Raw genomic sequence first — 136,729 nt, 5'->3', positions numbered from 1 at the left:
CTAGGGCCAAAGCTGGGACCATCCCCAGGACAAACTCCCTGGGGGAGCTGGAAGCTGGATCTGTCTGGAGGAGGGAACGGGGGGCTGTGCCTTCCCAGCTCCAGGCTGGCACCCCTTTCAGCACTGCTGGAGGGGGTGAAGCTCCCCAGGGCTGGCAGCATAGGAGGGACAGGAATTGGTCTTGCAAAAGCTTCTCATCCGGCGGGGCTCCTGTTGCAAGTGCTGTTCTCAGAGGGCAGGAAGGTGCAGAGGAACTGGTTTGTAATGGGGAAGTACGGGCGGTTTCCAGTTCCGAGGTGGCAAATGCTGAGAGAGGAAAACAAAGCTCTGCAGGAGGGGAGAAAAGAGAAAGCAGGAGAGAGAAAAGGAGGGGAAGGGGCAAAGCAGAGGAAGAGATTCTGTGGAAAAGGGAAATGGAGCCTGGCAGCCTTCAGCTGTGGCTGGTCACTGTGCTTGGTGCTTGGCCATGGCAGTGCCCACCTGGGCTGGCTGCTCTGCTGTTCTTGGCTGGCTGCTCGCCCTTCAAGCCCTCCTCCCCCCAGCCCTGAGGCACAGAGCTGGGCATTGGGGCAGAGCAGTTTCACTTCTTGTTTGCAAACACATTTCACCTCCCAGCTCAGCGTGGTGGCCCCAGCAGACACCAGTGTGTGCATGTGGTGGCCACTGGGCTGGGTGGCTCAGGCCCATCAGAGGAGGCCAGGGAGCTACTCCAGGGCTGGAGCCAGGCTGGGAGAGCTGGAGAGGGACTGGGGACAAGGCAGGGAGGGACAGGACACAGGGAATGGCTCCCAGTGCCAGAAGGCAGGGCTGGGTGGGAATTGGGCAGGAATTGTTCCCTGTCAGGATGGGCAGGGCTGGCACAGGGTGCCCAGAGCAGCTGTGGCTGCCCCTGGATCCCTGGCAGTGCCCAAGGCCAGGCTGGACACTGGGGCTGGAGCAGCCTGGGACACTGGGAGATGTCCCCATGGCAGGGGTGGGATGGGTGGGATTTAAGGTCACTTTAAGATCACTTCCAGTGCATGCTGTGGCCAGTGGAGCTGGGTCCTGCTCTGCCACCAGCCCCTGGGCTCTATCCCAGTGTCCCACTCCCCCAGGGCACACGGCTGAGCCCAGCCCAGGCAGCAGGCAGTGCACAGCCACAGCAGCTTGGGGCACAGCCCCTGTGTCCCCTGGGCCCTGCTGGGCCCTGGCAGCTGCAGAGGGTCCCTGAACCGGGTCCCTGTGAGGCAGCAGGGTGCCTGAGTGCCAGCAGGGTGCTGGGCTGTCCCTGTGAGGCAGCAGGGTCCCTGTGAGGCAGCAGGGTCCCTGGCTGTCCCTGTGAGGCAGCAGGGTCCCTCGCAGGGTGCTGGGCTGTCCCTGTGAGGCAGCAGGGTCCCTCGCAGGGTCCCTGGCTGTCCCTGTGAGGCAGCAGGGTCCCTCGCAGGGTGCCGCACTGTCCCTGTGAGGCAGCAGGTTCCCTGGCTGTCCCTGTGAGGCAGCAGGGTCCCTGGCTGTCCCTGTGGGGCAGCAGGGTCCCTGGCTGTCCCTGTGAGGCAGCAGGGTCCCTGGCTGTCCCTGTGAGGCAGCAGGGTCCCTGGCTGTCCCTGTGGGGGCAGCAGGGTCCCTGGCTGTCCCTGTGAGGCAGCAGGGTCCCTGGCTGTCCCTGTGAGGCAGCAGGGTCCCTGGCTGTCCCTGTGGGGCAGCAGGGTCCCTCGCAGGGTGCTGGGCTGTCCCTGTGAGGCAGCAGGGTCCCTGTGAGGCAGCAGGGTCCCTGGCTGTCCCTGTGAGGCAGCAGGGTCCCTCGCAGGGTGCCGCGCTGTCCCTGCCCTGAGCCGTGTCAGAGGCACCGCAAGCCCTCGGTGAGCACACGTGGTTTCCCCGCTCCCACAGCCCCTGGCAGGCCGGCGCTGCCTCCGAGCTGCCTCTATAAATAGCTGAGCTCTCTGTGGGGCCCTGGGCTCCGGGCTGCTGGGGCTGGGGTGCGACACAGAGCCCTGCAGGTGCCACATCCCCCGGAAAGGGGCGGTGGTGAGGGCAGCACTGGGGCGGGGAGGTCCCTGCAGAGTTGTTGCTGCCGTTTAAGATCACCGTCATTCATCCCTGTCCCCATCAGGAAGTGGGGTTGGGCACAGTCCTTCCTCTCTGGAGTAGGAGGCTCCTGTGTCTGCCTGCTGGTGGCTCACAGCAGCCACCCCTCAAGCCCTCAGAGCTGCGTTTGCAGGGCTTGGGGCTCGCCCAGGCTGGGGGAATGAGACCCCCAGAGCCTTGTGTGGGCTGGGAGCAGCATCCCAGAGTTTGTCCCCAGGCTGGCTGCTGCAGCTGCTCTCTCCTCCCCACTTGTCTGGCCTCCTGCTCCTGACTCACCTTCATGTGCCAGGAACATGCCTCAGCTCCTGCCACACCTGGGCACGAGATAGAACTGCCCTGTGGTTTCCTGGGTCAGACCACACACTGCCACAGGGGGCTGGGGAGGCTGTGTGACACTGGGGGCTCCCAGGGGCTGTGGGTGGCCTGATCTGTCTTACCAGGAGGAAGTTGGTAGCCACAGCTGTGCCAGCCCAGCAACCCAGCCAGGCCACAGGGGAGCCTGGCACCAGCTCACCTTGGAGCACCTGATCCTTGGGATTTTCTTATCCCCCTTTTCCCTCACTGGCAGCCAGAGTTTGGTGGGTTCTTGCCAGGCTGCTTGGAGCAGCCAGCTCCTCTCCAGGCCTCTGACCTGGGGGCCTCCTGGTCTTGTCCAGGCTGAGCAAGCCCAATTCTCCCAGTCTTTCCTCACAGCTGAGATGCTCCATTCCTCTGATCTTGGTGCCCTCCTCTGGCCACCATCTGGCTCCCTGGGCTGTCCTCAGGTGGGGAGTCCCCACAAAGCTGGGGCCTTGGGAAGCAGGAACAGTGCCTGGCACTGCCTGAGCCCTGAGCAGGGCCGTGGGCCCAGCCCACAGCAGTCAGGGGATGGACAGCTCCTCTCCATCCAGCAGCTCCTGGAGCTCCCACCGTGCTGCCCCAAGGGTGGGCTGGCTGTGTCCCTTCCCCCTGCAGCAGGGCAGGGTGGCACTCCAGCTCCCACAGCCCACTGGAGTCCCCACACACCCCAGTCCCCTGCAGGAGCATGGGCAGGCTTCCAAGCCAGCTCTGCTCAGCACTGTGCCATGTCACCACGTGCTACCTCCCCTGCCCTGCCCTGTGATGCCCCGTGTCACCACGTGCCACCTCCCCTGCCCTGCGCTGTTATCCCCTGTGTCACCATGTGCCACCTGCCCTGCCTTGTGATCCCCTGGCACTGGGCTGAGCCAGCCCTGCCCTGCCATTAGGGATTAACACCTAATTATCCTTTTGTTAATCCTGTGCCCAGACTGGGAGAGGGGGAGCTTAGAGGGCACCCAGAGGTTCAGGGATTACTCTGATGAGCCCAGGTGGCTCCTTAGGACCATCTCGGGGTCCTGCAGCAGGACCCGGGTGTTGGAACTGCCTGGTGGCCCCAGTGGGTCCCTGGTGGCCCTGGCAGTTTCCTGGTGGCCAGGGCGGGTCCCTGCCAGCTCTGGCAGGTCCCTGGAATCCCTGGTAGGTCCCTAATGGCCTCAGTGGTTCCTGGAACCCTGGCAGGTTCCTGGTGGTCCTGGCAGGCCCCCCAAGGTCCGGCAGGCTGTGTGCCGTACCTGGGCAGTGTCTGGGCAGTACCTGGGCAGTACCTGGGCAGTGTCTGGGCAGTACCTGGGCAGTTCCTGAGCAGTGTCTGGGCAGTGTCTGGGCAGTGTCTGGGCAGTTCCTGGGCAGTACCTGGGCAGTGTCTGGGCAGTTCCTGAGCAGTGTCTGGGCAGTACCTGGGCAGTGTCTGGGCAGTACCTGGGCAGTGTCTGGGCAGTGTCTGGGCAGTTCCTGAGCAGTGTCTGGGCAGTACCTGGGCAGTGTCTGGGCAGTTCCTGAGCAGTGTCTGGGCAGTGTCTGGGCAGTTCCTGAGCAGTGTCTGGGCAGTGTCTGGGCAGTGTCTGGGCAGTTCCTGAGCAGTGTCTGGGCAGTGTCTGGGCAGTTCCTGGGCAGTGTCTGGGCAGTACCTGGGCAGTGTCTGGGCAGTTCCTGGGCAGTGTCTGGGCAGTACCTGGGCAGTGTCTGGGCAGTTCCTGGGCAGTGTCTGGGCAGTTCCTGGGCAGTGTCTGGGCAGTACCTGGGCCCTGCCGTGCCCCTGTCGCGCCCCGCGCAGCCGGTGGCCGTGGGAGCCGGTGTCACCGTGCTGTCACCAGGGCTGTTCCCAGCCTCCCTTCCGCTGTGAAACCCGGCCCGGGCTCTGCCCCCCGGTGCCCCCGCTGCTCCTCCTGCCCTGCAGGGCTGAGCTGCTGCTGGCCAGGCGCTCCCGGCAGCAGGGGCCAGCCCTGAGCTGCTGTCCCCCGCGTGTCCCCACGTGCTGCGGTGCCTGTCAATCCCTCCTTCCTCTCTGGGTTTTCCTCCCTGGCTGAGCCCCTGGCACGCGTTCAGGGGTAATGGAAAGTGTGATGGGGAAATTTGAATTTTCCTTGTTATCAGCACTCCCTCAGAATGGAATCTTTGTCTCACGTGAAGCGTGGGGCGAGGTGGAAATTCCCCTCCCACCTGTAACAGCCTGGGCTGTCTGTGGCATCCCAAGCTCCTGCTGTGGGGCTGAGCCCTCCTTGCAGCCCCTCTGCACCCTCCTGGGGCTCCAGATGTGGTTTGGGGTTTCTCTGCCCCCCGGGCTGTAGGATCCTTATCCATGACCCTCAGTGTGATGGGAGAAATAGAGGAACTGGAGCTGGTAGCTGCTGTGGCTCTCAGGGGTCACTGCACCCCCAGCTCCCAGCTTTGGGGAGCCTATCCCAGGGGACAGGCCTGGCCCCTGGTTGTGCCCCTGAGCTCTGGGGCACAGGAGCAGTGAGCTGGGGCTGTGCTGGCAGCTGGATCTTCCCCATGCTGTGTTCCTGCCCCATCAGAGGCAGTGCTGGGGGCAGGATGGGGCCCCTCAGTGCCAGGGTGTGCTGGGTGAGCTCCCAGCGCAGCACCCGCCCCGCCTGCCACCCCTTCATGTGGTTTCCTCCTCCCTGCTGCTGCTGTGAGTGAGGGAGTGCAGCAGCCTGTGAATTCCCTGAGCCCTGGGGCCACCTGCAGCCACCAGGGCCGGGGTGCCTGCCTCTGGTGGAGCCTTGGCCTGTCCTCGAGGAGCACCCCAGTGTCAATATTTGCTGGGACCCCATGGGGCTCCCTCACTCCCTGTATCTCCATGTGGGTGTGAACCCTGTGTGCTCCCAGGCACAGCCCTGCCAAAGCCACCCATGGGGCTGGCCTGGGGGGCTCTGCACAAGGAGCCAGGGTGCAGAGACCCCTGGGGCTGTGTGGGGCAAGGACAGAGCTTCCCTGGGTTGGGGATGGGATGGGATGGGATGGGATGGGATGGGATGGGATGGGATGGGATGGGATGGGATGGGATGGGTTCCATGGGATCCATGAGATGGGGATGGGATCCATGGGATGGGATGGGTTCCATGGGGATAGGGATGGGATCCATGGGATGGGAATGGGAATAGGGATGGGATCCATGGGATGGGATGGCATCACCCAGCCCTTGGCCTCTTCCAGGAGCGCAAGTCATACAAGTGGAAGCAGCTGCTCTTCTTCTTCACCTTCATCACATTTGCGTTTGCTGTGTGTGTTTACTTCCACCACAACTGGTACTGTGGCCCTGGAGGTGAGGGGCTGCCTGGGGGGGCATGTGGGGAAGGGCTGGGTGCTCACAGAATCACTGAATCACAGGATTGTTAAGGTTGGAACAGATCCCTGAGATCAGCAAGTCCCAGCTGTGCCTGATGCCCACCTTGTCCCCACCCAGAGCTCTGAGTGCCACCTCCAGGTGCCACCTGCAGGGATGGGCACTGCAAACCTCCCTGGGCAGCTCTTTCCAATGCTCAGCCACCCCTTCTGTGAAAAACTTCCTTCTCATGTCCAAAAACTCTTCCTGATGTCTGACATCCTCCTGATATGGTACCTTGCCTTCCAAATCCCAGCCCAGGGAAGCTCTAGGTGTCCAGCCATGTTTTACCCTGGTGGGGGTCAAGCCCCCAGCCCCTGCTCTGCTGCCCCAAACAGGTGGCCCAGAGCCCCCCCAGCTCCCAGGGCAGATGCAGCTCCCCCTCACCTGCTGTGTTTCCTCCCCCAGTGTACACTGTCTTCGCCTTCCTGGAGTACCTGGTTGTCCTCTCCAACATGGCCTTCCACATGACTGCCTTCTGGGACTTTGGCAACAAGGAGCTGGTGGTGAGCTCGCTGCTGGAGGACAAGCACTTCTAGCCAGCCCCACCCTGGGGCTCCTCTTCCTGTGCTGCTGGGCTGTTTGCTGTGGAGCTGCTGCCAGGATCATCCCAGATCCCAGGAGAGTCTGTCCCTAGCTGCACCTGCAGCTCTCCTCCAGGACAGCAGTGGGCTCTTCCCAGGGACCCCTGTCCTGACTCCCTGCCTGCTCCAGGGGGGCAGGACAGAGCAGGAACAGGGACCTGGGGCTGTTGTTTTGGGGGATGCTCCAGGATGCTGCTCCCAGTGTTGAGGCACGGGGGTCCAGCCCTGCCCTGTCATTTCTTGGCCTAGTTGTCTCATGGTTCCTCCTCCAGTCTGGAGGTCATGGAGCCAGTCCTCAGAAAGGGCTGTTGGCCTTTTGGGCTGGCTTCAGGCACTGGGGCAGGGCCCATCTATGCCTGAGTCCCCTGGAGGGAGCAGAAAGGTGCTGGGCTGTGCAGGGACTGCCCAGAGCAGGGTGGAGCACTCAGGGCAGAGCAGGTGATGGGAGCAGCCACATCTCACTCCTGCCTTTCCCAGAAGCCCCCCCAGCAGCACAGGCTGCTCCAGGGGTGCTGTGCTCATTCCAGCCCAGTTTGGGGAGGAAGGGTGAGTGTGCTGGTGCTGGAGGTCTTTGTCCCATGTCCCCCCTGTGCTATGGGGCTGGAGCTGGGATCTGCTGGGGTTGAGCAGTGCCCCCCGTGTGCAGCTTTGGCTGCCAGGGCACAGGGGACATGGTTGGATGGCAGATGGGGGCTGGCAGTGTCTCCAAGCTCCTCCTGCAGTGCTGCTGGAAGGGGCACCTGGAGCTGTCTTGATTCTGGGGAGGTCTGCACTTGCCAGGGCTCATCCCACCCCACGCTTGGCAGGAAGGAGCAGCCCTCCCTGCCCTTTGCCTGAGCACAGCCACCACCAGAGTCCCCTGGGCTGTCCCAGTGCTCATCCAGGGCTGGGCAGAGCCTCCTGCAGTGGGAGCTGCGGGGCCCTGGCAGAGCTGGGGCTGAGCTGCCTTCCAGCAGCTCCTGCTGCACGTGTCCATCGTCAGTGTCCCCATCCGTGGGCTCCATCCGCGTCCCTGCATGCGTCTGAGGCTTTGAGGTGGAAATAAAGCACTAAGTATTTTTGTGAGCTCTCGCCAAACTCCACAGCATTTCCACCTGGCCCGGCCTGGCACGGCCCTGGCACAGCCAGCAGGTCCAGACCTGCCCCATGGGCAGGGTGGGGCTGCAATGGGGTGCAGGGCATGGACCGCGGGCACCGGGGCTGGAGTGTGGGATGTGGATCCTGGAGCTGGGCTGCAAGATGTGAGCCCTGGGTGCTGGGGTGCAGGATGTGCAGTGCTGGGTGTGCAATGGGAATCCTGAGTGCTGGGGTGCAGGATGTGCAGTGCTGGGTGTGCAATGGGAATCCTGAGTGCTGGGGTGCAGGATGTGCAGTGCTGGGTGTGCAAGGGGAATCCTGAGTGCTGGGGTGCAGGATGTGCAGTGCTGGGTGTGCAATGGGAATCCTGAGTGCTGGGGTGCAGGATGTGCAGTGCTGGGTGTGCAATGGGAATCCCGGGTGCTGGGGTGCAGGATGTGCAGTGCTGGGTGTGCAATGGGAATCCTGAGTGCTGGGGTGCAGGATGTGCAGTGCTGGGGTGCAGGATGTGCAGTGCAGGGGTGCAGGATGTGCAGTGCTGGGTGTGCAATGGGAATCCCGGGTGCTGGGGTGCAGGATGTGCAGTGCTGGGTGTGCAATGGGAATCCTGAGTGCTGGGGTGCAGGATGTGCAGTGCAGGGTGTGCAATGGGAATCCTGGGTGCTGGGGTGCAGGATGTGCAGTGCTGGGTGTGCAGTGGGAATCCTGAGTGCTGGGGTGCAGGATGTGCAGTGCTGGGTGTGCAATGGGAATCCCGGGTGCTGGGGTGCAGGATGTGCAGTGCAGGGTGTGCAATGGGAATCCTGAGTGCTGGGGTGCAGGATGTGCAGTGCTGGGGTGCAGGATGTGCAGTGCAGGATGTGCAGTGCTGGGGTGCAGGATGTGCAGTGCTGGATGTGCAATGGGAATCCTGAGTGCTGGGGTGCAGGATGTGCAGTGCTGGGGTGCAGGATGTGCAGTGCAGGATGTGCAGTGCTGGGGTGCAGGATGTGCAGTGCAGGGTGTGCAATGGGAATCCTGGGTGCTGGGGTGCAGGATGTGCAGTGCTGGGGTGCAGGATGTGCAGTGCAGGGTGTGCAATGGGAATCCTGAGTGCTGGGGTGCAGGATGTGCAGTGCTGGGGTGCAGGATGTGCAGTGCTGGGTGTGCAATGGGAATCCTGAGTGCTGGGGTGCAGGATGTGCAGTGCTGGGTGTGCAATGGGAATCCTGAGTGCTGGGGTGCAGGATGTGCAGTGCTGGGGTGCAGGATGTGCAGTGCTGGGTGTGCAATGGGAATCCCGAGTGCTGGGGTGCAGGATGTGCAGTGCTGGGGTGCAGGATGTGCAGTGCTGGGTGTGCAATGGGAATCCCGGGTGCTGGGGTGCAGGATGTGCAGTGCTGGGGTGCAGGATGTGCAGTGCAGGGTGTGCAATGGGAATCCCGAGTGCTGGGGTGCAGGATGTGCAGTGCTGGGTGTGCAATGGGAATCCTGAGTGCTGGGGTGCAGGATGTGCAGTGCTGGGGTGCAGGATGTGCAGTGCTGGGTGTGCAATGGGAATCCTGAGTGCTGGGGTGCAGGATGTGCAGTGCTGGATGTGCAATGGGAATCCTGAGTGCTGGGGTGCAGGATGTGCAGTGCTGGGGTGCAGGATGTGCAGTGCTGGGTGTGGGTTCTGGACCCTGGCTGTTGGGGCTGTGATGTGGGACGTGGCCCTGGGTGCGGATGAAGGCTGGGAAGGTTCAGCGAGGCTTGGAAGCAGCCAGGAGCCGGGCTGGAGGCGTGGGACTGAGCAGGAGCCGGGCTGGAGGCGTGGGACTGAGCCCACCCCGCAGCTGGCGGCCCCGGTCCCCGCCCAGCCCCGGGGGCCGCTGACTTGGCTGCGGATCCCGCAGATCTCACAGGTGCTGCGGGGCCGGGGGCCGGCACAGCCCCGGGAACAGAGCCTGGGGCCAGGAGAGCCGGGGCTGGCACTGCTGGGGCGGGCAGGGCAGGGGCAGGGGAGCTGCCGGGGGCTCGGTTCCCCCTGCCCGGGCCGTGGTGGGGCCCTGCGCTCTCTGCCCCGGCAGCAGCTGGGAGGGGAAGAGCCATGAGCTCATCCCGCTGTGCTGGGCCAGGGCAGGGCTGTGTCCCGCTCGCGGCATCACAGGGTCCCCTCCTCATCCCAGCACCCACTTCGACACTGAACCCCACCAGGATGGCACTTGCCAGCCCCACGGCAGGACCAGGACATGGCTGAGGGGATCCTCACAGTGGGACCAAGATAGGGCTGTGGGGATCCCCACTGCAGGACCAGGACGTGGCTCAGGGGATCCCCACGGACAGACCAGGACAGGGCTGTGGGATCCCCACTGCAGGAGCAGGATTTGTCTGTGGGATCCCCACTGCAGGACCAGGACATGGCTGAGGGGATCCCCACGGACAGACCAGGACAGGGCTGTGGGGATCCCCACTGGAGGAGCAGGACATGGCCCTGGGGATCCCCACTGCAGGAGCAGGATTTGGCTGTGGGGATCCCCGCTGCAGGAGCAGGATTTGGCTGTGGGATCCCCACTGGAGGAGCAGGACAGGGCTGTGGGATCCCCACTGCAGGAGCAGGACATGGCTGTGGGATCCCCACTGCAGGAGCAGGATTTGGCTGTGGGATCCCCACTGGAGGAGCAGGACATGGCTGAGGGGATCCCCACGGACAGACCAGGACAGGGCTGTGGGGATCCCCACTGGAGGAGCAGGACATGGCCCTGGGGATCCCCACTGCAGGAGCAGGATTTGGCTGTGGGGATCCCCGCTGCAGGAGCAGGATTTGGCTGTGGGATCCCCACTGCAGGAGCAGGACATGGCCCTGGGGATCCCCACTGCAGGAGCAGGATTTGGCTGTGGGATCCCCACTGGAGGAGCAGGACAGGGCTGTGGGGATCCCCGCTGCAGGAGCAGGATTTGGTGCCGCTGGGAGCCACAAGCCCATGGCTGTGCAGCGGCCCTGGGGCCGTGTCCCCTGGCCCGGGCTCGCAGGGGGGGCTCAGGAGGGGCCGGGCTTTGCCGCTTTGCCCCGAGGCTCCCCGAGGCGGGGCCGGCCGTGCCGGAGCCCCGGCCCCGCTGCCCACGGCCGCCCGGCTCTGGCTGGAAGCGGCAGCGGGAACAAAGGCGGCTTGTGGCGGGCGCCGGGTCTCTGCCCTTCCTGCAGGAAGGGCCCGGGGCCGCACAAGGGGCCCGTGTCCGGATCTGGCCGCTCGCCAGCACGTGCCGGGGGGGCGCTGAGGGGGTGGCGAGAGCGGCTGGGGATGTCACCGTCCCTCGCTGCTGCCATCGCCAGCCAGGGCACATGGGGACCCCCAGGACACCCCTGACATGGGAACACAGGGCTGTGCCCTCCACCTGCCACTCCAGGGGCAGTACTGGGGTTGGGGTGGCTGGGGCTGCCCACGTGGGGACTGACTCGTGTGCCCTTCCTGCAATGTCCCCATTCCCACACAGCGCAATAGCCTCCTGCACTGTGCCCATTGCTGTCCCTTACAATGTCCCCAAGCCCACGGGTGGGAGCTCAGCTGGGCACAGACAGGGTGGGGTCGGGAATGGCCATGGCAGGGACATCCCAAGCTTCCCCTGGCAGCACCATGAGCACCCTCAGCTTGGCCCTGGCCCAGTGACAGTTCACCAGCTCAGGCTGGTGACATCCACATCCCTCCAGGGAGTGTCCCCATGCCCAGGAAAGGTGGGAAAGCACAGGACACAGGGGGCCTGGGCATGTTTTTATTTAAGAATAAGCAACTCTGGGGACAGTTGGTTACGAGCTCCAGCACCAGCCAGGGCAGGAACTCTCTCCTCTGGCCACACTGGCTCTGCTCTCACAGGGCTGGAGGTCCTGTGGGGACCTCTCCCCAAACACCCCCCAGGAGCCCCCGGTGCTGCCACCGGGATCCCAGGGCAGGATGGGGCAGTGGCAGCGAGATGCTCTGGGCTGGGTGAGTGCCAGGGCTGGCACAGAGGGGCTGAGGACCCCCCGTGCCCCAGCTGGTGTGGAGGGTGGAGGTGGCAGGTCCCCATGGAGGACTGGGGGGTGCTCAGGGCTGGAGTGGGGCTGGCCCATCCCGGGCATCCCCTTCTCAGGAAGCGTTGCTGTGCCAGGACCGGAGAGGCGTCACCAAAAGCGCACGCTGACAGCCGGGGCGGGGCAGCCCCAGTGCCCCCGGGGCAGCGGCCAGTTAGTGCAAACAAGGTCTGTATTATTAAAGCTGGAGGCTTCGGGGCGGCCCGGCCCCACCGAGGCTCGGGGCGGAACTGGCGCGGGTGGGGCAGGAGGTGTGGGGCACTGGGGCGGGGCAGGATCGTCTCTCGGCAGCCCCGTCACAAGAGCACACAGGGCTTCTTGGGCTTGGCCGGGGCGGGGTTGAGCACGGCCCTGACGGCCTCGGTGAACACATCCTTGATGCCCTCCTGGTTGAGCGCCGAGCACTCCAGGTACTTGACGGCACGGATCTGCTTGGACAGGCTGATGCCCTGCTGGGTGGTGATGGGCGCCTGGTTCTGCTCCTTGAGCCGCTTCATGGTCTCGGGGTTGTTCCTCAGATCCTTCTTGGTGCCCACGAGCAGGATGGGCACGCTGGGGCAGTGGTGGCACACCTCGGGGTACCACTTGTGCTTGACGTTCTCGTAGGAGGGCGGGCTGGCGATGGAGAAGCAGATGATGAAGACGTTGGTCTGGGGGTAGGAAAGCGTCCGCAGGCGGTCGTACTCCTCCTGGCCGGCCGTGTCCCACAGGTTTAAGTTTATAGTCCTGCCGTCCACCGTGTTCTGGGCGCTGTAGTTGTCGAAGACGGTGGGGATGTACTCCTTGGGGAAGGCGTTGGTGGTGTAGCAGATCAGCAGGCAGGTCTTGCCCACCGCCCCGTCTCCCACCACCACGCACTTGATGCTCTGCATCCCGGCGGTCCTGCTGTCCCTTCAGCACCCTGGGGGAGGAGAAGAGGCTCAGGGAGGGGACACTCCAGGGCTGGGCCACCGTGGTGTCCCCGCTCCGACACCCCGAGGCCGGAGGCTGCGCAGGGGTCACAGGCCCTTGGTTCATCCAGTGCCAGGATGAGCCTCCCAGGCAGGCACATTCCCCTGCCTGCCCTGACCCAGGGACACACCTGTGCCACCATGGCCAGCGTGCATGGGCACCGCACGGTCCCCAGGGTGCTGCAGCCACGGCAGCCAGGCTGTGGCAGCAGCCGTGCCATGCTGTGCCATGCTGTGCCGTGCCTCCAGCCCAGAACGCATGGAGGGCAGCAGGCAGGGAGCAGGGGCACACCTGGGCTGTGGCCATAGTGTCACCATGGGTGCCAGCCCCGCTCCTGCCCCCAGCAGGCAGGATCCCGGCGGGCAGAGCCGCTGGCGCCGTGGCCGCAGTGCAGCCGCTGCCGGGGCCCTGGAGCCAGCGTCCGCTCCAGCTGTGTTTATCCCCAACCCCGCCGCGTTTTCCTTCCTCAGGTTCCCTCTGCAATTCCCATTAAGGGCTGCATCCTGCTCCCATCCCCTTCCTGCTGCCGGCCGAGCCCTGCCCTGCCGAGGCGGGGGCACCCACGGTGCTGGGGTGGGGAGGTGCCCACCCTGGGCAGCCCCTCTCCCACCGCGATCCGGCCATGGGCGGCTGGTGCCCACCCGTGGGATCACAGCGGGAGGACGGAGCCCCGCTCCTGTGCCAGGGACGGGCAGGGAGCAGAGGAGGCGGGCAGAGGAGCCGCAGTGTCCCGGAGTCCCGGGCTGGGGGTCCCCGTTCCCCAGAGCCCCCTGAGCCTGCAGGGCTGGGGAAGGGGGAGGGCAGAGCCCCCGCCCGAGCCCCAGGCAGTCCCTGCCCCCTCGGATGGGGAAGTCGCTCTTCCCCTTCCCGCCCTGACACGCGGCTTCCTGCGGCGCGGGCTGTGCCGTGACCCCCGCCCTGCCTGCCTCTGCCTGATCCCCCGGACGGGTCAGGGCTGCCAGAGCGCCCCGCAGCGCTGGGCCCGCTGCCCCGCTGCAAACTGCCTCCACAGGCAGGGCATCCCCCATCCCTGCGGGAAAACGGGCAGCAGCAAGGCGGGGCCCCATCCCCATCCCCATCCTATCCCATCCCCATCCCCATCCCCATTCCATCTCCATCTCCATCCCATCCCCATCCCATCCCCATCCCATACCATCCCCACCCCACAGGAAGCCCCTTGCAGTTTCCCAGGGGATCACAAACACAGTCCCAGCCTTTGGCCTCCAGTTTGGCAGCAAACACAGCCCAGAGCTTTCCTCACACCAGTTTGCACCAGTTGCTCAGCCCAGGGCAAGTGCAGGCAGTGGGACCCCTGGGCTGCAGCACCCAGAGGGACATGGGGTAGGGTGGTGTGAAAAGGGACAGAGGGGACAGCAGGAGCAGCAGGAGAGTGATGGGGAAAGGACCAGAACCAAGACAGTGGGATCAGGAGGAGCTGGAGCAGGACAATGGGAGAAGGAAGTGGATCAGAGCAAGGAGGGCAGGAGCAGAGGGAGAAGGAGCAGGGTCAGGGTCATGGGACCAGGATCAGGACTGTGGGAGACCAAAGTCCCTCCGTGGCTGCACAGGGACATTCACCTTCCTCAGGGGCTGTAACTGCCACCCACCGGCCCTGTGCCCCTTCTGTCCTTTGCCCAGGGCTCCCAGGGCTGGAGTGGGACACAGCTGCCCCTGTCATCCCAAGACCCCATTTGGTCTGTGTGACTCAGTCTGGGCCCAAAGCAGCCCTGAGCACCAGCCTGGCCCATCAGTGGGACATGGCACACACTGCTCATGCCAATCCCAAACCTTGCACCCCCAAACTGACACCTTGGGATGATCAGGAACCATCCCCATCCCCATCCCAGTGCAAAGGAAACACTCGTGCCCATGAGAGCATCAATCACCACCAGGGAATTGAGGAGGAGGAGGAGGAAAGGAAGAGGAAGAGGAGGAGAAGGAGGGGCTAGAGGCCTGGGGTCACCTGTCCAACACCCAGCACCCGGGGCTGTGGAGCCCCAGGGTGCCCCCAGGTTTGGCACCCACACAGCAATTGTGGGCACACACAGGAGCGATTTGGCTGCTGCCAGCCCGGCACTGCCAGCCCCAGGTACGAGGTGGCACAAGGAGGGGACGGGCCACGCTCACAGACCAAATGTCTCCCTGAGGAGGGGGCTTTGTTAGAGCAGAGCCCCTGCAGCAGCTCCAGGTCTGTCTGGTGCCAGGGAGGGGATGTGGGTGCCAGAGGGCTCTGGCTCTGTCCCAACCAAGGTGTGCAGCCACAGCCACCACATCACAGTCCTGAATGGTCACCACAGCCCCAGCCAAGCCCCTGACCCACACTCATCTTCCACAGGAGCTGTGCCCTCCCTCCTGACCCCTGTGCCCCCATGTCCCCCGGCAGGGACAGGAGCCCTGGCAGGCCTGGACATCCCCCGGGCTCCCGAGGGTCCCGCTGCCCTCCAGGACACTGCTGGGTGCCTTGGCTCTGCTGTGCCCTCCCCGCTGCTGCTGCCGGCACAAGGGCAGCTCTGCTCTCCCAGGAAATCCGCGGCCAGAGCGCATTTAACCCCTTCTGGCCCCCGGCATGCCGTGGGGCAGAGGGGACAGCCCGCGGGGGGACACAGCCCATGGGGGCACCTGCCCCTTCCCATCCCATCCCACCCCCCGGGAGGGGCCCGGGGAAGGAAGGAAGGAAAGGTGGGAGCACGGGGGGCTGCACCGAGCCCGGCACCCCGAGCCGCGCTCCCCACTGCGGGGGCACTGGGATGGCGTTTGGGGTGCCGGGGAGGGGGGACGGCCAGGGGGCTGTGGGTGACACACAGAGCTCCCTCCCTCTCTCCCTGCCTCCCACCGCCACCCCCCGGCACGGGAAAAGCGACTCATCTCTTCAGCAGAAAAGGGAAGCAAAACCCTGTGCCGCGCTCCGGGCCGGGGCAGCCCCCGGGGCTTTCCGCCGGGGAAGCGGAGCAGCAGCCGCCCCCGTCAGCTCCCTGTCCCACGGCCCCAGAGCTGACCCCATCCCCGAACCCACCCTGCATCCCCCCCGGCACCCCCTCCCCGCCGGCACACCCCGCTTCGGCCACCTCGCACCGCCCCGTGCCGCAGCCTGTGCACCGCGCCCTGCCCCGGGGACCCCTCCCGGGGACCCCTCCCCAGCCGCCGGGTCCATCCCGTGCCCAGACCCACCCCAGGCACAGCATCGGCCCCCCAGCCCCGCCGCCAGCTCAGCAGCGCAAAGAGGAAATTAATAAAAGTACTAAAATCCCTACATCCCAAGCAGGGACCCCGTGGGGAGCCCAAGGCCGTGGTGGGCACCCAGAGTCCCCCCAGCTCTGTCCCAGGCCCTGCCGGGGCAGCTAAAATAACCTCCGTGCTGAGTCGGGGGATTTTGATTTCCCTCATTTTCCAGCTGTCGTGACTAATTTCCTCATTTTATTTCCCTGCCAGGCCAGGTCCTGCTCTGCCCTTCGCCCTGGCCATGGCCACTCCCGGCCCCTGGGCTCTGCTCCAGGCACTGGCAAAGCTCTGCTGGAGCCTGGAGCCAGACCCAGGGTGGATGGATGGATGGATGGATGATGGATGGATGGATGATGGATGATGGATGGATGGATGGATGGATGGATGGATGGATGATGGATGGATGGATGGATGGATGGATGGATGGATGGATGGATGGATGGATGGATGATGGATGGATGGATGGATGGATGGATGGATGGATGGATGGATGATGGATGGATGGATGGATGGATGGATGGATGGATGATGGATGGATGGATGATGGATGGATGGATGGATGATGGATGGATGGATGGATGGATGGATGATGGATGGATGGATGGATGGATGGATGGATGGATGGATGGATGGATGGATGGATGATGGATGATGGATGGATGGATGATGGATGGATGATGGATGGATGGATGGATGGATGGATGGATGGATGGATGGATGGATGGATGGATGGATGGATGGATGGATGATGGATGGATGGATGGATGGATGGATGGATGGATGGATGATGGATGGATGATGGATGGATGGATGGATGGATGGATGATGGATGGATGGATTGATGGATGATGGATGGATGATAGATGATGGATGATGGATGGATGGAAGGATGATGGATGGATGGATGGATGGATGATGGATGGATGGTGATGGATGGATGGATGGATGATGGATGATGGATGGATGGATGGATGATGGATGATGGATGGATGATGGATGGATGATGGATGGATGGATGGATGGATGGATGGATGGATGGATGATGGATGGATGATGGATGGATGATGGATGATGGATGGATGATGGATGGATGGATGGATGATGGATGGATGATGGTGGATGGATGGATGGATGGATGGATGATGGATGATGGATGGATGATGGATGATGGATGGATGATGGATGGATAGATGGATGATGGATGGATGGATGATGGATGGATGATGGAATGGAATGGATGGATGGATGGATGGATGGATGGATGATGGATGGATGAGATGGATTGGATGATGGATGATGATGGATGGATGATGGATGGATGATGGATGGATGGATGGATGGATGGATGATGGATGATGATGGATGATGGATGGATGGATGGATGATGGATGGATGGATGATGGATGGATGGATGGATGGATGATGGATGGGATGGATGGATGATGGATGGATGGATGATGGATGATGGATAATGGATCCACAGAGGGATGGAGCCAGGCAGGCCCATCCAGGCTCTGTGGCCTCCAGCAGAGCCACCAGTGGGTCCCAGTGCTGGGTGGCAGCACCGCGCTGCTCTGGCCCCTCTCTGGGCCAAACCAAAGCAAAGCAAACTAAACCAATCCAAAGCAAAGCAAACTAAACCAATCCAAAGCAAACCAATTCAAAGCAAACCAATCCAAACCAATCCAAAGCAAACCAAACCAAACCAATCCAAAGCAAACCAAACCCACTTCCACGCACGAGGGCACAGCCCACCCCTGCACCCACAGCCAGCACTGCCTCGCACCTCCACAACTGCCCACAGATGCTCCCGACACCCACGGCCCTGGTGCCAGACCCCTCCCACCACAGCCTGTCCCATGGACCCCCTCCCACCACAGCCTGTCCCATGGACCCCCTCCCACCACACTCCCACCACAGCCTGTCCCATGGACCCCCTCCCACCACAGCCTGTCCCATGGACCCCCTCCCACCACACTCCCACCACAGCCTGTCCCATGGACCCCCTCCCACCACAGCCTGTCCCATGGACCCCCTCCCACCACACTCCCACCACAGCCTGTCCCATGGACCCCCTCCCACCACAGCCTGTCCCATGGACCCCCTCCCACCACACTCCCACCACAGCCTGTCCCATGGACCCCCTCCCACCACAGCCTGTCCCATGGACCCCCTCCCACCACACTCCCACCACAGCCTGTCTCATGGACCCCCTCCCACCACACTCCCACCACAGCCTGTCCCATGGACCCCTCCCACCACACTCCCACCACAGCCTGTCCCCATAGGCCACAAATGGTACCTCGATACCTCAGTGACTTTTCTTTCCCCCGAGCCAAGCAGAGCAGCCCAGCAGCTCCCAGCCCTGGCACCCATCCACACCCTCAGGCTCTGGGGGACCCACGGGTGTCCCTGCACTGGCTGAGTGACCCAGTGACCCCGGGGGAGACTCCATGACAAGTACCCATGGCAGGCACCCCCGCCACAGGGACAGCCCTGGCACATCCTGGCTGCTGCATGCTGTGACAAGGGGTGCGTGGGGACATCCAGAGGGGGTTAAGGGGTCAGTGCAGGGGGTCAGTGCAGAGGGTCAGTGCAGGGGGGTCAGTCCGGGCCGGGGGTCAGTGCAGGGGGTCCGTGCAGGAGGGTCAGTCCGGGCGGTGCGTGCAGCGCCCTCCGGTGTCAGCGCAGCCCCGGTAGTGCCGGGCCGCGAGCGGGGCGGGGGCGAAGCTGCGGATCCGAGTGGCTCGGGCCGGGCCAGTGCCTGTCCCCGCTCCATCCCGGCCGCTGCCGGCCCCGCTCCGCCCGAAACTCCGCTCGTCCGGCACCCCGGTCTCCCGTTATCCCCGGCTGTCCCTTTATCCCTGACAGTCCCGTTCTCCCCAGGGAGTCCCGTTACTCCCGCTGTCCCGTTCTCCCCAAGCAGTCCCCGTTCTCCCCGGCTGTCTCGTTATCCCCGGCTGTCCCGTTCTCCCCGGCTGTCCCATTATCCCCACTGTCCCGTTATCCCCACTGTCCCGTTATCCCCGCTGTCCCGTTATCCCCACTGTCCCGTTATCCCCGCTGTCCCGCTCGGGCGGGTCCCGCTGCCGCCGCCCCCGCCCTGGCCCCGACAGGCGGCTCCTCCCGGCCCCGGCTCGGAGCCCGGCCCGAGGGACCCCCCCACCCCCGGCGGGACCCCCCGCCCTTCCCGGAGCCCCCGGCCCGCACTCACCCCGAGGCATGGCGGGGCCGGCGCGATAGCGGCAGCGGCAGCAGGACGAAGAGCAGGACGAGGAGGAGGAGGAGGAGGAGGAGGAGGAGGAGGAAGTCTGCGGCCGCCTCCTCCGCCGCCCCGGGCGGTCCCGCGGAGAAACTTCCCCCGCCGCGCCCGGCCCCCCGCGCCCGCCGCTTCCTTCCTCGGGCCCGGCGCGCTCCGCCATCGCCCGGGGTGCGGGCACCGAACGGGGCTGCGGGCACCGGGACGGGCTGCGGGCACCGAACGGGGCTGCGGGCACCGAACGGGCTGCGGGCACCGAACGGGGCTGCGGGCACCGGGACGGGCTGCGGGCACCGAACGGGCTGCGGGCCCCGAACGGGGCTGCGGGCACCGAACGGGCTGCGGGCACCGGGACGGGCTGCGGGCACCGAACGGGCTGCGGGCACCGAACGGGGCGCGGGCACCGAACGGGGCTGCGGGCACCGAACGGGCTGCGGGCACCGAACGGGGCGCGGGCACCGAACGGGGCTGCGGGCACCGAACGGGCTGCGGGCACCGAACGGGCTGCGGGCACCGAACGGGGCTGCGGGCACCGAACGGGCTGCGGGCACCGAACGGGCTGCGGGCACCGGGACGGGCTGCGGGCACCGAACGGGCTGCGGGCCCTGAACGGGCTGCGGGCACCGAACGGGGCTGCGGGCACCGGGACGGGCTGCGGGCACCGAACGGGCTGCGGGCACCGAACGGGGCTGCGGGAACGGGGACGGGCTGCGGGCACCGGGACGGGCTGCGGGAACGGGGACGGGACCCCCCGCGCCCCCCGGGAGCAGCTCCCTGCAGCCCCTGCAGCCCCCGGGCCGGGCGGGAAGCAGGGGCCTGTGGGGTCCTCCGGGAATGCAGGGGGACAGTACCAGGAGCGAGTGGCCCGTCCCCATCCTCATCTCGGGGTCTGCAGCGGTGGGACCCCCGCCCACACCCGGCACCTTCCCCGGGATCGGAAGGGGGACCAGAACCGGCACCCAATGGAGCCTGGGCATCAGCCCGGACACAAACCAGCCCCGTGTCCCCACCGGGCACCGCCGTGGGGCCACCAGGGGCAGCCTGGGACCCCCATCCACAGTGGGTGTGGAACACTGCCTGCGAGAAACCTGCTCCAGGGACGGGGGGACACTGCTCGGAGCACCCCGGGCAGGGAGGGACGGGATTGAGGAGTGGGACACACAGGGTGTGAGGAGTGGGACACACAGTGTGAGGAGTGGGACACACAGGGTGTGAAGAGTGGGACACACAGGGTGTGAGGAGTGGGACACACAGGGGGTGAGGAGTGGGACACACAGGGGGTGAGGAGTGGGACACACAGGGTGTGAGGAGTGGGACACACAGTGTGAGGAGGGGACACACAGGGGGTGAGGAGTGGGACACACAGTGTGAGGAGGGGGACATACAGTGTGAGGAGGGGGACACGCAGGGGGTGAGGAGGGGGACACACAAGATGTGAGCTCCCCGTCCCCCCGTAGGCTGGTGGCCGCCGGGCACTGGTGGCACTGCCCAGCGATGTCACCGGGCGCGCGTGGCGCGGGAGGTGTGACAGCTCTAGGGGGTGTCGAGATTTCCTCAGTCCCACTGCGAACGAGGAACCAGGGGCTGGGACCCCAAAATGTCTGTGCCCAGAGAGCGGGGGTGCTGTGCCATGTCGGGGTGGGTGACATGTCGGGGTGGGTGACACCTCGGGGTGCTCTGAGGTGCCAGGGTGTGTGACAGGCCCGAGGCAGGTGCCCTGACCGTGTCCCCTGGCCGAGTCGCCCCCTGGTTCGGTCGCCCCCCGGTTCGGTCCCGCCCCGGTTCGGTTTCCCCCGGTTCGGTTCCCCCCCCGGTTCGGTTTCCCCCCGGTTCGGTTCCCCCCCCGTTCGGTCGCCCCCCGGTTCGGTTTCCCCCCGGTTCGGTTCCCCCCCCGGTTCGGTTCTCCCCATGGTTCGGTTCCCCCCCCGGTTCGGTTCCCCCCCCGGTTCGGTTCTCCCCCCGGTTCGGTTTCCCCCCGGTTCGGTTTCCCCCCGGTTCGGTTCCCCCCCCGGTTCGGTTCTCCCCCCGGTTCGGTTTCCCCCCGGTTCGGTTTCCCCCCGGTTCGGTCCCCACCGGTTGGGTGGCCCCGGGCTGCGGGCCCTGCCATTCCCGGCTGTGCCACCAGAGGTCGCTGCGGGCCAGCGCCGCGCGCGGGCGGCAGCGGGGGCGTGACCACGTGCCGCTCGCTGACCCCGCCCCCATGGGCGTGGCTCGGTGTATCTCGGTCCCGCCCCTTGTCAGCGCACGCGCGGCGGCGCCAGGGCCCGGTGCGTAGCGCGGCGCCCGGGGGGGGGCGGGCGAGACCACTGGGTCTGCAAAGAGGGGGGGTGCGGGGCGTCCCGGCACAGACACAGCGGGGTTTTCCGGGGGACACCGCCGCGAGAAGGCGGCGGAGGGACGGAGCGGGCCGGGGAGACGCCAGCGGAGGTGGAGGGAAGAAGGGTAATCCCGGCAGAGCGGGCACAGGCCGGCGGGGTTACCCCCGGAACAGACCACTGCCGGCGGGGGGACTGGGGCTGTCCCGGGCGAAACCACTGCGGCGGGGGGGAGGCTGTCCTGGGAGAGACCACTGCGGGGCGGGGGGGGGCGGAGGGTTCCGGTGGCCGGTGCGCGGCCGCAGCTGGCGGCGGTGCCGGGATAGCGGGACGCCGGGACAGACAGCCGGGATAACCGCCATAACCGGGACACCCCGCAGGCGGAGCCCATGCCGAGCGGCAGCTGACGGCGGCGGGGACGCGGAAATGGAGCCGCGGCCGGGCCGGGCCGTGCGGGCGCTGTGCGGCCTCTTCCTCCTCGCTGTCCTCCTGCTCCCTCAGCATCCCGGCCGCGCCGAGCGCGCCCCCGGCTCGCACCTGGACGACTCTGCCATCGCAGGTGAGCCCGGCCCGGCCCCGGCAGCTCCCCCGCCTCCCTTCTGGGGCCGTTCCTCCGGGTTTCGGGCAGGAGCGATCCCCGGTTCGCTCCCGAAATTGACCCTGTTTGTTACTGCGGCGCGCTCCGGCCGCTCGCCTCAAAAGTTGTTAATTTCGGCTCGTTTGGAATATTGCGCTCTTCGTTAAATCGCCTCTGCTGGGACCGCTTGGCGGGATTTAAGATTATTCATGTTATTTAACTTGTTTACCCTGTGGTGATGAGAGCCTGGCAGGGAGCTCGTAAATCCTGGTGTTTATGGGTTTTTTGGGGCCGTTTCCAGCCGTGGGACCCCCAGACCGGTTTCCCCTCGCAGGAGCGAGTCCCACCCGAGGGGCGAGGGCAGCACAGCCCTGACCCCCGGCACTCTGCCTCTCATCCCTTCCACCCCAAAAACCAACCCCGGCACTCTGCTTCCCATCCCCTCCACCCCAAAATAAACCCCCGGCACTCTGCTTCCCATCCCCTCCACCCCAAAAACCAACCCCGGCACTCTGCCTCTCATCCCTTCCACCCCAAAATGAACCCCCGGCACTCTGCTTCTCATCCCCTCCACCCCAAAAACCAACCCCGGCACTCTGCCTCTCATCCCTTCCACCCCAAAATGAACCCCCGGCACTCTGCCTCTCATCCCCTCCACCCTAAAAACCAACCCCGGCACTCTGCTTCTCATCCCCTCCACCCCAAAATAAACCCCCGGCACTCTGCTTCCCATCCCCTCCACCCCAAAAACCAACCCCGGCACTCTGCTTCCCATCCCCTCCACCCCAAAAACCAACCCCGGCACTCTGCTTCCCATCCCCTCCACCCCAAAATAAACCCCCGGCACTCTGCTTCCCATCCCCTCCACCCCAAAAACCAACCCCGGCACTCTGCTTCCCATCCCCTCCACCCCAAAATAAACCCCCGGCACTCTGCTTCTCATCCCCTCCACCCCTAAAACCAACCCCGGCACTCTGCTTCCCATCCCCTCCACCCCAAAATAAACCCCCGGCACCCTGCTTCCCATCCCCTCCACCCCAAAAACCAACCCCGGCACTCTGCTTCTCATCCCCTCCACCCCTAAAACCAACCCCGGCACTCTGCTTCCCCCTTCCCGTCCCCTACACCCCAAACCAGCCTCCGGGAAGGAGAATCCAAGCCCCGGGACCCGGTGGGTCTCCCACGTGCTTTTCCCGGCTGGGACCTGGTGGTAACTCCGTGTGCTCCATGTCCTTGTGGCAGTGCCCGAGGTCAGCTGGACCTGCCATAAAAACCGCTGTGAATTTGGAACGGGCCGGGACCCCCTGGGACAAGCCCAGAGGGGCATAGGGGAGCCGGGAGCAGCGCCGGGCCCCGGGAACGCCGAGCACTGGGAATCAGCAGGGCCCCGGGAATGGCGAGCAGTGGGAATGCCGGGCCCCGGGAACGCTGAGCCCCGCTCGCTGCTCAGAGCCAGGGGTCACAGGAGAGGTTTTCTTGGACCGGGGGAGTAGGGCCGGGCTGCAGGGGAAGGGTTTCGGTGATACTGGGTTGTTGGTGTTGGGATGGAAGGTGGTGAAGAGAAAGGTTTGGTTGTGTGTGCATTGTTGGGAGCGGGGCAAGGAGCTGGCCCTGGGCATCATCAGAGCCCGGTGTGTGAGCCCTGGGCACGGGCAGAGCCCGGTGTGTGAGCCCTGGGCATCATCAGAGCCCGGTGTGTGAGCCCCGGGCACGGGCACGGCCCGGTGTGTGAGCCCCGGGCACGGGCACAGCCCGGTGTGTGAGCCCTGGGCATCATCAGAGCCCGGTGTGTGAGCCCCGGGCATCATCAGAGCCCGGTGTGTGAGCCCTGGGCACGGGCACGGCCCGGTGTGTGAGCCCCGGGCATCATCAGAGCCCGGTGTGTGAGCCCCGGGCATCATCAGAGCCCGGTGTGTGAGCCCTGGGCACGGGCAGGGCCCGGTGTGTGAGCCCTGGGCACGGGCACGGCCCGGTGTGTGAGCCCCGGGCACGGGCAGAGCCCGGTGTGTGAGCCCTGGGCATCATCAGAGCCCGGTGTGTGAGCCCCGGGCACGGGCACGGCCCGGTGTGTGAGCCCTGGGCATCATCAGAGCCCGGTGTGTGAGCCCTGGGCATCATCAGAGCCCGGTGTGTGAGCCCCGGGCACGGGCACGGCCCGGTGTGTGAGCCCTGGGCATCATCAGAGCCCGGTGTGTGAGCCCTGGGCATCATCAGAGCCCGGTGTGTGAGCCCTGGGCACGGGCAGAGCCCGGTGTGTGAGCCCTGGGCATCATCAGAGCCCGGTGTGTGAGCCCTGGGCACGGGCACAGCCCGGTGTGTGAGCCCCGGGCATCATCAGAGCCCGGTGTGTGAGCCCTGGGCATCATCAGAGCCCGGTGTGTGAGCCCTGGGCATCATCAGAGCCCGGTGTGTGAGCCCTGGGCACGGGCAGAGCCCGGTGTGTGAGCCCTGGGCATCATCAGAGCCCGGTGTGTGAGCCCCGGGCATCATCAGAGCCCGTGTGTGAGCCCCGGGCATCATCAGAGCCCGGTGTGTGAGCCCTGGGCACGGGCACAGCCCGGTGTGTGAGCCCTGGGCACGGGCAGAGCCCGGTGTGTGAGCCCCGGGCACGGGCACGGCCCGGTGTGTGAGCCCCGGGCACGGGCAGAGCCCGGTGTGTGAGCCCTGGGCAAGGGCACGGCCCGGTGTGTGAGCCCTGGGCAAGGGCACGGCCCGGTGTGTGAGCCCCGGGCACGGGCAGAGCCCGGTGTGTGAGCCCTGGGCACGGGCACTGCCCGGTGTGTGAGCCCTGGGCATCATCAGAGCCCGGTGTGTGAGCCCCGGGCACGGGCACGGCCCGGTGTGTGAGCCCTGGGCATCATCAGAGCCCGGTGTGTGAGCCCCGGGCACGGGCAGAGCCCGGTGTGTGAGCCCCGGGCACGGGCACTGCCCGGTGTGTGAGCCCTGGGCATCATCAGAGCCCGGTGTGTGAGCCCTGGGCATCATCAGAGCCCGGTGTGTGAGCCCCGGGCACGGGCAGAGCCCGGTGTGTGAGCCCCGGGCACGGGCACGGCCCGGTGTGTGAGCCCCGGGCACGGGCACGGCCCGGTGTGTGAGCCCTGGGCATCATCAGAGCCCGGTGTGTGAGCCCTGGGCACGGGCACAGCCCGGTGTGTGAGCCCTGGGCACGGGCACGGCCCGGTGTGTGAGCCCCGGGCATCATCACAGCCCGGTGTGTGAGCCCCGGGCATCATCAGAGCCCGGTGTGTGAGCCCTGGGCATCATCAGAGCCCGGTGTGTGAGCCCTGGGCACGGGCACAGCCCGGTGTGTGAGCCCTGGGCACGGGCATGGCCCGGTGTGTGAGCCCCGGGCATCATCAGAGCCCGGTGTGTGAGCCCTGGGCATCATCAGAGCCCGGTGTGTGAGCCCTGGGCACGGGCAGAGCCCGGTGTGTGAGCCCTGGGCACGGGCACAGCCCGGTGTGTGAGCCCTGGGCACGGGCAGAGCCCGGTGTGTGAGCCCTGGGCACGGGCAGAGCCCGGTGTGTGAGCCCCGGGCATCATCAGAGCCCGGTGTGTGAGCCCTGGGCACGGGCACAGCCCGGTGTGTGAGCCCTGGGCTCAGAGCTGCTCCATCCTGGCCAGAGTGGCTCTGTCCTTCTGTCCCCCTGTCACTCTGTCACTCTGTCGCTCGCTCCTGGCTGTCCCCAGCACCAGGGGCTCCTCATCCCCTCTCCCCGTGCCCCGGTACCCTCGGGCCAGTTCCCATCCAGTCTGCTCCACTAAGGAAACTGGATCTCTGCAGTCCTGGTGGGGCGGGTTGGTGCCTCCAAGGAATTTGCAGCGCGGTTATTTTTGGCGGCCCTGCAGAAGTGTGGCAGCCCGGGTGATTCAGCTGCTGGCTCCGCTCTCGGTGAGCGGGGGCAGCCCGGGCTCCCCAAAGCCCCGAGCGGCTGCTGCTGCTGGGCGCTGCTCGGGCTCTCTCGGGGCTGTGTGTTGGTCCCTGCTGCCTCCCAAACCTGCACGGGACCCGTGGCTGCAGCCCAGCCCTGCGGGAATGGGCTCAGGGCGGGTTGGTGTCCCCTGCTCCGTGTCCCTCCCGTGCTCTCAGGTCTCTTGGCCGCTCGGTTTTGGGCTCCCGGGGCTGCTGCTCCCGGTTCCCAGCGGGGAATGTCCTCAGCCGGCCCTGGAGGCTTTTCCTGGTGTTTTCCCTGGAAGCAGGAGGTGTTGGCTGCTCGGTGTGAGGCAGAGGTGAGTGTTGGACACCCTTGTGAAAGTGAAAGCGCTCGGTTTCCACGCGCTTTGCACCGTGCACAGGTGCTTTTATTTTTGAATTTTGAATGATGGAATGTCAGCTCCGGGGAAGCTCTCCAGGCGATGCAGGGAGGTGTTTGCAGGGAGCAGGAGCCTGAGCTGCTGCACTTGTTGGGCTGCTGGGATGGCTCTGCACACCCAGGGGATGCATCAGCAGGTTTTACAGGGGATTAGTGAATGATCCCCGTTCCTGGGATGGATTTTTAGGAGTTTGAAACGGGGTGGGTTTATCCATGCTGGACAATCAGAGTTGGTGACTGAACCTGGGACAAACCAGATTTTCTCCTGGCGTTGGCTCACTCCGAGTTGAATGGAGGCCTTGATCTGTGATGTGCAATCTGCTCCTGCCGGGCAGGTGGGGGTTTGGCTGCTCTGGCAGCACAGGAGCCATTTCACAGGAGTGGGTTTGGAGCTGGGGGCTCTGCAGCCCTGGCCTTGCCCGGCCCGGCCTTGGCTCCTGCTGCTCTCACAGGATGTGTGACCGCCCCCACGGTATTGTTTGCACCCGCCCTGGTTATTTTTAGCCCGAATTTGTCAGGCTGCAGCCCAGCCCGGGACCTTTTCACACCCCTGAAAGGGGCAGGGGAGGCTCCTCAGGGACAAACTGCACTTTCACAGATTTTTTTTTTCTCTTTCTGCTCATTTGCTGTAATCTAGCTGTTGCCCAAATCAGCCAGGTTTTGGTCCTTATCATTACATCCTGCAGGGTTTGTGGTTTTACACATATGTGGGCCATCAAAAATGTGACACATTGTTTGGATCAAAGTCTTAAATTTATCTCATGTAAAATACACCTTTTGCTCAGTTCCCTCTTCCCTGTTTAAGTTACATCACCTGGAACCAGTCTGTGGGATTTAGAGTTATTTTTATTTTAATTCTTTGTCCTCTGTGCAGCCCAGCACGGGTGGGCACTTCCAGGTGAGTTTGTAGGAGATGCAAGGAAAAGTGTCATTGGGGATTTGGTTGCTGGGGTTCATCCCTGGCTCCCTTCCTGGTGACAATTCCCCCTGCCCATGCAGACCTGCCCCATGTCCCTGCAGTGATAGGGAAGTGCTGCAAGGCTGCATTGCCCTGAGCCTTGTTTCAGTCTATGTGGAATGTGTGTCTGTGTATATCCTGTGCTCTGGAGCCACTGGGGTGTCTGTGTGGGCATTGGGGTATTTTTGGCTGATGTGGAGCTCATGCAAGGCTGGACTCTAGTGCAGAGCTGGCACAGGTTTGGTGGCTTTTCCTCTTCCCACAGTAGCTCCTCTTCCTTTCTCCTTCTCCTGCCTCCTTGTCTCATTCCTTGATCACAACATTTCTTGAGTCATCTTTGCTCTTACCTAAGTGGTTAGAATTGAAGTTGAAAACACGTCCTGGTGGTGTGGGTGTCCAAAGCTGGAGGGCTGTGCCCAGGGCTGGCTCTGTGTGCCTGGGGCATCCAGTGGGACACAGGCAGAGTGAGGAGGGGCTGTGGGACAGGCTGCTGCTGTCCCTGAATTTCTGGCTGAGAGGCTGTGCCCCAGCCCTGTCTGTCCTTGCCATCACCCCAAGGCCCAGGGGTTCACTGGGAGTGGATCCTTCACTGCAGACCCTCTGCCTTGGGAAGTGGTGGGTTTGGGCTCAAAACCTGCAGTGAGAGCTTTTGGCATTGGCTCAGGGGAGCCTGTGGGAGCTCAGGGATGGCTCATCCTCAGCAGGCTGGGTCCTGTCCTTCCAGGGACCTGGGGGGTTCATTCAGAGACCTCTGTGCCCCCCTTGCTTGGACAAAATGCCTTTTAAAGGAGATGTTGCTGTGAATTCCTCCAAGGGGTGCACGTTCACTGAGGGGAAGCTGCCCCTGAGAGTAGCAGCTTTGGGCTGGGCAGGGGAGATGAAGCAGTAGTGGAATGCCTGGAGAGTCAGTCCCTGTTGCTCCCCAGCTCAGCTGGAAGCCCCAGTGCAGTGCACAGCCTTGGCTTCCTTCGGGAGCAGAGCTCAGCTCGAGGAATTGTGTGGAGGAGGAGGAGCAGGAGTGACTGGGCAGCACTGGGGCTGCTGGGGAGCTCCTGGCTCCCTGCAGATCATTCCCTTCCCTGCTTGGCCCACACACTTGGAGTAGTGCTCAGCTGGATCCGAGAGAGCAGCTTAATTTAATTTCTTGTTGGATGTATTTATTCAGTTGCTTGGAAAGCAGCTGTGTCCATGTCTGCTGTGCCCCTGGGGTGGTCCCTTCCCACAGGAGCTGCAGGGACAGTGCTGGGACATTGATGGGGCTGCAGGGACAGTGCTGGGATAGTTCTGGGAGAGAGCAGGGACAGTGCTGGGGCTGCAGGGACAATGCCTGGGATTTGGGAAGGGAAGGGAGCTAAAAGGCCATCCTGGTATTCAGGGGCTGCCCAGGGAGGTTTGCAGTGCCCATCCCTGCAGGTGGCACCTGGAAGTGACACTCAGAGCTCTGGGCTGGGGACAAGGTGGGCATGGGAACAGCCGGGACTGCCTGGGCTGGGAGGGCTTTTCCAGCCCCAGGGATTTGTTGATAAAACATCCCTTTGTGTGAGCAGGTGGCTGAAAAGCAGCACTTTTCCCTGAGGTTATCCCTGTCCTGCTGCCTGTCCCACTTGGAGGCTGTGCTGCTGGAAGAGGTGCTGGCAGTGGCTCATGGCTCTGGTGGTTCCAAGCCCAGGGTCAGTGCCAGCCCTGGATTATGCCCAGCCTGGCATTCTGCTCCCCAGAGCCTTAATTGCACAAACTTACTAGTGTTGAGAAAGCTGTTTCCTTCATTAATTAGCTGTGCTTTATATCCAGAGAGGGAGAAATGAACTCCTGAGCAGGCAGGAGAGTAGTGGCTGTCCCTGGGCAGCTCTGGGATCCCTGCTGGGAAGGAATTCCCAGAGGATCCCTTTGGCACTGGGGTGGCTCCTGCTCCTGGCTGTGTGCAGCCCTGCTGGGGATCACTGGGGGGGCTCCAGGAGATGCTGCAAGCAGGAGATGGGACCTGACTGCTCCTGGGTGGGGTGTGGGCATCCCCCCTGCCCCCATCACTCCTCCTTGTGCCAGTCAGGAGCTGCTGGGCAGGAATTGTTCCCTGGCAGGGTGGGCAGGGCTGGCACAGCTGTGGCTGCCCCTGGATCCCTGGAATGTTCAGTTCCAGGTTGGACACTGGGGCTGGAGCAGTGGGACAGTGGGAGGTGTCCCCATGGCAGGGTGGCACTGGGTGGGATTTGGGGTCCCTCCCAGCCCACACCATTCTGGGATGCTGTGAGTAATGGGGGCTTTGGTCTCTTTTCTGCCTTCTCCCTGTTACCAGGTGCAGCCTGGACCTGCTGCCTCCCCCTCCCACGCTCCAGACTCTGCTGCTGGAATTTGGGGATGTTTCCTGTGGAGGCAGTGCTGTCCTGCTGAGTCCCATGGCTGATCCAAGCTGGGCTCTCTGGAACACTGTAATTTTCCCTCATCTTTGTTTCCCCACCCCAGCCGTGCCTGATTAATTTTCTGGCACCCCAGAGCTCGGGTCCAGTGTCAGGAGCTGGTGCTGGCAGGATGAGGGGCTCTTTAATTAAAGCCATTGCTTAATTGCCACTGCTGCAGCACATGGGGGCCCTGAGGAGCTCCTGCTTCACACTGTGCCTGTGCCAGGGAACAATTCCTGCCCAATTCCCACCCAGCCCTGCCCTCTGGCACTGGGAGCCATTCCCTGGGTCCTGTTCCTCCCTGCCTTGTCCCCAGCCCCTCTCCAGCTCTCCCCTGGAAGGGCTCTGAGGTGTCTGCAATAATCCTAATAATGCAATTAATGACAGGGAGTGATGGCAGGACTGTGCCCAGAGCTTTTCCTGGTTGAAGTCCCCAGCTCTGCAGTGGATGGAAAACCTTGAGAGGAGCAGAGGAAGTCATTAGGGAGCCATGTGTGCTTCTGTCCCTGCCTGTCCCTGCTTGTTTTCCCTCCATGAAATAGTACCAGGATGCTTGTTTGTTTGGATTATGGACCTATTTTTAAGTAACCCATTTTTTCCACTTTGGAAAATACATTAACTCACTGTGTGTCACAGACATCTGTGGAGTTTGACTTTGGGATCCTCCAAGTGCTCCTTGGAAGTCTCTCACTAGCCTGAGTGCTTGCCTCTGGCACATGTATCTATTTTTTTGTTTATATATATATATATGTATATTTATCTACACTTTGCTGCTTTAAGAGGCACTTGCAGGATCCACAGAGGCACTTTTTTGGGAGTGCCCCTTACCCCACCAAGGAGCTCTGCCCACTCTCAGTTCCACCATCCCTTCACCTCCTCTGGGATTTGGGGATTGCTGATGCCAGCAGCTCTCAGAAAGTGGAAGCAGCAGCAATGCAGGGGATGGGGATATTTGGTAACACACACATTTTGCAGGAAAATACACTATTTCTGTACCCCAGTGTTTGTTTTTCCCTGAAGGACAGAGTTTTAAGGTCGGTTTGGTTCTTCTCTACAGGTTTGGAGCTCCAGTGCTGTAAATTCACTGTTCTGGGAGGATAAAAAGGCAATAAACAGGAGAACTTGAGGAATGTTCCTCTCCCAGTTACAAAGGAACAGCTTGCTGGTTGGAACAGCCTGCCCCTTCCTAGGCAAGGGAGGCTTTGGATTGCAGGAAAGGGAGGAATAATTCAGGATTAAAGCTGCTAAGCAATGCATGTGTTTAGATCTGTAACACTGCCAGGACATAATTAATGGGTGAGTAAGCCAAAGGGAAAAAAACTTATATTTTAACTGGATGGAGATGGATGGAGGACAGAAGCTGGTTTTTTTGGGGGGACAGAAAAGATTCTGGGAGTGTTCTGCTGTTCAGGGTGCCTGGGTGGGTTTGTTCTGGCAGCTTGGAAGGCAGAAATGCAGGTTGGGCACTTTGTGCTGTGGCAGAGCAGCTCCAGGGTGCAGGTGAGCTGAGGAGGGCTCCAGGCAGGTGTGCAGGGTTTTCCCTCATCCCTGTGTGATGGCTGAGCCCAGGCTGCTGCTGAGGGAATGTTCCCATCTCAGATCCCCTGCAGCTCCTGCTCTGGCATCTCTGGAGCTGGATGCCAGCCCAGGGTGGGTGTTGGTGGGGAGAGGCTGAGTGTTCTGGGGAGGTGACAGTTCAGGGTTCACAGTGGGTCTGCCCTGCAGACTGCACAACTGAGGAGATGTTTTCTTTTCAAACCTGTGGAAATGCTCAGGAAGGAAGTTGTTGTCCAAGCCACGCTTTTGTCTGTGGGATGTGTGGTCCAGGTGGCTCTGCCTGGTGGGTTTGTCCCCAGCCAGGGGGTCTGGGGGTTGGGCTGTGCCACAGCAGCCCCAGCTCTGCTTTGTCCTGGCACCCAGGGCAGCAGGCTGTGGGTTCCCTGCTGAGCCCAGGCTGGCTGGGGGTGTCCTGGGAGGGGTGAGGGGCCTGTGCTGCAGTGCTGGTGGGCTGGAGAGGCTCCTGCAGCCTGGACTGCTCAGGACATGAAGCTGTGTCCTGGGGGCTCTGTGTGAAACAGCACTTGCTCCAAAAGTGTGGAACTGGGCAGTGTGGGACAAAGCTGGAGATGGGTTTGTGGGAATGGTGATGGCAGAGGGGTCTCGTGGTGGGGCAGTGGTGGGGGCTGTCCTCATCCCCATCCCACCCCAAGCTCTGCCCTCCTCTGCTCCTGTTGCTCTCAGAGGTTTCTCCTGCAGCTCGCTGTTTCCTGCAGATCTGCACTCTGCCTTTTGGAGATAACCAGGTTTTCCTGTTCATTCCATTTGCTGTGTCATTAACAACAGAAGAGGGTGCAAAGGGATATTTGGGGGCATTCAGTGCTGTTCTCCCACACTGCAGGATGGTTCCTAGAGAAGATTTCCTGCCAGCAGTTGGTGTGAGAAGTGGGGTTGCTGGTTGCTTTTTCTCCCATCTTTTATTTTTCCTCTTGGGAAAGGAGAAAAAAATGTTTCATGCTTCAAAGGGTGGGGCTCAACCCTTGGAGTTTGTCAGGTGGAGCAACAACCTCAGTGGGAATGTCTGGCAGTGCTGTGCCATCCTGAGATGGGTATCTTCAAAGGTTTGTGATGGGGCAGGGGACACTCCCTGCCACCCTCCCTGCCCTCGGGCTGCCCTGGGGATGCTCCTTTGGCACTGACCCCTCTGGAGCTGCCTGTGCCCAGAACCCTGGGCAGGGGACAGGGCAGAGCTCAGGACAGGACAGAGCCCTGGACAGAGCTCAGGGCAGGGCAGAGCTCAGGACAGGGCAGAGCTCAGGACAGGGCAGAGCTCAGGACAGAGCTCAGGACAGGGCAGAGCTCAGGGCAGAGCTCAGGACAGAGCTCAGGACAGGGCAGAGCTCAGGACAGGACAGAGCCCTGGACAGAGCTCAGGACAGGGCAGAGCTCAGGACAGGGCAGAGCTCAGGACAGGGCAGAGCTCAGGACAGGACAGAGCTCAGGACAGAGCCCAGGACAGAGCCCTCTGCTCACTGCTGGCCAGAGCCTCCCCTTTGGAGAGAGAACTTGTCCAGCTGGTTTGTTTTTCATCCCGGGGCTATTTTCAGCTGCTCAGCCTAACAAGGTGAAATGGCTGAGATGCTTTCCTGCTCCCTGGGACTCTGCTGGGAGGAGGTATCCCACTCTCCCCTGTGCTGTCCCCCTGTCCCACTGTCCCTCTGTCCCTCTATCCCAGCTCATCTCCTCAGTACTTTAGTTCTTCACTGTGTTGGCACCACTCAGGGTTTTGGAAGAGCCATTTGGGCTCAGCACAGGGAGCCCCAAATCCCATCCCTGTGCTGGCCCTGGTGCCCTCTGAGAGGCTGGGATTGGGAATGTGGGCAGGATCCAGGACACAGCTGAGCAGGAGCAGCACACCCTGCTGTGCCCACAGGGATGTGGGGTGTGGGGTGTGCTGCTCTGGGCTCCTGCCAGCAGCACTGGAACTGGGGTGGAGGTGGCCTGAGATGTAGGAGAGGGGGACATTTCAGCTTGTTCCCACTGACAGCATGTAATGGGTTCATTCTTGGGGTCTCTTTGGGGTTGGGAGGAGCTCCAGCTCTTCACTCAGGAACAGGAATTGTTAAACCAAACCCAGGTCTTGCCCTGTGGATCAAACTCTGTGGCTTCTTCAGCATCTGCCAAGCACCTGTGCTGGGAGTGTCACTTCAGCTCCTTGGGTCCCTCAGGGGCTCTGGGTGCACCTGCCCTGGCTCTGGGAGTAAATCAAGCACCACCTTTCCTAGAGAAAGAAGGGAATTTGTGTTGGAAACAAGCAGGAAAAACTCTTTATTGTTGAGTGGAGTCTGTGTGAGCATTGCTAGAATTACTCTGAAGGCTTTGGTGCACAAGGGGAGGAAGGGCTGGGGAGAACCATGGAATTATTTGGGTTGGAAAGCCCTTGCAGAGTTCAGCTAAGCCATGTCCCCAAGTGCCACATCCACAGGGCTGTTAAATGCTGCAGGGGCTGATTCCATCCCTGGCCCCCTCTCATTGCTCTGGGCAGGAATTTCCAGGGAAGTTCCCTGTTTGCAGCAGAGCAGGGAGGAGAGCTCGTGGCTCCTTCTCTCCTTTCTGCTGCTGCTGGCAGGAATATTTTCTGCCTGGAGGGTATAGAGTGTTTTTTACTGATTAATGAGGTATTAGAAAGGACCCAGAGGAGTCTGGGCTGGTCTTCCTGAGTCACCTGTGTGTTTGTGTTAGGATTTGGCAGGGAGCTTCCCTGGTAGCCAGAGTGATCCCTTTGGTAAACAGTCCTTCAGTGGATGCTGAGTCAGCCCAGCACAGCAGGAATAACCCAAAATTTCACCCTCTGACAGGATTTTGCCTCCAGTGTACCCAAGTGTGGCTGCTCAGCCTGGGGCTGCTCCTCCAGTCCTGGAAGAGCTGCAAGGAGTTAGTCCTGGATAATGAGTTTAAGGGTTGAGGCTAGGGGGACTGCAGAGCTCTTGGTGGATTGTTTGGTTTGGTGTGCTGGTGCCTCCTTGGCTCTGGGAGCAGACAGGGGTTAGGAGGGATTTATCTGTGGCCTAAACTTAGTCCTGACTGTTCCACCTTGGGGGGAAGTTCTGCAGAGGTGACACTTCTGCTCTTGGGAAAGAAATGCCACCAGTGCAGCCAGGGCTGTGTGCTCTGCTGGGGCTGGCCAGGAGAGCTGATAAACTCAGCTTCCTTTTTTGGGGCTTGGGCATTTTTCTCATTTCAGCTGATGTAGCCTGGAAATACAAGACTGAGAAAGTAATGTTCATTTTCCCCTACAAATGCTTTTTTCTCTCTGAGTGAAGTTGCCAAAGCTCAGGGCAGATAAAGCTTCCAGCCAGGTGATCTGGGACTGGGACTGGCTGGGAAGAGCAGCTCCAGCCCCAAAAACCCTCCTGGGCTGAGCCCATGGCACAGCTGCTCCAGCTGGGAGCCCTGCTCAGGGAAAGGACCAGGAGCTGGGGGTGCTCTGGATTTTTTTTTTTTCAGTAATAATATCATTTTATTTTTAATTTGCACACAGCAAGCTGCTGTTTTCTCAGGTGTGGTGGTTAATGCCATGCAGAAAGTCTTGGTGCCTCCCACTGGTGTTTGGTAAGAATCTTTCAGCAGGGTACTTTCTGTGGTTTGGAGCACATCTCTGGGCAGCCTGAGCTGGCTGGAGCTGTGCTGTGTGTAATTAACTCTGCTAAGGCAAGAGTTGTGTGTTCATTCCCTGCTCAGGGCAGCAGCACACTGCTCTGCCTGCCTGGGGTGGCCCCAAGCTCTGCCAAGCCTCTCTGACCCTCTGGAGCTCTGTGGTGTGCTCTGTGTGCTCCACCCTCACTGCTCTGCTCAGGGACTGCAGCCACATTCCCACAGGGAATATCCCAGTGCAGTGTGCCCAGCCCTAGGGGAGAGCTGGGAGGGGGATCTGACCCCTGCCCATGGCAGAGAGCACACAGCTCTGGGTTTGGGATCTGTGGGATCCCTGAGCCCACCCAGCTCTGGGTTTGGGATCCCTGTATGATCCCTGAGCACACCCAGCTCTGGGTTTGGGATCCCTGTATGATCCCTGAGCACACCCAGCTCTGGGTTTGGGATCCCTGAGCACACCCAGCTCTGGGTTTGGGATCTGTGGGATCCCTGAGCACACCCAGCTCTGGGTTTGGGATCTGTTGGATCCCTGAGCACACCCAGCTCTGGGTTTGGGATCCCTGTATGATCCCTGAGCACACCCAGCTCTGGGTTTGGGATCCCTGAGCACACCCAGCTCTGGGTTTGGGATCTGTATGATCCCTGAGCACACCCAGCTCTGGGTTTGGGATCCCTGAGCACACCCAGCTCTGGGTTTGGGATCTGTATGATCCCTGAGCACACCCAGCTCTGGGTTTGGGATCCCTGAGCACACCCAGCTCTGGGTTTGGGATTTATATGATGCCTGAGCACACTCAGCTCTGGGTTTGGGATCCCTGAGCACACCCAGCTCTGGGTTTGGGATCTGTATGATCCCTGAGCACACCCAGCTCTGGGTTTGGGATCCCTGTATGATCCCTGAGCACACCCAGCTCTGGGTTTGGGATCCCTGTATGATCCCAGAGCACACCCAGCTCTGGGTTTGGGATCCCTGAGCCCACCCAGCTCTGGGTTTGGGATCTGTATGATCCCTGAGCACACCCAGCTCTGGGTTTGGGATCCCTGAGCACACCCAGCTCTGGGTTTGGGATCCCTGTATGATCCCTGAGCACACCCAGCTCTGGGTTTGGGATCCCTGTATGATCCCTGAGCACACCCAGCTCTGGGTTTGGGATTTATATGATGCCTGAGCACACTCAGCTCTGGGTTTGGGATCCCTGAGCACACCCAGCTCTGGGTTTGGGATCTGTATGATCCCTGAGCACACCCAGCTCTGGGTTTGGGATCCCTGTATGATCCCTGAGCACACCCAGCTCTGGGTTTGGGATCTGTGGGATCCCTGAGCACACCCAGCTCTGGGTTTGGGATCTGTATGATCCCTGAGCACACCCAGCTCCGGGTTTGGGATCCCTGAGCACACCCAGCTCTGGGTTTGGGATCCCTGTATGATCCCTGAGCACACCCAGCTCTGGGTTTGGGATCCCTGTATGATCCCTGAGCACACCCAGCTCTGGGTTTGGGATCCCTGAGCACACCCAGCTCTGGGTTTGGGATCTGTGGGATCCCTGAGCACACCCAGCTCTGGGTTTGGGATCTGTGGGCTCTGAGTTTGGGATCCCTACAGGATCCCTGGGTTTGGGATCCCAGGCTGTGCCAGGGCTGCAGGCAAGGAGCAGGCTGTTAATCCCAAAGCAGCTCTGCTGGCAATGGCCCCATGAGCTGCTGGGGCTCAGCCCTGCACACAGCTCCCACCTTCTGCAGGATTTATGGGGTGCTGGGGAAGGTGCCTGAGGAATTTATTTGTTTGCCCTGCTCCCAGCACTGCTGGGGCTCTCACAGCAGCCCCTGCCATTCCCTTCCCCAGGGGTTTATCCCTCCCACTGAGGCTCCGTGGGGCATTTTCTGCCTGAGTTACTGGGTGGGGAAGGATCTGTTTGTTCAGCTCCAGTGTGCAGGGGCAGGCCAGCCCTGCTCACCTGGCTGTGTGCCCTGGTGCTCAGTGGCACCTGGGGATTGGGGATTCAGTGGGGACAGCAGCAGGAGGGGGAGCTGGGTGTGCACTGAGCACCTGGAACCCCACCCCACAGCCCTGAGGGGCACCTGGGGCAGTGCAAGGTGTGTGGGCAGGTACAAGGGACAGAGGGCAGGCACAGATTAGGAGTTCTTGGGCAGGAATTGTTCCCTGGCAGGGTGGGCAGGGCTGGCACAGCTGTGGCTGCCCCTGGATCCCTGGCAGTGCCCAGGGCCAGGCTGGACACTGGGGCTGGAGCAGCCTGGGACAGTGGGAGCTGTCCCTGCCATGGCAAGGGTGGGATTAAATGGGATTTAATCAAATTTAACCCCTAATTTAACCCAAAGCATTCTGGGATTCCATAGAATTCATGGAATTCCCAGTGACTGGAGTTTGGAGAGCTGCCCCTTTCCTGCCTCAGCTTCCCCTAAAACCAACTCAGAGCAGGGCTGCAAACCCTGCAGTGCCTCCCCACTGCCTGGGGGAGTCATGGTGTAGGAATGAATGATGGGGAAAAGCTGAGCTGCCCTCCTGGGGGAACACAGATCTGTGAAATGTGAGGCTTCTCCAGACACTCTGTGCTCCCAGTGCCTCTGGGCAGTCTCAGGGAGGGTTAACTGGGTTTAGCACAGGCAGGGGAGCAGCAGCTGTGGGGTAGCACTGGAGCTGGCCCCAGGAAGGGTTTGGGGGTTTCCTGCCTTGGGTTTTTGTTTACACAACATCAGTTTAAAGTGCTGAGCTGCAGCAGGGCTTGCATCAGGCCAGAGCTCATCCCTGTGTGCTGAGGATGAGCAGTGTGTGCCCAAGGGGTTCCCAGCTTGGCTTTTGAAGCCTCTTCATTCCTGCAAAGGGCCTGGGGGGGGGGGGTTTGGGAAGTCTGTGTTCAGGGAAAAAGAGCATCTGAGGTTTGGGATCACTCTGAAATCCCTGCTGCTCCTAAAGCACACGTGGCCTGTGTGTGTCTCCTGGTGCTCAGGGAAGCCAGCTCTGGGAGCTGCCTCTCCATGGGATTTTTCAGGCCAGGGGTGAGGATTCAGGAGCTGCTGAGCTGAGGGAATCATCACTTGTCATCACTGGAAAGCATTCTCTCCATCCCTCCATCCCTTCTCCTTCACAGCACAGGAGGATCCTCAGGCTGGGCAGGGCAGGCTCAGGGTGACAGCAGCAGGAATTTCCCCATGGAAAGGGAGCTCAGGGGTTGGAACTGCCCAGGGAGGTTTGCAGTGCCCATCCCTGCAGGTGGCAGAGCTTTGGGAGGGCTTTGCCAGCCCCAGGATTTGGGATTTGGGGGTTCCCTTCTGGCTTGGGCAGCTCCTGCTCTCAGCCCCAGGTTTCATGGCCTGGAGGTGACACCTTGTGCTTTGTGTCACCTTGTGCTGCCCCAGCACTGCCAGGACCCTGCTGGGGTGAGGAGCCTCAGGCTTCCAGTGCTGCTCTGGGTCTGAATCTGTTCTAGAAAGTTCCTGTTTCCCCTCAGAACAGCCAGTTTGGGAGAGGTGTTTTTCATCCAAGGGGTGAATCTCCTCAGTTCCTCCTCCAAAAGTACCATTTCCATCTTCCAGTGTAGCAAAGCATAAAATTCCCAATTTAATCCCTATTCCACAGTGACTCATTTCAAGATTTTCTTTTCAAATTGTTTTTTTAGCAACAAGCTTTTGAGAGAGGCAGCTGCAGGCAGGCAGGGCTCATTCAGTGCTGGCAGTGCTGCTCCTTTTCCCAGTGCATGCAAGAGCAGCAGCCCTCACTGTGGGGCAGCAATTCAGGAATTCAGGAGCCTTGCAGCAGCACGTTTGGGATCATTGCTGTGTGCCCTCCCACCCATGGCTGCTGTTTTCTACCTGAGGGAGTGGCTGGGCAGGCTGAGGTTGGATTTTTGGGAAAGCTGCTTCCCCAGAGGGTGCTGCACTGCCCAGGCTCCCCAGAGCTCCAGGGGCTGCCAGGGATGCCCAGGCTGGGATTGTTGGTGGGTCTGGGCAGGGTTTGGATCAGTGGTCCCTTTCCACTCAGGATATTGTGGGATTCTCTCATTCTCCTGGCCCTGATGTACCCCAAAGTGCTCATGTGTGGCTGGCAAGGAAGGGGAAGTATTTTCAAACTGCTGTTTCCTGATGTGAATGATCTCTGCGTGCTGGAACAGGGATTTATTTTCATTTGTGCCCCTGAATTTCTGCTTTTCACACTCTGCCACCCCGTGTGCTGCCTGGTGTCCCCTGGCAGTGGGGAATGGGGACAGGAAGGGGCTGGGGGGATCTTTTATAGTGGCACTGAGTGCAGAACAGAGCTGGGCTGTTCTGGAAGAGTCAAACAGGCCTGTGAGCACCAGGAATAGCAAACTTGGCTTTTTTGTGGGCTTGTTACTCACAAGCTCCTTCCTCCTCCTGCTCCTTTCCTTTGGCTTTCTCCTCCTCCCTGTGCTGGGATCCACATCTGCCCTGGCTCCCCCTTTGCTGCTGTCCTGACCCTTTTGGGAAGGGAATTCCACAGGAGTTTGGGGAAGCTGAGCATAATGGGATCCCTGGGAGGGTTTTTATTCCCAAGGTGATGGGTGCTGAGGTTGGGTAATTGAGGTTAGGGTGTTCCTGTGGGACAGGCAGGGTCTCCTCTCCCTCTTGCAGTCCTGCTGTGCCAGGAGCTGGCTGTGGGATGGGATACAGGGATGGGTTACAGGGATGGGATGGGATACAGGGATGGGTTACAGGGATGGGATGGGATGGGATACGGGATGGGATGGGATACAGGGATGGGATGGGATACAGGGATGGGATGGGATACAGGGATGGGATACAGGGATGGGATACAGGGATGGGATACAGGGATGGGATGGGATACAGGGATGGGATACAGGGATGGGATGGGATACAGGGATGGGATACAGGGATGGGATGGGATACAGGGATGGGATGGGATACAGGATGGGATGGGATGGGATGGGAGCAGCTCTTCCCCTCCTGTGCAAGGCAGATTGTGCAGCCTGTGCCATGTGCAGGGGCTGTTGTGCACCCTGTCCTGCTCTCCAGGGCTCCTGTGAGCATGGCAATCTTCACTTGCTGAGACACAAAGGGATCAACAGGCTGGAGCTGTCCTTGTAGGGCTGCTGCTTCCCTGGGGTTAATGCCCCAGCAGAGTCTGGGAAGGGACCAGGGGAGTCCTGGGGGGCTGGGGAGGGGGAGGGAGAGGCAGGGAAGGGCCTTTCTGAGGTTCCACATTGCTGCTGGGCCCTGGGCTCCCTCAGCCACTGTGAACCTGGATCTTGGCTCAGCTCTGACACCTCCAGCTTGGAATGGACCTGGAGCTGCAGGAACCAGCCCAGAGGAGCCACAGAGCTGCTGCAGGGCTGGAGCCAACCTGGGACAGCTGGGGAGCAGGAGAGGAGCTGCAGGGAGAGCTCAGAGCCCCTGGAGGGATCCAGGAGAGCTGGAGAGGGTCTGGGGACAAGGCAGGGAGGGACAGGACACAGGGAATGGCTTCAGAGTAGGGTTTGATGGGATACTGGGAATTAGGAATTGTTCCCTGGATCCCTGGCAGTGCCCAAAGCCAGGCTGGACACTGGGGCTGGAGCAATGGGACAGTGGGAGGTGTCCCTGCCATGGCAGGGCTGGGATTCAATGGCATTTAAGGTCCTTCCCAACATTAACTTTTCTGCCATTCTGTGATTTCTCAATAAATTCTGACAGCAAGAGAGGAATTCTGCACTTCTGTTACCTTGTCAGAGCCACCAAAATTGTTTGTTGTGTGAGTGAGGCTGTCCCTGCTGCAGGTGTCCTTTGCCAGGGGTGTGACCTGTCCCTGTCCCTGTCAGGGCTCTGTGCTGCAGGGATGGATCTGCTGCCTCAGGGCTGCCACAGCAGCAGAGCTCTGGGCTTTTCTCTGACTTCTAAGCTTTCCTTGGCATCTTCAGTTCTTCAGGCAGGGATGACTCACTCACCCATTGTGTGGTTTCCTGACTTTGAGCAATTCCTCTTTCTCTCCATGCTGATGAGTTTGGATCCCGGTGTGGGCTGGGGCTGCCTGGTGACTCAGGGCTGGGAGGGGGCTCAGGGCTGCTTCCCACCCCTCCCTGGGAGCCTTTTGGGGTGCACAGGACAGAAACTGGCTGCCCCTGCATCCCAAGGCCAGGCTGGAGCAGCCTGGGACAGTGGGAGGTGTCCCTGCCATGCAGGGGTGACACTGGCTGATCTCTGAGGTTCTTCCCAGCCCCAAACCATGTTGGGATTCTGTGCCAGTCACTGGAAGCTGGTGGGGCCATGGGATAATCCTGTCCCTTTGCAGAGTGGGGATGTTATTCTGGGTCCCTGAGAGCTGCAGGTGCCCCAGGATTGCCCAGCCCTGTGAATTCCTCTGGGCACAGCATTCCCAACACAAGGACTCACAGAGTCCTGCCCTGCCTGGGGCTGGGAGGAGCACACAGCTCATCTGGTGCCACCATCCCAGCTTGCTCCAAACCCCATCCCTGGGCAATTCCAGGGGTCCTGGGGCAGCCACAGCTTCCCTGGGCCGAGCCCTCCATGCCCAGTCTCCAACCCAACTCTCCTCTCTTAGTTTAAAGCCATTTCCCCACTCCCTGTTCCTGCCCCTGTAAAACCCAATCTGTCATGGCCTGGCTGTGGCTGCAGTTTCAGTGGCTGTTCTGTTCCCCTCAGCAGGGCAGGCATGTGTCAGCACTCAGATCACTGGCTTTCTGGCTCTGGAGTAACCCAATCTCCAGCTATTTCAGCTCCTTCCAGCTTCCCTGCCCACGGGATATTTTGGCTGCTGCTCCTGCAGAGGAGCCCTGGCGTGTTTGGGAGCTGCCCGTGGGCAGAGCTGCTGTGCCTGGCAGGGTGGACCAGAACTGCCTCTGTTATCTCATTTGTGCAGCCCAGGAGAAATGTCCCTCAGGGCTTGGGAGAGAGGAGCAACCCCGGATCCCTGGGGAAGGAAATGGGTGCAGCTGGCACCTGGAGCCAGAGCACCCCAGGGTGCCCAGATCTGCTCTGGGGAGGCATTCCCAAAAACTGCTGGGCATGGGGGGTGCTCAGAGACAGAGTGGGACATGGCTGGGGACAGGGAGTGAGCCTGGGATGGGATGGGTTCCATGGGATGGGTTCTGTGGGATGGGATGGGATCGATAGGATGGGATCAGTGGGATGGGATGGGTTCCATGGGATGGGATCAGTGGGATAGGATGGGTTTCATGGGATGGGATCAGTGGGATGGGATGGGTTCCATGGGATGGGATCAGTGGGATGGGATGGGATCCATGGGATGGGATGGAATGGTTGCCATGGGATGGTATCAGTGGGATGGGATGGGATCCATGGGATGGGTTCTGTGGGTTGGGATGGTTGCCATGTTTTTGGGGGTGTGTGTTGTTCCAATGGGGTGGAAAGAGTGAAGCACTTGAAGAAGAGTAGGATGACCAAATTCTGGTGGGGGACAAGCCAGGGGTGAAAGGCTGTGCTGCTGCTGCAGGGAAGGGGGAGGATGCTTGGAAGCAGTGGGCTGACATTAAATCAGTAAATTGCTGCATGCAGAAGATGAAAAAGGCTGATTGCACTCGGGGATGAGAGAATTGATGGTAGTAAATAAATGCCGAGCATGTGCCAGGGAGAGGAGCCCGTTTGGGGAAGGAATTTGAAGGTTTTTAATTGAGTGTAAGTTCATGACTGTACAATAACCTCACTTTAATTCCTCTTGTGGCTGAGTTCGGCTGTGCTGGTGCCAGGAGGATCACACAGAGCTTCCTCCTGCATCTGTGTGAGCCTGTGTGGCTTTGTCATGCAGATCCTGAGGCAGGTTTGGCCCCAGGAGCTGGGCACAGCCCGTTTCCCTGGGCACTGTTATTAAATGCTTCGTGAACAATGAGGGTTGGACCTTCCAGCAGAGACACCCGAGGGCGTTGGTTCTTCTTGAAAAGTCTCTCAGAGATCAAACACTCCGACCTCTGCTTGGATTTACATTTTTTCTAGACTGTTTAATCGGAGTTGGGTACAAGGGTTTGGTTTTTTGCATTGGGCAAGGTGTTCCCTTAGAGGAAAAAACTCTCTTTGAACTCCTGCTAAAGCTTCTGCAGTCCTTGGAGGTTGGAGCAGGGACTGGCTGGGCTTTAGGGTCCCTCCCAGCCCAAAGCAGGGTGGAAATCCATGGAGTGGGAAACAGTGCAGGGAATCCCTGCTGAGCTGCTCCAGCCCCTGCTGGGGTGGGAGGTGGTGGGAGCACAGGAATAATTCCCTCTGGAGCAGATCCCTGAGTGCTCTGAGCAAGTTCCCTTCTGCCAGGTCCTGCATCCCAAAAAACTGCTGGGACAGTCACTGTGGGAGTTTCCACACTGTGAGGGAGGTGGGGACATGCATGGGTCTGTATTGGTCATGGAATCACAGCCTGGTTTGGGTTGGAAGGACCTTAAATCCCATTTAATTCCACCCAGCCATGGCAGGGACACCTCCCACTGTCTCAGCTGCTCCAGCCCCAGTGTCCAGCCTGGAACTGAATATTCCAGGGATCCAGGGGCAGCCACAGCTGTGCCAGCCCTGCCCACCCTGCCAGGGAACAATTCCTAATTCCCAAGATCCCACCCAGCCCTGCCCTCTGTGCTGCTGCCTGCCCTCAGCAAGACTTGTGCCCTGACTCTGCACCTCCTCTGCAGGGAAAGGTAGATCAAAAGGAATAGGAAAATGGGCACGTGCTAAAATCCCAATCCTGTTTGATAAATCCGTGTATTTTTTTTGAGAAAAAGGATTTCTCTGTGAATTCCCCAGGTGCTTGTGGCTGAGTGTGGTTAGAGCTGGAGTGAGCAGGCTGCACAGTGTCAGCTGCAGGTGAAACCCTGAGTACTTGGCTGGCAGTGGGCAGCTCACAGCTCCACCAGCCTCTGGTGCTTGGCAATCAGAGCTGCACACCAGGGAGATTCCTGTGTCCTTCTGCCCTTGCTCTCTGTGCTGCTGCTCTGCAGCCTTGCAAGAGGTCAGGGTTCCCAAGTGCTCCTCACCCCTCCAGGGGCACTGGGGATCTCTGCATGCATTCCTCACACTTCAATACCTTCGTTAAAATTCCTCAAGTTGTCCTTGGCAATTTGTAATTGAAACCCAGAGACCCACGGAGGAGCCCTGAGCACGGAAGTTCACCCTTGTTTACACGGGTGAAATATGCAAACAGTTCTTTTTCCCCAAATATAGGGCTTTTTTCCTTGGCTGCCCTCCCGGTGTTTATAAAAGCCAGTTATGTAAATGACAATTGTAATAATTAAGCTGCTGTTTGCTGCTGCTGCAGAGCTGGAGCTGCAGCCACCCTTAACGAGCTTGGGGCATTATTGGAGATAATGGGACCTTGCAGAAGGAAATCAAGGGAAATTAAACAAACAAAATCCTCCTTAGAGAGGATCTCCCATGAGAAAGGGAAGGTCTGGAATGAAGTGATGTTCCAGCAGAGCTCTGGGGATTGTCCCCTCAGCCCTGCTCAGGCAGAGCTGCTGCTCCAGGCCCTGTCCTGCTGAGTTTTGGGTTCTCCGTGGCTGGAGCCTCCACAGCTCCTCTGGGCAGCCAGGACCACCATGAGACACATCTTTATGTCTTTTTTTACCTGCAATAAAACCACCCGAAGTGTCTTCCCTGGGAGGTGAGAAGGGCTGCACATGGCCCCAGGGAGGTTCACCTTGGACACCGGGAGAATTCCTTAATGGAAAGTGTTCTCAGCCCTGGCAGAGCTGGAGTCACATCCCTGCAGGGATTTCACAACCCTGTGCATGTGGCACTTGGGGACATGGCCAGAGGTGGCCTTGGCAGTGCTGGGAACAGCTGGGCTCGCTGGTGTCCAGGGGCTGTTCCCCAATGGATGGCTCAGTGAAATTCCAGCTGATCTCTGGGTGCCCTGTGCTGATCTGGGTGCCCTGTGCTGATCTGGGTGCCCTGTGCTGATCTCTGGGTGCCCTGTGCTGATCTCTGGGTGCTCTGTGCTGATCTCTGGGTGCTCTGTGCTGATCTCTGGGTGCCCTGTGCTGATCTCTGGGTGCTCTGTGCTGATCTCTGGGTGCCCTGTGCTGATCTCTGGGTGCCCTGTGCTGATCTCTGGGTGCCCTGTGCTGATCTCTGGGTGCCCTGTGCTGATCTCTGGGTGCCCTGTGCTGATCTGGGTGCTCTGTGCTGATCTGGGTGCTCTGTGCTGATCTCTGGGTGCCCTGTGCTGATCTGGGTGCTCTGTGCTGATCTCTGGGTGCTCTGTGCTGATCTCTGGGTGCCCTGTGCTGATCTGGGTGCCCTGTGCTGATCTGGGTGCCCTGTGCTGATCTCTGGGTGCTCTGTGCTGATCTCTGGGTGCTCTGTGCTGATCTCTGGGTGCCCTGTGCTGATCTGGGTGCCCTGTGCTGATCTCTGGGTGCCCTGTGCTGATCTGGGTGCCCTGTGCTGATCTGGGTGCCCTGTGCTGATCTGGGTGCTCTGTGCTGATCTCTGGGTGCTCTGTGCTGATCTGGGTGCCCTGTGCTGATCTGGGTGCCCTGTGCTGATCTGGGTGCCCTGTGCTGATCTCTGGGTGCCCTGTGCTGATCTCTGGGTGCCCTGTGCTGATCTCTGGGTGCTCTGTGCTGATCTCTGGGTGCCCTGTGCTGATCTCTGGGTGCCCTGTGCTGATCTCTGGGTGCCCTGTGCTGATCTCTGGGTGCTCTGTGCTGATCTGGGTGCCCTGTGCTGATCTGGGTGCCCTGTGCTGATCTCTGGGTGCCCTGTGCTGATCTCTGGGTGCTCTGTGCTGATCTGGGTGCCCTGTGCTGATCTGGGTGCCCTGTGCTGATCTCTGGGTGCTCTGTGCTGATCTGGGTGCCCTGTGCTGATCTCTGGGTGCTCTGTGCTGATCTCTGGGTGCCCTGTGCTGATCTCTGGGTGCTCTGTGCTGATCTCTGGGTGCCCTGTGCTGATCTCTGGGTGCTCTGTGCTGATCTGGGTGCTCTGTGCTGATCTGGGTGCCCTGTGCTGATCTCTGGGTGCTCTGTGCTGATCTGGGTGCCCTGTGCTGATCTCTGGGTGCTCTGTGCTGATCTCTGGGTGCCCTGTGCTGATCTGGGTGCCCTGTGCTGATCTCTGGGTGCCCTGTGCTGATCTCTGGGTGCCCTGTGCTGATCTGGGTGCCCTGTGCTGATCTCTGGGTGCTCTGTGCTGATCTCTGGGTGCTCTGTGCTGATCTGGGTGCCCTGTGCTGATCTCTGAGTGCCCTGTGCTGATCTCTGGGTGCCCTGTGCTGATCTCTGGGTGCCCTGTGCTGATCTGGGTGCTCTGTGCTGATCTCTGGGTGCTCTGTGCTGATCTCTGGGTGCCCTGTGCTGATCTCTGGGTGCTCTGTGCTGATCTCTGGGTGCCCTGTGCTGATCTCTGGGTGCTCTGTGCTGATCTCTGGGTGCCCTGTGCTGATCTGGGTGCCCTGTGCTGATCTCTGAGTGCCCTGTGCTGATCTCTGAGTGCCCTGTGCTGATCTGGGTGCCCTGTGCTGATCTCTGAGTGCCCTGTGCTGATCTCTGGGTGCTCTGTGCTGATCTGGGTGCCCTGTGCTGATCTCTGGGTGCTCTGTGCTGATCTGGGTGCTCTGTGCTGATCTGGGTGCTCTGTGCTGATCTCTGGGTGCTCTGTGCTGATCTCTGGGTGCTCTGTGCTGATCTCTGAGTGCCCTGTGCTGATCTCTGGGTGCTCTGTGCTGATCTCTGAGTGCCCTGTGCTGATCTCTGGGTGCCCTGTGCTGATCTCTGGGTGCCCTGTGCTGATCTGGGTGCTCTGTGCTGATCTCTGGGTGCTCTGTGCTGATCTCTGGGTGCCCTGTGCTGATCTGAGTGCCCTGTGCTGATCTCTGGGTGCCCTGTGCTGATCTCTGGGTGCTCTGTGCTGATCTCTGGGTGCCCTGTGCTGATCTCTGGGTGCTCTGTGCTGATCTCTGGGTGCTCTGTGCTGATCTCTGGGTGCTCTGTGCTGATCTCTGGGTGCTCTGTGCTGATCTGGGTGCCCTGTGCTGATCTCTGAGTGCCCTGTGCTGATCTGGGTGCTCTGTGCTGATCTCTGGGTGCCCTGTGCTGATCTCTGGGTGCTCTGTGCTGATCTGGGTGCTCTGTGCTGATCTCTGGGTGCTCTGTGCTGATCTCTGGGTGCCCTGTGCTGATCTCTGGGTGCCCTGTGCTGATCTGGGTGCCCTGTGCTGATCTCTGGGTGCTCTGTGCTGATCTCTGGGTGCCCTGTGCTGATCTCTGGGTGCCCTGTGCTGATCTCTGGGTGCTCTGTGCTGATCTCTGGGTGCTCTGTGCTGATCTGGGTGCTCTGTGCTGATCTCTGGGTGCTCTGTGCTGATCTCTGGGTGCCCTGTGCTGATCTGGGTGCCCTGTGCTGATCTCTGGGTGCTCTGTGCTGATCTGGGTGCTCTGTGCTGATCTGGGTGCCCTGTGCTGATCTCTGGGTGCTCTGTGCTGATCTGGGTGCCCTGTGCTGATCTCTGGGTGCTCTGTGCTGATCTGGGTGCTCTGTGCTGATCTCTGGGTGCCCTGTGCTGATCTCTGGGTGCTCTGTGCTGATCTCTGGGTGCCCTGTGCTGATCTCTGGGTGCTCTGTGCTGATCTGGGTGCCCTGTGCTGATCTCTGGGTGCCCTGTGCTGATCTCTGGGTGCTCTGTGCTGAACTCTGGGTGCTCTGTGCTGATCTCTGGGTGCCCTGTGCTGATCTCTGGGTGCCCTGTGCTGATCTCTGGGTGCTCTGTGCTGATCTGGGTGCTCTGTGCTGATCTCTGGGTGCCCTGTGCTGATCTCTGGGTGCCCTGTGCTGATCTGAGTGCCCTGTGCTGATCTCTGGGTGCTCTGTGCTGATCTCTGGGTGCCCTGTGCTGATCTCTGGGTGCCCTGTGCTGATCTGGGTGCTCTGTGCTGATCTCTGGGTGCTCTGTGCTGATCTCTGGGTGCCCTGTGCTGATCTGAGTGCCCTGTGCTGATCTCTGGGTGCCCTGTGCTGATCTGGGTGCCCTGTGCTGATCTCTGAGTGCTCTGTGCTGATCTCTGGGTGCCCTGTGCTGATCTGGGTGCTCTGTGCTGATCTCTGAGTGCCCTGTGCTGATCTCTGGGTGCCCTGTGCTGATCTCTGGGTGCTCTGTGCTGATCTGGGTGCCCTGTGCTGATCTCTGGGTGCTCTGTGCTGATCTCTGGGTGCTCTGTGCTGATCTCTGGGTGCCCTGTGCTGATCTCTGGGTGCCCTGTGCTGATCTCTGGGTGCTCTGTGCTGATCTCTGGGTGCCCTGTGCTGATCTCTGGGTGCCCTGTGCTGATCTCTGGGTGCCCTGTGCTGATCTCTGGGTGCCCTGTGCTGATCTCTGGGTGCCCTGTGCTGATCTCTGGGTGCTCGTGTGCTGATCTCTGGGTGCTCTGTATCTGGTGCCCTGTGCTGATCTCTGGGTGCCCTGTGCTGATCTCTGGGTGCCCTGTGCTGATCTCTGGGTGCTCTGTGCTGATCTCTGGGTGCCCTGTGCTGATCTCTGGGTGCTCTGTGCTGATCTCTGGGTGCCCTGTGCTGATCTCTGGGTGCTCTGTGCTGATCTCTGGGTGCCCTGTGCTGATCTCTGGGTGCTCTGTGCTGATCTCTGGGTGCTCTGTGCTGATCTGGGTGCCCTGTGCTGATCTCTGAGTGCCCTGTGCTGATCTCTGGGTGCTCTGTGCTGATCTCTGGGTGCCCTGTGCTGATCTCTGGGTGCTCTGTGCTGATCTGGGTGCCCTGTGCTGATCTCTGGGTGCTCTGTGCTGATCTCCTGGCAGGAGGAACGTGAGCTTGCAGGAGGGATATGAGGGAGGCAGGAGGGATGGAAACCCAGCAGGAGGGATGGAACCAGGAGGGATGGGCTGGAGGGAGGGAGGGAAACCCAGCAGGAGGGATGAGCAGGAGGGATGGGAGCACAGCAGGAGGGATGTAATCCCAGGGGGGATGGGATGGAGGGATGTGAGCCAAACAGGAGGGATGGGAGCCCCGCAGGAGAGATGGATTCGCAGGAGGGATGGGCTGGAGGGATGGGCTGGAGGGATGTGAGCCCCACAGGAGGGATGGGCTGGAGGGATGGGCTGGGGGGATGTGAGCCCAGCCCATGTTGACGTGCCCAGGTTAATGGCCCATCAAGGGCACTCCTGGGGAAGAACAAGGGACTCTTTGTTCTGCACCGCGGGCAGATAGTGGGGAGATAATGATAAAAACAAAGAGCAGGCCCGGAGCCACAGAGCAGCGGGATGGAGACAGGAGTTCCCGGTGGGAGTGGAGGTGATGGTGTTGGTGTTGGTGTTATTCCTCAGGGCTCCAGGAGTTGTTTTTCAGGATTCCAGGAGTCCCAGCTCTGCTGAGGACCAGGCAGCAAGTGTCTCTTGGAGAAGCTCCTGATGCAAAAATCAGGGCTGGGCGTCCTGGAGAGGGAGAGTTAGTTAAGCAAAGGCAATTTCGCCCTGATTTTGAGCTTTTGTTGGCTGAAGGTGTGCTGGAATAGCCTGATTGCAGCAGCCCGGGACAGTGGAAGGTGTGGAGCAGCATTTAAGGTCCTTCCCCCTAGGGATGATTGTGTGCTGTGCTCTTCGGGTTTAATGTTCCACCAGCCTTATGCAAAGTGCCCGGTGTGGTGTTTGCTCTTCATTTGGGTATTCCTGCAGCTGAGCCCAGGATGATACCCGGAGGGCAGTGAATAGCCCGTCCTGGCTGCTGAAATGTTGGGAATTCTGCTATCGGTTCAGGGCTGTCTGCTGATCCAATCACTTGTGCTCCATATTCAGGCTCTTTGTGGTCTTGATGAAAGCCCCACATTCCTGCCTGGTCTGGCTTGATCGCTGTTGATGGTGTTGGTTGAAACCTCCTTTATTGCTGCTGCTCTCCATCTCCGTTCGGGCAGCAGGGCTGGAAATACCCAGGGATTGTCCTTGGGGTGGCGGAGCTCTGGGTGGGATCCCCTCAATCCTCGACTCCCCAAATCCTTCATCCCTTCAGATCTCTTTCCCCTTGCACAGACGTGAGCCAGGGCTCAGGAGCTCCGTGGTCAGGAGTGGGTTAATCTGAAAAACCCATTTTTACGATAACACGACCTTCCCTTCCTATAATCCAAACTTTGCTACAGCGTTGCCACGTTCTCCCCTGCAACAACAAGCACAGGCTCGGAACAAGATAACCATGTAATGTTTTGGGAAATATCTTTAGCCTGGCTTCATTTTTCCTTCTGGAGTCGGGTCCAAGGGCAGCGTAAACACCAGAGCATCTCGTGTCCCTGCTCGTGTCCCTGCTCCTGCCTCGGGAGGAGCTGGGAGAAAGGGCCAGCCCAAAGCTCTGAGCCGAGAGAAAACTCCTGCAGGACAGGGAACGAGTCCCAAACCTTTCCACACCAGCCTCAGTGTTATTGCAGGTCCATGGGCTTCCATGTGCCCATTACCTGGGGGAGAGGAGAGCCCTGGGCAGGGTTCCCAGTTCCCTCACTGGTTTGGTCACCAGTTCCCAGCACTGCTGGGCTGCCCTGGCCACAGGGACACACATCTGCATGGAATAAACTTCCCAGGCTTTGGGAGCAGCAGGACAGCCCTGCCCTGCAGGAGACTTCATCCCTGTGCAGGTCACCTTGTCACAGGGAAGCATTCCCAGTGTCCTGTCCCTCCATTCCCTGTGTCCTGTCCCTCCATTCCCTGTGTCCTGTCCCTCCATTCCCAGTGTCTGTCCCTCCATTCCCAGTGTCTGTCCCTCCATTCCCTGTGTCTGTCCCTCCATTCCCAGTGTCTGTCCCTCCATTCCCTGTGTCTGTCCCTCCATTCCCTGTGTCCTGTCCCTCCATTCCCTGTGTCTGTCCCTCCATTCCCAGTGTCTGTCCCTCCATTCCCAGTGTCCTGTCCCTCCATCCCTGTCCCCAGCCCCTCTCCTGCTCTCCTTTAGGCCCTGGCAGGGGCTCTCAGGTGTCTCTTGTCCAGGTGAGCACCCCCAGCTCTCCAGGCATCCCAGGTCCCTCAGGATTGCCTGTCCCTGGCCCTGGTGTCAGCACTGGCAGTGCCATGGGGGGGCTGGCTCAGCCCCCTGTGGTGCTGGCACGGACTCTGCACACAGCAAAACGTGACCTGTTAGTCTGGGGAAGTGGAAAAGAGGTGAAAAGCAGCCAGAAGAGCCCGTTGCACAGCCAGGAAGGAGGGAAGGGTGTTCTGTAAACGAGTTCTATAAACACAGCTCTTCCTCCCCTGACACCCCAGCTGCACAGTGCCAGCAGCAACAGATCCGGGGGGCTGGGGCTGGGACCAGAACCAGAACCTGCTGGGGGAGCTGGGGCAGGAACCAGAACCAGAACCTGCTGGGGGAGCTGGGGCTGGGACCAGAACCAGAACCTGCTGGGGGAGCTGGGGCAGGAACCAGAACCAGAACCTGCTGGGGGAGCTGGGGCAGGAACCAGAACCAGAACCTGCTGGGGGAGCTGGGGCTGGGACCAGAACCAGAACCTGCTGGGGGAGCTGGGGCTGGGACCAGAACCAGAACCTGCTGGGGGAGCTGGGGCAGGAACCAGAACCAGAACCTGCTGGGGGAGCTGGGGCAGGAACCAGAACCAGAACCTGCTGGGGGAGCTGCCCTGGTGGGGATGGGGGTGAGAGGAGCATCCCTGCCTGGGCTGTGCTGCTGCCCCAGCCCACTGTGGCTCCCAGGGACACACAGAGGGGGTCTGTGCTGTTCCCTGGGGTCTGTGCTGTTCTATGGGGTCTGTGCTGTTCTATGGGGTCTGTGCTGTTCTATGGGGTCTGTGCTGCACCCTGGGGTCTGTGCTGCACCCTGGGGTCTGTGCTGTTCCATGGGGTCTGTGCTGCACCCTGGGGTCTGTGCTGTTCTATGGGGTCTGTGCTGCTCCATGGGGTGTGTGCTGTTCTATGGGGTCTGTGCTGTTCCCTGGGGTCTGTGCTGTTCCCTGGGGTCTGTGCTGTTCCCTGGGGTCTGTGCTGTTCTATGGGGTCTGTGCTGTTCCATGGGGTCTGTGCTGCACCCTGGGGTCTGTGCTGCACCCTGGGGTCTGTGCTGCACCCTGGGGTCTGTGCTGCACCCTGGGGTCTGTGCTGTTCCCTGGGGTCTGTGCTGTTCTATGGGGTCTGTGCTGTTCTATGGGGTCTGTGCTGCACCCTGGGGTCTGTGCTGTTCTATGGGGTCTGTGCTGTTCTATGGGGTCTGTGCTGTTCCCTGGGGTCTGTGCTGTTCCCTGGGGTCTGTGCTGTTCCCTGGGGTCTGTGCTGTTCTATGGGGTCTGTGCTGTTCTATGGGGTCTGTGCTGCACCCTGGGGTCTGTGCTGCACCCTGGGGTCTGTGCTGTTCCCTGGGGTCTGTGCTGTTCTATGGGGTCTGTGCTGTTCTATGGGGTCTGTGCTGCACCCTGGGGTCTGTGCTGTTCCCTGGGGTCTGTGCTGCTCCCTGGGGTCTGTGCTGCACCCTGGGGTCTGTGCTGCACCCTGGGGTCTGTGCTGTTCCCTGGGGTCTGTGCTGTTCCCTGGGGTCTGTGCTGCACCCTGGGGTCTGTGCTGTTCTATGGGGTCTGTGCTGTTCTATGGGGTCTGTGCTGTTCCCTGGGGTCTGTGCTGCACCCTGGGGTCTGTGCTGTTCCCTGGGGTCTGTGCTGCACCCTGGGGTCTGTGCTGCACCCTGGGGTCTGTGCTGTTCTATGGGGTCTGTGCTGTTCCCTGGGGACTGTGCTGCACCCTGGGGTCTGTGCTGTTCCATGGGGTCTGTGCTGTTCCATGGGGTCTGTGCTGCACCCTGGGGTCTGTGCTGTTCCCTGGGGTCTGTGCTGTTCCATGGGGTCTGTGCTGCACCCTGGGGTCTGTGCTGCACCCTGGGGTCTGTGCACTGTTCTATAGTGTCCCTGCTGCCCCCTGGCTGTCCCTGCTGTTCTATGGGGTCTGTGCCCCCCCCGGCTGTCCCTGTGCCCCTGACGTGCCCCTGTCCCCAGCAGAGTTCTGCCGCATCGACCAGGCGCTGTGCCAGGACGAGGAGGAGCAGCTGAGCTTCGAGGCCGTGCGCAACATCCACAAGCAGATGGACGACGATGCCAACGGCAACGTGGATGTGGAGGAGAGCGACGAGGTGGGGCTGGGCTCGAAGGGCTGGGCTGGGCTCAAAGGGATGGGCTGGGCTCGAAGGGATGGGCTGGGCTCAAAGGGCTGGGATGGGCTCAAAGGGATGGGATGGGCTCGAAGGGCTGGGATGGGCTGGAATGGGATGGGCTGGGCTGTGCTCGATGGGATGGGATGGGATGGGATGGGATGGGATGGGATGGGATGGGATGGGATGGGATGGGATGGGATGGGATGGGATGGGATGGGATGGGATGGGATGGGATGGGATGGGATGGGATGGGATGGGATGGGATGGGCTGTGCTCAAAGGGCTGGAGGGATTTCCCTCCTCACAGAGCCAGCCACCAGTCGCCCTGAGATGCTCCAAGTGCTTCCTGGGCTTCTCCTCCTGCTGGGGGCTTGTGGTCACTCCATTGCCCAGAGCAGCTGTGGCTGCCCCTGCGTCCATGGCAGTGTCCAGGGCAGGTTGGGTGAGGCTTGGAGCAGCCTGGCACACTGGGAGGGGTCTGTGCCCATCATTGAACGAGCTTTAATGTCCCTCCCAACCCAAACCCTTCTACGTTTACTGCATTCTTCCAGCAGCCAGGGTTTCAGTCTGTGTGTGCTCACTGCAAAAAAAGGAGCAGCTTTTTGTTCTGTCACTTTAGCTGATAAAGGATTGAAGAGAAAGGAAGTTGTTGTTCTTTGTTTACACAAGCACCCATGGAAATAAGAGTTTGATAGGAAAAGGAAAGCTCTTTGTTTGTGGTGGTGCCTCAGTTGTGGTGGGTGCTCGTTGGAGGTGAGGAATTCTGTCTTCTAGGGAGAACTGGCAGCTAAACAGCAAAGTCAGAGTGTTGGAAGCTGGGAGGGATCCCATGGGTGCAGGGATCTGCTGGCACTCACAGGTAGCTCTGCAGTCCCAGGTCACAGAACCCCAGACTGGTTTGGGCTGGGAGAGACCTTAAATCCCACCCCAGCCATGCAGGGACACCTCCCACTGCTCCAGCCCCCGTGTCCAGCCTGGCCTTGGGCACTGCCAGGGACCAGGGGCAGCCACAGCCACCACAGTGTCCCTCTGGAGGGTGACAGGCCCCTGTGCCAGCAGCTGCTGGTTCTGGGTGGCTGTTCCCAGCTTGCAGGGCTGTTCCTTCTGCCTCAATCCCACTTGAGTGAGTAATGAGAACAATTGAAAAGCTTCCAGTTGCGTTTCCTCCAGCACATGAGGTGTTTCCCTGGAGGCCCTTCCCTGCTCTGAGCACTGAGCTCAGCCTCTGCCAGGACTGGGGCAGCCCAGTTCAGCCCACTGTGCTGCTCCCTGCCATTCCATTAGCAACCAGCCTCGTGTCCTTTGGGTTGGGCAGAACTGGCACTTTTATGTCTCTGAGCAAATCTTGCCCCCTGGTACAAAGCACTGCTGGGAATGTGAGCTCAGAGCCTTGGCACTGCCAGGGTGGGAGGAATTAATGGGTTTTTCTGAAAGACTCCAAAATCACTGGTGCTCTTAGAGCCACCCCCTCTAAGCTGGGCTGCTCCTGCTCCCAGCACCTCTGCTCTGCTTTTGGGAGAGCAACAGGGCTGGAAAAGGGACTGGAGCCCCAGGAGGGGCTTGGGGAGCTGGGGAAGGGCTGGCTCTGCTCCAGGGACAGGGACAGGAGGAAAGGGAATGGCATTAATAGAACCATGGGAAGTTCTTGGAAAATTCCTCCTGGAAAAGTCTGTGCAGCCTGAGAGGGGCAGAGGGGCAGAATCTCTTTCCTGCTCCCCAGCCCAGGGCACAGGGATTTCAGGTCCCAGCTCTTGTGCCCAGGGCCTGTGGAGCTTCCCCCAGCCCTGCCCAGCTCCCTGTCCCCAGGCTCTCTGTGCTGGGCTTGTCCCAGCCCACAGGCACTTGGCTTTTGCATTTACAGCTGGACTCAATGGTTTTGAAGTCTTTTCCAAGCTCAGTGGTTCCCTGTCCCCGGGATTCACGTGCAGTTGGTGCTTTATCTATGCTAAGCTGTTATTGAGGTTGCATTGTGCTCACCTGTCAGTGAGCTCTGCAGGAATTGCAGGCATTTCCCTCCCTGAGCCAGCTCCTGCTGGGCTCTCCCTGTCAAGGTTATCTGTGTCCCCCACAGGGACCCTGCAGTCAGGTTTAACTGGGCTGTGCTGGGACAGCTGCTGGGGATTATTGGGAAGAATGCAGGAGGCTCAAATTGAAACCTTTGACAGGGCTCGTGGGCTTACAGGGCTGGGAGGGACTTGAAACCTCATCCAGTGCCACACCTGCCATGGGCACAGGCACCTTCCATTATCCCAGGTTCCTCTAAGCCTGGCCCAGCCTGCATTGGAACCCTTCCAGGGATGCCATTTTCCTGCTTGGTCGAGAACTTTATATTTTAATTTATTATTTTTGCCCCTACCCTTCGAGGGTAAGTGATGTGAGTGTTTTATTTGGGCTGAAACCCCTGCCTGGGCAGAAGGGGACACACAGACAATGATATTTTTAAGATAAATTCTGGGTGGGGTTTTGTCCCACAGCTTCACACTGTCCATAAATCATCCTTGCAGTTTTCCTGCTGGGAAGTGAATTTTCAAACAAGTTTCAGATGACATCAGTGGCCCTGATTGAAGTGAAAGAACTGTCCCTCATGGGGAAATCTTCTAATTAGGGCTCTATTCCTGTCCCCAAGCCCACAGCCAGGGCAGCTCTGCCTGTTGGCTTCCTGCTGCCAGGGCTCTGGGATGCTGCCAGCTGCTTTCCTCAGGAAACAAGGCTGGTGCTGCTGCTCTGCTGCCCTGCCTGGTCACTCAGGCCTGGGGACAGCAGGTTGCTGTGGTTTTGGTGGCATTGGAAGCTCAGAGTGGGAGCAGGGAGAGCTCTGGCACAGGGCTGGGTCTGGCAGGGAGGGTGGCACAGAGCCAGGAGTGTGGGAGGCATGGGGAGGCTTCAAAAATCACTCCAGGAACTGGAGTTTCTGCAGATTTTAAAAAAACAAAACCACAAACCAGAGTTCAAGGAGAGTTTGGGCAATGCTCTCAGGGTGGTGGGATTGTTTGGGCTGTGCAGAGCCAGGACTGGGACTTGATCATCCTTTTGGGTCCCTTCCAACTCAGGAGATTCTGTGATTCTATGGAACAAAAACACTCCAAAAATCCTCTTTTGTGGATCTGCTCATTTCTGAGTGTGCCTCCACTCAGCAGGTTTGTCCCCAGGCCCTCCAGGGGCTCTGAGCTCTCCCTGCAGCTCCTCCTGCCCAGGTGAGCACCCCCAGGTGTGGCTCAGAGCTCTCCAGCCCTGCAGCAGCTCCTGCCTGCTCTGGGCTCTCTCAGCTCCTGCTCTGGCTGTCCCAGGGCTGGAGCTCAGCATTCCCAGTCTGTTCCCAGCTCATCCTGGCCTTTGGGGCAGTGGGTCTGGTCCCAGCTTTTGGCTGGTTTGGCATTGCCTCAGTTTCCTTCAGTCCTTGTGGCTCACAGCCTGGCTGGATGGGATTTTGGAGATGGTTCCTGTGGGACCATGGAAATGGTCCGGTGCACCCTGTGTGCAGGGCTTGGAGCTGTGGGTGCCTCCACCTGGGATCAGTGGGATCTTTAACCCTTGGAAGGGTTTTTAGTGGTTTGTATGTAGGTCAGTACTCCACAATGGCTCTTGTGCCTGGGGTTTGGGATATCTGGGGCAGTGGGAGGTGACCCTGTCCATGGCAGGGGTGGCACTGGGTGGACTTAAAGGTCCTTCCCAACCCAAACCAGTCTGGGATTCCATTATTTTGCCCTTTCCCCAGAAGATAGTGGTGGAAAATGTGCTTTAAGGTGTCTCTGGGCTTTGGTGGGCTCAGCCCAGCTCCTGCAGCCCCATCCTGCATCCACCTCTAAAATCCCCCCAAAATCCCCCTAAAATCCCCCCAGAACAGCCCCTGCCCATTGGTGGGGCCGTGCCCAGCCCCTCTGCTGTCCTGGCTGTTTGTTGTGAGCCCGAGGGAGGCTGAGGGATCACTTTCCCTTTCTGTGCTCCCTGAGCTAAATTTACAGAGCAGCAGCTGGGGCTGGAGCGGGGCCGGTGCCATCGGTGACATGGGTGACATCAGTGTCATTGTCACCTCCCGCCGGGCCAGCGCCACCCGCGGTGCCTCCGGACAGGGCTGGCCACGCCCTGCTGGGAACTGCTCCCCAAATTCCCTTTCATTGATTCCTGCCTGATGGAACTGCTTCCCAAATTCCCTTTCATTGATTCCTGCCTGATGGAACTGCTTCCCAAATTCCCTTTCATTGATTCCTGCCTGATAGAACAGTGCTGCTCCCCAAATTCCCTTTCCTTGATTCCTGCCTGCTGGGAACTGCTGCTCCCCAAATCCCCTTTTCATTGATTCCTGCCTGCTGGAACTGCTCCCCAAATTCCCTTTCATTGATTCCTGCCTGATGGGAACTGCTGCTCCCCAAATTCCCTTTCATTGATTCCTGCCTGATGGAACTGCTCCCCAAATTCCCTTTCATTGATTCCTGCCTGATGGAACTGCTCCCCAAATTCCCTTTCATTGATTCCTGCCTGATGGAACTGCTGCTCCCCAAATCCCCTTTCATTGATTCCTGCCTGATGGAACTGCTCCCCAAATCCCCTTTCATTGATTCCTGCCTGATGGAACTGCTGCTCCCCAAATCCCCTTTCATTGATTCCTGCCTGATGGAACTGCTGCTCCCCAAATCCCCTTTCATTGATTCCTGCCTGATGGAACTGCTCCCCAAATCCCCTTTTCATTGATTCCTGCCTGATGGAACTGCTGCTCCCCAAATCCCCTTTCATTGATTCCTGCCTGATGGAACTGCTGCTCCCCAAATCCCCTTTCATTGATTCCTGCCTGATGGAACTGCTGCTCCCCAAATCCCCTTTCATTGATTCCTGCCTGATGGAACTGCTCCCCAAATCCCCTTTTCATTGATTCCTGCCTGATGGAACTGCTGCTCCCCAAATCCCCTTTCATTGATTCCTGCCTGATGGAAACTGCTGCTCCCCAAATCCCCTTTCATTGATTCCTGCCTGATGGAAACTGCTGCTCCCCAAATTCCCTTTCATTGATTCCTGCCTGCTGGAACTGCTCCCCAAATTCCCTTTCCTTGATTTCTGGCTGATAGAACAGTGCTGCTCCCCAAATCCCCTTTCATTGATTCCTGCCTGCTGGAAACTGCTGCTCCCCAAATCCCCTTTCATTGATTCCTGCCTGATGGAAACTGCTACTCCCCAAATCCCCTTTCCCATGTTTTTTGCCTACTGGAACCACACATTTTAACCAATTCTCCCATTTTCCATTCTTTCTGCCTGATGGAAACACTGCTTCTCACCACTTCTCCCATTTTTCATGTTTTCTGCCTGCTAAAACCACTCATTTTCACCAAATCTCCCATTTTCCATCATTTCTGCCTGTCAGGAACCACTCATTTTCCCAAATTCTCCAATTTTCCATGATTTTGCCCACTAAAACCACTCATTTTCCCAAATTCTCCCATTTTCCATGTGCTCTGCCTGCTGGAATCACACATTTCAACTAATTCTTCCATTTTCCATGTTTTTTGTCTGCTGGAGCCATATATTTTAACCAATTCTCCCATTTTCCTTGTTTTCTACCTGCTAAAACCACACATTTTAACCAATTCTCCATTTCCCATGTGCTCTGCCTGCTGAAACCACTAATTTCACCAATTCTCCCATGTCTGCTGGAACCACACATTTTTCCCAAATTCTCCCATTTTCCATGTGCTCTGCCTACTAAATCCACACATTTTAACCAGTTCTCCCATTTTCCATGTGTCCTGCCTACTAAATCCACTAATTTTCCCAAATTCTCCTATTTTCCATGATTTCTGCCAGGCTGGAACCACTCATTTTCACCAGTTCACCCATTTTCTCCTGCCTGTGGCATTTCTTCCAGCTTGGATTTGAGGCTGCAGACCAAATCCAGGAATAATTTTTAGGTTCTTTCTCCATTGACATCAGGCTGCTTCCATTGTGCCACTTAGGTGAATTTTTGGTGATGCTATAATTCAAAGAAAAATCTGGAATCCCAAGACTCAAGGTTCTGATTAATTATCCCTTCTCTGTATTAAAATTTAAGCTATTTAACTTATTTACTTACTGAATATTTCCTGGGTGATCTTCCCAGGAACAGAAATATTCAGGGGTACTGCAGGGAATATACTTATATCTGTACAAAAGATATATGTGTGTATCTTACATATCTAATACATCCATTATATTTTTTTTTCAGATTTATGATGACTTTCCCATCAAAATATTACTCTTTAATTTTTTTATGCTCCTCATCTCCCTAAAAGATGAACCAAAGCCTAATCCTGCTGTTAATTCCTCTCCTAGTTCTTGAGGGAAGACTTGAATTACCATGACCCAGCAGTCAAGCACAGCACTTTCCATGGAGAAGACAAACTCATCAGTGTGGAGGATCTCTGGAAGGCCTGGAAAACATCTGAAGGTAGAAAAGGGGCAGAAAGCCAAGAAATCCCTCCCAAGAGTGGCCAGGAGTTTGGGGTTCAGATGCCCTGAGCAGAGTGGCAGCTCTCAGAGGGATGTGCTGCTTTTCCCCTTTTTGGGGTGTGCATTCCCAGGATTTCCTCAGGGTTCCCAAGTGTCAGTGGCCAGCAAAGCATCAGTGCTGGTTTTGTTCAGTGCCCTAGAAATCAAACCAAATGTGTTAAATCAAAGCAAATGCTGTCCAGCCCCAGGTTCTCCTTCCAGCACCAGCTTCAGATGGGATTTAATGGGTGAGAACATCCTAAATGTCCCATAGAGCTGCTTGGGAGCTTTCCTGCAAGTTGTCATTTCCTCAGGAGAAACTTTTTGAGGCTGGAAAGCTCCTTCACAGTGAAAAAGAAGGAGAAGAGGAAAAGAAGGGAGAATAAAATGCAGGAAGTGTCATCAGTACAGTCCATGCAGAAATGACTTTTAGCTGTTCCAAAATGCTGTTATTCATCCCAGCACCCAGGGAGGGGGTGGGGGTTCAGCCTCTGGTGAGAAACTTCCTGAGCCCTGGGAATCTTGGAACAAGCTTTTAAAATTGGCAAGTGCCTCCCCAGTGCTTTCACACAGAATTCCACAGAAATTATTAATCCATTTTTGTCAGTGCTCCTCATTGCTAAAAGAGGAGTACTGTCTGCATCCATCCCTTGAAACACTGGATATTTGTGTTCTGATCACAGAAATTTCACTTTCTCATTTGTGTCCTGTTTCTGTTTGACTTTTCTGTATTAACCCTTGAATTCCTGTGGGTGGAGGGATCCAGGAGAGCTGGAGAGGGTCTGGGGACAAGGGACAGGACACAGGGAATGGCTCCAGAGTAGGGTTTGATGGGATATTGGGAATCAGGAATTGTTCCCTGGGAGGGGCTGGGATGGGATTCCCAGAGCAGCTGTGGCTGCCCCTGGATCCCTGGAATGTTCAGTTCCAGGCTGGACACTGGGGCAGTGGGACAGTGGGAGGGGTCCCCATGGCAGGGGGGGATTCAATGGGATTTCAGGTCCCTCTGCACCCAGAGCAGGCTGTGATGTCTGTGGGGTGATTCAGAGCTGTGTCTCCCAGAGCAGACTGTCTCCATGGAACTGGACAGGGATGTGTTGAATGATCTTGTCCCCATCACTTGGGGGTGGCACAGTCCCCAGGGCAGGGCAGGGACCACAGCCAGGGGGGATTTCACAGCCCTGTGGCTGTGGCACTTGGGGACAGGGGCAGTGCTGGGGCTGGTTGGGCTCCCTGGGCTCAGAGGGATTTTCCCTGTGGTTCCCTGGCCCTGAGTCCCTGATGTGCCCAAGGAGTGTGAGGAGCATTTATCCCCTTGCAGCTGCTCACAGCTGGCTCTGCCTGCAGTGTTTTGCTGGCAGCTGGCATTGATTTGTCATTGAGGGAGGGAGAACATCCCCTGATGCTTGCCAGGCCCTCAGTGACTGAGCTGCCCTGGCTCTGTCCCTGCCCTGGCAGGGCTGCTGTGCCACAGGGGCTGTCCCTGGGCTGGATTCACTTTTCCTGCTCCTATTTTCCTTCCATCACCTTGGCTGATAGAATCACACTGGTTTCTGGAGTCTGGTGTCATGGAATCACAGAGAGTTTGGGATGGGAGGGACCCTAAATCCCACCCTGCCATGGCAGGGACACCTCCCACTGTCCCAGGCTGCTCCAGCCCCTGTGTCCAGCCTGGGAACACTGCCAGGGAAATTCAGAGCCTGACTTTGAAGCCATGGAACTGGGATCAGGCTTGTAGGAAAGGGCTGCTCCGTGCTGTGGGTGTGGGGAGCAGCAGTGAAGGGCCCTGCCATCCCCCAGGGCCTCCTGCATCTGTTCCTCCCTTCCACTGGGCACATGTGGAGGGTAAGCAGACACTTCTGCCCCTGGTTATCACAGAGATAAAGGCTGTGGTGCCCTGGGAGCTGCTGCCCTGGCTGAGCCAAAGCCTTGGCAGGGGTGCCAGCCCAGCCTGGGGTGAGGCAGGGCAGGCTCCTGCTCATCCTGGTGCTGGTGCCCGCCCCAGCTGGGTTCCAGGGAATGCTCCTGGCATGAGCAGCCCTGGTGTGGCAGTGGGAGCAGCCAGGGCTGGCAGTGCCCATGGCTGGGCATGTGCCCTCATGGCAGTGTCACTGTGCAGGGCCTCCCCTTCCATCACTGGTGCCCTGCCTCTGCCACCCCCACAGCTGTCCCCAGCGTGGGGACAGTGCCCAGGAGCTGCAGGAGCTCCCTGCTGCCAGGGCAGGCTGCTGGCCTCATCTGTGCCACCCCACAGCTGTGTCACTGTCACCGTGCCAGCCTCCCTGGGGATGGCACCTTCCTTTGGAGCCTTGCTGTCCTTGTTCAGCACAGGGCTCTGCCTCTGCTTCCTCAGCTTCATCAGCTCCCTCAGCTTCATCAGCTCTCTGAGCTCCATCAGCCCCCTCAGCACCATCAGCTCTCTCAGCCTCATCAGCCCAATGAGCTCTCTGAGCTCACTCATCTCTCCCAGATCTCTCATCTCATTTCTCTGAGCTCCAGCTGCCTCATCTTCCTCACCTTTCTCACTCCCCCAGCTCCCTCACCCTCCTGTCCCTCATCCCTGCTCCCTGCAGCTTGGGAAGATGTTCCTGCTGCTGCTGGGCCTGTCTGTTGGCAGTGCAGCACAGCAGGGACTGAGATGAGAAATTAAAATTAAAGTGTAACGAAGCCCCCTCTGTCCAATAAAACATCTGCAGTGCCCCAGGCCAGGTTGGACAGTGGGAGGTGTCCCTGCCATGGCAGGGGTGGCACTGGAGGGGCTCTGAGGTCCCAAACCCTTCTGGAATTCTGGGGTTGTCTTTGCCTAGGAGCACTGCTCTAAGCACAACACAACAAAGTGGCAAATGTTTGCTAAGGTTTCCTCATGTATGGCTCTGGAGCTGCATGACAGCTCCAAAAACAATGCACAGCTGCCCAGGGGAGGAGGTGAAGAGGTGAAGTTCACCTGATTCACCTGGGCTGCAGCACCTGCTCCACCTCCTCCCACTGATCCTTTCTCAAGCTGCTTCCAATCAGTTTTTTCCAGCATCACTCATTAAGTGCTTTTCTTCCTCAAAGCTCAGAGGGAATCCCAAAATCCCACCCAGTGCCACCCCTGCCATGGCAGGGACACCTCCCACTGTCCCAAATGCCAATGTCCAGCCTGGCCTTGGGCACTGCCAGGGATCCAGAGCTGCTCTGGGCTCCCAGTCCATGGATCTGGGGCAGGGGCTGAGGCTTTTGGAGCTGCCCTGAGAACTGCAGGGCACGTGGTGAGGATGAACATTCCCTGTTGGGAGTGTGGAGGCAGCAGGATCACCTGGCTGATGGGAATGCAGGTGATGCCAGCTGTGGTGTGCCAGGCTTTGGGTGTTGCCCTGCCAGGGCCCTGCTGCTCCTCTATCTGATGGCCCCATTGCATGGTTTAGTTTGTGGAGCTGGGAGCACGGGGGAGCAGCAGCCTGGGAAAGGTGTGCTGGCATGGGGAAAGCTCCAGGCAGCTCTTCCCACACCCTGTGGGGTCTGTGGGGCTCAGGTGCAGCAGCAGCTCTGGAGATGGGGAGAAACAATCCCAGCAGGAAGAATGGGATCCTGCAGTGTGCCAGGGCAGGGCTGGGTGGGATCTGGGCAGGACTGTTCCCTGGCAGGGTGGGCAGGGCTGGCACAGCTGTGGCTGCCCCTGGATCCCTGCAGTGCCCCAGGCCAGGCTGGACACTGGGCACAGTGGGACGTGTCCCTGCCATGGCAGGGTGGCACTGGCTGGGCTGTGGTGTGAGCCCCTGGTGCCCCCTGTGCCCAGAGTGAGCTGTGTGCTGTTCTGCTCTCCCCAGTGTACAACTGGACCGTGGATGAGGTGGTGCAGTGGCTCATCTCCTACGTGGAGCTGCCCCAGTACGAGGAGACCTTCAGGAAACTGCAGCTGAGCGGCCACGCCATGCCCAGGTCAGTGCCCAGAGCCCAGTGCCATGCCCAGAGCAGTGCCCAGAGCCCAGGGCAGTGCCCAAAGCCCAGAGCCGTGCCCAGGGCAGTGCCCAGAGCAGTGCCCAGAGCCCAGGGCAGTGCCCAAAGCCCAGAGCCGTGCCCAGGGCAGTGCCCAGAGCAGTGCCCAGAGCGCAGGGCAGTGCCCAGAGCCCAGAGCTGTGCCCAGTGCCCAGAGCCCAGAGGCATGCCCAGGGCAGTGCCCAGAGCAGTGCCCAGTGCCCAGGTCAGTGCCCAGAGCCCAGAGCTGTGCCCAGTGCCCAGAGCCATGCCCAGGACAGTGCCCAGGGCAGTGCCCAGAGCCCAGTGCCATGCCCATGTCAGTGCAGTGTCCCCACGGGGTGTGTGCAGGGAAAATGCCAGGGCCTGTCAAGAGTCAGCTCCTCTCATCCCCTGAAGTTCCTTGGCACTGCCCAGCCTGGTTCCTGTTCTGCTCCAGCTGGGAGTGACAAGAGCAGGAATTTGGCTTTGATAGATGGCAGGGTGGCAGGGCTGGCACAGCTGTGGCTGTCCCTGGATCCCTGGCAGTGCCCAAGGCCAGGCTGGACACTGGGGACAGTGGGAGGTGTCCCTGCCATGGCTGGGGTGGGGTTTAAATTCCCTCCTAGTCTGGGATTCCATGTGGGAGAACCACGAGTCAGCCTAAACTTGTAGCAAGTTTGAAAAACCTCAGTGCAGCTTTTGTGGGTAAAGGTTCTTGTTGCTGCAAAAGGGGCTTTTCAAGTGACCAGGCAGGAGGGATGAACTGGGGTGAAATGAGGATGTTTCCTCATTCCTTCCCAGGGAAACCTGTGCATTATGGGCTGTGACACTGGATGCAAAGGCAGTGGGGATTTGGTTAAAAGGTAGTTATTAGTGATTGGTAGGACACCAAAAGCTGGGTTTTGATGGGGAGTCAGTCCCTCATGCTGCCAGGTTCATGCATTAGCCCTGGTTTCTCCTACTCTCCCCCATCCCTAAAACTGCAGCTGCAGTGCCCTAGAGCCCCCCAGGCTCAGCCAGAGGGGGGGTGTGTCCTGCTGTGGTGTCCCCAGCCCTGCTGGGTGCCCCAGCCCTGTGCTGTCCCCTGCAGGCTGGCAGTGAACAATGCCACCATGATGGGCACGGTGCTGAAGATGAGCGACCGCAGCCACCGGCAGAAGCTGCAGCTCAAGGCTCTGGACACGGTGCTCTTCGGGCCCCCCCTCTGTGAGTACCCCCAGACACTGGCACACTGGGACACTGGGACACCAGGGACACCAGGGACACCAGGGACACAGGGACACCAGGGCTGCCCACGAGGGGCAGGGTCCCCAGAGTGCCCAGCCCAGCCTCAGCCAGGGGAGCCCTCCCTGCACAGCTCCCCTCAGCAGGACAGGCTGTTCCTGCATTTCTGGGAGCAGCTCTGCCTCCTGGGGATCCTGGGCTGGCCCAGGAGATGGGGCCAAAACCAGCATTTCTTTAGATGATCAATTTTTAAATCTCAAATTTAGTTTCTGTATTTAATTTCAAAACCATGAGAGTACGGATTCTGTATTACAGAATGCTTTTCATTTCTATTTTATTGTTTAACTTAAATTCTTTCAACATTCCAAATAAATTTTGGAAAGCCTCCAGACATGCTGTCTGGAGAAATACTGTCTTTGGGCCCCATACTGGCCCCATCTCCTGGGCCAGCATTCCCTTCTCCTGGGCTGCTATTCCCATCTGTCCCCGTGTCCTGGGGCTCTGTCCCCGTGTCCTGGGGCTCTGTCCCCGTGTCCTGCAGCTCTGTCCTCGTGTCCTGCAGCTCTGTCCCCGTGCCCTGGGGCTCTGTCCCCGTGTCCTGGGGCTCTGTCTCCGTGTCCTGGGGCTCTGTCCCTGTGTCCTGGGGCTCTGTCCCCGTGTCCTGGCCGTTGCTGGGGCTGCCCTGTGTGTCCTGAGGCTCTGCTGGTGGCCCAGGCTGGGAATTGTCCTCCTCTGGAGGAGGGCAGGAGCAGCAGGCTAGTGCCTGGGGTCAGTTTAGGGTGCCTGCTCTCAGGCCCTGGGTTCCTTTGGTGCCTGATCAGGATCTCAGGCTCTCTGATGTGTATCTCCAGGTGCTCCCTTTGCCCCTCTGGCTCTGTCTGCTCTCTGTTAAAGGTGCTTTTGTCTCCTCTGGCTTTGGGTGCAGAGGGGTGCACCCCCCCTTTCCTGCTGAATCCCCTGTGGTGTGGGATCCCCACGGGAATTTTGGGGTCCTGTGCTTGGCTGGGGTGTGGCTGGGGCACGGCTGCCCTCTCCCACCCCAGCACCCCCAAGTCCTTCTCCCCAGGGCTTTTTTTTTCCTCCCAGCCACTTTTGCTCAGTTATTGAAAAGCCTCATTTTGTACAGGCTCAGTTCCATGTATTGCCTGTGTTAATCCTGCAGTTTTTGGTGGCTGGGTGGCCTGGCCAGGGCTGCTGGAGCCGAGCTGGCTGAGCTCCTCCAGGAGTGGCTCCAGCCCAGTGGCTGCTGTGCTGGGGGTGGAATTGTTCCAGAGTTGAGTGCTGTAAATGTGCTGTAAATGGCTTGTCCTGGCTGGCAGGGAGTGATGAATGTGTGTTCCCAGGCTGGAGCTGTTCTGTTCTGCCCTGCAGCCTGACCCTCCCTGCCTCTCTCAGATCAAAGTGTGCAGGGAGCCGTGGCAGTCAGGCTGCTCCTGACCCAGGCTGCTCACACACCTCCTGTCCATGCCTGGGAGCTTTCCAGGCTGGGCTGGACAGGGCTTGGAGCAGCCTGGGACAGGGGGAGGTGTCCCTGCTCACAGCAGGGAATGGCATGGGGTGTGCTTTAGGGACCCTCCCACCCCAAACCATTCCATGGTTCTGTGGAATATATATATGCACACCATATGTATATAATATATGCATATAATATGTCTATAATACACTTTAAACTGCAGCTGGAGGAGAGATTTATCCCTTTCCAGAAGGTAGAACTTGCTGGTTTCTGTTATCTGAGTGGCTTTGTCTCCAGTCCTGGGGAGAGGTTGTTTATCCAAACCAATTCCTTCAGGAAGGGATTGCACAACACCTTTCAGGAGCCACCAGCCCTTGGCAGCTCTGGGAAGGGCTCAGTGACCTTTTAAGCTCAGAGGCTGCTTTGCACCTTTCCCAAGGCCAGGGGTGGCTCTGGAGGGGGCTCTGAGCTGCTGCCAGAGGGATGTGGTGCACAGGGTTTGGAGGGTTTGTCTCTTCTCTCCAAGCTCAGGTGTACAAGTTGAATAAAAGCAGCCTGGACTGCAGCCCCAGTCCTCCTGCAGGCTCCTGAATCCTGGCCCTGGGGGTGAGAGCAGTGCTCAGGGCTGTTCTGCTGCCCAGGGCTTGTGCCAGAGGTCCCCTGGCCAGTTCCCAGGAGGATCTGAAGGCTCCTGCCTCCCCTGCAGCTCTGCTTGCTGCTGCCACACTCCAGCCCTGCCTTTTCCTGCAGCAAACAGCTCTGTAATTAACCCAAGTGCTGCAGGTAAAACCTGAGCAGGGTGGGCTGACTCCTGCTGTGTCTGTCCCTTTGGGGTCCTGTTCCTTCAGGAGCTGCCTGGCACAAAGCAGCACAACCTCAGGGGAAGGTGAAATCTGGCTGGGCTGGGTTGACCAAGGGCTCCAGCACAGTGGAGCCTCAGGTGTTCCTGGGCAGTTTATTCTGATTTAAACTCAGGTTGTTCCTGGGCAGTTCATTCTGATTTAAACTCAGGTTGTTCCTGGGCAGTTCATTGTGGATTAAACTCAGGTTGTTCCTGGGCAGTTTATTCTGATTTAAACTCAGGTTGTTCCTGTGCAGTTCATTGTGGTTTAAACTCAGGTTGTTCCTGTGCAGTTCATTGTGATTTAAACTCAGGTTGTTCCTGTGCAGTTTATTGTGATTTATACTCAGGTTGTTCCTGTGCAGTTCATTGTGGTTTAAACTCAGGTTGTTCCTGGGCAGTTCATTGTGGTTTAAACTCAGGTTGTTCCTGGGCAGTTTATTCTGATTTAAACTCAGGTTGTTCCTGGGCAGTTTATTGTGATTTAAACTCAGGTTGTTCCTGGGCAGTTCATTGTGGTTTAAACTCAGGTTGTTCCTGGGCAGTTTATTCTGATTTAAACTCAGGTTGTTCCTGTGCAGTTCATTGTGGTTTAAACTCAGGTTGTTCCTGTGCAGTTCATTGTGATTTAAACTCAGGTTGTTCCTGTGCAGTTTATTGTGATTTATACTCAGGTTGTTCCTGTGCAGTTCATTGTGGTTTAAACTCAGGTTGTTCCTGTGCAGTTTATTGTGATTTAAACTCAGGTTGTTCCTGTGCAGTTTATTGTGATTTAGACTCAGGTTGTTCTGTGCAGTTTATTGTGGTTTAAACTCAGGTTGTTCTTATGCAGTTCACTGTGGTTTAAACTCAGGTTGTTCCTGTGCAGTTCATTGTGGTTTAAACTCAGGTTGTTCCTGGGCAGTTTATTCTGATTTAAACTCAGGTTGTTCCTGTGCAGTTCATTGTGATTTAAACTCAGGTTGTTCCTGTGCAGTTTATTGTGATTTATACTCAGGCTGTTCCTGTGCAGTTCATTGTGGTTTAAACTCAGGTTGTTCCTGTGCAGTTTATTGTGATTTATACTCAGGCTGTTCCTGTGCAGTTCATTGTGGTTTAAACTCAGGTTGTTCCTGTGCAGTTTACTGTGATTTCAATCCCTGGATTTGTCCCTGGCCCTGGCAGGGCTGGCACAGCCTGTTCTGCTCCCAGCACCAGGCAGACCTGAGCACACCCTGCACCTGCAGAGGCTGCAGGAAAAGCCATGTACACCACAGAAAACAGACTTCTCTACCTTTCTCATTTTGGTTTTGGGGAAAGCAGGGAGAACAGGCACAGTTTTACCAAGACTGATTGTTCTCCACTGCAGGACTTGATGTCCTGCTGGGTTTGCAGCCCTGCCTGGGCTGTGTGATTGAAGGAAGGTGAAATGGGTGAACAGGGGAGGAAGGTCTGGAACTGCAGGAGGGTTGGTTGGGATTAAATACCAGAAAAAAGCAGCTACAATGAAGGGGAGAAAATGGAGCTGTTCCTTGAGCTGGAGCCTCCTGCTCTGGGAAGCCAGGACACAGGGAATGGAGGGACAGACAGACACAGGGAATGGAGGGACAGACAGACACAGGGAATGGAGGGACAGACACAGGGAATGGAGGGACAGGACACAGGGAATGGAGGGACAGGACACAGGGAATGGAGGGACAGACACAGGGAATGGAGGGACAGGACACAGGGAACGGAGGGACAGACACAGGGAATGGAGGGACAGGACACAGGGAATGGAGGGACAGACAGACACAGGGAATGGAGGGACAGACACAGGGAATGGAGGGACAGGACACAGGGAACGGAGGGACAGACACAGGGAATGGAGGGACAGGACACAGGGAATGGAGGGACAGGACACAGGGAATGGAGGGACAGACACAGGGAATGGAGGGACAGACACAGGGAATGGAGGGACAGACACAGGGAATGGAGGGACAGGACACAGGGAATGGGGGGACAGGACACAGGGAATGGGGGGACAGGACACAGGGAATGGAGGGACAGGACACAGGGAATGGCTCCCAGTGCCAGAGGGCAGGGCTGGGTGGGATCTTGGGCAGGAATTGTTCCCTGGCAGGGTGGGCAGGGTTGGCACAGCTGTGGCTGCCCCTGGATCCCTGGCAGTGCCCAGGGCCAGGCTGGACACTGGGGCTGGAGCAATGGGACAGTGGGAGGTGTCCCCATGGCTGGGGTGGCACTGGGTGGGATTTGGGGTCTCTCCAAGCCAAACCATGCTGGCATTCCATGCTGCAATTACATCCAAGCTGAGTTTTCCTCAGTTTGCCACAGCTCTCTGGGCACCCTGTGCCTCCCTCAGCACAGATATTTTTTCCCTGCACCTGGTGGGAATTGCTGCTTTTGGTTTGGAATTGAATTGTTGTTTGGGTCAGAACCAATGGATATACTGATCATTAAGTCCCAGCTCAATGGACTGAGCTGTTCTTTCATTGTGGCTTTTCCAGCACACACTTGCTTCAAGTTACAGGAAAAAAATCTGCTTGACTCATCTTTTTGGGCTTTGTTTAGCACTTGAGCCCCCACTTAATTACTTTCATCCTCTCACATGCATCAACACCTTTTTTGAAATGACTGTTGAAAAAGGGAGTTTCCACCCTGAGTTGTGATTCTGATGGAAACTTTGGCACCTTGACAGTTGGACACTTGAGCTGTGTGATCTCAGCAGCATTTTTTCAAGTCATTATTTTGTTCTTAGTTACCTGTACTGCCCTGTGAGATCACAGCCATTTCTGGAGGGGTCCTTTGTGCAGTTTCCCCTGTACCACACATTGCTAGGCAGATTGGAGCTGGCAGATTTGGAATTCCTTTGCTGCTGTTGTTGCTGTTGTTGCTGCTGTTGTTGCTGCTGTTGTTGTTGCTGTTGCTGTTGTTGCTGTTGCTGTTGTTGCTGTTGCTGTTGTTGCTGTTGCTGCTGTTGCTGCTGCTGCTGTTGCTGCTGCTGCTGTTGCTGTTGTTGCTGTTGCTGTTGTTGCTGTTGCTGTTGTTGCTGTTGCTGTTGTTGCTGCTGCTGTTGTTGCTGCTGCTGTTGTTGCTGCTGCTGTTGTTGCTGCTGCTGTTGTTGCTGCTGCTGTTGTTGCTGCTGCTGTTGTTGCTGCTGCTGTTGTTGCTGCTGCTGTTGTTGCTGCTGCTGTTGTTGCTGCTGCTGTGCTGTTGTTGTTGCTATTGTTGTTGTTGCTGTTGCTGCTGTTGCTGCTGCTGTTGCTGCTGCTGTTGTTGCTCCTGCTGTGCTGTTGTTGTTGCTATTGTTGTTGTTGCTGCTGCTGTTGTGTCTCCAAATTGCATAAATGCTGTCAGGCTTCCATTTCCCCATTACACACTGACACAGCTCAACGTTTCCCCTGGTGACTCCTGTGCCACAGTTCCCCGTGAGCCTCCCGAGTCCTGCTGCCCCATTCTGTGCAGGCAGAGCCCTCTGGAGTTCCCCAGGGTGTTTCTGAGTGCCTGCTGTGCCTGTGCCTTGCAGTGACTCGTCACAACCACCTGAAGGATTTCATGCTGGTGGTGTCCATCGTCATCGGCGTGGGCGGCTGCTGGTTTGCCTACATCCAGAACCGCTACTCCAAGGAGCACATGAAGAAGATGATGAAGGACCTGGAGGGGCTGCACAGGGCTGAGCAGTCCCTGCACGACCTGCAGGAGAGGTGGGTTCCCCCTCTGCACCTGGTTTACCAAAATATCAGTGCTGGTCTAGCAATTTAAAGTTAGAAAGGGTGTGTTTTATTCTGCACACGCTGCAGAATCACAAGTGATCACAAAATCTGTTTATTGGCAAAGGATTCAAACAAATCCATATTCATAATAACAGCCCCTCCCATCCCTGCTTCCTATGGTAATTAGCTTGAATGGCTGTTAAGCATTGATTGACTTCCTAAATTAAGTCTGGGGTCGTTTTTGTGGGGAAGGGTCTTAAAAGGAGTAAGATGTGTCTTCCTCACCCTAAACTCCTGACCTTTTCTATCACTGACAATACAAATTACTTCTGGGGATAGTCCAGTTTTCCAAAGAATGGGTTTCTGGTTGCATTGTCTGTGTTCCTTTGTTGTTCATCTTTTCCTATTGTAAGTGCAGCTAAGCAAACATAAAACGACAGACAATCAATTATTTCAGTTTCAGATAACTACTCCCTTCTAACTTTTAATTATTTTCAGCAAGGTAACTAAAATCCTAATTTTCTAAAATTAGTGTTTCACACCCAGTTCTTCCTGCAGGGTCCTTGTTCCTTTAGGTTTTAGGAAATGTTTTAGCTGTGCTGGTGCCTCATTGCAGAGCCAGCTCTTCACTGAGGGACCTGGCAAAGCTGCCAGCAGCCCCTGGAGCTGGGATGGGGGCTGGCTGCTCCTGCAGGGGCTCAGGGACCAGGCTTGTGCAAGGGTCTGGGTGTTCTTCCTCACTCACAGAGCCAGGGAATGCTCTGGGGTCAAAGAGACCTTAGAGCAGCTCCAACTGCTGCCCTGCAGCCCAGCTCACCTGGAATTTGTCACCCAGGTTGTTTCATGCAGTCCAGCTCACCTGGAATTTGTCACCCAGGTTGTTTCATGCAGTCCAGCTCACCTGGAATTTGTCACCCCAGGTTGTTTCACCTTGGGGATGATGGGGAAAAGCTGTGTTGGAAGAGTGGGAGCAATCAGAGGATTTGCACATCCCCTCTTGAATTCTTGGAGCTGTGTGGGGAAGCAGTAGCTCAGTTGAAGGGTTTTGCTTGGAAAGTAAGACAATACATCACTTACAAGTATTGAATAGGAATATCTGGGATTTTGGATCCAGTGCTGCAGCCTCAGGAATGGGGTCTCTGCCATCCCCAGTGGTCCCAGTAAAGCTCCTGATGGGAGAACATGCTCCTGGCACTGAGTCCACTCCCCTCTGTGGCTCCAGTCCACAGCTCCTCGTGGAGTTCTGTGTTACAGCTTGGAAATACTCCCAGAGGGAGTTTGGTGGATTTTTTCTGGATGTGGGAGGAGGCAGGAGCCCCTTGTCCATCCCCTGGAGCAGCAGGGCTCAGCTGGGTGTCAGCTCCCAGCTCCAGGCTGGGAATGTGCCTGGGGAATGACCTTGGGCCCTGCAGGAGGGCAGAGCCACTCTGTAAACAAGTGGATGTTCTGGGAAGTTCAGCTAATGCTCTAAAGCCCCTCAGGAAGGAACACAAAACCTCAGGGACTCATCCTCCACACAGGGCACCAGCAGCAGGTGAACTGGGACCTTGGGAGGCTGTAGAGGGGAAATGTTCCTTCAATTCCCCATCCCTGCCCAGCTGACACTGGAATGGTGAAAGCCCCAGAGCCCCTGGGCTCGTGGGGAGGCTGTGCTGCAGTTCTGCTCAGGGCTTTATTTTCCAGAGGCTGGAGAGTGAGGGATGTGGGGCTTCAGTTGGCTCTTAGATGCTGTTGTATCCAGATATACACAATTCACAGGTCCTGGGTGATGAGCCCAGCCCACAGCTCTGGTTCTGGTCACAGTGCATTATGTGCTTTTCTTTGCTGAACTTTCTAATACATGACATCCAGTCAATCCTTTCACTATTACCTGCAGCTTGTCATACCTACTAACATCACCATATTCATGTCATGATTTTCCAGTCACAAAAAGTTAGTGTGTTGCAGTTTTAGCTAGAAGCTGTTTTTTTCAGTTTTCTCTCAGTGGAAAATTCTAAGATCTTTTCTCTACTTGCCACATTAGCAGTCTTGTTTGCCTGTGAAATCTTTTTGCTTGGTAAAAACATCTTCTGTTTGAGGTGCATTTATCCTTTCCTCTGAGCCATAAAACTCATTTTACCCTTTGCCTTCTTAGTTACCCAGTAAGAGTGGCTCAGCAGTTCTTTTCTTCTATATCAGGGCTGATCTCACCTGGCACAGTGCAGTGTCCCTGCCAGGGCAGGGTGCTCTCACCTGCAGATTCCTGGTGCTGGGGCTGGTTCCTTCTGACCTGCACGAGTCAGAGGATCCAGGCATTGCCCTGAGCTGGGTGCAGCAGCCCCTGGAACCTCATGAGGCTCTCATGGAGCCCCTTGTTCCAGGTTCCTGTGCATGGCCCCCCTTGCATGGTGCCCCTGCCCTGCTCAGCTAAAAACATCCACAATGCCCCCTCACCTGTGCTCCCAAACTCCATGTTCATCCCCTGGCCAGGCAGCAGGGGACACATCATCAGTGTGTCACTTTTGTGAGGGGACTGCTGGGCTGGGCTGGTCCGGCTGGGTTGGGCTGGGCTGGGCTGGTCCTGCTGGGCTGGGCTGGGCTGGGCTGGTCCTGCTGGGTTGGGCTGGGCAGTGTTGGTCCTGCTGGGCTAGACTGCTCCTACTGGGCTGGGCAGTGTTGGTCCTGCTGTGCTGGGCTCTGCTGGGCAGTGCTGTCCCTCTCCCCTGTCCCTGTCCCCTGTCCCCTCTCCCTGTCCCTCTCCCCTGTCCCCTGTCCCCTGTCCCCTCTCCCTGTCCCCTCTCCCTGTCCCCTCTCCCTGTCCCCTCTCCCTGTCCCCTCTCCCTGTCCCCTCTCCCTGTCCCCTCTCCCTGTCCCCTCTCCCTGTCCCTCTCCCCTGTCCCCTCTCCCCTGTCCCCTCTCCCTGTCCCTCTCCCTGTCCCCTCTCCCTGTCCCTCTCCCCTGTCCCCTCTCCCCTGTCCCCTCTCCCCTGTCCCTCTCCCCTGTCCCCATCCCTCTCCCCTCTCCCCTGTCCCCTCTCCCCTGTCCCCTCTCCCTGTCCCTCTCCCCTGTCCCTCTCCCCTGTCCCCTGTCCCTGTCCCCTGTGGCCATGCCCACGCCCAGCCCAGGCTGTCCCGTGTCCCAGGCTGCAGAAGGCACAGGAGGAGCACCGCTCAGTGGAGGTGGAGAAGGTGCACCTGGAGAAGAAGCTGCAGGACGAGATCAGCATGGCCAAGCAGGAGGCGCACCGGCTGCGGGAGCTGCGCGAGGGCACCGAGAACGAGCTCAGCCGCCAGAAATACGCCGAGCAGGAGCTGGAGCAGGTCAGGGCTCCCCTGGGCTGGCCACGGCTCCTCTTCCCTCTGGGGAGCCATGGCATGCCAATGGCTGTGCTGGGACAGCCCTTCAATCCCACTGGATCCCACCCCTGCCATGGGGACACCTCCCGCTGTCCCACTGCTCCAGCCCCAGTGTCCAGCCTGGAACTGAACATTCCAGGGATCCAGGAACAATTCCTGATTCCCAATATCCCATCCAACCCTACTCTGAACCATTCCCTGTGTCCTGTCCCTCCCTGCCTTGTCCCCAGTCCCTCTCCAGCTCTCCTGGATCCCTCCAGGGGTTCTGAGCTCTCCCTGCAGCTCCTCCTGTCCAGGTGAGCACCCCCAGCTCTCCAGCCCTGCAGCAGCTCCGTGTCCTGGCACTGTGTGGGGCTGTCCTGGCTCCCTGTGTCACTGTCACCAACAGAGACAGTTCCCAGTGCCAGCCCTGGTTCCCAAGGGACACCAGTCCTCACTGCTCTCCACCACCCCTGAATGCAGTGATGGTGCTGCTGCTCCTCTGTCTTTTCTTTCCCACTCCCTTTGGTGGAGGAAAAGCCCCAGAATCTTTTCCAAAGTTTCATTCCACATCCCAATCACTGCCATAGGGTCAGCTGCTGTGACAGGCCAGGGCAGGCACCTTGTGACATCCCAACAGGACAGAGGGTTGGACCTGCCCTGCAGCCTCTGGGATCTGTCACTCCCTCTCCAGTCCATGCAGTCTCTCTTTGTTTGTGTTCATGGTTTTGGGACAAATTCAGTTACAGTTTCCATGTTTTCTTGTGGATCAGGGGGGTGTGTGAGGGGTGTGTGAGGGGTGCTCTTTGAGCCCATCAAGTGCAGCCATTCCCCAGCACTGCCAGGGCCACCACTGACCATGTCCCAATTCAGTCCCTCCATGGATGTGACTCCAGCCTGTGCCAGGGCTGGACAGCCCTTGCCATAAGGAAATCTTCCCATTATCCAGCCTCAACCTCCCCAAACCCACAATCCCAGTAGCTGCTTTCTGTCTCACCTGAGGGACACTTCTCACCTGGCTCTGAGTTACAGATCAGTTTAAACTGAAGCTGGGAGCCAGGCCTGCATGAGCCACTGTCCTGGTTTGAGGGACAGGATCTGCCAGTAAAGGCAGGAGCTTCTCTTCGAAATGGACAATGTAAACCCCCTCCCTCCAAATTATTATAATTGTGAAATTAAGGGGCTCTCAGGCAAAGAGATGGGAATTAGGAATAACAGTTCTTTCCTAGGACAATTCAAATAGCAATGCAGCATTACACAGAACAATCCCAACCCTGCCAGAGTCAGAATCCAAGCTGGCACAGTCAGTCAGTCAGGGTGGTGGCACAGTCCCATTCCATGGTGCTGCATCCTCCTGCAGGGGCAGATGTGGCTCAGCTGGAGCAGTGCTCCTGGAGAAGGGGCAGTTTCCTCTGAAGCTCCAGGGATGATGTGCAAGGCTCTGGTTTTCCTCTGGAATGCAGTGGGAAGAAGGCTCCTTGGTGTCCAAATGTCAGTTTTTCTCTGGGTAGGAAAGGCTTGGCTCCTGCCCTGGCTGGAGCATCTCCCAGTGGGATGATGGAATTTTCTCAGCCATGCCCTGGGACTCAGTGGCCATGAAGAGGAGATATCTCCTGGAGGGAGGATGGGCTGTGGGAAGATAAAGATGATTGCCCAGCTGGTTTAAAGATGGCCCATGAGCAGAGAATATGTGCCAGGAGATCAGGGGCACTGCCCCACATGGGGACAGAACACACATTGCTGGGCACACCAACCCAGCACAGCCAGGCAGGTTCCTGGGCCATTCCAAGGCTGTGTGTGTATCCTCCCAGCTGTGCCCACTCGTTTGTCACCCTGGGGAAGAAAAGGCAGGAGTGCAGGCAGGAGCAGTGTCCTGGCAGCCCTGGGGCAGTGCAGGGGTGGAATAGTGAATTCCCTGGGGATTATCCCTTCCTGCCTGGGGCAGCAGGGCCCAGTGTCTGGTGCAAGAGGATCCCTCCTGTGGCCCCCCAGCCCCTCCAGGAGCCCCTGAGCTTCCTTTCCCATCTGTGGTGTCCATCCTGCCCCAGACACTGGGCAGCAGGCAGGGCTGGGTCCCCCAGGTGCCCCAGCTCTCACCCCCTGCCCTTCCCATGCCTTCCCCAAAAGGAGCCCAGGGAGCTGGCCTGACCTCAGTGCTTCCTCAGGGCTTCCTCAGCCCCTCAGCAGGTGAGTACTGGAGTGTCCCACCTGGCCACTGTGTGACTGTAACCCCAGCACCATCCCAGCAGCTCCAGGACACCTGTGACATTAACCAGTCACCCCCAGTGACCCCACAGCTCCTCCCAGTTCAGCATCCTCCCTGCTCCCAGGGAGGGTTAACCAGCACCTCCTCCTGCACCAGCTGATTCCTGTCACCAGAGCCTCACTGCAGGGTTGGGGTGGTCCTGCTGGAGAAGTTTTCTGTTCCAGGATCTTCATCCATCCCCCTCTCCTCCCTGGGTCATCCTCCACAGGCCCCAGTGGGGCCACGGGCCCAGAGGGCACTGACACAATTGTGGAGCAGAATCCCAGACTGGTTTGGGCTGGAGAGACCTTAAATCCCATTTAATTCCACCCCAGCCATGGCAGAGACACCTCCCACTGTCCCATTGCTCCAGCCCCAGTGTCCAGCCTGGCCTTGGGCACTGCCAGGGATCCAGGGGACAATTCCTGATTTCCAATATCCCATCAAACCCTACTCTGAAGCCATTCCCTGTGTCCTGTCCCTCCCTGCCTTGTCCCCAGTCCCTCTCCAGCTCTCCTGGATCCCTCCAGGGGCTCTGAGCTCTCCCTGCAGCTCCTCCTGCCCAGGTGAGCACACCCAGGTGTCCCAGGCTCCAGAGCTCTCCAGCCCTGCAGCAGCTCCTGCCTGCTCTGGGCTCTCTCTTAGAGCTCCACATCCTCCAGAGCTGGAGGCAGCACACTGAGGATCTCACCAGGAAATTAAATAAAATTTCCTCATAAATTGTTGCTCTTAGTGATCTAAAGATCTTCCCAGGAGGATGGAGACACACAAAATAATTGCTGTTTGCACAGATTCCCTGCAGAACCACAAGGGTTGGGGTTGTGGACACTCATTTTAGCCACTGGTCCTTGCCTGTTCCACAGCACTTCCCTTTCCCACCATTCCCTGGAAATGTTCCTGTGAGTTTTACAAGCACTCTCCTACCCCACACCCAGTGACAGATGTCCCAGCTGTGCATTTTCTGTGTTCCCAAATCCCTGATGCCTGGGGGTGATGCTCAGAGTCCTGCTGGGGTGGGAGCAGCTGCTGCTGCTCCAATGGGACAAACCAGGAAAAACCCAAGCTCTGGGACTGAATTTGGCACTCTGGGACTGGTTGGGGCAATTTTTATAATGAGCAAGCCCAGATCACACACAGGAGGTAGCAGTGTTTGACCTCTTGTGTGTGGTGCCTGGGGGCTGCTCCTGCATGGCTGGTCCTGGATAAAATATGGAATTTCAGAGTATCTCCTGTAGCCAGGGCCTCAGCTCCCTAAACCCTCCCTGGGCTGGGCTCAGTGACACTGAGTTAAAGAACACAGGCAGGGAGCAGCTCCAAGTGTGAGCAATCCTCCAAAAGACACTTCTGTGCATCCACCCACCCAGGAGGGAAGGGCTGGGATGGGATGGGATGGGATGGGATGGGATGGGATGGGATGGGATGGGATGGGATGGGATGTGCAGGGAAGCTCTGAGATGGGCAGGGAGGCTCTGGGATGTGCAGGGAATCTCTGGGATGGGCAGGGAGGCTCTGGGATGGGATGGGATGGGATGTGCAGGGAAGCTCTGGGATGTGCAGGGGCAGCTCTGGGATGGGATGGGATGGGATGGGATGTGCAGGGAAGCTCTGGGATGTGCAGGGGCAGCTCTGGGATGGGATGGGATGTGCAGGGAAGCTCTGGGATGTGCAGGGGCAGCTCTGGGATGGGATGGGATGTGCAGGGAAGCTCTGGGATGTGCAGGGGAAGCTCTGGGATGGGATGGGATGTGCAGGGAAGCTCTGGGATGCGCAGGGGAAGCTCTGGGATGCGCAGGGGAAGCTCTGGGATGTTCAGGGAAGCTCTGGGATGGGCAGGGAAGCTCTGGGATGGGCAGGGAGGCTCTGGGATGTTCAGGGAAGCTCTGGGATGTTCAGGGAAGCTCTGGGATGCGCAGGGGAAGCTCTGGGATGCGCAGGGGAAGCTCTGGGATGGGATGGGATGTGCAGGGGCAGCAGAAGCTGCAGGAGCTGCTCTGGTGGGAGGCAGGGCTGTCTCTCCACACACCCCTGAGCTTTGGGTGCTGTGGGCTCTTTCCCCTCCCTGCTCTCTCTGCTGGGGTCTTTGCCATCCCTCACTGCCCCAGGCTGGGACACATTCCCCTCTCAGGCTCTCTAACTCTGGGGGTGTTTGCACCATTTAATCAGTGCTTTGTTTCTTCTGCCCTCACTCAGAGCCAGGATTCAAAAATACACAAAGGAAATGGCATTTCTCGTGTTCAAGCTTGGTTGTTCATTAAATCTTATCTAAAGTACAGAAAGTTCAACAACACCTCTAGCCACCTGCTAGAATTGAGCAAAATGGAGTCAGATCCAGCTGCTGCAAGGCCCTTTAAAGCTAAACAGTCCAATAGAGCATTAACACCTGTATTATTTATCCTTTTAACCCAATAACCAAACTGCCATGGCCCTCAGTGTGACACTGAGTGACCAACCAGAAACTCATCCTGAATCCAGGAAAAGAAGAAGATGAGCACCCAAAGAGACACCACCCAAAATCCTCCATCCTGTCCCATACCCATTGTGCATTATAAAAACCTCAATTCCAAACCCTTCACCATGTGAAATCACACACTTCTATTTCACTACACACCCCTGATTTTGACTCCATCACTCAAATTTGGGAGATTCTCCAAGGGCTCAGGTCAAAGCAGAGTTCTGCTCTGCCAGACAGCACAAAAATCTCCAAAATTCCAGATTTCTGGGATCCAACAAGGCTTTTTTTATTTTTATTTTTTTTTCCTTGGAGTCAGGATTAAAAGCACGAGGGACAAGTATTTTTTGTTTGGACTGAGATGTTTATTAATTTTTATTTATGTTACAGTGAGTTCTACAGCACTTTTAGCTAACAAGCTAAAAATGGAGTTGCATCTTTTTCTCTACAAGGCCTTGTAAGGGCAAATTGTCTAATTACGAACCAACACCTAAATTATTTTTATTTTTAATTTAATAGTTAATCACCTGTGGCCTGTAATGCAGATTTTTTTATTTAATTACACAGCACTACCTAAACTCATAAAAAGGTGGTGAAAATGAAGGAAACTTCTGTTCTAAAGCTTCTATTTTGCTTTTTAGATATTATTACATTTTATGACTTTAAATTTTAATTTTTTCACTGCGTGCTATCACACACTCCTGTTCAAACCACACACTTGTAATTCTGGTTTTATTAACTTTGGCAGCTTTTTCACACCTCAGGGGCATTGCAGAGTTCTGGGGGTTGGTGCCTGCCAGCACAGAAAGTCCCAAATTCTCAGTGCCCAGGGGTCCAACAGCTGGGGAGTCTCTTGGTGTCCCTGTGGGGCAGGGAGGGGGCGAGCTGGGGAGGGCTCTGTGTCCTCATGGCTGTGACCCCACAGTGTCCCCATGGTGTCCCCATGGCTCTGTCCCCACATCTCTGTCCCCACAGTGTCCCCATGGCTGTGTCTCCACGGTGTCCCTATGGTGTTCTCACAGTGTCCCCATGGCTGTGTTTCCATAGCTCTGTCCCCTTGGCTCTGTCCCCACATCTCTGTCCCCACAATGTCTCCATGGCTCTGTCCCCACAGTGTCCCCATGGCTGTGTTCCCACAGCTCTGTCCCTGTGGCTGTCCTGTCCCCACAGTGTCCCCATGGTTCTGTCCCTACAGCTCTGTCCCACGCTGTCCCCATGTCTGTGTCCCTGTTCCCACGCTGTCCCCAAGATGTCCCTGTCCCCACAGTGTCCCCGAGTCCCTGTCCCCTCGCTGACCCCATGTCCCTATCCCCATGCTGTCCCTGTCCCTGTCCCCATGCTGTTCCCATGTCTGTATCCCTGTCCCCGTTCCCACGGTGTCCCTGTCCCCTCACTGTCCCTGTCCCTGTCCCCTTGCTGTCCCTGTCCCCACACTGTCCCCATCCCCACCCTGTCCCTGTCCCCACACTGTCCCCATCCCCACCCTGTCCCTGTCCCCACGCTGTCCCCATCCCCTCGCTGTCTCTGTCCCTGTCCCCGTGCCCACGCTGTCCCCGTCCCCAGGTGTCCCTGTGTCCCCGTGCCCACGCTGTCCCCGTCCCTAGGTGTCCCTGTCCCCGTGTCCCCGTGCCCATGCTGTCCCTGTCCCCAGGTGTCCGTGTCCCCAGGTGTCCCTGTGTCCCCGTGCCCACGCTGTCCCCATCCCCAGGTGTCCCTGTCCCCAGGTGTCCCTGTCCCTGTCCCCAGGTGTCCCCATCCCCAGGTGTTCCTGTGTCCCTGTCCCCAGGTGTCCCTGTCCCCATCCCCAGGTGTCCCTGTGTCCCTGTCCCCACGCTGTCCCTGTCCCCAGGTGTCCCTGTCCCCATCCCCAGGTGTCCCTGTGTCCCTGTCCCCACGCTGTCCCTGTCCCCAGGTGTCCCTGTCCCCCCCAGGTGTCCCTGTCCCTGTCCCCAGGTGTCCCTGTCCCCGTCCCCAGGTGTCCCTGTGTCCCTGTCCCCACGCTGTCCCCGTCCCCAGGTGCGCATGGCGCTGAAGAACGCCGAGAAGGAGCTGGAGTCTCACAGCAGCTGGGCGGCGCCCGAGGCGCTGCAGAAGTGGCTGCAGCTCACACACGAGGTGGAGGTGCAGTACTACAACGTCAAGAAACAGAACGCAGAGAAGCAGCTGCTGGTGGCCAAGGAGGGGGTGAGAGCTGGGGGAGGCTTGGGGACACCTGGGGCAGCCCTGGGGGAGGTTTGGGGACACCTGGAGCAGCCCTGGGGGAGGCTTGGGGACACCTGGGAGAGCTCTGCATCTTCCCTGCTTTGTGGAATCCTGGGATCCCAAAATGGGCTGGGTTGGGTTGGGTTGGGTTGGGAGGGACCTTGGAGCTCATATTGTTCTGTGGTAGGGACACCTTTGATTGTCCCATTGCTCCAGCCTGGCCTTGGGCACTGCCAGGGATCCAGGGGCAGCCACAGCTGTGCCAGCCCTGCCCACCCTGCCAGGGAGCAATTCATAATTCCCAAGATCCCATCCAGCTCTGCCCTTACTCAGCTCAAGGGCAGTTTCTCTCTCTACACCCTAAATTTGCATCCTGTAAAAATGCAGCACAAGTGAGGTGTGAGCAGGGGCTGAGCATGAGCATGAGGATCAGGATAATGAGGATGAGGATCAGGATGATGAGGATGATGAGGATGATGCTGATGATGCTCCTGAGCCACGGCAGCTCCCAGCCCAGGTGCTGTTGGAGCCCTGGGAGCCTGGGGCAGGGATTTTTGCCCTGGCTATCATGAGCAGGAGGCTCTGGAGCTCTCCCCAGTCCCTGCTGCAGCTGAGGAGCTGCACAGGCAGTGAATCATCCCCAAATTCCCCTCTGGGCTTCCTGTGCCAGCCCTGAGGGGTGACCCCAAGGAGCTGCTGTGACTCCTGCTGGTCCCCATGGCCATGTGGGGCCAGCAGAGCTGGCAGGAGGGAAATCCCTGTCTGCCTTCATCTGCTTTGACTGGGAACATTTTAACATTCCAGCAGTTTTCCTGTGTCAGTTCTTGCATCCCCATCCTTGCTCTCCTAAGTCCCAGGTTCATGTCCCTGGAGCTGGGAATGGAAGAGCTGTGGGAGGAGACTTTAATTTTTGAACCTCAAACCAAAAATCTTCCTCAGCCCACACCCTGGGGTGTGTTTGGTTATTCAGGGGGAGAGGAGAATGTGAGGCACCTGGTTCATGGAATTCATGGTTTGGGTTGGGGAAACCCTCAGAGACATTCAAGTCCCCAGTTCCCCAGCAGTGCCAAGGCCACCACTGCCCCATGTCCCCAGGTGCCACATGCACAGGGCAGTGAAATCCCTGCAGGGATGGGGACTCCAGCTCTGCCCTTTCAGTTCAGGTCCCTTTGACATTTGGGGAACTGGGAGAAGGGAGCATGAAATGCTCAAGCTGCTCCTCCTGCTGGTGAACTGCTCACCCCAGAGCCAGGGGAGCAGCATCCCTCAGTGCCACCATCCCACCATGGCACCTGTGCACACAGAGTGTCAGGGGAGCAGAAATTTCAGTTTGTCTTCTTCCTGTGATCTTTCTCTGCTATTTTCCAGGCTGAAAAGATCAAGAAGAAGAGAAACACTCTTTTTGGGACGTTCCATGTTGCTCACAGTTCCTCTCTGGATGATGTTGATCACAAAATCCTAACTGCCAAGTGAGTGTCTGCCCAGCACCTCCCTCACCTCACCCTGCCATGGGGACACTCCCACTGTCCCCAGTGTCCAGCCCGTGTCCAGCCTGGCCTTGGGCACTGCCAGGGATCCAGGGGCAGCCACAGCTGCTCTGGGTACCCTGTGCCAGCCCTGCCCACCCTGCCAGGGAACAATTCCTGCCCAAGATCCCAGCCCTGCCCTCTGGAGATAACATTCCCTTGTTATTTTCCCTGGGTACTTCAGCTACCGCTTCAGTTTTAAATTGCATAATTTCAATTCAATTTTTAAACATCCCCGGAATGGGAACAAGAAGTGTGTGCAGTGGCAGCACACCCAGCTGGGCTGTGCCCAGGGGGCTCAGGGCTCTGCTCCCTCATTGCCCCAGTGGCTCAGACCCCACTCCCCTCACTGCCCCACGTGTTTCAGGGCTGTGTCCTCCTGCTGCCTCAGTGGCTCACACCCTGCCCCCCACTGTCCCACATGCCCTGTTCCTGTCCGCCTCCTGTCCCCTGTCCCTGTCCCTCCTCTGTCCCACGTCCCCTGTCCCTGTCCCTGTTGCCCACATCCCCTGTCCTGTCCCACGTCCCCTGTCCCTGCTGCCCCATGTCCCCTGTCCCTGTCGCTGCCCCACATGCCCTGCCCCTGTCCCCTGTCCCTGTCCCCTGTCCCTGTCCCCGCTGTCCCTGTCCCCTGTCCCTGTCCCCATTCCCTGTCCCCCCATTCCCTGTCCCTGTCCCCCCGCCCCACGTGCCTGTCCCTGTCCCCATTCCCTGTCCCCCCATTCCCTGTCCCTGTCCCCCCCGCCCCACGTGCCTGTCCCTGTCCCCTGTCCCTGTCCCCGCTGTCCCTGTCCCCTGTCCCTGTCCCCATTCCCTGTCCCCTGTCCCTGTCCCCTGTCCCCATTCCCTGTCCCCTGTCCCTGTCCCCTGTCCCCTGTCCCCATTCCCTGTCCCCTGTCCCTGTCCCTGTCCCTGTCCCCTGTCCCTGTCCCCTGTCCCTGTCCCTGTCCCTGTCCCCTGTCCCTGTCCCTGTCCCCATTCCCTGTCCCTGTCCCCTGTCCCCTGTCCCTGTCCCTGTCCCTGTCCCCATTCCCTGTCCCTGTCCCCTGTCCCCTGTCCCCTGTCCCTGTCCCTGTCCCTGTCCCCTGTCCCCATTCCCTGTCCCTGTCCCTGTCCCCTGTCCCTGTCCCTGTCCCCTGTTCCTGTCCCCATTCCCTGTCCCTGTCCCCTGTCCCCTGTCCCTGTCCCCTGTCCCCATTCCCCGTCCCCTGTCCCTGTCCCCTGTCCCCATTCCCTGTCCCTGTCCCTTGTCCCTGTCCCTGTCCCCTGTCCCCTGTCCCTGTCCCTGTCCCCTGTCCCTGTCCCTGTCCCCTGTCCCCATTCCCTGTCCCTGTCCCTGTCCCCTGTCCCTGTCCCTGTCCCCTGTTCCTGTCCCCATTCCCTGTCCCTGTCCCTGTCCCTGTCCCCTGTCCCTGTCTCCTGTCCCTGTCCCCTGTCCCTGTCCCTGTCCCCTGTCCCTGTCCCTGTCCCTGTCCCTGTCCCCTGTCCCTGTCCCCATTCCCTGTCCCCTGTCCCCTGTCCCTGTCCCCATTCCCTGTCCCCTGTCCCTGTCCCCATTCCCTGTCCCCTGTCCCTGTCCCTGTCCCCTGTTCCTGTCCCCATTCCCTGTCCCTGTCCCTGTCCCTGTCCCCTGTCCCTGTCCCTGTCCCCTGTCCCTGTCCCTGTCCTCTGTCCCTGTCCCCTGTCCCTGTCCCCTGTCCCTGTCCCCTGTCCCTGTCCCTGTCCCCATTCCCTGTCCCCATTCCCTGTCCCCTGTCCCTGTCCCTGTCCCCCCGCCCCACGTGCCTGTCGCCCCCAGGCAGGCGCTGAGCGAGGTGACGGCGGCGCTGCGGGAGCGGCTGCACCGCTGGCAGCAGATCGAGCTGCTCTGCGGCTTCCAGATCGTCAACAACCCGGGCATCCCCTCGCTGGCCTCCGCCCTCAACATCGACCCGGGCTGGATGGGCCCCGCCCGCCACAACCCCGCACACCTCATCATCACCGACGACGTGGATGACCTGGACGAGGAGCTGGTGTCACCCCTGTCCATCCAATGTACGGCTGGGGTGGGAATGGGGATGGGGAATTGGGGATGGGGATGGGGATGGGATGGGAATGGGGATGGGGTGGGAATGGGGGATGAGGGATGGGGATGGGGATGGGGAATCGAGTGGGGAATGAGGGAGGGGAATTGGGAATGGGGATGGCATGGGGATGGGGAATGGGTATTGGGAATGGGGAATGGAGAATGGGAATGGAGAGCTCCCTGGGAATGGGAGTCACCTGGGAATGTGGGTTCCATGGGAATGGGGGGCTCCCTGGGAATAGGGGTTCCATGGGAATGGAGGCTCTCCTTGGGAATGGAGGTTTTGGAGACTTCCCTGGGAATGCAGCTCTGGGAACTCCCTGGGAGTGGGGGCTGTGTCTGCTGGGCTTGGGGGCTGTGACTAAGAGCAGACCTGGGTCTGTAGCTCTTCTGGGTCTGTAGCTCTCCTGGGTCTGTAGCTCTCCTGGGTCTCTAGCTCTCCTGGGTCTGTAGCTCTTCTGGGTCTGTAGCTCTTCTGGGTCTGTAGCTCTCCTGGGTCTGTAGCTCTCCTGGGTCTCTAGCTCTCCCGGGTCTCTAGCTCTCCTGGGTCTCTAGCTCTCCTGGGTCTGTAGCTCTCCTGGGTCTGTAGCTCTCCTGGGTCTCTAGCTCTCCTGGGTCTGTAGCTCTCCTGGGTCTCTAGCTCTCCTGGGTCTGTAGCTCTCCTGGGTCTCTAGCTCTCCCGGGTCTCTAGCTCTCCTGGGTCTCTAGCTCTCCTGGGTCTGTAGCTCTCCTGGGTCTCTAGCTCTCCCGGGTCTCTAGCTCTCCTGGGTCTCTAGCTCTCCTGGGTCTCTAGCTCTCCTGGGTCTGTAGCTCTCCCGGGTCTCTAGCTCTCCCGGGTCTCTAGCTCTCCTGGGTCTCTAGCTCTCCTGGGTCTCTAGCTCTCCTGGGTCTCTAGCTCTCCTGGGTCTCTAGCTCTCCCGGGTCTCTAGCTCTCCCGGGTCTGTAGCTCTCCTGGGTCTCTAGCTCTCCCGGGTCTCTAGCTCTCCCGGGTCTCTAGCTCTCCTGGGTCTGTAGCTCTCCTGGGTCTGTAGCTCTCCCGGGTCTCTAGCTCTCCCGGGTCTCTAGCTCTCCTGGGTCTGTAGCTCTCCTGGGTCTGTAGCTCTCCTGGGTCTCTAGCTCTCCCGGGTCTGTAGCTCTCCTGGGTCTCTAGCTCTCCCGGGTCTCTAGCTCTCCCGGGTCTCTAGCTCTCCTGGGTCTGTAGCTCTCCTGGGTCTCTAGCTCTCCTGGGTCTCTAGCTCTCCTGCATCAGGAGGGATGAATTGATCCAAGTTGGGGTTTCCATGCCCAAAGCCCAAAGCCCACAGCACATCAGGAGCATCCCTAAGAGGCCAGGCCCCACTGCTGGGGGAGTTTGCTTTGGAGCACTCCAGAAGTGGTCATTTGGAAATTGTTAATCAGCATTTCACTCTATCTGTGCTGCTCTGGTCTACTCAGTGATTCAAGCATTTACCAAAAAGCCCCAACCAAAGGTCTGGGTGGGCATGGCAGTGAGACAGGAGAGGGGATTATCCCAGTGTCCCCTTGGCCTGAGCACTTTGTTGAGGTTTAAAGGGCTCAAAGCTGCAGGACCTGCTGCATTTTGGGGGGAGCAGCAGCCTGCCAGCCTCTGCTCCCCAGCTCTGTGCAGGGCTTGGGTCACCCCAGGCACCTCCTGTCCCTCTTTGCTGGGAACAAGGAGCAGCAGCTCCCAGGGTGGCTGTCCCTGCTCTGCCAAGCCCAGATCCCACAGAGGGGGGCTGAGCATGGATCACCCTGTGCTGTGCCTCCCAGCTGAGCTCCTGGCCTGGGGGACACTGTCACTGTCACCTTCTCTGAGAAGCCTGGGCCCAGACCCTGCCCTGCTTCTCCCAGAAGGGCATTTCCCAAAGCTCAGAGAGCTGAAGGGCAGTGACAGTGAAGGGGGCACAGGGGCAGCACAGCCCCCTGATCCTGGCACTGCCATGGAATCATGGAATCACTGAGGGGACTGGAAGGACCTTAAATCCCATTTAATCCCATCCCATCCATGGCAGGGACACCTCCCACTGTCCCAAATCCCAGTGTCCAGCCTGGAACTGGGCACTGCCAGGGCTCCAGGGGCTGCTCTGGCCCACTCTGGATGATTTAATCCAGCCAGGGCAGTTTGGGGGAGCAGGAGGGTCTCAGGGCTGGCACCCTGTGCTGCAGGAGGTGCCCTGTGTGCCAGGGCCATGTCCCCTGGGGCTGGGGCTCAGCTCTGGGCAGGGCAGAGCTCTGGGGCTTTGGGCAGGGCAGGAGGAGCAGGGGTCCCTGCCTGTTCCCAGGGGGCTGAGCCACAGTTTGTGGGGTCAGGTGAGCTTGGGGACATCACAGCTTCAGGGAGCAGAGACCTCCTGCTCTTTGTCACACAGAATGGAGCTGGCATCTCTGAGAAAGCCCTGGCACAGCCCCAGCTGGGCTCTGAGCTTGGGCCAGTCCCAGCTGACACCTGAGCACCTCAGCTGGGCCAGGTGGGAGCCTTCAGCCCTGATTTCAGCCTCAGCTTCTTCCCAGTGTGCTGAGACATTTCCAGGGAGCATTTCCATCAGCCCAGAGCTGGGCAGAGCCTGTCCCCCCTCCCTGTACAGCGGGCACCCCAAAGCAAGGCAGCCTTTCCCTGTAGGATTCTCTTCCTCTGTACAAACCCTCAGGAGAGCAGTGCTGAGTTTCTCCTGGCCAGCTGTGTCTGAGGACCCGTGGTGCTTCTCCCAGTAAATGCATCTCTGTTTCCTGTCCCCTGGCTGCCCCAGATGCAGCCTGGCTCTGGGGGCGCAGGTGCAGCGACCGCTCCTCGCTGTCCTCGGAGGATCAGTCCCTCTGGAAATACCCTGGTTTGGTTCTCTTCAATTATATTTTCCTTGGTTTTTATTATTCTGCCCTCTGGCCTTTTGCTGGACTAAAATACATCCACCAGTTTTCCATCTTTCTGCCACGGGAACTAATGGCTGTGTCTGTCCTCACTGAGCCACCTGCACTAACCCCAGGGAGAGTCTGGTGGGATGAAGAATCTCAGCTGCAGCTGCTGGTGCAGTTAGGGAATCTGCAGGGTTGGACCCACTCCATTTCACCTGGAGATGGAGGTCTCAGTGAGGCCAGGAGGAGGGGACAGCATTCCCTGTCCCATCCCACCTCCTCCCTCCCCACAGGTGCTGCCAGTGCTGTGTTCCCTCAGCCCCTGAATTGATTTCTGAGCAGTGCCACCCCCTAGGGAAACCTGTCCCCTGTCCACAGGGGTGGCACCTCCTGGCCCTGGCTCCCCCTGGTGTGCCAGCCTCCAGCAGGGAGGGTTTTCCTTGGCATGCTGAGCAGGGAATCTGGGGAGTGCTGCTAGAAGTTGTGTCTGGAGGGTCTGGGGAGTGAGGTCCAGCCTGTGCTCCACAGCTCATTGCAGGGGAAATGCTGGAGAAGGAGAGCACAGAGGTGCTGATCTGGGAAATGAGGGCTGGAACACCAGGAAAAGAACAGGGAATCCACAGGGAAAAAAGAAACCTGCAGCAGAAAGCCAAAACCCCAGTGAGTTACTCTGCAGTCAGACCCCTGTGAATCCTCCACAGTGAGATTCCCAAATTGGAATTGCAGCTCTGGAGCTGAAAATCTTGCAATAGGAGGTGGAGGGTGTAAAAGTCCAGGTGCATGGATGGGCACTGTAGGGAACAAGGAGCAGCAAACCTGAGCAGGGGGAAAGGCTGGGATTCACCCTGGGGGTGTGGGAACAGCCAAGCTGCCAGAATTATTCCTTCTTCCACTGGAAATGTGTCCCTGTGGATCCTTCAGCCCTGAGTCATTGTGCCAGAGGAGCCCTGTGTGTCCAGCTGGGAGTTCCCAGAGCAGGGGTTGCTGATTCTTCTATTCCCAAAGGAGCTCTCCTCCTGCTCCATTTCTGAACTTTCCTGTCTCTGCATCTTTTTAACCCATCTGTACATTAATTTCTTATGCACATAAGAAATCCTGAGCAGTCCTGAACACCTTATCTCCTGCCAAGGGAGGAACATCTTGTGTGGAAGGGCAGCAGGGGGCTGGGATGAAGCCAGGTTTGGGATGGGCTGCAGCCCTGGGGTCCCTGAGGGGAGCATTGCCAGGGCCCTGGGGCAGTGTGGGGCACAGGCAGCTGCTCAGGGATTGCTCCACCTCAGCCAGGTGTGCCCACTGGGCTGAGACATCCCCAGGAGCTTTGAGGGCAGCTCAGGAGCTGTGCTGGGGCTTAAAGGACATTCCCACATGGGCCCCCAAACCAGGGGGATTGGCAGCCAGAGGAGAACATTCCTCAGCTGATCACAGCTCATGGAACAGGCTGGGAGCAGCTGGGGCACTGGGGCCGGTTCAGGCATGGAGGAGTCAGGAATGAATCCCAGAAACTCTGGGCTGGAGGGACCCCAAATGCCCCCCAGTGCCACCCCTGCCATGGCAGGGACACCTCCCACTGTCCCAGTGTCCAGCCCCAGTGTCCAGCCTGGCCTTGGGCACTGCCAGGGATCCAGGGGCAGCCACAGCTGCTCTGGGCACCCTGTGCCAGCCCTGCCCACCCTGCCAGGGAACAATTCCTGCCCAGGATCCTCAACCCCAATATTTTCAACCAACCAGGGAACTGCCCATCCCTCTAAGTGTCCCAGGCCAGGCTGGACACTGGGGCTGGAGCAGCCTGGGGCAGTGGGAGGTGTCCCTGTCATGGCAGGGTGGGATGGATGGGATGGGATTTAAGGTCCCTCAGCCATTCTGGGATGGAGCAGAGCTGAGCTCTGGCACTGGAGCTGCAGGTGCCAGCACTGACCTGCTCACCTGAGGTTCCTGCTCTGGGCTCTGCAGGTGCCTCCAGGCAGCAGGGCTGGAGCCATCAGGGGGTGGGGTGGCCCTGGAAGTGCCCAGCTGTGGCTCTCCAGGAGGGGTGGTGGCTCCAGGAATCCCACAGCCACTCTCTGTGTCAGGCAAGATGCTCAGATAAGGTGTTCAGAGGCACCTACATCAGCAATGCTGGACTTTCCATGGGCTGGGCATTAATCCAGCATGTTCAGCACCAGCTGCAAGCTGCTTCTGCATTAAACAGCCTTAACTGCTGGCAGGGGTGGGGCAGGGATGGTGGCACTGGGCAGTGGGATGGTGCTGCTGGGGCAGGGATGGTGGCACTGGGCAGTGGGATGGTGCTGCTGGGGCAGGGGTGGTGCCATTGGGACTGGGATGGTGCCAGTGGGACTGGGACAGTGGGGTGGTACTGGTGGGATAGGGATGGTGGGACAGGGGCAGTGGGGTGGTGCTGGTGGGATGGTGCCAGCAGGATAGTGCCAGTAGGACTGGAATGGTGGGACAGTGCCAGTGGGATGGCACCAATGGGACAGTGCCAGTGGGGTGGCATCAGTGGGACAGTATTGATGGGATGGCACCAGTGGAATTGCACTGATGGGATGAAATTGTTGGGATGGCACTGGTGGGATGGTGCTAATGGGATGGCACTGGTGGGATGGCACTGGTGGGACAATACCAGTGGGATTGCACTGGTGGGATGGCACTGGTGGGATGGTGCCAATGGGCTGTCCCTGTCAGTCTGTCCCTGTCAGTCTGTCCCCGCAGTGTGTCCCTGTCAGTGTGTCCCCGCAGTGTGTCCCTGTCAGTCTGTCCCTGTCAGTCTGTCCCCACAGTGTGTCCTTGTCAGTCTGTCCCGCATGGCAGGGCCCGTGCCCACGCTGTCCATGTCAGTCTGTCTGTGTCAGTCTGTCCCTGTCAGTCTGTCCGTGTCAGTCTGTCCATGTCAGTCTGTCCCTGTCAGTCTGTCCCCGCAGTGTGTCCTGTCAGTCTGTCCCTGTCAGTCTGTCCCTGCAGTGTCCGTGTCAGTCTGTCCCTGTCAGTCTGTCCCCGCAGTCTGTCCCTGTCAGTCTGTTCCTGTCAGTCTGTCCCCGCAGTCTGTCCCTGTCAGTCTGTCCCACCCTGGCAGGCCCGTGCCCACGCTGTCCCTGTCAGTCTGTCCGTGTCAGTCTGTCCCCGCAGTCTGTCCCCGCAGTCTGTCCGTGTCAGTCTGTCCCTGTCAGTCTGTCCCTGTCAGTCTGTCCCCGCAGTGTGTCCTGTCAGTCTGTCCCTGTCAGTCTGTCCCTGCAGTGTCCGTGTCAGTCTGTCCCCACAGTCTGTCCGTGTCAGTCTGTCCGTGTCAGTCTGTCCCCGCAGTCTGTCCCCGCAGTCTGTCTGTGTCAGTCTGTCCCCGCAGTCTGTCCCCGCAGTCTGTCCCCGCAGTCTGTCCCACCCTGGCAGGCCCGTGCCCACGCTGTGGTTTCTCTTGCAGCCCCGGCGGTGGCCAGCGGCGTGCGGCAGCGCCTGGTGGAGCCGGCGGCGCAGCAGAGGTTGGTAGAGGGCGCGGTGCCGGCGCCCAGCCCGAGCTCCGGACACGGCCCCGCGCCGGGCCCCCGCTGCTGCTGCTCCTCAGCCGCCTCCAGTGCTCCCGCTTGCCATCTCCACCCCATCTATTACCATCACACCACCTCTTATTTCCTCCAGATGGACTCCATCCCCGACCTGCCCCCTCCCGATGTCACCTCTGGAGCTGCCTGTCGCACTGGGAGCTTTGGGTATATTGCTGTTTCTTCTCCTGCCTGCCCACCTCACGCTTGCTGGGTGCTCTTCTCTCCCCTGCTGCTGCCCTGCTCTCAGACCTTTGTTCCGTGATTCCCCTGCTTCTGTTCCCTCCCGAGCTGCTGGAGCCTCTGAGGAGGATCCCACGGGGCATTGCTGAGCTGCTCTGCTGTTGTTTTACTGTGGCTGAGCAAATGAGAATTCCCAGTGTTCCCTAAATGAGGGGATGTGAGCAGGCAACAAACTGATCACCAGACCTGGCCTGATTGAAGCCTGGGCCTCGTGGGTCCTCACGAGTGAAGTGCAAACAGAGCCTGATGGCTGGGACCAGAGGTAGCAGTAGGAGAAACTTGGGATGGTTTTCAGAGTGGCAGTTCAGGAATGTGTTCTGCAGTGACCCCACCTCCGTTCTGGTAGGGATGAGGAACAGGGGTGTTCAGGCTAAGGAATGTCTGAGGAGGGAGTTGGAGCTGCTTTTGTTGGCTTTAGCTTGGTCCCTTTCAGATGGAGAGCTGGCACATCCCAGGGACAGGTTATCCTCCATCCCTAAACCCAGTTATCCTCCATCCCTAACTCCCAGTTATCCTCCATCCCCAACTCCAGTTATCCTCCATCCCTAAACCCCAGTTATCCCCCATCCCTAAACCCCAGTTATCCTCCATCCCCAAATCCCAGAGCTGTCCCAGCTCGCTGTGCTGCTGACAGGGAGGAGCAGGAGTCCTGCCTGGTGCTCCAGGGGTCCTGCCAGGGGTCAGGTGTGTGTGATGTGTTCCAAGCAGAGGATCAGGTTTCTCAGGTGGCTCTCACCTGAGTGAGACCCTGCCAGCCTCATCCCATGGGGTCAGGGTGCAGCCAAGTGCCCAGGTGTGTCCCTGCAGGTGAGGGATCCCCAGGCTCAGTGGGATCTGAGCTCTGGCCCCAGATGTTCCAGGTGAGGGATCCCCTGGCTCAGTGGGATCTGAGCTCTGGCCCCAGATGTTCCAGGTGAGGGATCCCCTGGCTCAGTGGGATCTGAGCTCTGGCCCCAGGTGAGGGATCCCCTGGCTCAGTGGGATCTGAGCTCTGGCCCCAGGTGAGGGATCCCCTGGCTCAGTGGGATCTGAGCTCTGGCCCCAGGTGAGGGATCCCCTGGCTCAGTGGGATCTGAGCTCTGGCCCCAGGTGAGGAATCCTCTGGCTCAGTGGGATCTGAGCTCTGGCCCCAGATGTTCCAGGTGAGGAATCCTCTGGCTCAGTGGGATCTGAGCTCTGGCCCCAGATGTTCCAGGTGAGGAATCCTCTGGCTCAGTGGGATCTGAGCTCTGGCCCCAGATGTTCCAGGTGAGGGATCCCCTGGCTCAGTGGGATCTGAGCTCTGGCCCCAGGTGAGGGATCCCCTGGCTCAGTGGGATCTGAGCTCTGGCCCCAGATGTTCCAGGTGAGGGATCCCCTGGCTCAGTGGGATCTGAGCTCTGGCCCCAGATGTTCCAGGTGAGGGATCCCCTGGCTCAGTGGGATCTGAGCTCTGGCCCCAGATGTTCCAGGTGAGGGATCCCCTGGCTCAGTGGGATCTGAGCTCTGGCCCCAGGTGAGGGATCCCCTGGCTCAGTGGGATCTGAGCTCTGGCCCCAGGTGAGGGATCCCCTGGTTTAGTGGGATCTGAACTCTGGCCCCAGATGTTCCAGGTGAGGAATCCTCTGGCTCAGTGGGATCTGAGCTCTGGCCCCAGGTGAGGAATCCTCTGGCTCGGTGGGATCTGAGCTCTGGCCCCAGATGTTCCAGGTGAGGAATCCTCTGGCTCAGTGGGATCTGAGCTCTGGCCCCAGGTGTCCCAGGCACTCCCTGCAGGCAGGGAGGGCTGTGATGGTTCAGGGAGTCCTGTCCCTGCCAGGTGCTGCCTGTGGCCCTGCACAGCTCATTCCATCTCTGCTCCATGCTTTCTCCATGGCACAATTACAAACACTCCCCTGATGCTCAGGATTGGGGAGCAGGCTGCTGGGAGAAGGCTGAAGGGTCTGGGTGAGGCAGAGGATGAGAGATGTCCTTCCATTGTTTCTCCAGGCAGGGAAACATTCCCAGTCACATCTTCACCCATCCCAGCACATTGTCCCATTATCCCCTTACCTGGGGGTGCCTCTGCCCCCAGGTGCTGGTTCCCAGTCCCTGGTTTGGCTGTTCCACCCCCTCCCTGCCCCTGTGTCAGAGCTGAGCAGCCCCAGGCACATTCTGGAGTCTGGAATAACGAGGGGGAAATCCCTGCACCTGCTCCACAATGGAGAATTAAAGAGCAGCATCTCAGTTAATTCAGTGATGGTTGGTTGGGGATGATGATGAGAAGCAGGGTAATTAATTAACTCCTGCCCGTGGGAGCTCAGCTGCAGCTGTCCCAGTTGGACTGGGAGTGCTGCTGGTCCTTGCTTCCATTGCCTCCCTGATCTGCACCCTGGCAGCCTGGGGCTCGTGCCCTGTGTCCAGAGGAGCTGCTGAAATGTGATTTATTTCCACATGGAATTAATTCCTGCCCAGGACAAAGCCTGAATCCCTGCAGACCCCTGGGAGAGGCAGAGGGAAATGGGATCTGCTGTGGGCAGGGCAGAGCACGGTGCCAGAGGTCATTGGGAGGGAATGAGTGGGGTCAGAGCCCCCTGTCACCCTGGGTCCAGCAGCACTGTCCCCTCCCTGCTCCCTGCAAAGCCTGGCCAGTGCTGGGGTCAGCACAGCAGGCAGCTGCCCTCATCCATCCCTGCTCAGCCCAGCAGCAAGAGGCAGAGCTGGCTGATGATGATCAGGGATGAGGTTTTGTGACTGTTGTTTCATCCAGCTGCATCATTAGCAGATCTGCTGTGATGCACCCCAAAAGCACTGCTGCTCCTCCTGCACCCCTGCATCCCTGCAGCTGCACAGCCACAGGGGAGGCTCAGAGAGGCCCCCAGAGCAGAGCAGAGCCCTGGGGATCCCTGGCAGAGGGAATGTGCCACCCTGGGGCTGCTGGAGCTCCTTGGGCTCTGCCCCATCCAGCAGAGCCAAGGCTGGGCAGAGCTCACAGGGGAAACCTCTCCAAGGAGCTGGGGGTCCCTGTGCCCAGAGTGCAGCTGGGGCCCCCTGGCAGGGACCCCCCCTCACCTCCTCACTCTCTGCTTCTCTTTTGCAATTGGCTTCAGAGGATCCTGCAGCAATAAGGTCAGAGCGGCTCCGGGCTGGGGGGAGAGGGGCTGGGGGCTGGGGGTGCACAGAGCTCTGTGCTGCCAGGGCCTGCCCAGGGGGTCACTGCTGGGGCTGGGAGAACAGCACCACATCCCCACATCCCCAGATCCCTGCTCCCAGCAGGGAGGGGGGCTCAGGGAAGGAGAGAGGCAGGAACGCAGGGAAATGAGGAACTCCCAGCTCCTGCAAGGGAGGAAGCTGCTGTTGGCTTTGTGTGGAGGCTGTGCCAAGCTCAGCCCCACAGCACATTTGGGATTTTGCCATAAGAAAAGCCCTGGTGGCCTGTGCACACAGCCCAGCAGCCAAGGCCAGGCACAGAGGGGGAGGCAGCAGGGCTCTGTGCTGCTGGGGCACGGCCAGGGCAGCTCCTGAGCACCCAGACACGTCCCTCATGGGCTGCAGGGCTGGGGAAACACAGCAGCTTGTTCTTCATCCTCCTCCTCCTGCTCCTCCCCTGCTCCTCCACTCCCAGGCTTTCTGTCTCCAGCCTTTCCTTATTCCATGCTTTGCTCTCTGCTTCTCTGTTTGCCATCCCCATCTCCCCTCCCTCCCTGCTGGCTGGATCCTCTGGGTGGGATTAAGGCAGGAGGAAGCAGATCCATGGTGCCTGAGGCAGGTGGGTGCTGGCAGGAGCTCTGTGCAGGTGGTGGGAGGGTCTGGATCCATGGAGAAGAGCAGGGAACACTGCTGGGGGGGAGGAAGGTCCCAGGTGTTTCCCTGTCCAGGAGGGATGAGCTGGCAGGGGCTCCTGCTGCTCTGCAGAAGCTTCTCTGCCCCCTTCCTGGGGTGCCATCCTGTACTCTGGGACAGCTTTTCCTCTTGAAAATGTGCAGGAACAGTTCAGGAGCATAATCCTTGTGGAAATGAGTGGGATACAGGCTGAGCCTCATCCAGGGTGATGGCAGCACCCTGGGAATGCCCTTCCCTCCCTCTTGTGCTGCCATGGGCTCAGGGGTGGCCACTCCTCGTGCTGAGCCTGTCCCAGCCACTGTGACCCTGGGGATCCTGTCCCTGCTCTTGTGCACTTGTGGGAACCACCAGGGAAAGTCTCATTTGGGGCTGAAGAAAATCCCAGGAGTTCCTGGCCATTGATACTCAGCTCCTAAGACAACAGGAGGAATGCAGGAAGTGCCTGTGCCAGCTCTCCTGGTCTGTGAGGTGTCCCCTGGGCTGTCCCTGCCATGGTGGCTGTGTCCTGGGTGCCAGGGGGTGCCCAGAGCCTGGCACAGCAGGGTGGGCACTGCTGCTGCTCTGTGGGTGCTGCTGCCACCAGCTCTTCCCCGTGTCCCCCAGGAATCACAGCTGGAGAGGTTGTGTATGAGCAGAGTTGGAATATTGGGAATTGAGTTCTCTTGGGCATCAGCTCCTGCAGGGCCCAGGATCCCCAAAACAGCCACAGCAGGAATGGGGACAGCACCCCCAGCCCCTGTGCAGAGAGAGTGACCAAGGATCCCCAAAACAGCCACAGCAGGAGTGGGGACAGCACCCCCAGCCCCTGTGCAGAGAGAGTGACCAAGGATCCCCAAAACAGCCACAGCAGGAGTGGGGACAGCACCCCCAGCCCCTGTGCAGAGAGAGTGACCAAGGATCCCCAAAACAGCCACAGCAGGAGTGGGGACAGCACCCCCAGCCCCTGTGCAGAGAGAGTGACCAAGGATCCCCAAAACAGCCACAGCAGGAGTGGGGACAGCACCCCCAGCCCCTGTGCAGAGAGAGTGACCAAGGATCCCCAAAACAGCCACAGCAGGAGTGGGGACAGCACCCCCAGCCCCTGTGCAGAGAGAGTGACCAAGGATCCCCAAAACAGCCACAGCAGGAATAGGGACAGCACCCCCAGCCCCTGTGCTGCAGGGAGGGCAGTCCCAGGAGGTGACACAGTGGCCCTGCCCTGTCCTGTCCCACCTCCCAGCAGGACCAGCTGTCCTGGGATCAGGTTCCCAGGAAGAAATCCCTGCAGGAGCAGAGCTTGGCTCCCACTGCTGCTGTCATGTGCTGCTCACACTGCCAGGATGGCTCTGGTCCTGTTCCTGCACACTGCAGGGCCTGCAGCAGAGCCCACAAGGAGCACTCACCCTCCTCACACATCCTTGAAGTCTCCTCACTGGAAAGAATTCCACTTTATTTGCTGCTCTCTGGCTGTTTTAAAGGATTTCTATCGCCCTCACTTGGATGGCTCCTGTGGCAGCCAGGAGTGTTGGATTTCCTGGGGGAGAAGATGGAGTTGGGACACTGATGGGGAAGGGATGGGCTGTTGCTGTGCCCAGGGCACAATGGGTCCCTCTGGGCCCTCCCAGCTCCTCCTTGAGCAGTCTGGAGCTGGCCCTGCATCCCTGCCAGGATCCACCCTGCCTGCCCCTGGTCCTGCCTCTGAGCAGCACCATTCCTGTGCTGTCCTGTTTGAGGGACAGGTGTTTGCCAATAAAGGCAGAAACCTCTCTTTGAAATGCACAGTGTAAACCCTCTCCCTCCAAATTATTATTATTTTTGAAATTAAGGGGCTCTCAGGCAAAGAGATGGGAATTAGGAATAACAGTTCTTTCCTAGGACAATTCAAATAGCAATGCAGCATTACACAGAACAATCCCAACCCTGCCAGAGTCAGAATCCAAGCTGGCACAGTCAGTCAGTCAGGGTGGTGGCTCATCTGGACAGAAGAAGCTGCAGGCAGAGCTCAGAGCCCCTGGCAGGGCCTGAAGGGATCCAGGAGAGCTGGAGAGGGACTGAGGACAAGGCAGGGAGGGACAGGACACAGGGAATGGAGGGACAGAGACAGGGAATGGAGGGACAGGACACAGGGAATGGAGGGACAGAGACAGGGAATGGAGGGACAGAGACAGGGAATGGAGGGACAGACACAGGGAATGGAGGGACAGGACACAGGGAATGGAGGGACAGGACACAGGGAATGGAGGGACAGGACACAGGGAATGGTTCCCACTGCCAGGGGGCAGGGCTGGGTGGGAATTGGGCAGGAATTGTTCCCTGGCAGGGTGGGCAGGGCTGGCACAGCTGTGGCTCCCCTGGATCCCTGGCAGTGCCCAAGGCCAGGCTGGACACTGGGGACAGTGGGAGGTGTCCCTGCCCATGGCAGGGGGTCACTGGGTGATCCTCACGGTACCTGCTCACCCAAACCAGTCTGGGATTCTGCCCATCTGCCCAGGTGGTTCCCCCATCTCCTGCTCGCTGCAGGTGCTGGTGGTGCTGCGGGGATGCTCGGGGGCTCGGGCAGGTTGGGTGGCCCGTGCAGGGTGTGTGCCAGGAGCAGAGCTCAGGGGTGCAGGGAGAGGCACAGACAGCTCAGCACCTCCCATCCATCTCCTCCCCGCTGTCGCTTCTCTGCCCTCGCTCCTGTCCTTCCCATCCCGCTCCCATCCCGCTCCCCCCGTGCCTGGGGACCCCCGCCCCCGTGTCCGGGCACTGCCGGGGGCCGGGAGGAGCGAGCTGTGACTTGTCATTTCCCGAGCCCCCGCAGCACGGGCTGGGCACAGAGCGGAGCCGCGGCGGGGCCGGCGCAAATTCCGCCGGGGTCGGGGCGGGGCGGGGGCGCGGGACCCTCGGGGGGTCCGGGGGGGACACCGGGACTGGGGCGAGCTGGGAGCCGTGGGGCGGGGCGAGGCTCCAACCTGCTTCTGGAGATATATATATATATATATATAATATAATATATAGATTATATTTAATTAATATATATAATATAGATTATATAGATTGTGTATATATATAGATTGCACATATCATCTATATATTATGTAGATTATCTATATTATATATAGATTATATATATTATACACATAATATATATAATATATTATATATAGATATATATTATACACATTATTTATGTATTTGTGTCCTCGCTCCCTCCAGCTGCTCGGGGAGCTGGAAGGTGAGCCTGAGCCGGCATGCCTTGAGCCTGGGGGATCCCTCAGATTATATAGATTATTTATATATATTATATATATATATATAATGCATGTGTATCCTCGCTCCCTCAGCTCTCAGGTAGCTGGCGATGAGCCTGAGCGGGCAGCCCCGAGCCTGGGGGGCAGAGCCGGGGGGCAGAGCCCGGGGGGCAGAGCCGGGGCGGGCAGAGCCGGGACGGGCAGAGCCGGGTGTCAGAGCCGGGGGTCAGAGCCGGGGCGGGCAGAGCCGGGGGTCAGAGCCGGGGGTCAGAGCCGGGGCGGGCAGAGCCCGGGGGGCAGAGCCGGGGGTCAGAGCCGGGGGTCAGAGCCGGGGGTCAGAGCCCGGGGGTCAGAGCCGGGGGGCAGAGCCGGGACGGGCAGAGCCCGGGGGGCAGAGCCCGGGGGTCAGAGCCGGGGGGCAGAGCCGGGACGGGCAGAGCCCGGGGGGCAGAGCCGGGGGGCAGAGCCGGGGGTCAGAGCCCGGGGGCAGAGCCGGGGCGGGCAGAGCCCGGGGTCAGAGCCCGGGTGTCAGAGCCGGGGGTCAGAGCCCGGGTGTCAGAGCCCGGGGGTCAGAGCCGGGGGGCAGAGCCGGGGCGGGCAGGGTCTCCCTGCCGGCCGCACCCTGCGGTCCCCCGGCCGCCGCCGCCCGAGCGCGCGGGTCCGAGCGGGCCGGGTTGGCTCTGACCCGGCGCTGTCCGTCCGTGTGTCCGTCCCTGTCTCCCTCGCAGAGATTTGGCTCGCTCCGACTCCGACTCGTGCATCCCGCAGCTGAGCGAGCAGCCGCGCATCCCCAGCGCGGCGCGGCTGCTGGCGGCGCGGCCCGCGCTGCTGAGCCGCTCCGTGGAGGAGCCCGCGCCCACCCACAACGGCGGGGGCCGCCCCGGGGAGCCCCCCGCGCTGGCGGCGCTGCAGGAGCACCGCCTGCCCGAGAGCCCCGCGGCGATGAAGAAGATGATGATGGCGAACCACGGCATGGAGAAGTGCTCCAGCCTGGGGGAGATCAGCCACCCCCCGGCGGCGGCCGGCAGGGCCAGCAGCCACTCGGATTCGTCGCGGTCGCACAGCCCCAGCTCCACCGAGCCCGACACCCCCTCCCCCATCTCTGACTGCCGGCCCGGCGGCGCCAGGAACACCCGCATCCCGCAGCTGGCCAACAAGAAGAGCCCGGGGGACGAGGACAGCAGCCTGACGGGCGACGAGGTTGACCTGGGCCAGAGCAAGAAAAAGTTCCCCCTAAAGATCTTCAAGAAGCCCAAGAAGTAATGGGGGGAGGGGGGGGGGGGACGGGACACCCCCGGACGCGTCCCCGCCGGGCCCGGGGCCGCACCCCGAGTCCCCCCCGGCGCCGGCACGGCAGGAGCTATTTAAACTTATTTATTTCCTCATCTCCGAGACGAAAAAAAAGCGGCGAGGCCGCCGCTCCCCCGGGAGCAGAGCCGCCCCTGCCCTCCGCCCGCTGCGCCCGCCTTCGCTGTGCATGGCTTCCAGTTACTGCTGCTCCGCTCAGCCACAAGGCCTTTGGGTTTGGTTTCAATGTGGTTTTGTTTTATTTTTTTATTTTATTTCATTTTTTATCGTTGTTACCGATTCGTTTTCCTGCCTCCTCCAACGTTTTTGCACAGGCTGATGGAGGGTCGGGGCTGCTCGGCTCCCCCCGGGGTGGCTCCCCCTCATTTCCCCGAGTCCCTTTGCCTGCCCGGGGACGGGGGTCCCGTCCCGAGCAGCTCTGGCTCTGCCCTTGCCGGTACTCGTGTGCTCCCGGGGGCTGTCCTCGTGTCCGGGGAGGTGGGGACACCAGGGGAGGAGCCCATCCCTGTCCTCCGCAGTGCCCTGCCCTCCTCCGGACCCTGGGGACCCTGGTGACAAGGGACAGTGAGGGAGGGGCCATCGGTGCCAGCTCCAGCTGTCACAAACGCACCAAGAGCAGGGGGCTGTCCCCGTGTCCCCTGTCCTGGCTGGGCAGGGGCACGGGGGGCTCTGCAGGGCAGGGGGCAGGCTGTGCCCGGGTGGCAGGACCATGGCAGGGCCGGTGCTGGGGGCTCTGTGCCCTCCTGGCTCCCACAGCAGGGTCCCCCTGCCCTGAGGCCACCCCGGGGTGGCTGTGCCAGCCCGTGCCCGCTGCCAGCACAGCCCGTCCCGGCTCTCAGCCCGTCCTGAGCCGCTCCCAGGGGCTCTCCCGTCCTCCCTCAGCACATGGTGGGTCACACCCTGCTGCTCACAGCCCCTGCCTCGCCTGGGCTGTCCCCATCACCTTCCCCCAGCCACTGAGCAGCGACTTGGCTGAGTGCCACTCCCTCCTGGGGCTGAGCCTGCCCCATCCCTGCTCCATCCCTGAGCTGAGCCTGGGCTGGGGGATGAGCTCTGACCCATCCCTGAGCTGAGCCTGGGCTGAGGAATGAGCCCTGACCCATCCCTGGGCTGAGCCTGGGCTGGGGGATGAGCCCTGCTCCATCCCTGCTCCATCCCTGCTCCATCCCTGCTCCATCCCTGCCCCATCCCTGCCCCATCCCTGCTCCAGGCACTGCCCCATCCCTGCTCCAGGCACTGCCCCATCCCTGCTCCATCCCTGCCCCATCCCTGCTCCATCCCTGCCCCATCCCTGCCCCATCCCTGCCCCATCCCTGCCCCATCCCTGCCCCATCCCTGCTCCATCCCTGCCCCATCCCTGCTCCATCCCTGCCCCATCCCTGCCCCATCCCTGCCCCATCCCTGCCCCATCCCTGCCCCATCCCTGCTCCATCCCTGCTCCACTCCTGCTCCATCCCTGCCCCATCCCTGCCCCATCCCTGCCCCATCCCTGCTCCATCCCTGCTCCACTCCTGCTCCATCCCTGCCCCATCCCTGCTCCACTCCTGCTCCATCCCTGCCCCATCCCTGCTCCATCCCTGCTCCATCCCTGCTCCATCCCTGCCCCATCCCTGCCCCATCCCTGCCCCATCCCTGCCCCATCCCTGCCCCATCCCTGCTCCATCCCTGCTCCATCCCTGCTCCATCCCTGCCCCATCCCTGCTCCATCCCTGCCCCATCCCTGCCCCATCCCTGCTCCATCCCTGCCCCATCCCTGCCCCATGCCTGCTCCATGCCTGCTCCATCCCTGCCCCATCCCTGCCCCATCCCTGCCCCATCCCTGCCCCATCCCTGCCCCATCCCTGCTCCATCCCTGCCCCATCCCTGCTCCATCCCTGCCCCATCCCTGCTCCATCCCTGCCCCATCCCTGCTCCATCCCTGCCCCATCCCTGCCCCATCCCTGCTCCAGGCACTGTTCCCACCCCCAGGCTGAGCCCTGCTCCCCCCCTTGCCCCCAGCCCCTGCAGGAGCACCCCCAGCCCAGGGCTGCCAGGGGAGCCCCCTTGTCCCCCTACCACCCCACTGGGGGCGTTTTCCTGGCACCAGGTGACCCCTGACCCAGGTCCCTGTCACCCCCTGCATCCCGGGGGGAGGGGGCTGCTCCTGCCAGCAGAGGAGGGGGAGTCACCGTGGGGGAGGAAGAGGAGGCCGGGCAGAGTCCCCCCTGAGGCCTTGCTTTATGCCAGAGTAATATATTTGTGTCTTGACAATTCAGGAAGGGCTACAAAGGTGTTTTTTTTGTTCCGTAGGTGGGAGTTAAACAATTTCATTGTTGCTTTGGGATAACTGAAAAATTCCTCTCAATGACTTTCAAGTGCCTGCATTTCCCTGGGGGCAGGGGGGAGAAGCTCAGCCACAGCCAGGGCTGCTGCCTGGGCACCCCAATTCTGGGGGCACCCCAATTCTGGGGGTACCCCAATCAGTGGGCACCCCAATCAGTGGGCACCCCAATTCATGGGCAACCTGATTTTGTATGCAACCCAGTTCTGGAGGCACCCCAGTTTTGGGGGCACCCCAATTTGTGGGCACCCCAGTTCGTGGGCACCCCAGTTCTGGGGGCACCCCAGTTCATGGGCACCCTGATTTCACAGGCACCCCAATTCTGGGAAAATCCTGATTTGTGTGCACCCCAATTCTGGGGAACCTCAGTTTGTGGGCACCCCGATTTTGTGGGCACCCTGATTCGTGGGCACCCCAATTCATGGGCACCCTAGTTTATGGGCATCCCAGATTGTGGGCATCCTGATTTCACAGGCACCCCAATTCTGGGAAAACCCTGATTTGTGTGCACCCCAATTCTGGGGGAACCTCAGTTTGTGGGCACCCTGATTCTGGGTCACCCCAGTTCATGGGTACCCTGATTCTGGGGCACCCCAATTCTGGGGCACCCCAGTTCATGGGCACCCCAATTCTGGGTCACCCCAGTTCTGGGGCACCCCAGTTCATGGGCACCCCGATTCTGGGGCACCCCAGTTCATGGGCACCCCGATTCTGGGTCACCCCTATTCTGGGGCACCCCGATTCTGGGGCACCCCTCTGTCCCGGGCAGGGCCCCCCGGAGCGGGGCTGGGGGTCGGGGCTGGAGCTGCTTGTGGTGGCAGAGAGCTGTGGATGCTTCTGGAGAAGGGCTTGGGGATCCACCAACGGTTGACACATCTGCCAACTCTTGATTTAAGGTGGTTTTTTGTTTTGGTTTTTTTTTTTTTGTTTTTTTGTCATTTCATAAAACTTTTCAATCCAATAAAGCATGTAGTCTATTTTACGAGCTGCTGGCTGCTGCTCTCTTCTTCCAGCACAGAGGGATGGGGGCATTTTCCTTCTTTTCCAGTCAAACAGAGGCAACACCCCAGCTTTATTCCCATTTCCTGATCAGTTCCAAGCATTCCCTGTGCCCCACCTTTGAGGGGAGGACCAGGCTCACCTGGGCCACTGGGGCTGAGGAACCCCCAGTGGCATCTGGAGGGCTTGGACCCAACACTCTCACCTCTGAAGGGACAGTGGCCCGTGCAAAAGCACTAAAAAACTGAATTTCCAGCCCCTTGGAGCCCTGGGATGTCTCTCTGAGCCTCTATTGGCCTCAGCCCAAGGGTGACTTGCCTGGTGGTGGCTCGTGGGTCTGTCATGGAGCAAACCCCAGTGTTTATGGGCTGGTGCCACATTTGGCTGCTCTTCCTGTCCCCCCAAAGTGGGAGCAGCTCAGCCTGTGCCTGTGGGCAGGGGGGATCCAGGGAAGGAGCACCTGGCAGGCTGCAAACCACGACCAGGAGATGTTCTGCTGCCAGCCTGGGCTTCCAAGAGCCACAGCTCCCAGTCCTGAGACACTCAGAGCAGGATTGGAGAGCAGCTGATGATGTTTGGGGGTGGATTCTGCACAAAAACCTCAGCAGTGCCTGGGTGCTGCTGCCCCCGAGCCCTCACTTGCAGATCCATGGAATGGTTGGGTTGGAACTTAAATCCCATTTAATCCCACCCCAGCCATGGCAGGGACACCTCCCACTGTCCCATTGCTCCAGCCCCAGTGTCCAGCCTGGAACTGAACATTCCAGGGATCCAGGGGCAGCCACAGCTGCTCTGGCAATTCCATCCCAGCCCCTCCCAGGGAACAATTCCTAATTCCCAATATCCCATCAAACCCTACTCTGAAGCCATTCCCTGTGTCCTGTCCCTTGTCCCCAGTCCCTCTCCAGCTCTCCTGGATCCCTCCAGGGGCTCTGAGCTCTCCCTGCAGCTCCTCCTGCCCAGGTGAGCACCCCCAGGTGTGGCTCAGAGCTCTCCAGCCCTGCAGCAGCTCCTGCCCGCTCTGGGCTCTCTCAGCACATCCCTGTCCTTGTTTTGGTGTCCCAGGGCTGGAGCTCTGCAGGTGCAGCTCTGCTGCTTTTGAATTCGCGACAGAACTTTCTGCAATTTCAGCTCTTTCCCTGCTGCTCCTCTGCCCTGGGCCATTGCTGCACTCCACAATGGAGCCTCAGGTTGTTCCTGGGCAGTTGTTCCTTGGACACCTCCTGCAACGGGGACTTCACAACCTCCCTGGGTGCGAGGTGGGATCCAACGTTTAATTTCATGCCTGAGCCTTGATTTAGGGTAATTAAAACCACCCGAATTACTTTTGGCGTTTTAGGACGAGGGTGTTTTGTCCCTTCGCGGCCTCCGTCTTTGGCGCCCTCAGCCCCGTCCTGTCCCTCTGTCTCTTTCCCCGGCGGGGGGCGGGCAGCGCGGGCGCCGCCATCTTTGAAGCGGGCAGGATTCTCGGTGTTCCCTGGCGGGGCGGCGATTACCGGCGGGAAAGCGGGGAGAATTACCAGGCTGAGGGACGGCATCAGTGTCCGCCAGCGGCCACCGGCAGCGCCGGGAGAGCGGCAGGGAGGGAAAGAGGCAGAGCAGGAGAGCCGTGCCCGGAGACAAGATGGCGGCGGGCGCCTCAGCGGGGCGGAGCACGCGCGGCGGGCGCGGGAAGCGGAGGGCGCGGAGCTGCGGGAGAGATCGAGAGGGAGTGAGGGGATCGAGAGGGGCTGAGAGAGATTGAGGGGGATCGAGGGGGGGATCGAGAGGGAGTGAGGGGATCGAGAGGGGCTGAGAGAGATTGAGGGGGATCGAGGGGGGGATCGAGAGGGAGTGAGGGGATCGAGAGGGGGATCGAGAGGGAGTGAGGGGATCGAGAGGGGCTGAGAGAGATTGAGGGGATCGAGAGGGGGATCGAGAGGGACTGAGGGGATCGAGAGGGACTGAGAGAGATTGAGGGGATCGAGAGGGGCTGAGGGGATCGAGAGGGACTGAGAGAGATTGAGGGGATCGAGAGGGACTGAGGGGCACCGAGAGGGACCGGGGGGCACTGAAAGGTTCCGAGAGGCTCTGAGGGCACCCGCCGCCGCCATGCACGTCGTGAAGCGAGGTGAGCAGCGCTCCCCCCGGCCCGGGGGCTGCTCTGGGGGTCCCCCCGCTCCTGGCGCGGTACCGAGTGTCGGGATGGGATGGGATGGGATGGGATGGGATGGGATGGGATGGGATGGGATGGGATGGGATGGGATGGGATGGGATGGGATGGGATGGGATGGGATGGGATGGGATGGGATGGGGGGCACTGCCCAGGGTGTGATCTTTCGGGGTCCCTCCGGTAGCCGAAGGGGAGTCGCTCCCCCGTTGTGGAGTTCCCTCCGCTTTGGGGGTCCCTTGCATGGTGAGCAGGTGGGAATCGCCCCGTTTGGAAGGGTCGCTCATGGCCCGTGAGGGATGGGTCTCCTCGGCTTTGGGGGTACCTTATGAGACACCCTGTGGCTTTGGGGGTCCCACCCATGGCACCCACAGAGAGCAGAGGGGGGCCCCCCCTCGCTTAGGAGAGCTCTGATGGGAGGATGGGTTCTCCTCAGCTTTGGGGGAGCCCCCCCAGACACCGAGAGTGGGCGATGGGACCCCTCTGCTTCTTCTGGGGCCCACGGCAGAAGCTTGGGCTCGCTGCCCACCCCTTTGGGCCAGGGGAAAAGGTTCCCCGGGCTGAGGTGCAGGGTCCCACCCTGGGAGTTGGCTTTGTGCAGTTTTAGGTGGGAATTCCTGGGGTGGAAGGGGAACCTCCCCTTTGCTTGTACCCCACCCGGGCTGTCCCTGCTGATTGTCACACAGAATATCCCCACGGGAGGGGCTGGGCAAGGGCAGGCTGTGCTGGGCTGGTTCTCACCGGTTCCCCCTGGTTCTCCCTGATTCTCCCTGGTTCTCCCTGGTTCTCCCTGGTTCTGCCTGGCTCCCCTGGTTCCCTGGTGCTCACTCCCCTGGTTCCCTCCCCAGACGGGCGCCAGGAGCGGGTGATGTTTGACAAGATCACCTCACGCATCCAGAAGCTCTGCTACGGCCTCAACTCCGACTTTGTGGATCCTGTGAGTCCTGCCCTGACCTGCTCGTGTCCTCTGGGGCTTTCGGGGTCCCTGGGGGCCCCTTCCTGCTCAGGATGCTCTGTCATTCCATGAACTCTTGCAAACAGCCCTGCCCACCCTGCCAGGGAACAATTCCTGCCCAAGATCCCACCCAGTCCTGCCCTCTGGAACTTGCAGCCTGTGTCTGTCCCTCCATTCCCTGTGTCTGTCCCTCCATTCCCTGTGTCTGTCCCTCCATCCCCTGTGTCTGTCCCTTGTCCCCAGTCCCCCTGGCAGCATTCCCATCTCTCCAGTCTGGTTCCATCGTGCTTTCCCCATGCACAGCAGTGCTGTGAGCACTGAGCCCTGTGTGATCTGGCTCCCTGGGGCTCCCTGAGCTCTGGCTTTGCCCCTGCAGGCACAGATCACCATGAAGGTGATCCAGGGGCTGTACAGCGGGGTGACCACGGTGGAGCTGGACACGCTGGCGGCGGAGACGGCGGCCACGCTGACCACCAAGCACCCCGACTACGCCATCCTGGCCGCGCGCATCGCCGTCTCCAACCTGCACAAGGAGACCAAGAAGGTCTTCAGTGGTGGGTGCCCCGGCTGCTGGGGACACAGGGAGGGCTGGGGAGCTCACAGATGGGGGAGTCTAACAGGGGGGAGCTCCTGAGGACCCGGGCTGGCTGGGAATGCTGTGGGGGGGAGCCCGCGAGTTCCCCCAGGCAAGTGGAATGGCCTGATTTAGGAAAAGCAGCTGCAGGGAGGGAAAGGTGGGAAAAGTGATGGGTTGAGATCGGGCTCTACCCACTTTCCTCCCCGTTTGTTACTTTTTACAGTGGGGTTTTGGCAGAATTTGGAAGAGAAGTGGGTTGTTCAGGCTGGCAGTGCTGAGCAGTGGTGTATTTGGGGGGGTCATTTCCCAGGACAGGCATTGCTGCCTTGTCCATCCCTGAACCCCAGGGGCCTGCACATGTCCTGTTCACTTTTCTTTCCTCACAGATGTGATGGAGGATCTCTACACCTACATCAACCCTCACAATGGGAAGCACTCCCCCATGATCTCCAAAGAGACTCTGGACATAGTTCTGGCCAACAAAGATGTGAGTACTGGGGTTTGTTTCACTTCTGAACTGTTGCACTGAAAACTTAAATAATTTGCTTTTCTTATTTTTTAAGCAAGCCATGTTTGTATTAGAGTAAGAAGCCAACGCAGAAACCAGTGCAGACCATGAGTGGGGAATGTGAGAGGGGATGTAGGAGTTTTCTTCCTCTGTGGATGTTTTTGTAGTTAAATTTGGATTTTTGGGTGAGCAGCATTGCTGTTATCAGCGCAGGTAATTAATTTGAGGACCAATACCTTGTTCTGGAGCAAAGTGAGGCAGCACAGGAGAGAGAGGAGAGATTTGGGTTCAGTTTCCAGGTCTGTGTTCCGAGCAGGAAGTTCCTTTTGTCCTTTGGTTCTGTGATTTGTGTCTTGTTGTCCAATTAGATTTCAGTACATTCAGCCAAAAACTGAGTGAAAGAAGGTTGTTGAAGCTGTGCTTTTGTTGTTTGGAGGGAAGTGCTGTTCCTGCTGTGTTCCTGTGTCCTGGTGCCCCTCACAGCCCAGAGCTTTGGGCCAGGAATGCAGCAGGTCTGGCTCTTTTCCAGCTGGTAAAGTCAATTCTGTTCTTTCCTGCCAGCGCCTGAACTCTGCCATCATCTATGACAGAGACTTCTCCTACAACTACTTTGGCTTTAAGGTGAGGAGTCCTGCCTCTGTTGGGAAGGCTGGGAATGCTTGTGGGTTGTCTGGATTGGGGCAGAGGGGACATCAGTGGGGCTGTGAAGGTGAAGGGGAGCTGCTCTGAGCAGCTGCCCAGTGGGATAAACTGGGCTTTTCTTGCTGCTGGGATATTTGAACTGTTGGGCTGAGTTTCACAGCAGATCACACTGGATGTTGCTGGATGCCATTCCTAAAGGAAATACTCTAATCCTTAGTAAGCCAAAGAAGGGGTTTTTGTTTCTGCCATTGTTGAGTGGAGCAGTTCTGTGTCATCCCACACATTTATCCTCTCCCATGCTGGAATGTGTCCCACACCACCCCAGGGGCTGCTGCTCACACCCAGCTCAGCTGTGCTGCTTTGCTTTGGGGCTGACTCAGGTTTGGGGCTCTGGGGACCCCACAGAGATCTTGTGGGTTCAAGGCAGTGTGGAACCTCCTGCCCTTGCTCTGTAATCCAAAGCAGTGTTGGAATCATCAGTGCACTTCTGTATTTTCAGTCATTAATCACCTCATTAAGCTAATAAAGGGAGGAAGAGCAGAGTGCAGGGGTGATGAAACCTGGCATGAGGGGTATGGAGATGATTGAGTTTGGAGTTAATGTTTTTGTTTGTTTTTTTTTTTTTTTTTTTTAATTTCAAATCTGCCTATCTGCTAAAATGCATCCTCTCTTTTAAAGACTCTGGAACGCTCCTACTTGCTGAAAATCAACTCCAAAGGTAAGGGCTGTTCCTAGTGCTGAGCATTTCTTTAAAAATTTGAGTTAATATAAATTAAATTAAATTAAATTGAAGGTGAGTTTAGGTATTGTGATGCCAGTGGTGATCCCTTGGCTGGGATATCTTGGGACACCAGAAGGGCCAGAGATTAATTATAATGTCATAAAGCTGAAGCACAATTGGATCCTGTATATTTGATTGGATTTAATTGTTAATACAGATGGGGGTTTTTCTCCTCTTCCATGAGAGCAGCTGAGCATTGGAGCAGATTGTTCCTTGAGTTTTTCAAAACCTGATGGGATGAGGGCCTGAGTGAATATGCCTGGTGCTCTTGGAGCAGGAGTTGGGCTGGAGAACTCAAGTTCCTCCCAACCCAATCACTGTGTGATTCCATGGCACCCTAAACCCACCTGCAGAGCTGCCCCAGCCCTGCCCCAGCCCAGGGAGGAGCTGGAGCTGCTGCAGAGCCCAGAGGAGGCAGCAGGATGAGCAGAGGATGGAGCAGCTCTGCTGGCAGGAAAGGCTGGCACAGCTGGGATTGTTCACCTGCACAGGAGAAGCTTTGGCTGAGCTCAGTGTGGCCTTGCAGGGCCTGAAGGAGCTGCAGGAAACATGGAGAGAGACAATTCCCAAGGGATGGAGGGACAGACACAGGGAATGGAGGGACAGACACAGGGAATGGAGGGACAGGACACAGGGAATGGAGGGACAGACACAGGGAATGGAGGGAGACACAGGAATGGGGACAGGACAGGGAATGGAGGGACAGACACAGGGAATGGAGGGACAGACACAGGGAATGGAGGGACAGGACACAGGGAATGGAGGGACAGACACAGGGAATGGAGGGACAGGACACAGGGAATGGAGGGACAGACACAGGGAATGGAGGGACAGACACAGGGAATGGAGGGACAGACACAGGGAATGGAGGGACAGGACACAGGGAATGGTTCCCAGTTCCAGAGGGCAGGGCTGGGTGGGATCTTGGGCAGGAATTGTTCCTGGCACGGTGGGCAGGGCTGGCACAGCTGTGGCTGTTCCTGGATCTCTGGCAGTGCCCAAGGCCAGGCTGGACACTGGGGCTGGAGCAGCCTGGGACAGTGGGAGCTGTCCCTGCAGTGGCTGGGTGGGATGGCTGGGCTGTGGGTCCCTGCAGCCCCTGTGGGGTCCCTGCAGCCCCTGTGCTGTCCCTGCAGTGCAGGGCTGGGCTGTGGGTCCCTGCAGCCCCTGTGGGGTCCCTGCAGCCCCTGTGCTGTCCCTGCAGTGCAGGGCTGGGCTGTGGGTCCCTGCAGCCCCTGTGGGGTCCCTGCAGCCCCTGTGCTGTCCCTGCAGTGGCTGAACGGCCCCAGCACATGCTGATGAGGGTGTCTGTGGGCATCCACAAGAGCGACATCGAGGCCGCCATCGAGACCTACAACCTGCTGTCGGAGCGCTGGTTCACGCACGCCTCGCCCACGCTCTTCAACGCGGGCACCTGCCGCCCCCAGCTCTCCAGGTGCTCTGCTGTCCTGGCCTGGGGAGGGCTTGGGGACACAGCTGCTGATACCTGAACTCAGCAGCTCTGTCTGTGTGTTATGTTTTCAGCAGCTGCATTGAGTTTTAGCTGTCTTTGGGGAGAATAGCCAGGTTTGTGTTAACTCTAGAGATGATGGAAACCTCTGCATGGCTGTGTGATGTTGGGAAGTTCTTGGTGTGTATAGTGTGCTGCAGGTTACCAAATGAATCCTGGTAATTCTTTTCTAAAAGCAGCAAGTATAACTGATAGGTTTTGATATCCTATGTATCAGGAAAAGGATGATATTTTATAAAGGTTTGTATCAATGTATTGGGAGAAGGTTCTTCCCCCAGGCTCCCCAGGGAATGGGCACATCCCCGAGGCTGCCAGAGCTCCAGGAGCTGCCAGGGATGCCCAGGCTGGGGTTCTGCAGGGCCAGAAATTGGACTCTGATCCCTGTGGGTCCCTTCCAGCTCAGAGTATTCCACAATTGTATGGTTAAAAATGTTTGATAGCAGAGGTATCAGCAGTACAAGTATTGCTCATGGTGGTTCTATTTTGTCCTTTATTCCACCACACCTGTGGAGCACACTGAACATGCCATGTTTGCCCTGGTTTTGCTGCTTGGTGAAACAATTAGTAGGATTTTTCCTTCCCATCTTTTCCCACTGAAACCATTTGTTTCCTTCAGCTGCTTCCTGCTGTGCATGAAGGACGACAGCATTGAGGGCATCTACGACACCCTGAAGCAGTGTGCCCTCATCTCCAAGTCTGCTGGGGGCATTGGCCTGGCTGTCAGCTGCATCCGTGCCACAGGCAGCTACATTGCTGGGGTGAGTGCCAGGGACAGGGACACTGCCTGGGACAGGGACAGGGACACTGCTGGGGTGAGTGCCAGGGGCAGGGAAACTGCCTGGGACAGGGGCAGGGACACTGCCTGGGACAGGGACAGGGACACTGCTGGAGAGAGTGCCAGGGGCAGGGACACTGCCTGGGATAGGGACAGGGACAGGGACACTGCTGGGGTGAGTGCCAGGGGCAGGGACACTGCCTGGGACAGGGACAGGGACACTGCTGGGGTGAGTGCCAGGGGCAGGGACACTGCCTGGGATAGGGACAGGGACAGGGACACTGCTGGGGTGAGTGCCAGGGGCAGGGACACTGCCTGGGATAGGGACAGGGACACTGCTGGAGAGAGTGCCAGGGGCAGGGACACTGCCTGGGACAGGGACAGGGACACTGCTGGGGTGAGTGCCAGGGGCAGGGACACTGCCTGGGACAGGGACAGGGACACTGCTGGAGAGAGTGCCAGGGGCAGGGACACTGCCTGGGATAGGGACAGGGACAGGGACACTGCTGGGGTGAGTGCCAGGGGCAGGGACACTGCCTGGGACAGGGACAGGGACACTGCTGGGGTGAGTGCCAGGGGCAGGGACACTGCCTGGGACAGGGACAGGGACAGGGACACTGCTGGAGAGAGTGCCAGGGGCAGGGACACTGCCTGGGATAGGGACAGGGACAGGGACACTGCTGGAGAGAGTGCCAGGGGCAGGGACACTGCCTGGGATAGGGACAGGGACAGGGACACTGCTGGGGAGAGTGCCAGGGGCAGGGACACTGCTGGGGTCAGTGCCCAGCACAGGGACAGTGACACTGCTGGGGTCAGTGCCAGCACAGGGACACTGCTGGGGTCAGTGCCAGCACAGGGACACTGCTGGGGTCAGTGCCAGCGCAGGGACACTGCTGCTGCTCCCAGGACATGCCAATCCAGTGGTGCCTCTCACTCACTCAGTTCACACAGCACTGAACCTCCCTTGTCCTTTGCCTAAGGCAGGAAGGTTTGTTTTCCTCTGTGTTTTGGATTCCTAATGGAAACCTGTTGGAACTGTGGGTACTGAGAGTTTTGGGCTTTCTGTGCTGACAGGCACTGACCCCCAAGAAAATACTGCTTTTGGCCTGGAGAAGCTTCCAAAACTGAATGATAGAGCTGGGATCATGGCTGTGTAGTTTGAATAGAAGTGTGCAATATTACATGGTGGAAAATTTAGAATCTAAGGTCTTAAAATATGCATGGAAGGCAACATGGAGGGTTTAGGGCAGAGATTCCTTTCTGCTTCACCTTGTTCTTATTGGGTCTGGGTGATATTTTGTAATTGGATGGAAAACTCCCATTGCTGGTCACAAGTGTTTGTTTATTGGGTTAAAAGTAAAAATAATTTAGGTGTTCATTCTTAATTGGACAGATTAGCCCTTAAGAGGCCTTGTAGAAAAAGAGATACATCACCATTTTTAGCTTGTTACCTAAAAGTGCTGTAGAACTCACTGAACATAGATAAAAATGAATAAACATCTGAATCTGAACAAGAAATTCCCTCTCTTGAGCAAGTAATCCCAACTCTGGCAGAAGAAAAAAGAACTGAAAATGCAAAAGAAACCTTTCCAAAAAGAGGATCTCATTCCATTGTTTGGTCAGACAATTCCAGAGTTTATCTGCTAGCAGTCTAGGATATGCCCAGAGACTTGTGCACCAGCCCTTTGCTTTTCTGTCTCTAACTGCCCCAGACCATCTGTGTTTGGGGTTTCTTGGCACAGTGTGACAAACCCTGCAAGCCTGTAGGTGACATAATGTGTGGGAAAGAAGCTGGGAGGGACATTTTATTAACTCTGGGATATGGAGCTGATATATACATTTTTATCAGAAAAAGTGTGGGGAAGGGACTAGAAATACGTGGTGGTGATCATTGTAAGAGCTCTGCAGGCTGAGGGAGGACCCACAGGGAGTGCAGGGCAGGTATTTAATGCCCTGCAGGCAGATATTTACTGATGGTTTTTTGTATCTCTGCAGACCAACGGGAATTCCAACGGGCTGGTTCCCATGCTGAGGGTGTACAACAACACCGCGCGCTACGTGGATCAGGGGGGGAACAAGGTACTGCACTGAGCTCCAGCAGGGAGCTGGGGCAGCCTCCACACTGGGAAAATGGCCTGGAGTGAGGGACAGGGGTCTGCAAATACAGGCAGGAGCTGTTCTTTGAAATGGAGAATCTAAAACACACCCCTCTAAATTATTATTATAATTGTGAAATTAAGGGGCTCTCAGACAAAGAGATGGGAATTAGGAATAACAGTTCTTTCCTAGGACAATTCAAATAGCAATGCAGCATTACACAGAACAATCCCAACCCTGCCAGAGTCAGAATCCAAGCTGGCACAGTCAGTCAGTCAGGGTGGTGGCACAGTCCCATTCCATGGTGCTGCATCCTCCTGCAGGGGCAGATGTGGCTCAGCTGGAGCAGTGCTCCTGGAGAAGGGGCAGTTTCCTCTGAAGCTCCAGGGATGATGTGCAAGGCTCTGGTTTTCCTCTGGAATGCAGTGGGAAGAAGGTTCCTTGGTGTCCAAATGTCAGTTTTTCTCTGGGTAGGAAAGGCTTGGCTCCTGCCCTGGCTGGAGCATCTCCCAGTGGGATGATGGAATTTTCTCAGCCATGCCCTGGGACTCAGTGGCCATGAACAGGAGATATCTCCTGGAGGGAGGATGGGTTGTGGGAAGATAAAGATGATTGCCCAGCTGGTTTAAAGATGGCCCATGAGCAGAGAATATGTGCCAGGAGATCAGGAAATCATTAGTCCACCTGGCTTCAGCAAATGAGGACAGAACACACATTGCTGGCCACAACAACCCAACCCAGAAGGGTTGTGCCATCAGCAGCAGGGAGCTGATGGACTGGTTATGGGTGGCACAAAATCACAAAAGGACATTTTTTCCCCTCATGTTGCTTTCTGATGTTGCCCCCCTGTTACCAGCTGTTTTGGGGTGCTGTGGGCACTCAGGAGAAGGGCAGCAGGTTTCTTTCCAAGGACAGTTTGTTCTGATCCAGATTGTGTTCCTTGTCCCAGAGACCTGGGGCTTTTGCCATCTACCTGGAGCCCTGGCACTTGGACATCTTTGAGTTCCTGGACTTGAAGAAGAACACAGGGAAGGAGGAGCAGCGAGCCAGGGACCTGTTCTTTGCTCTCTGGATCCCTGATCTTTTCATGAAGCGGGTGGAAACCAACCAGGTGAGAACTTGGCTGGCACAGGAATGGTCTGGTGGTGGAGGAGCAGGTGAGCAGCCCTGGGAGGGGCTCAGGAAGGGCTGCAGAGCTGCTTTGCTCCTTGTTCCTTCCTGCAAGAGCTGCTGCACCTTGAGAACTTGGCTGTGCAGGTGGAGAATGGAGCTGGACAGCTCCAGCTCAGTGTTTTGCTTTAGGGCTTCATCTTACAGCCCATGGCTCTGGGGTTTCCTTAAAGCATTAACATTTCTCAGTAAATTGTTCCTCTTATGCCTGCTTGTATTTCACAGAATCCTGGACTGGTTTGGCTTGGGGGGGATGTTAAAACTCATCCAGTGCCATCCCCTGCCATGGCAGGGACACCTCCCACTGTCCCAGCTGCTCCAGCCCCAGGTCCAGCCTGGCCTGGGACATTGCCAGGGATCCAGGGGCAGCTCTAACCAACAGAGTGCCTGAAGATTTCCTCTGAATATTTTTCCCCTTTACAGGACTGGTCTTTAATGTGCCCAAATGAGTGTCCTGGCCTGGATGATGTCTGGGGAGAGGAATTTGAGAAGCTCTATGAGAGGTAAGAGGAGTGAGCAGACCTGTAAATGGTGCCATCCTCTCCTAAAGCTGTCTGTGTCCCGTGGGATCCAGGGCATTTTTCTCAAGTTTGTGAGCCCTGCCATGCTTAGAGATGACATCTCCACTCTAAGTATTTAAAATGTAATTAGTCCAAATCCTTTAAAATCATTTTATTGGGCACATGGAGTCTCTCTAGGACAGATCTCTGGGTGACACCTGGTTCTCCAAGCAGCTCAAGTGCATCTGAACAACAAGGGCAAGCTGCCCCTTGGGATGGGGCTCCCAGCTGGTCACTGGGCTCATTGTCAGCTTAATAAAGATGTGAGGATGGGGGTGTGTCCCTCACACTGTGACCTGTCAGGGTGGAGCTGTGAGTGACCATTTTAGCCTGGTAGAGGGACAGTGTCCCTGTCAGAGGGACATCCTGCAGCAATCCCCACCCTGAGCACTCCATGGCTTTGTGAGGGATTACTGTGGGGGAAGATTTGCTTCCCTTAAACAATGACAGTGGGGCTGCCCTGCTGTGAGGTTGTTCTGGGTTGAAGGACAGGTATCTGCAAATAAAGGCAGGAGCTTCTCTTTGAAATGCACAGTGTAAACCCCCTACTCCAAATTATGATTTTTGAAATTAAGGGGCTCTCAGACAAAGAGATGGGAATTAGCAATAACAGTTCTTTCCTAGGACAATTCCAATAGCAATGCAGCATTACACAGAACAATCCCAACCCTGCCAGAGTCAGAATCCAAGCTGGCACAGTCAGTCAGTCAGGGTGGTGGCACAGTCCCATTCCATGGTGCTGCATCCTCCTGCAGGGGCAGATGTGGCTCAGCTGGAGCAGTGCTCCTGGAGAAGGGGCAGTTTCCTCTGAAGCTCCAGGGATGATGTGCAAGGCTCTGGTTTTCCTCTGGAATGCAGTGGGAAGAAGGTTCCTTGGTGTCCAAATGTCAGTTTTTCTCTGGGTAGGAAAGGCTTGGCTCCTGCCCTGGCTGGAGCATCTCCCAGTGGGATGATGGAATTTTCTCAGCCATGCCCTGGGACTCAGTGGCCATGAACAGGAGATATCTCCTGGAGGGAGGATGGGCTGTGGGAAGATAAAGATGATTGCCCAGCTGGTTTAAAGATGGCCCATGAGCAGAGAATATGTGCCAGGAGATCAGGGGCACTGCCCCACCTGGGGACAGAACACACATTGCTGGGCACACCAACCCAGCACAGGGGCTCAGCAGCCAGCAGGGCCTTGGCTGCCCCAGGCCCCAGGAGCTGTAGGGTTTGCTGCTACCCTGGGCTCTGGCTGTTGCTGTGCCCTGGCTCTGACTGTTCTGGTGCCCTGGGCTCTGACTGTTGCTGTGCCCTGGGCTCTGGCTGTTCTGCTGCCCTGGGCTCTGGCTGTTGCTGTGCCCTGGGCTCTGGCTGTTCTGGTACCCTGGCTCTGGCTGTTGCTGTGCCCTGGCTCTGGCTGTTCTGGTACCCTGGGCTCTGGCTGTTGCTGTGCCCTGGCTCTGGCTGTTGCTGTACCCTGGATTCTGGCTGTTGCTGTACCCTGGGCTCTGGCTGTTCTGGTACCCTGGGCTCTGGCTGTTGCTGTGCCCTGGGCTCTGGCTGTTCTGTGCCCTGGCTCTGGCTGTTGCTGTACCTTGGGCTCTGGCTGTTCTGGTACCCTGGGCTCTGGCTGTTCTGTTGCCCTGGCTCTGGCTGTTCTGGTGCCCTGGGCTCTGGCTGTTGCTGTACCCTGGGCTCTGGCTGTTGCTGTGCCCTGGCTCTAGCTGTTCTGGTACCCTGGGCTCTGGCTGTTGCTGTACCCTGGGCTCTGGCTGTTCTGGTACCCTGGCTCTGGCTGTTCTGGTACCCTGGGCTCTGGCTGTTCTGGTACCCTGGCTCTGGCTGTTGCTGTACCCTGGGCTCTGGCTGTTCTGTTGCCCTGGGTCTGGCTGTTCTGGTACCCTGGGCTCTGGCTGTTCTGCTGCCCTGGGCTCTGGCTGTTGCTGTATCCTGGGCTCTGGCTGTTGCTGTACCCTGGGCTCTGGCTGTTCTGTTGCCTTGGCTCTGGCTGTTCTGGTACCCTGGGCTCTGGCTGTTCTGCTGCCCTGGGCTCTGGCTGTTGCTGTATCCTGGGCTCTGGCTGTTGCTGTGCCCTGGGCTCTGGCTGTTGCTGTGCCCTGGGCTCTGGCTGTTGCTGTGCCCTGGCTCTGGCTGTTGCTGTGCCCTGGGCTCTGGCTGTTGCTGTACCCTGGGCTCTGGCTGTTGCTGTGCCCTGGCTCTGGCTGTTGCTGTGCCCTGGGCTCTGGCTGTTGCTGTGCCCTGGCTCTGGCTGTTGCTGTGCCCTGGGCTCTGGCTGTTGCTGTGCCCTGGCTCTGGCTGTTGCTGTGCCCTGGGCTCTGGCTGTTGCTGTGCCCTGGCTCTGGCTGTTGCTGTGCCCTGGCTCTGGCTGTTGCTGTGCCCTGGGCTCTGGCTGTTGCTGTGCCCTGGCTCTGGCTGTTGCTGTGCCCTGGCTCTGGCTGTTCTGGTACCCTGGGCTCTGGCTGTTGCTGTACCCTGGGCTCTGGCTGTTGCTGTGCCCTGGCTCTGGCTGTTGCTGTACCCTGGGCTCTGGCTGTTGCTGTGCCCTGGCTCTGGCTGTTGCTGTACCCTGGGCTCTGGCTGTTCTGTTGCCCTGGCTCTGACTGTTCTGGTGCCCTGGGCTCTGACTGTTCTGCTGCCCTGGGCTCTGGCTGTTCTGCTGCCCTGGGCTCTGGCTGTTCTGCTGCCCTGGGCTCTGGCTGTTGCTGTGCCCTGGCTCTGGCTGTTGCTGTACCCTGGCTCTGGCTGTTCTGGTACCCTGGGCTCTGGCTGTTCTGTGCCCTGGCTCTGGCTATTCTGGTACCCTGGGCTCTGGCTGTTCTGGTACCCTGGCTCTGGCTGTTGCTGTACCCTGGGCTCTGGCTGTTGCTGTACCCTGGGCTCTGGCTGTTCTGGTACCCTGGCTCTGGCTGTTGCTGTACCCTGGGCTCTGGCTGTTCTGGTACCCTGGCTCTGGCTGTTCTGGTACCCTGGGCTCTGGCTGTTCTGGTACCCTGGGCTCTGGCTGTTGCTGTACCCTGGGCTCTGGCTGTTCTGTTGCCCTGGCTCTGACTGTTCTGGTGCCCTGGGCTCTGGCTGTTCTGCTGCCCTGGGCTCTGGCTGTTGCTGTACCCTGGGCTCTGGCTGTTCTGTTGCCCTGGCTCTGACTGTTCTGCTGCCCTGGGCTCTGGCTGTTGCTGTGCCCTGGCTCTGGCTGTTGCTGTATCCTGGCTCTGGCTGTTCTGCTGCCCTGGGCTCTGGCTGTTCTGTGCCCTGGCTCTGGCTGTTGCTGTACCCTGGGCTCTGGCTGTTCTGGTACCCTGGCTCTGGCTGTTGCTGTGCCCTGGCTCTGGCTGTTTTGGTACCCTGGCTCTGGCTCAGCCTGTCCCCTGTGTCACAGCTACGAGCGGCAGGGCCGCGTGCGCAGGGTGGTGAAGGCTCAGCAGCTCTGGTACGCCATCATCGAGTCCCAGACTGAGACTGGCACCCCCTACATGCTCTACAAGGACTCCTGCAACAGGAAGAGCAACCAGCAGAACCTGGGCACCATCAAGTGCAGCAACCTGTGCACAGAGATTGTGGAATACACCAGCAAGGAGGAGGTGGGTGCAGGAGGGAGCTGGGAGTGCTGCCAGCAGCTCTCTGGGATGTCTGGCTGCTGCTTGGGGAGGGGAACAGGCAGATGGGAAACTCGACACGGGTGCTCACAGCTCTTCCACTGACTGTGGGCTCCCTCCCCACTGTGTGGAGGATTTGGGATGGCACAAGACACCCTTCAAAGGGAAGCAACAAGGAACAGATCAGGCTTGAAAATGTCTTCCATCCCAGACCCTGTCTGAGGATGGTTTCCAGGACTGACCAGGGCAGGATTTCTCTGGTCATACCAATTTCTACTGAACTTTCCTGAACTGGCATTACCTTCTGCCATGCCAGAGGACCAAGGGGTGCACTTTGCCAGGCTGGCAGGGTGTTTCTGTGCAGTTTGGGGCAGAGCTGTGTGTTCTTGGTCTGTTCTCAGTGATTCCCTGTCCCTGCCCACAGGTGGCTGTGTGTAACCTGGCCTCCATTGCCCTGAACATGTATGTGACCCCTGAGCACACCTATGACTTCAAGAAGCTGGCTGAGGTCACCAAGGTCATCGTCAGAAACCTCAACAAAATCATTGACATCAACTACTACCCTGTGCCAGAGGTGAGTGCTGGGCTGGGGCAGGGCTGAGCTCTGCCCAGAGCAATCCCATAGCAGTCTGGGACATGAGGAATCACAGGGGAGCTCTGTGAACCACCTGTTCCCAGGTGGGACCTGTCAGTGCCTGCCTGAGCTTCAGCCCAGAGCAGTTCTATAGTGAAGCAGTTGTAGGAAAGTTTCCCACTCTGATTCTGAAACTGGAATTTTTTCATGTGTGAGCACAGAGCAGCACTAGGAACAGAGTGGGAAGTGGAACAGAAACAAGGATCCTGGAAAGATCCTGAGGAAGTGTAACTCATGTTGGTTGGTTTTTACAACTCCCTGACAGGAGGGGCAGCCAGGTGGGGGCCAGGCTCTGCTCCCAGAGAGCAAGGAGAAAAGGACATGGGGAAATGGCCTCAGCCTGTGTCAGGGGAGGTTCAAATTGAACATTAGGGAAAATTTCTCAGTGGAAAGTGCTGTGCAGCCCTGGCAGACTGCCCAGGGCAGTAGTGAAGTGCTCATCCCTGGAGGGGATTTGATATCTGTGTGGGTGTGGCACCTGGGACATGGTCAGTGGTGGCCTTGGCACTGCTGGGGAACAGTTGGACTTGGCTCAGAGGGATTTTCCAACATCAGTGGTTCTGCTCTATTGAATGTCTTCATTTATCAGCATGTGCTGAGTGTTCACTTCTAAATCCTGGCTGCTTTGCTGGCTTAAACAGTCAGTCTGTGCTAAGCTCTGACAAGCTCAGTCTGGGTCTCAGCAGGCAGTGACAAGGTGGAAGGTGTGTGGATGCAGAGCTCACAGCATGTTGCAGCAGCAGCTTTTGTCCCCAGAGCCCCTCCAGGCTGGCTTTGTCCCCCAGCTGTGCTGAGGTGACTCTGTGCTGTTTCAGAGCCCCTCCAGGCTGGTTTCCCCTCCAGGTGACTGGGTGGGTGACTCGGTGGGTGACTGGGTGGGTGACTCGGTGGGTGACTGGGTGGGTGACTCGGTGGGTGACTGGGTGGGTGACTCATTGGGTGGCTCTGGGTGTGACTGGGTGAGTGATTCTGGGTGTGACTGGGTGTGACTGGGTGAGTGACTGTGTGTCACTCTGTGTGACTGTGTCACTCTGTGCGTCACTGTGTGTCACTCTGTGTGTCACTCTGTGTCACTCTGTGAGTGTCTCTCTCTGTCACTCTGTGTCACTGTGTGTCACTCTGAGTGTCACTCTGTGTCACTCTGTGTGTCACTCTGTGTCACTGTGTGTCACTCTGTGAGTGTCACTCTGTCATGGTGTGTCACTGTGAGTCACTCTGTGAGTGTCACTCTGTGTCACTCTCTGTCACTCTGTGTCACTGTGTCCCTGTGTGTCACTGTCTCACTGTGTGTCACTCTGTGAGTGTCTCTCTGTGTCACTGTGTGTCACTCTGTGAGTGTCTCTCTCTGTCCCTGTGTGTCACTCTGTGTCACTCTGTGTCACTCTGTGAGTGTCACTCTGTCACTGTGTGTCACTCTGTGTCACTCTGTGTGTCACTCTGTGAGTGTCACTCTGTGTCACTCTGTGTCACTGTGTCACTCTGTGAGTGTCACTCTGTGTGTCACTCTGTGTCACTCTCTGTCACTCTCTGTCACTCTGTGTCACTGTGTGTCACTCTGTGAGTGTCTCTGTCTGTCCCTGTGAGTCACTCTGTGAGTGTCACTCTCTGTCACTCTCTGTCCCTGTGTGTCACTGTGTGTCACTCTGTGAGTGTCACTCTGTCACTGTGTGTCACTGTGAGTCACTCTGTGTGTCACTCTGTGTCACTCTGTCACTCTGTGTCACTGTGTCCCTGTGTGTCACTGTGTCACTCTGTGAGTGTCTCTCTGTGTCACTCTCTGTCCCTGTGTGTCACTCTGTGAGTGTCACTCTGTCATGGTGTGTCACTGTGAGTCACTCTGTGAGTGTCACTCTCTGTCACTCTCTGTCACTCTGTGTCACTGTGAGTCACTCTGTGAGTGTCACTCTGTGTCACTCTCTGTCACTCTGTGTCACTGTGTCCCTGTGTGTCACTGCCCTGTCCCCGCAGGCCGAGCGCTCCAACCGGCGGCACCGCCCCATTGGCATTGGCGTGCAGGGCCTGGCTGACGCCTTCATCCTGATGAGGTTCCCCTTTGAGAGCCCCCAGGCCCAGCTCCTCAACCAGCACATCTTTGAGACCATCTACTACGGGGCCCTGGAGGCCAGCTGTGAGCTGGCCAGGGAGCAGGGCCCCTACCACAGCTACGAGGGCTCCCCAGTCAGCAGGGGGGTGAGTGCCAGGGGCTGCCAAGGGGAGGCTCTGCAGAGCTGAGCCTGTGCCTGGGCTGCTGCAGGGACCTGCCTCATGGGGACTGGGGTCTGAGCCAGGGGGGACATCCCTGTCTTGGGGACACCAGCATTGCCAGCCTGATACCCTGGCTTGGAGGACAGGGATCTGCCATTAAAGGTAGGAGCTTCTCTTTGAAATGGACAATGTAAACCCCCTCCCTCCAAATTATTATTATATTTTTGAAATTAAGGGCCTCTCAGACAAAGAGATGGGAATTAGGAATAACAGTTTTTTCCTAGGACAATTCAAATAGCAATGCAGCATTACACAGAACAATCCCAACCCTGCCAGAGTCAGAATCCAAGCTGGCACAGTCAGTCAGTCAGGGTGGTGGCACAGTCCCATTCCATGGTGCTGCATCCTCCTGCAGGGGCAGATGTGGCTCAGCTGGAGCAGTGCTCCTGGAGAAGGTGCAGTTTCCTCTGAAGCTCCAGGGATGATGTGCAAGGCTCTGGTTTTCCTCTGGAATGCAGTGGGAAGAAGGTTCCCTGGTGTCCAAATGTCAGTTTTTCTCTGGGTAGGAAAGGCTTGGCTCCTGCCCTGGCTGGAGCATCTCCCAGTGGGATGATGGAATTTTCTCAGCCATGCCCTGGGACTCAGTGGCCATGAAGAGGAGATATCTCCTGGAGGGAGGATGGGCTGTGGGAAGATAAAGATGATTGCCCAGCTGGTTTAAAGATGGCCCATGAGCAGAGAATATGTGCCAGGAGATCAGGGGCACTGCCCCACCTGGGGACAGAACACACATTGCTGGGCACACCAACCCAGCACACCTGAGCAGGGATTATCCCACCCAGCCTCACCTCCAGTGCTGGGAACAGTTTTGGGTGTCAGGAGGGTCCAGAGGAGGGGCAGGGGGTTGGGGAAGGGTCTGGAGGGGCCGCACGAGGTCCCTTGGTCAGTGCAGCCAGGAGCAGCCTGATGTCAGAGCTCCCTGCAGGGACAGCTCCCATCTCTGCTCTGGCACAGGGACAGCAACAGGGCCTGCAGCTGCCCCAGGGCAGCCTCAGCTGCATTTTAGGGCAATCTGCTTCACTCAGAGGGTGCTGGCACTGCCCAGGCTCCCCAGGGAATGGGCATGGCCCTGAGGCTGCCAGAGCTCCAGGAGCTGCCAGGGATGCCCAGGCTGGGATTTTGGGGGGTCTGGGCAGTGCAGGTGGGACTGGGTGATCCCTGGGGGTCCCTCCCAGCTCAGGATATTCTGGGATTCTCTGATTAGAAAAGACAAGACTCAGCCTGTGCTGGCTGTGCCCTAGAGCAGTCACAAGATGGAGTGGTTGTGAGGTCATGCCAGAGCTTCACTGAGATCTAATTGGAGAGAAGAATTAAGAGAAATTACAGGTCTGTTTTCAATGGGATTTATAAAACATGGTGAAAAGAGTGCCCTCTCTAATCTGGACTAAACTGTGTTCCTCAGATCCTTCAGTATGACATGTGGAATGTCACCCCCTCTGACCTCTGGGACTGGAAAGCTTTGAAGGAGAAGATTGCCAAGTGAGTATCCCTGCAGGGTTTGTAGTAGATGTCAGATAAAACCCAGACTGGTTTGGGTGGGAAGGACCCAGTGCCACCCTTGCCATGGCAGGGACACCTCCCACTGCCCCAGGCTGCTCCAGCCCCATCCAGCCTGGCTCTGGATATGGATTTGCTGTGTTCTGTCCACTGAGAACTAAAGGCATGGTCCAAGTGTGAAAACAGCCCCAGGTTTTCCCTCCACCCCAGCAGATTTTTCCTCTGTGCTGTTTTTTGGGTGGCTTGCTTTCATTTTTGTCCTTCCCAGGCCAAGGAGCCCACCCTCACTCTTTTGCTGAGCTCTAATTCCATTTTGGATGCATGCAGCAGAGGATTTGTGCTCCCATTAAACAAACATTGTGAGGAGTGAACCATGAGCTGGCCTTGGGGGCTCTTGCCTGCTGCCAGGGAAAAGCTGAGCCTTGAACATCCTGCAGACAGGAGTCACTGAAGTGTGAAGTGCCTGTCATGGACTAATTCAGTCTGTTTGGCTCTAATTTTTAAATGTGGTAAATCTGTCCCCTGTCCTGTGTGTGGAGAGGTTTCAGCCTCATGGGCTGCTGGTTCAGCTCTGCCTCAGGGCTGTGCATGTGCAGTGCCTGGTAGATTGTCTTCCTGCACCCCATCCCATGACTGCATCATTGGGAAAAGCCTCTGATGAAAGATTAGAAGAGCAGAGCACTAATTGCACTTCCACTAATTGCACTTGCACTTGACCCACAGTGCCAGCTGAGGGGTGCTTCCCTTTGCCCTGTGAGGCTTTGCAGGTCATCCAGATTTCCCAGGGCTGTTCCTGTTCTTTGCTGCCCTGTGTCCCTTGGCTGCAGCTGCCTGACTGTGCCTGTTGTCCCCAGGTATGGTGTCAGGAACAGCCTGCTCATTTCCCCCATGCCAACAGCCTCCACTGCCCAGATCCTGGGCAACAACGAGTCCATCGAGCCCTACACCAGCAACATCTACACTCGCAGGGTGCTCTCAGGGGAGTTCCAGGTGAGCCCTGGGGGGAGGGGGGGCTCTGCCCTGCTCTTTTATGCCTGAGGAAGACACACCTGGGCACTCAGTTCAGCTGGAAGTTTGTGTGCCAGCACCTGGAGCACTGGGTGCTGCAGGAGTCCAGCTCTGTGTGTTCCACTGTCACCAGAGGTCAATTATAAATGAGTGCTGCTTTGTCTGGGAAAAACCCCTTGTGTTCTGCAGGAATAAGTGCTGAGGGGGTTGGTGATGTCATGGAAGGGACATGGGGAGGGTAGCTGAGAACAAGCTGGGAAGCAGTGGAGGGTCTGAAGGGGCTGTGGCAGAGCTCCAGAGGCTCAGAGGGGTCTGTCAGCTGGGAAAGGGAGTGAAACAAGTGAGTTCTGGAGGCTGGATTTGGCAAAGACCCCTCTGGAGACAAGGGGAGGTGTGCCCATCCCCTCTGGGGTGTCTCAGTGCTCTCCAATGCTCCTGGCTGCAGGGTCACCCCAGACAGGAGTGGGGAGGAACAGGAGGATCACTGCCCTGCCTCCCTGTGTAGGGCTGGGGAGCAGAACCCCAGTCCTAGCAGGAAAAGGGGTTGTGTTTTCCTCCCAGTACTCAGCCTGCCCCTGTTCTGCTCTTTCCCCTCCTTACACAGTCCTGACTGTTGACACCCTTCTTTAGGGACTTCTTTACACTGTGGCCAGAGGCCCTGCAGCAGCAAGATCTCTCCTTTTCCATCTTTTGGAGTTCCTCATGCAGGGCAGTTCCACACAGCCCCCTTTCTATTGCCATGTCCAGCAGAATCCCAGAATGGTTTGGAGGGACCTTAAAGATGATTCAGCCCCTCCATGGGCAGGGACACCTCCCACTATACCAAGGGCTGCTCCAAGCCCTGTTCAGCCTTGCCTGGAACACTTCCAGGGGTGAGAGTCTGTCAGGATGTGCAGGATCTTGTTCAACCATTTAAAAACCTTTTTTTCTGCCCCTGTCAGGTTGTGAATCCCCACCTGCTGAAGGATCTCACAGAGAGGGGCCTGTGGAATGAGGAGATGAAGAACCAGATCATTGCCCACAATGGCTCCATCCAGGTACAGGGGAGCAGGGCAGGGATTCTGCCAGGCAGCTCCTGCTGCTTCTGCATCCCACAGAGCAGGAAGATGACAAAGGGGTGATTTCATAGCAGGGAATATCATGGAGTGTCCTGAGCTGGGAGGTACCCACAGGGATTTTTGATACAGCTCCCCCAAAATCCCAGGCTGGGGAGCCTGGGCAGTGCCCAGCACCCTCTGGGGAAAGAACCCTTCCCTAAAATCCAGCCTGTCCACATGTAGCTGCTGAGGGGCAGCTGAGGGTGTTTTGCAGACACAGCATGTCCAGAGGAGGCCACCAACTTATCAGAGGGATGGAGCTGCACCTCTAAGGAAAGGCTGAGAGAATTGGGATTGTTCAGCCTGAGGAATAGAGGGCTCCAGGGTGAGCTCAGTGTGGCCTTCCAGGACCTAAAGGAGCCAACAGGAAACATGGAGAGAGATTGTTTACAAGGGCTGGAGGGACAGGACCCAGGGAATGGCTGCCACTGCCAGAGGGCAGGGCTGGGTGGGATCTTGGGCAGGAATTGTTCCCTGGCAGGATGGGCAGGGCTGGCATAGCTGTGGCTGCCCCTGGATCCCTGGCAGTGCCCAAGGCCAGGCTGGACACTGGGGACAGTGGGAGGTATCCCTGCCATGGCTGGGGATGGGATGAGGTGAACTTTAGGGTCCATCCTGACCCAAACCCTTCTGGGATTCTGTATCTGGATTCAGGATAGGGCTCAGCTGTGCAGGTCTCAGTTCCAATAGGGATTGCTCACTGGAGCCCCAGCAATCACTGAAGAATTCCATGGTATAAGTAGGGATACCTGGGCAGTGCTTTTCACACTGCAAACTCCTCCTGTTCCTTCCAGAACATCCCTGAGATTCCTGATGACCTGAAGCAGCTCTACAAGACAGTGTGGGAGATCTCCCAAAAAACCATCCTGAAGATGGCTGCAGACAGAGGGGCCTTCATTGACCAGAGCCAGTCCCTGAACATCCACATTGCTGAGCCCAACTATGGCAAACTCACCAGCATGCACTTCTATGGCTGGAAACAGGTGAGGGCTGGGGGGGCTCCTGTACACAGAGCTGGGTGTGCATTGTTGGGTGTGTGCAGAGCTGGGTGTACATTACTGGGTGTGTGCAGTGCTGGGTGTGTGCATTGCTGGGTGTGTGCAGTGCTGGGTGTGTGCAGTGCTGGGTGTGTGCATTGCTGGGTGTGTGCAGTGCTGGGTGTGTGCAGTGCTGGGTGTGTGCAGTGCTGGGTGTGTGCATTGCTGGGTGTGTGCATTGCTGGGTGTGTGCAGTGCTGGGTGTGTGCAGAGCTGGGTGTGTGCAGTGCTGTGTGTGCAGAGCTGGGTGTGCGCAGTGCTGGGTGTGCAGTGCTGGGTGTGCAGAGCTGGGTGTGTGCAGTGCTGGGTGTGTGCAGTGCTGGGTGTGCAGAGCTGGGTGTGTGCAGTGCTGGGTGTGTGCAGTGCTGGGTGTGTGCAGTGCTGGGTGTGTGCAGTGCTGGGTGTGTGCATTGCTGGGTGTGCAGTGCTGGGTGTGCAGTGCTGGGTGTGTGCATTGCTGGGTGTGTGCATTGCTGGGTGTGTGCAGTGCTGGGTGTGCAGTGCTGGGTGTGTGCAGTGCTGGGTGTGCAGTGCTGGGTGTGCAGTGCTGGGTGTGTGCAGTGCTGGGTGTGTGCAGAGCTGGGTGTGTGCAGTGCTGGGTGTGTGCAGTGCTGGGTGTGCAGTGCTGGGTGTGTGCAGAGCTGGGTGTGTGCAGAGCTGGGTGTGTGCATTGCTGGGTGTGTGCAGAGCTGGGTGTGTGCAGAGCTGGGTGTGTGCAGAGCTGGGTGTGTGCAGTGCTGGGTGTGTGCAGTGCTGGGTGTGTGCATTGCTGGGTGTGTGCAGTGCTGGGTGTGTGCATTGCTGGGTGTGTGCAGAGCTGGGTGTGTGCAGTGCTGGGTGTGTGCAGTGCTGGGTGTGTGCAGTGCTGGGTGTGCAGTGCTGGGTGTGTGCAGAGCTGGGTGTGTGCAGTGCTGGGTGTGTGCAGTGCTGGGTGTGCAGTGCTGGGTGTGTGCAGAGCTGGGTGTGTGCATTGCTGGGTGTGTGCATTGCTGGGTGTGTGCAGAGCTGGGTGTGTGCAGAGCTGGGTGTGTGCAGTGCTGGGTGTGTGCAGTGCTGGGTGTGTGCATTGCTGGGTGTGTGCAGTGCTGGGTGTGTGCATTGCTGGGTGTGTGCAGAGCTGGGTGTGTGCAGAGCTGGGTGTGTGCAGTGTTGGGTGTGTGCATTGCTGGGTGTGTGCATTGCTGGGTGTGTGCATTGCTGGGTGTGTGCAGTGCTGTGTGTGCAGAGCTGGGTGTGCAGAGCTGGGTGTGCAGAGCTGGGTGTGTGCAGTGCTGGGTGTGCGCAGTGCTGGGTGTGCAGTGCTGGGTGTGCAGAGCTGGGTGTGTGCAGTGCTGGGTGTGTGCAGTGCTGGGTGTGCAGAGCTGGGTGTGTGCATTGCTGGGTGTGTGCAGAGCTGGGTGTGCAGAGCTGGGTGTGCAGAGCTGGGTGTGTGCAGTGCTGGGTGTGCGCAGTGCTGGGTGTGCAGTGCTGGGTGTGCAGAGCTGGGTGTGTGCAGTGCTGGGTGTGTGCATTGTTGGTGTGTGCAGAGCTGGGTGTGTGCATTGCTGGGTGTGTGCAGTGCTGGGTGTGTGCAGTGCTGGGTGTGCAGTGCTGGGTGTGTGCAGTGCTGGGTGTGTGCAGTGCTGGGTGTGTGCAGAGCTGGGTGTGTGCAGAGCTGGGTGTGTGCAGTGCTGGGTGTGCAGAGCTGGGTGTGTGCAGTGCTGGGTGTGTGCAGTGCTGGGTGTGCAGTGCTGGGTGTGTGCAGAGCTGGGTGTGCAGTGCTGGGTGTGTGCATTGCTGGGTGTGTGCAGTGCTGGGTGTGTGCATTGCTGGGTGTGTGCAGAGCTGGGTGTGCAGAGCTGGGTGTGTGCAGTGCTGGGTGTGTGCATTGTTGGGTGTGTGCAGTGCTGGGTGTGCATTGCTGGGTGTGTGCAGTGCTGGGTGTGCAGAGCTGGGTGTGTGCAGAGCTGGGTGTGTGCAGTGCTGGGTGTGTGCAGAGCTGGGTGTGCAGTGCTGGGTGTGTGCAGTGCTGGGTGTGCAGAGCTGGGTGTGTGCAGTGCTGGGTGTGTGCAGAGCTGGGTGTGTGCAGTGCTGGGTGTGCAGTGCTGGGTGTGCAGAGCTGGGTGTGTGCAGTGCTGGGTGTGTGCATTGCTGGGTGTGTGCATTGCTGGGTGTGTGCATTGCTGGGTGTGTGCATTGCTGGGTGTGTGCAGAGCTGGGTGTGTGCAGTGCTGGGTGTGTGCAGAGCTGGGTGTGTGCATTGCTGGGTGTGCAGTGCTGGGTGTGTGCAGTGCTGGGTGTGCAGAGCTGGGTGTGTGCAGTGCTGGGTGTGTGCAGTGCTGGGTGTGTGCAGTGCTGGGTGTGCAGAGCTGGGTGTGTGCAGTGCTGGGGGTGTGCATTGCTGGGTGTGCAGTGCTGGGTGTGCAATGCTGGGTGTGTGCAGTGCTGGGTGTGTGCAGTGCTGGGTGTGTGCAGTGCTGGGTGTGTGCATTGCTGGGTGTGTGCAGTGCTGGGTGTGTGCAGTGCTGGGTGTGTGCAGAGCTGGGTGTGTGCAGAGCTGGGTGTGTGCAGTGCTGGGTGTGCAGAGCTGGGTGTGTGCAGAGCTGGGTGTGCAGTGCTGGGTGTGTGCATTGCTGGGTGTGCAGTGCTGGGTGTGTGCAGTGCTGGGTGTGTGCATTGCTGGGTGTGTGCAGTGCTGGGTGTGCAGTGCTGGGTGTGTGCAGTGCTGGGTGTGTGCAGTGCTGTGTGTGCAGTGCTGGGTGTGCAGTGCTGGGTGTGTGCAGTGCTGGGTGTGTGCAGTGCTGGGTGTGCAGTGCTGGGTGTGTGCAGTGCTGGGTGTGTGCAGTGCTGGGTGTGTGCAGAGCTCGGTGTGTGCCGTGCTGGGTGTGTGCATTGCTGGGTGTGTGCATTGCTGGGTGTGTGCAGTGCTGGGTGTGTGCATTGCTGGATGTGTGCAGAGCTGGGTGTGTGCAGAGCTGGGTGTGTGCAGTGCTGGGTGTGTGCAGAGCTGGGTGTGTGCAGTGCTGGATGTGTGCAGAGCTGGGTGTGTGCAGAGCTGGGTGTGTGCAGTGCTGGGTGTGTGCAGAGCTGGGTGTGTGCAGAGCTGGGTGTGTGCAGTGCTGGGTGTGTGCAGTGCTGGGTGTGTGCAGTGCTGGGTGTGTGCATTGCTGGGTGTGCAGAGCTGGGTGTGTGCAGTGCTGGGTGTGTGCAGTGCTGGGTGTGTGCAGAGCTGGGTGTGTGCAGTGCTGGATGTGTGCAGAGCTGGGTGTGTGCAGAGCTGGGTGTGTGCAGTGCTGGGTGTGTGCAGAGCTGGGTGTGTGCAGTGCTGGGTGTGCAGTGCTGGGTGTGTGCATTGCTGGGTGTGTGCAGAGCTGGGTGTGCAGAGCTGGGTGTGTGCAGTGCTGGGTGTGTGCAGAGCTGGGTGTGCAGAGCTGGGTGTGTGCAGTGCTGGGTGTGTGCATTGCTGGGTGTGTGCAGTGCTGGGTGTGCAGAGCTGGGTGTGTGCAGTGCTGGGTGTGTGCAGAGCTGGGTGTGTGCAGAGCTGGGTGTGTGCAGTGCTGGGTGTGCAGAGCTGGGTGTGTGCATTGCTGGGTGTGTGCAGTGCTGGGTGTGTGCAGTGCTGGGTGTGTGCAGAGCTGGGTGTGCAGAGCTGGGTGTGTGCAGAGCTGGGTGTGTGCAGTGCTGGGTGTGTGCAGTGCTGGGTGTGTGCAGTGCTGGGTGTGCAGAGCTGGGTGTGTGCAGTGCTGTGTGTGCAGTGCTGGGTGTGTGCATTGCTGGGTGTGTGCAGTGCTGGGTGTGCAGTGCTGGGTGTGCAGTGCTGGGTGTGTGCATTGCTGGGTGTGTGCATTGCTGGGTGTGTGCAGTGCTGGGTGTGCAGTGCTGGGTGTGTGCAGAGCTGGGTGTGTGCAGTGCTGGGTGTGTGCAGTGCTGGGTGTGCAGTGCTGGGTGTGTGCAGAGCTGGGTGTGTGCATTGCTGGGTGTGTGCATTGCTGGGTGTGTGCAGAGCTGGGTGTGTGCAGAGCTGGGTGTGTGCAGTGCTGGGTGTGTGCAGTGCTGGGTGTGTGCATTGCTGGGTGTGTGCAGTGCTGGGTGTGTGCATTGCTGGGTGTGTGCAGAGCTGGGTGTGTGCAGTGCTGGGTGTGTGCAGTGCTGGGTGTGTGCAGTGCTGGGTGTGTGCAGAGCTGGGTGTGTGCAGTGTTGGGTGTGTGCATTGCTGGGTGTGTGCATTGCTGGGTGTGTGCATTGCTGGGTGTGTGCATTGCTGGGTGTGTGCAGTGCTGTGTGTGCAGAGCTGGGTGTGTGCATTGCTGGGTGTGTGCAGAGCTGGGTGTGTGCAGTGCTGGGTGGTGCAGTGCTGGGTGTGCAGAGCTGGGTGTGTGCAGTGCTGGGTGTGCATTGCTAGGTGTGTGCAGTGCTGGGTGTGTGCAGTGCTGGGTGTGTGCAGAGCTGGGTGTGCAGTGCTGGGTGTGTGCAGAGCTGGGTGTGTGCAGTGCTGGGTGTGCAGTGCTGGGTGTGTGCAGAGCTGGGTGTGCAGTGCTGGGTGTGTGCAGAGCTGGGTGTGTGCAGTGCTGGGTGTGCAGAGCTGGGTGTGTGCAGTGCTGGGTGTGTGCAGTGCTGGGTGTGCAGTGCTGGGTGTGTGCAGAGCTGGGTGTGCAGTGCTGGGTGTGCAGTGCTGGGTGTGTGCATTGCTGGGTGTGTGCAGAGCTGGGTGTGTGCAGTGCTGGGTGTGTGCAGTGCTGGGTGTGTGCAGTGCTGGGTGTGCAGTGCTGGGTGTGTGCAGTGCTGGGTGTGTGCAGTGCTGGGTGTGTGCAGTGCTGGGTGTGCAGTGCTGGGTGTGTGCAGTGCTGGGTGTGTGCAGTGCTGGGTGTGCAGAGCTGGGTGTGTGCAGTGCTGGGTGTGTGCATTGTTGGGTGTGTGCAGTGCTGGGTGTGCATTGCTGGGTGTGTGCAGTGCTGGGTGTGCAGAGCTGGGTGTGTGCAGTGCTGGGTGTCTGCAGCGCTGGGTGTGTGCAGTGCTGGGTGTGCAGAGCTGGGTGTGTGCAGTGCTGGGTGTGTGCAGTGCTGGGTGTGTGCAGAGCTGGGTGTGTGCATTGCTGGGTGTGCAGTGCTGGGTGTGTGCAGTGCTGGGTGTGCAGAGCTGGGTGTGCAGAGCTGGGTGTGTGCAGTGCTGGGTGTGCAGTGCTGGGTATGCAGAGCTGGGTGTGTGCAGTGCTGGGTGTGTGCAGTGCTGGGTGTGTGCAGAGCTGGGTGTGTGCAGTGCTGTGTGTGCAGAGCTGGGTGTGTGCAGTGCTGGGTGTGTGCATTGCTGGGTGTGTGCATTGCTGGGTGTGTGCAGTGCTGGGTGTGTGCAGAGCTGGGTGTGTGCATTGCTGGGTGTGCAGTGCTGGGTGTGTGCAGTGCTGGGTGTGCAGAGCTGGGTGTGTGCAGTGCTGGGTGTGCAGTGCTGGGTGTGCAGAGCTGGGTGTGTGCAGTGCTGGGGGTGTGCATTGCTGGGTGTGCAGAGCTGGGTGTGCAGTGCTGGGTGTGTGCAGTGCTGGGTGTGCAGTGCTGGGTGTGCAGTGCTGGGTGTGCATTGCTGGGTGTGTGCAGTGCTGGGTGTGCAGTGCTGGGTGTGTGCATTGCTGGGTGTGTGCAGTGCTGGGTATGCAGAGCTGGGTGTGTGCAGTGCTGGGTGTGTGCAGAGCTGGGTGTGTGCAGTGCTGGGTGTGCAGTGCTGGGTGTGTGCAGTGCTGGGGGTGTGCAGTGCTGGGTGTGTGCAGAGCTGGGTGTGTGCAGTGCTGGGTGTGTGCAGTGCTGGGTGTGCAGAGCTGGGTGTGTGCAGAGCTGGGTGTGCAGAGCTGGGTGTGTGCAGTGCTGGGGGTGTGCATTGCTGGGTGTGCAGTGCTGGGTGTGCAGTGCTGGGTGTGTGCAGTGCTGGGTGTGCAGTGCTGTGTGTGCAGAGCTGGGTGTGTGCAGAGCTGGGTGTGCAGTGCTGGGTGTGTGCATTGCTGGGTGTGCAGTGCTGGGTGTGTGCAGTGCTGGGTGTGTGCATTGCTGGGTGTGTGCAGTGCTGGGTGTGCAGTGCTGGGTGTGTGCAGTGCTGGGTGTGTGCAGTGCTGGGTGTGTGCATTGCTGGGTGTGTGCAGTGCTGGGTGTGTGCATTGCTGGGTGTGCAGTGCTGGGTGTGTGCAGTGCTGGGTGTGTGCATTGCTGGGTGTGTGCAGTGCTGGGTGTGTGCATTGCTGGGTGTGTGCAGAGCTGGGTGTGTGCAGTGCTGTGTGTGCAGAGCTGGGTGTGCGCAGTGCTGGGTGTGCAGTGCTGGGTGTGTGCAGTGCTGGGTGTGCAGTGCTGGGTGTGTGCAGTGCTGGGTGTGTGCAGTGCTGGGTGTGTGCAGAGCTCGGTGTGTGCCGTGCTGGGTGTGTGCATTGCTGGGTGTGTGCATTGCTGGGTGTGTGCAGTGCTGGGTGTGTGCAGTGCTGGATGTGTGCAGAGCTGGGTGTGTGCAGAGCTGGGTGTGTGCAGTGCTGGGTGTGCAGTGCTGGGTGTGTGCAGAGCTGGGTGTGCAGTGCTGGGTGTGTGCAGAGCTGGGTGTGTGCAGAGCTGGGTGTGTGCAGTGCTGGGTGTGTGCAGAGCTGGGTGTGTGCAGAGCTGGGTGTGTGCAGTGCTGTGTGTGCAGTGCTGGGTGTGTGCATTGCTGGGTGTGTGCAGTGCTGGGTGTGCAGTGCTGGGTGTGCAGTGCTGGGTGTGTGCATTGCTGGGTGTGTGCATTGCTGGGTGTGTGCAGTGCTGGGTGTGTGCATTGCTGGGTGTGTGCAGTGCTGGGTGTGCAGAGCTGGGTGTGTGCAGTGCTGGGTGTGTGCAGTGCTGGGTGTGTGCAGAGCTGGGTGGTGTGCAGAGCTGGTGTGTGCAGTGCTGGGTGTGCAGAGCTGGGTGTGTGCAGTGCTGGGTGTGTGCAGTGCTGGGTGTGTGCAGAGCTGGGTGTGTGCAGTGCTGGGTGTGTGCAGTGCTGGGTGTGTGCAGTGCTGGGTGTGTGCAGTGCTGGGTGTGCAGTGCTGGGTGTGTGCAGTGCTGGGTGTGTGCAGAGCTGGGTGTGTGCAGTGCTGGGTGTGCAGAGCTGGGTGTGTGCAGTGCTGGGTGTGTGCAGTGCTGGGTGTGTGCAGAGCTGGGTGTGTGCAGTGCTGGGTGTGTGCAGAGCTGGGTGTGCAGAGCTGGGTGTGTGCAGAGCTGGGTGTGTGCAGTGCTGGGTGTGTGCAGTGCTGGGTGTGCAGAGCTGGGTGTGTGCAGTGCTGTGTGTGCAGTGCTGGGTGTGTGCATTGCTGGGTGTGTGCAGTGCTGGGTGTGCAGTGCTGGGTGTGCAGTGCTGGGTGTGTGCATTGCTGGGTGTGTGCATTGCTGGGTGTGTGCATTGCTGGGTGTGTGCAGAGCTCGGTGTGTGCATTGCTGGGTGTGTGCATTGCTGGGTGAGTGCAGTGCCTGGTGTGTGCAGTGCTGGGTGTGTGCAGTGCTGGGTGTGTGCAGTGCTGGGTGTGTGCAGAGCTGGGTGTGCAGTGCTGGGTGTGTGCATTGCTGGATGTGTGTAGTGCTGGGTGTGCAGAGCTGGGTGTGTGCAGTGCTGGGTGTGTGCAGTGCTGGGTGTGCAGAGCTGGGTGTGTGCAGTGCTGTGTGTGCAGTGCTGGGTGTGCAGAGCTGGGTGTGTGCATTGCTGTGTGTGCAGTGCTGTGTGTGCATTGCTGGGTGTGTGTAGTGCTGGGTGTGCAGAGCTGGTTGTGTGCAGTGCTGTGTGTGCAGTGCTGGGTGTGTGCAGTGCTGGGTGTGCAGTGCTGGGTGTGTGCAGTGCTGGGTGTGTGCAGTGCTGGGTGTGTGCAGTGCTGGGTGTGTGCAGAGCTCGGTGTGTGCCGTGCTGGGTGTGTGCATTGCTGGGTGTGTGCATTGCTGGGTGTGTGCAGTGCTGGGTGTGTGCAGTGCTGGGTGTGTGCAGTGCTGGGTGTGTGCAGAGCTCGGTGTGTGCCGTGCTGGGTGTGTGCATTGCTGGGTGTGTGCAGTGCTGGGTGTGTGCAGTGCTGGGTGTGTGCAGTGCTGGGTGTGTGCAGTGCTGGGTGTGTGCAGTGCTGGGTGTGCAGTGCTGGGTGTGTGCAGTGCTGGATGTGTGCAGAGCTGGGTGTGTGCAGAGCTGGGTGTGTGCAGTGCTGGGTGTGCAGTGCTGGGTGTGTGCAGAGCTGGGTGTGCAGTGCTGGGTGTGTGCAGAGCTGGGTGTGTGCAGAGCTGGGTGTGTGCAGTGCTGGGTGTGTGCAGAGCTGGGTGTGTGCAGAGCTGGGTGTGTGCAGTGCTGTGTGTGCAGTGCTGGGTGTGTGTGCATTGCTGGGTGCAGTTGTGTGCAGTGCTGGGTGTGCAGTGCTGGGGTGTGCAGTGCTGGGTGTGTGCATTGCTGGGTGTGTGCATTGCTGGGTGTGTGCAGTGCTGGGTGTGTGCATTGCTGGGTGTGTGCAGTGCTGGGTGTGCAGAGCTGGGTGTGTGCAGTGCTGGGTGTGTGCAGTGCTGGGTGTGTGCAGAGCTGGGTGTGTGCAGAGCTGGGTGTGTGCAGTGCTGGGTGTGTGCATTGCTGGGTGTGTGCAGTGCTGGGTGTGTGCAGTGCTGGGTGTGTGCAGTGCTGGGTGTGCAGAGCTGGGTGTGTGCAGTGCTGGGTGTGTGCAGTGCTGGGTGTGTGCAGAGCTGGGTGTGTGCAGTGCTGGGTGTGTGCAGTGCTGGGTGTGTGCAGTGCTGGGTGTGTGCAGAGCTGGGTGTGTGCAGAGCTGGGTGTGTGCAGTGCTGGGTGTGCAGAGCTGGGTGTGTGCAGTGCTGGGTGTGTGCAGTGCTGGGTGTGTGCAGAGCTGGGTGTGTGCAGTGCTGGGTGTGTGCAGTGCTGGGTGTGTGCAGAGCTGGGTGTGTGCAGTGCTGGGTGTGTGCAGAGCTGGGTGTGCAGTGCTGGGTGTGTGCATTGCTGGGTGTGTGCAGTGCTGGGTGTGCAGTGCTGGGTGTGCAGTGCTGGGTGTGTGCATTGCTGGGTGTGTGCATTGCTGGGTGTGTGCAGTGCTGGGTGTGCAGAGCTCGGTGTGTGCATTGCTGGGTGTGTGCATTGCTGGGTGAGTGCAGTGCCTGGTGTGTGCAGTGCTGGGTGTGTGCAGTGCTGGGTGTGTGCAGTGCTGGGTGTGTGCAGAGCTGGGTGTGCAGTGCTGGGTGTGTGCATTGCTGGATGTGTGTAGTGCTGGGTGTGCAGAGCTGGGTGTGTGCAGTGCTGGGTGTGTGCAGTGCTGGGTGTGCAGAGCTGGGTGTGTGTAGTGCTGGGTGTGTGCAGTGCTGGGTGTGTGCAGTGCTGTGTGTGCAGTGCTGTGTGTGCATTGCTGGGTGTGTGTAGTGCTGGGTGTGCAGAGCTGGTTGTGTGCAGTGCTGTGTGTGCAGTGCTGGGTGTGTGCAGTGCTGGGTTGTGCCCATCCTGGTGCTGCAGTGCTGGGTGCTGCAGTGCTGGGCTTGTGCCCATCCTGGTGCTGCAGTGCTGGGTGCTGCAGTGCTGGGGTTGTGCCCATCCTGGTGCTGCAGTGCTGGGTGCTGCAGTGCTGGGCTTGTGCCCATCCTGGTGCTGCAGTGCTGGGTGCTGCAGTGCTGGGCTTGTGCCCATCCTGGTGCTGCAGTGCTGGGTGTGTGCAGTGCTGGGGTTGTGCCCATCCTGGTGCTGCAGTGCTGGGTGCTGCAGTGCTGGGGTTGTGCCCATCCTGGTGCTGCAGTGCTCTCCATCCCTCACTCCCCTGCCCCCAGGGCCTCAAGACTGGCATGTACTACCTGCGCACCAAGCCCGCTGCCAACCCCATCCAGTTCACCCTGAACAAGGAGAAGCTGCGTGAGAAGGCAGCCAGGGAGGAGGAGGAGAAGAAGGAGAGGAACAAGGCAGCTATGGTGTGCTCCCTGGAGAACAGGGACGAGTGCCTCATGTGTGGCTCCTAAGGGACAGTCCCACCTGCAGCTGCTGGGATGGGAGCATCTGGATAACGTGAGGATGCTGGGGCTGGGAGGGGGGTGAGCATAGCTTTAGTGGCTGGGCTTCCAGGGGCTTCAGTGCTCCACGGAGCCCTGCAGGCAGGAGGGGGACAGGGAGGTGCTGGTGCCACTCACAGCTCTGTGCTGGGCTCTCCAGACTGTGCCTTGCAGTCACCAAAGGCTGCTCCTCGGGTCCCTTTTCCTTGGCTGGGCCCCCCCAGGTCAGTGTGTTCAGTGTCCAGCTGACACCTGCAATGTCCCCACCCTGCCAGAGCCTCCTCCCACTGCTGCTCCCTCTCCTCATCCCCTCTGGCCTTTCCAGAAAGCCTTTGGAAGGAGCAGATGGGTGGAAAGGGTGTTGCTTCCTGGACTCTTCTCCCTCAGCTGCCAGGGTAAAACCTGGCACTGGCTGAATGTCCTGCAGTGGGGCAGGAAGGGCAGAGCTGCTGCCCTGCATTCTATTCTGCATTAAACTCACTAATTCAGTCTAATTGCTCAGGCAGTTTCCTGGCAGGGGCCTTGGCCACACGTCAGGTGCCTCCTTGTTAGGGCCACATGCCATTGGTGAAGGTCACCTGCCATCTCTTTTCAGGGAGCTCCATTTTTCCACCCCAGGTAGTTCTTAGATCTTTTAATCCTCTTATCAACGTACTGCTCCTGCACTCACTCCCTGCTGGAACTCAACGGGGCTTCAGGCAGTTCTGCAGTATTTATTGAACTTGTGAACCACATCCAGCCCAAATCCAAACTCAATAAAACGTGGAATGCTGAAGGGATGGGTGGTGCCACCTTGTGAACACTTCGGGACCAGGTTGGTGCTGCTGCTCCTGTGCTGTTTCCCCCGGGGACACAGAGACATGGAGACACTGTCCCTGTGCCCAGCCCCTGGCAGGAGGGGGGTGAGGGGGGTTGGGGATCGGGCTGTGCTCCAGGAGCAGGGACAGGAGGAGAGGAACAGCCTCGGGCTGGGCTGGGTCTGTCCGAGCGCTCAAACCCCAGTGCTGGTGCCAGTTCTGTCCCCACATTTGAGCTCCGGTGCCGCTTCTGTCCCCACACTTCAGTCATAGTCCCGGTCGCGGTTCTATCCCCGGTCCCGGTTCTGTCCCCGCTCTCAGTCCCGGTCTCGGTTCTATCCCCGGTCCCGGTTCTGTCCCCGCTCTCAGTCCCGGTCGCGGTTCTATCCCCGGTCCCGGTTCTGTCCCCGCTCTCAGTCCCGGTCCCGGTTCTGTCCCTGCAGTTCCCCGCGGTGCCGCCGGGGGGCGCTGGTGCCGCGGCCGCAGCAGGGCCGGGAGCATTGGGAGCGCCCCCCCCCGCCGAGTGTCCCGGGGCTGTCCCGAGCGACCCGAGTGTCCCCAAACCTCCCCGAACGTCCCTAAACCTGCCCGAACGTCCCCAAACCTGCCCGAATGTCCCCAAACCTCCCCTGCCCTGCCCCCCGTGCCCGCGCAGGGCTCGCTGTGGCTCGGTCCCGGCTCTCGGCTCTGCCTGCCCGTGTCCCGAGCCGCCCCCGGTGCCGCTGCTCGGGGCTCGGCCAGCGCCGCCTCCCTCCTCCCGCTCCCATCGACAGCCCTGAGCGCGGGCACGGCCCCGGCTCCTCGGGCTGGGAGCTTCCCTCAGCCCCGCTGC

General features: G+C 59.0%; 4 protein-coding genes across 5 annotated transcripts in view; 3 read left to right on the top strand and 1 right to left on the bottom strand.

Moving 5' to 3' along the window:
• The window catches only part of PGAP2 (post-GPI attachment to proteins 2), an 18,462-nt gene extending 11,079 nt beyond the window's left edge, over positions 1 to 7,383 (top strand). For both annotated transcript variants that reach the window (XM_079312965.1, XM_079312964.1), the window contains exons 5-6: positions 5,566 to 5,674; positions 6,143 to 7,383. In XM_079312965.1, coding sequence (XP_079169091.1) covers positions 5,566 to 5,674; positions 6,143 to 6,273 — 240 coding nt within the window. In that variant the 3' untranslated portion in view covers positions 6,274 to 7,383. The remainder of the gene's footprint in view (positions 1 to 5,565; positions 5,675 to 6,142) is intronic.
• Positions 7,384 to 11,110: 3,727 nt separating this feature from the next.
• Positions 11,111 to 18,969, bottom strand: RHOG (ras homolog family member G). Its single transcript, XM_079314457.1, has 2 exons — positions 18,807 to 18,969; positions 11,111 to 12,323 (listed from the first exon to the last, which is right to left on the bottom strand). The coding sequence occupies exon 2, from the start codon at positions 12,292 to 12,294 to the stop codon at positions 11,719 to 11,721; it is 576 nt and encodes a 191-aa protein (XP_079170583.1). The 5' UTR covers positions 12,295 to 12,323; positions 18,807 to 18,969; the 3' UTR covers positions 11,111 to 11,718.
• Positions 18,970 to 20,259: 1,290 nt separating this feature from the next.
• On the top strand, positions 20,260 to 99,963 carry STIM1 (stromal interaction molecule 1). Its single transcript, XM_079313122.1, has 14 exons — positions 20,260 to 20,489; positions 21,547 to 21,725; positions 52,467 to 52,597; positions 58,915 to 59,029; positions 62,880 to 62,991; positions 64,100 to 64,215; positions 70,033 to 70,210; positions 73,341 to 73,518; positions 80,244 to 80,411; positions 81,798 to 81,898; positions 83,754 to 83,989; positions 86,768 to 86,848; positions 90,283 to 90,565; positions 98,382 to 99,963. The coding sequence occupies exons 1-14, from the start codon at positions 20,482 to 20,484 to the stop codon at positions 98,914 to 98,916; spliced, it is 2,421 nt and encodes an 806-aa protein (XP_079169248.1). The 5' UTR covers positions 20,260 to 20,481; the 3' UTR covers positions 98,917 to 99,963.
• Positions 99,964 to 104,225: 4,262 nt separating this feature from the next.
• RRM1 (ribonucleotide reductase catalytic subunit M1) lies at positions 104,226 to 135,879 on the top strand. The gene is made up of 19 exons (XM_079312388.1): positions 104,226 to 104,390; positions 105,278 to 105,366; positions 105,761 to 105,938; positions 106,348 to 106,448; positions 107,031 to 107,090; positions 107,790 to 107,829; positions 109,165 to 109,327; positions 110,019 to 110,160; positions 112,173 to 112,256; positions 113,224 to 113,385; positions 113,868 to 113,947; positions 117,384 to 117,585; positions 118,025 to 118,174; positions 120,203 to 120,424; positions 121,902 to 121,978; positions 122,851 to 122,986; positions 123,946 to 124,041; positions 124,896 to 125,084; positions 134,885 to 135,879. The coding sequence occupies exons 1-19, from the start codon at positions 104,372 to 104,374 to the stop codon at positions 135,068 to 135,070; spliced, it is 2,376 nt and encodes a 791-aa protein (XP_079168514.1). The 5' UTR covers positions 104,226 to 104,371; the 3' UTR covers positions 135,071 to 135,879.
• The last annotated feature ends 850 nt before the right edge of the window (positions 135,880 to 136,729 follow it).

This window comes from Erithacus rubecula, assembly GCF_903797595.1.
Source record: "Erithacus rubecula genome assembly, chromosome: 1".
Classification (NCBI taxonomy): Eukaryota; Metazoa; Chordata; class Aves; order Passeriformes; family Muscicapidae; genus Erithacus; species Erithacus rubecula.
The sequence above is the reverse complement of the archived record's forward strand: the minus strand, read 5'-3'. Positions and strand labels throughout refer to the sequence as shown.

Coding starts and splice junctions, on each gene's coding strand:
- RHOG (XM_079314457.1), bottom strand. CDS start 12,294: ATGCAGAGCATCAAGTGCGTGGTGGTGGGAGACGGGGCGGTGGGCAAG.
- STIM1 (XM_079313122.1), top strand. Junction 64,216..70,032: donor GCTCTTCGGGCCCCCCCTCT/GTGAGTACCCCC, acceptor TGTGCCTTGCAG/TGACTCGTCACAACCACCTG. Junction 73,519..80,243: donor CCGAGCAGGAGCTGGAGCAG/GTCAGGGCTCCC, acceptor CCCCGTCCCCAG/GTGCGCATGGCGCTGAAGAA.
- RRM1 (XM_079312388.1), top strand. Junction 109,328..110,018: donor TGCCGCCCCCAGCTCTCCAG/GTGCTCTGCTGT, acceptor TGTTTCCTTCAG/CTGCTTCCTGCTGTGCATGA. Junction 120,425..121,901: donor GCTCCCCAGTCAGCAGGGGG/GTGAGTGCCAGG, acceptor TGTGTTCCTCAG/ATCCTTCAGTATGACATGTG.